The following is a 109,612-nucleotide window of genomic DNA, read 5'->3' on the forward strand; positions in this document are numbered from 1 at the left end:
GGCAGGAACACTGGGACCAGGCGCCCAGGGGAGCCTGAGCAGCAAGCAGCGCCAAAGGTGCTTCCAGTGCCCCCAGGGCTGGCCCAGGAGAGGCAGGTGGGCCTGGTTTCAAACTCCAGGTCTCTTGAGTTTGGGCAAGTGATGTGGGCTCTCCACGCCTCGGCGTCCCACTGTCCTCCCCAGCAAGACAAATGTCCCTGCTTTTGGGGTGGTTGTGAACGTGACGCTCGGCCCTCACACGATGCCTGGCGCTCCGCAGTTAATGGTCCTCACGGTCCTGGTGGCTCGGAATGGAGGTGACATTTGCCCCGGAAACCTCCCCCTCACCTGAGGACGCGACCCCCGGGAGGCTCCCTGGTTAAGGGGCTGGAGCCAGCAGTGTCTGGTCTCCGTGGGTCCTGAGACTGGCTGCTCCTGTGGCCCAGGGAAGGCAGAGGGAGGTCCTGGCTGGGCCGCCTGGACCCAGAGGAGTTAACAGCTCCAGGCCCTGGCCCAGCAGGGCTGCCACGCTGCAGCCACAACAGCAACTATTTTAGCAGAGGAGCCAGGGCTGCTTCCTGATGGGCAAAACAGCTGGCCGCCCGGGAAAACAGCTGGCTCGGGCCCAGCCTCCTGAGGACGCACAGTGCCTCAGAGGAGGACAGCGCCACATCTGGGGTGCTGGGAGAAGCCAGCGGGCATGGCCAGGAGGGAGAGGGTGGTCCTCGGGAGAGTGTGTGGCTGTTGGGTGGGCCCCCGGAGATGAGGGGCGCGTGGGCGGGTTCCTGGAGCAGAGGCCAGGGTATGCCGAGCCTAAGCGGATTGGGCAGGGGTGCTTCCAGCTGCGGCTTAGGGTCTCAGGGGCCCCTCCGATGGGAAAGAGGAGCAGCAGGGAAGCCTGTGGGAGCCTCTGCTCGGCCCTGGCCACTTCTGGAACCGGGCTTGGAATGGGAGCTGGGGAGGGTGCCCAGGCTGGGCTCCCGATGCCCATCCGCAGAGCTGCACCCCGAACCAGGAGCAGGGGCGCGGGTCCTCCTCGGGCCAGGATCCCGGGCTCCCTTGGCCACAAGCTGGACTGGGGCTCAGAGAACCCCCAACTCGGGAGACGTGAAGCTGGCAGCTGGTAAGCGCTCTGTCCAAGCATCCTCCCTGCTTCGGGTCCCCACTCCCAGCCTGCTTGGCTGCCAGGCCACGAGGACCGCACGCTGGGGCTTCTGCCTGGGTCCAGGGGCACCTCCAGGCCACTCATACCCTGTGCTGGGAAGTAGCACCTGAGACCACAAATGAGGCTCGGCAGGGCAGGCAGGGGCTCATGGGGGGATATGGTTGGAGTCCAGTGGCCAGAGCTGCCTACCCAAGTGGCTGTCCCCCGAGCCCCAGAGGCCTGCCTGGCCCCTATTTCTCTTGGACCAAAGGGACCTTGTAGCCCACCCCCCTATCCTCTCAGACTAGCGGATTGGCCCTAGAAGCTCCCCTTTGGGATCCAAAGCAGGGAGGATTCCCCAGTGCCTCTGTCTCTAATAAAGGCCATGTTGCAGAGCCTTTGCCAGTGGGTGGCAGGGCTTGGAGCCAGGCTCCTCTGGGGAAGAAGGCTCTGGGGAGGGGGACGGTTCTTGCAGGGTCCCTAATGCAGAATATCAGAGGGAAGCCTGATGTGCTTGCGCCACCTGCTGGCTCTGGCCAGAACTACAGTGGTGGCTGGGAGGAGTGAAGACGTTGAACAGGAGATACTGTGCGTCCAGCCGGCGGTTGGTTCCCTCCGCTCTGGGTCCTGCTCAGCCAGATGGGTTCCAACGGTCATTTAACAAACATGTATTATTGTTATTTAAAGCATTTTTAAGTTAGAGAGCCCTCTTTCGTTGCTGGTTCATTCCCCAAATGTCTAAGCCAAGAATTTTTTTTTTTTTTTTTTTGACAGAGTTAGTGAGAGAGACGGAAAGGTCTTCCTTCTGTCGGTTCACCCCCCAAAAATGGCCACTAGGGCCGGCGCTGCGCTGATCGGAAGCCAGGAGCCAGGTGCTTCCTCCTGGTCTCCCATGCGGCTGCAGGGCCCAAGGACTTGGGCCATCCTCCACTGCCTTCCTGGGCCACAGCAGAGAGCTAGACTGGAAGAGGAGCAACCAGGACTAGAACCCATGCCTATATGGGATGCCGGACCCGCAGGCAGAGGATTACCCTCGTGAGCCACGGCGCCGGCCCCCAAAGCCAAGAATTTCTTCTTTTCTTTTCTTTTCTTTTCTTTTCTTTTCTTTTCTTTTCTTTTCTTTTCTTTTCTTTTCTTTTCTTTTCTTTTCTTTTCCTCCTTCCTTCTTTCTTTCTCACTCTCTCTATTTACTTGAAAGGCAGAGTTACAAAGAGGCAGAGGCAGAAAGAGAGAGACAGAGAGAGAGAGAGAGAGAGGTCTTCCACCCACTGATTCACTCCCCAAATGCCTGCAATGGCCAGAGCCGTTTCTAAGCCAAGAGCATCTTCCAGGTCTCCCACGTGGGTGCAGGTGCTGAAGGACTGGGCCATCTTCTACTGCTTTCCCAGGCCATAGCAGAGAGCTGGATTGGAAGTAGAGCAGCTGGGACTCGAACCAGCGCCCATATAGGATGCTGGCACTGTAGGCAGTGGCTTTACCCGCCAGGCCACAGCGGCGCTGAGCTGAGAATTTAGCCCAGGTCTCCCAGAGTGGGGGCAGGAGCCCAACCACCCGCACCATCCCTGCTGCTCTGAGTCAGGGGCGGGATCGGCAGCTCGGTGCAGGACCTCCACGCGGGTGGCAGGGACACAGTGCTGCCTCCCAGGCTCTGTGTCGCCAGGAAGCTGCCCACGGGAGCTGGAGCTGGCTATCGAACCCAGGCACTCCGACGTGGGACATGGGGACGTGGGGGTCTGAGGCAGCTCCTTCACTACAGACCAAATGCCCTTCACCTCCAACAATCATCTTCCCCAGGCAGGTGCCCTGCACGACCCGGGAGAGAGCCCGCAGGTCCCATCGGACAGCAGTGTCAAACCTCATCCTGCATCCGAGTTACCTGGAGGGCTTTTGTTAAAACAGACTGTGTGAGGCCGGCGCCGCGGCTCAATAGGCTAATCCTCTACCTTGCGGCACTGGCACCCCGGGTTCTAGTCCCGGTCGGGGCGCCGGATTCTGTCCCGGTTGCCCCTCTTCCAGGCCAGCTCTCTGCTGTGGCCAGGGAGTGCAGTGGAGGATGGCCCAGGTGCTTGGGCCCTGCACCCCATGGGAGACCAGGAGAGGCACCTGGCTCCTGCCTTTGGATCAGCATGGTGCACTGGCCGTGGAGGCCATTGTGGGGGGTGAACCAATGGCAAAGGAAGACCTTTCTCTCTGTCTCTCTCTCTCTCAATGTCCACTATGCCTGTCAAAAAAAAAAAAAAAAAAAAGAAAAAGAAAAAGAAAAAAACAGACTGCGTGGCCTCCGCGGCCTAAGAACTTGCACTTCTGGCGAGTCCCAGAGGACACTGATGGCTGCTGGTCGCTGGCCACGCTTTGAGACCCACCGCTTTAGAATAACTGTAAGTGGGGCCAGTGTTGCCTTTGCAGAATGTGTCTTCTGGTTCCACTCGGGGGCAGAAAAGGAGGGTGGGTGGGAGGACGGGTGTTGGAGGAGCCCCTCCTTTCCTCGATGACCCTGCTGTAAGCCACGCCCGCCGGCCCCAAGCTAGGGCTGGGATACAGCGATGAGCAGGGGCCAAGGTAGAAGCCAAGCCGAGGCGGCAGCTGGAGGGGGCACCCCTGCCTCGGACGGAGCTCGGGGCGCGACAGGCAGAGCCGTGACCTGGTGGCTGACAGCTCCGCAGAAACACCAGAACGGCACCTGGTTTCACCTCTTACCTGCTCCTTCTCGAGTCTTCCCCGCTCAGCTACCGGTCTACTCTGCCCCAGCCGGTCGCAACGTCCTCTGGGGGCTGGCGCTGTCTCCCACATCCAAGCCCACAGGCTGGCGGCCCCGCCCCCCGTGACACAACTCTTACCCCAGGGTTAGGGTTAGGGTTAGGGTTAGGGTTAGGGTTAGGGTTAGGGTTAAGGTTAGTCCCAGCGCCTTTGTTCCTGGGACTTAGGTGCCCCTGCTTGGCCCCACCTCTGCCCTCTGAGCTGCAGCCAGAGCAATCCTCATTTAATTTCTAAAATTTATTTTACTTATCTGGAAGGCAGAGAGAGAGAGAGAGAAACAAACACGCTCCCATCTGCTGGTTCACTCCTCAAATGCTTGCAACAGCCAGAGCTTGGGTTGTGCTGAAGCCAGGAGCCATCGCCTCCTGCCTTCCAGGAAGCTGAAGTGGGAGTGGAGCCAGGACTTGAACCCAGGGATTCCGATATAGGATGTGGGAGAGCGGGGTCTTAACAGCCGAACCAAATGTCCACCCACCCCACCCCCCACCACTGACTTTTTTTTAAGATTGATTGGTTCTTCATTTACTTGAAAAGCAGTTATAATGAGAGGAGAGAGGTGGGGGAGGGGAGAGGGAGGGAGGGAGGGAGAGGGAGGGAGGGAGAGAGAGAGAGGGAGGGAGGGAGAGAGAGAGATGTTCCATCTGCTGTCTCACTCCCCAAATGGACACGATGGCCAGGGCTGGGCTAGGCCAAAGCCAGGAGCCTGGAGGTTCTTCCAGGTCTCCCACGCGGGTGCAGAGGCCCAAGCATTTGGGCCATCTTCTGCTGCTTCCCCAGGCACATTAGGGAGCTGGATCAGAAGTGGAACAGCCGAGTCTCCAGCCAGCACCCCTGTGGGATGCCTGCATTGCGGGTGGAGGCTTAACCTGCTGCCCTGCTGTGCCACGGTACTGCTCCCCAACACCTTTTTTTTTTTTTTAAGATTTATTTATTTTTGAAAGAGCTACACAGAGAGAAAGTGAGACTTCCATCCGCTGGTTCACTCCTCAGATGGCTGCAAAGGCCAGAGCAGAACCAGTCTGAAGCCAGGAGCCAGGAGCTTCTTCCGGGCCTCCCACGCAGGTCCAGGGGCCCAAGGACTTGGGCCATCCTCCACTGCTTTCCCAGGCCATCAACAGAGAGCTAAATCGGAAGTGGAACAGCTGGGACTTGAACTGGCGCCCATATGGGATGCTGGCACCACAGGCGGAGGCTTAACCTACTACATCACAGCGCTGTCCCTGTCTACCTAAATTTTGAAACATAAAATCAATCTGAAGCTGACTTTGGGGCACAGTGAGCACATGGCTCCTGCATTGCCAGCATCCCGTAGGCGACCACTGATTCTAGTCACAGCTTTTCTGCTTCCGATCCAGCTCCCTGCTGTGGCCTGGGAAAGCAGTGGAGGACGGCCCAAGTGCTTGGGCCCCTGCACCCGCGTGGGAGACCCAGACAGAGTTCTTGGCTCCCGGCTTCCACCTGAGCCAGCCCCAGCCATTGCAGCCATTCCGGGCGTGAACTGGCAGATGGAGCTTCTATCTCTGTCTTTCAAATAGATAAATAAATCTTTAAATAAAATAAAACAGTTAAATTTTGCTGGGTGAATGGCGCCGTGTAGGACACTGTGTAAAGGTGTCTCCCTGGGTTGACATCAAGGAGGACTTTCCAGAGGCAGGAAGGGAACTGAGGCAGCAGGGCCTGCGGTACGGCAGCTGTGCAGGAAGGGGAAGACCAGTGCAGGCGGAGGGACCAAGAAGGTCCAGGCGCACGGAATGATCTGGAAACAATAAGTTTTTTAAAAAGACTGACTTATTGGCCGGCGCCGCGGCTCACTAGGCTAATCCTCCACCTAGCGGCACCAGCACACTGGGTTCTAGTCCCGGTCGGGGCACTAGATTCTGTCCCGGTTGCCCCTCTTCCAGGCCAGCTCTCTGCTGTGGCCAGGGAGTGCAGTGGAGGATGGCCCAAGTGCTTGGGCCCTGCACCCCATGGGAGACCAGGAAAAGCACCTGGCTCCTGCCTTCGGATCAGTGTGGTGCGCCGGCCGTGGCGGCCATTGTGGGGGGTGAACCAACGGCAAAAAGAAGACCTTTCTCTCTGTCTCTCTCTCACTGTCCATTCTGCCTGTCAAAAAAAAAAAAAAAAAAAAAAAAAAAAAAAAGACTTATTGGGGCTAGCATTGTGGCATCATGGGTTAAGCAGCATCCCATGTGGACGCCAGTTCAAGTCCCGGCTGCTCCACTTCCAATCTAGCTCTCTGCCATGGCCCGGGAAGGGCAGCGAGAAATGGCCCAAGTGTCTGGGCTCTTGCCACCCAGTTGGGAGATTTAGAAGCAACTCCTGGCTCCTGGCTTTGACCTGGCCTAGCCCTGTCCATTGTGGCCATCTGGGGAATGAACCAGTGGATGGAAAATCCTCTCTCTCTCTCTCTCTAACTCTTTCAGATAAATAAAACTTTAAAAATAAAAAGATTTATTTGAAAAGTAGAGTCACAGAGAGAAAGGGCAGAGAAGGAGAGAGAGAAAGATTCATCACTTCCCAAAAGACTGCAATGGCCAGGTGTGGACCTGGCCAAAGCCAGGAGCCAGAAGCTTCGCAGGGGTGTGTCCTGTGGGCTGCGTTCCCAGGCGCCTTAGCAGGGAGCTGACATGGAAGCAGTTCAGCAGCCTGATCCACCTCAACGCCAGTCCCTGGCAAAAACAAGTTGTCCAGTTTGGCTGGAAGAAGACCGGGTGGGGGGCGGGTGGAGATCAGAGGAGCTGGAGGAGCTGCCGGCCGGCCATGCAGGCCCTGATGCCCCTGTGGGGTCTGAGCTCCATGCCAAAGACAGCAGGTAGCCCAAGCACACTGTCAGGCCAGGCATGCTGGGTGCCAGAGGACAGCCTGGCGGTGGGGGTGCCGGGAGGTGCGGGGGCCCCGGGGAGGGGAGGGATGCCAGCGCCCTGGGAGGGGGAGGCACAGGATGGGGTGAGGGAGCAGGGGGCACTCGCCACCCTCCACACCCAGGCCTCCAGCCTGGTGATGGGGTGGGCCAAGCATGCCCCGGCAAGGAGGAGCCAGGTCCGGGGACGCTGAGGGCTCTGTCAGGGACGAGCAGAGCTTGGGTCCACGTGGGCAGATGCACTACTAGGTGGGTTTTTAGAAAGAAGGCGTGGTCCCTGCAGCCAGCAGGGAAGTGGGGGCAGCGGCCGGAGGAGCATGGTGTCCACACGGCAGCCTTGGCGGGTCCAGCCCTGAGCAGCTCGTCAGCCCGGGGCTTTGGAGGGAGAGTGACAGCCACAGTTGGGGGTGCAGGAGCCTTGGTGGAAGATTCCAGTCTTCTGGGGGAGGGGGGATTGGAGCCTGGGGAGACAGGAAGGGCAGGGGGTGACCCCGTGGTGGGGGGGCACCTCCCCCACTGTAGCAGGTGGGAGGAGAGAGGCTGCAAACCAGTTCCCAGGCTGTGGCTTCTGTTTCTCGCTGTGGGGAAGGGAGAGTGGAGTGGGGCTCTGAACGCCACCGAGGAGAGGAGGCGGGGCACAGGGGGTGAGCGCTGGGCCGTGGGTGGGGCTCCTGGCTGCCACCCCGGAGCAAGGTGGCAGAGGGAGTGGGAAAAGCCCTGGGATAAGTGGGTCAGCGACAGGCTAGGAGCACTGGGGACGGAGTGGGGGGCGGGAGAGGAGGCAGAGGGGACGGAGGGGTGCATGCAGTGGGCAGAGGACTCCAGGCGGGGGAAGAACCTGCTAGTCCATGGGAGCTGCTAGACGAAGTCCTTTAGCCTGGGTAACTTAGAAACACAAGTTTATCGCCCAGCAAATCCAAGTCCTGGAGCCCAGCAAATCCCAGATCCAGGCGCCAGCGGGTTTGGCGAGGTCCTGGTTCCTCGGGATGGTGCTGACTCCTGGTCTCACAGGCGGAAGTGAGAACAAGCTCCCCCCCCCACCTGGGGGCGCTAACCCCCTCCATGAGGGTGGAGCCCTCCGATCACTTCCCAGGGTCACCCCCGCCCCACCTTTTGACCTCAGGATTTGGTGACCCGGGGCGGGGCTGGGGTGGGTGAGGTGGGGGCACTGCTTGGCTTTGGGGGGTGGGGCTCCGTGTTCCTGCTGGGTGTGCCTTCCTGCCGGAGGCTGCCTTGCCCAGGAGGGCACTCACAGCTCTCCAAGATGCCGCCCTGTCCCTGGGCCCCGTCACTGCGGGATCACGGGCCGCCTTGAAGTTCTGCCCCCAGCCTGGTGGAGACTTTGATGCTGCCGGTACCGTCCCCTCACCAGGCAAGTCCCTTCCTTCCCCCCTCTCCCGGTGGGGCTGCAGGCACAGGCCTCGCGCCCTCCTTGCCCTGGGAAGAGGCTGCAGAGAGACCCCCCCAGGTGCCCACAGAAAAGCAGGGGGTGGGGGTGAATGAAGGGCCCCTCTGCCAGCCTCATCCCCAGGCCGGACCTCTTCCTGCCTCTCAGCCTCCACGCGGAGCAAAGCTGCAAGTGTCTCGTTCTAGCAAGGCCTCCTTGCAAACCCTTGGACTTGGTATCAGCCCCGGAGCACCACGCCAGGACCCCAAGGCTCAGGGAGAGCCACTTGTCTCAGGTCGGTGGCAGCTCCCCCGCCTCCAGGCCCCTCCTCTTTAACGTTCCTGTTGCAACAGAGGCTGGCGACACCTTTCATGCCTTGTACCCCAGGGAGGCTGTGTCCCCCGTTTTCCAGGGGGGGCAGGGTCACGGTCAGGGGTCCCCTAGTTCTACACCGGGCTTAAACGTGGGATCTGCTCTCTGAAAGGCCGGATCAGTGCCGGTGCAGGCGGCCGAAGCGAGGACGGCGACGCGCGCGGCACGCCAGGCGCAGACCGCCGCGGGACGGCGCGCCCAGGTCAGTGGAAGCCGGTCTCGGCCCCACCCCCGGGTCTTTCTCTCGCGCCCACGCGTGGCTTCGCTCGTCTGCGAAGTTCCCGTCTGCGGCCGCCAGAGGGCGCGCGGGAGCGGGGGCGGGCCGGCGGCCGGGGAACCCCGGAAAGGCTGCAGCCGGGCGTGGGTCCCGCCCCGCGGGGTCTGAGGTCCGAGCGTCGGGGGCGGGCTCGAGGGATGCAGGTTCAGGGGAGCCGGGATTCCAGGGACTGGACACTCAGCGATCCGGGGAGTCGAGCGTGCTCAGACGCCAGGCCGGCTCCGATGCCGTCACCCCGGACCCTCCCCTCTTCCCCCCTTCTCCGCTCCGGGGTCCCGCCGGGCCCGGCTGCCCCTGGGTCGCATCCGCTGCACGGCTCCGGACCGCGGCCCCCCGGTGCCCCGGGAGGAGGAGAGGGGATTTCAGAATCCACGCACAGGGCGGAGGAGTGGGAGCCCACTCTTGGGGGGCGGGGGTTCGCCCGGGTCCCCTCCGGGCCAGAGCCGGCCCCGCCCGCGCCGTGGGCCCCGGGCCCCGCCCCGGCCTGGCCGCCCCGCCCCGCCCATTCCCCTCGGCTGGGCCCGGAGCCCCGGGGGCCGCCGCCGTCGCCGAGCGCCCGCCATGCGCGCTGCCCCCGCTGTCCCGCTGCTGCCGCTGCTGCTCCTGCTGGGGCCGCGGCTCGAGGCCACGGGCGTCCCGGAGCCGCCGCCGCCGCCGCCGCTGCCCACCGTGGTTCTTGCCATCCTGGCCCGCAATGCCGAGCACTCCCTGCCCCACTACCTGGGCGCGCTGGAGCGGCTGGACTACCCCCGGGCCAGGCTGGCCCTCTGGTGAGAGACACCCGGGCTGGGGCGCCCTTAGGACTCCTTAGCCCCCGCCCCGGGCTGGCCCCGTCTGCTCCCTGCACAGACACCACCCTGCCGAGCCCTCCCCCCACGACAGGCCTGCACAGCCTCCAGCGCCCCTGGAGACCCCTGGGTGCTAAGCCTGGATCCCCAGCCCACAGTGGATGGGGGCCCCAACCCTCTTTCCAGCCCCCTCCTCCTCTGGGGCCTCCCTGGGTGTCACAGGGGCCCAGCCTTCAGAGCCCAGACCCAGTCCCCAGGGGACTGTGGTTGTCTGGCTGGCCTGGAGCACACAGGAGCCTCTGCCCTCAGCCGGGGCCCAGAGTGGCAGGCGGTGGGCAGCCTGGTGGCGAGTGCTCTCAGCCCCCCCGCCCCCGGACCTTCCTGCCGGTGTCCGGTACAATCAGGGGCCACAACCCCAGTCTGTGAGAGCCCCCTCCCCCTGAGGTTGGGGAGAGATGAGCAATCACAAACCACCCCCCAGGACACACCACAGTTGGGCTGGAGGTGGGGCGAGGCCTGGGGAGGCCGCCCACAATGACCACAGCCTGGGAGTCAGTTCCCACCCCTATTAGAGGTGACACGTACTTAGTCTCACTCCCAGGAAACGGACTTAAAGGGGCAGCATCGCCTAAAACCTGGGCCCCTGGTTCGGCCCCCCACCTCCAAATTGGGAGCCCCTTCCCCAGGGGAGGGAGGTTACGCTCCGGGGCACCAGAGCGTGGGCCCTCAGCACTCCTCGGATCTGTGCGTAGGGGAAAGCTGCGGCTCTCTTGTCCAGTGCCGATTCAGAGAGGGAGAGGGGCTGGCCTGTGGTCACACAGCAAGGAAGGCAGGTGGCAGGGGAGGGTGGCAGGGGCAGAGAGGGTGCTCACCTTTCTGAGTGGCTCCTCTGGGCCATGACGCGGGCAGGACAGCGTGGACAGGAGGGGAAGGCAGGCCCAGAGAGGGACCACACAGCAGGACATGGGACTCTGGCAGCCTCAAGGGGCCGGCGCCTCTGAGAGGAGGCTGCCTCAGGGCCCAGTCCTTGTGTGGCCGGGCCCCTCACTGTCCTCCTCTGTGTCCCCAGGTGCGCCACTGACCACAATGTGGACAACACCACGGAGATGTTGCGGGAGTGGCTGGCCGCCGTGGGCGTGGACTACGCAGCCGTGGTCTGGAGGCCTGAGGGGGAGCCCAGGTGGGGATCTGGGGCAGGGGTGTGGACACTGGCGCCGCAGCCTGCAGCCAGGGCTCCGGCCCCCTCGCTGCCCCTGCCCTCTGTGTCCCCACAGGTCCTACCCGGATGAAGAGGGCCCCAAGCACTGGACTAGAGAAAGGCACCAGTTTCTGATGGAGCTGAAGCAAGAAGCCCTGAGCTTTGCCAGGGGCTGGGGCGCTGACTACATCCTGGTAAGGAGGCCTGGCGGGGGGCCGGGCCCTGAAGGGGTGGTGCCCTTCCCTAGCGAAGTCTCGCGGGACTGAGTGGCCTGCAGACCGCATCCTTTAGCTCCCAGACCCAGCGTAGAGTTTGGATCCTTCTGTTTGAACTCAGGCTGGTGCTAAGCCTGCATCCCTGAGACACATCCCAGGATATACTGAGCCTAGATTCCTGAACTAGAACCCAGAGTATAAACGTGGTCTGGATCCCTGAGCTAAAGCTCAGAGCAGGTCTCTGAATCCACTCCCTAAACCAGATCTCAGATAAGGTTCTCAGATCAGCGTCTCCAGACCTAAACACTGAGCCATTGTCCCCATAGATGCTTGGTACCTAAACGGACCCGCTAGGGTTGTTGGGTAGATCCCTGTGACTGGATCCTAGACGTCCACCCAGCGAAGTCCCTGGGGGGGCTGCAGCCCAAAGAGGGCCAGGGCCTGTGACCTCCACTCTCCAAAGTTTGCAGACACAGACAACATTCTGACCAACAACCAGACACTGCGGCTCCTGGTGGAGCGCGGGCTGCCGGTGGTGGCGCCCATGCTGGACTCCCAGACCTACTACTCCAATTTCTGGTGTGGGATCACCCCGCAGGTGAGGCCGGGGATCGGGCCTCGGACCGCAGGTGAGGCCGGGGATCGGGCCTCGGACCGCAGGTGAGGCCGGGGATCGGGCCTCGGAGGCCTGGAGCCCTGGAGCCCTGGAGCCCTGGAGCTGGGGAGGGGGGTGCCCAGGGAGCAGAGAGCCTGAGGCTCTGGGGGCCATGGACACGCAGAGCACCCCTCCCCCACCCAGGGCTACTACCGCCGCACAGCCGAGTACTTCCCCACCAAGAACCGGCAGCGCCGGGGCTGCTTCCGCGTCCCCATGGTCCACTCCACGTTCCTGCTGTCCCTGCGGGCCGAGGGGACAGCCCAGCTCGCCTTCTACCCCCCGCACCCGAACTATACCTGGCCCTTCGACGACATCATTGTCTTCGCCTATGCCTGCCAGGCTGCTGGTGAGGATCAGCCCTCCTTGGAGGCCGCTGGGCCTTTGCGCGCGTGCCACTCCCTCCATTTAGGATGCCCACGTTTTCTGGAGAGATTTGTTGGTTTGTTGGCTTGCCTGAAGAGCAGTGACAGATAGAGAAAGATCGTCCCCAAATGCCCCGCGGCGACAAATGCGGCACCTCAGCTGCTCGGCTTCACGCTGCTGCCAGGTTAGCTCTGAAAAGCACAGCGCACAGGGCAGCTGTTGCGATGCAGCCGGCTAAGCCCCTGCCTAGGACGCCCGCGTCCCATATCCCAGTGCCGCTTCAAGTCCCAGCCGCTCTGCTTCCAATCCGGCTTCCTGCCAATGCATCCCGAGAGGCAACGGATGATGACTTACGCGCTTGGGTCCCTGAGTGGAGCGTCTGACTCCTGGCTTTGACTTTGACCTGGTCCAGGCTTGGCTGTTGCAGGATCTGGGGGACAGAGGACACCGTGCCAGCGTCCCTGGGGCTCACTGTAGTTAAGGTGCTACCTACCGAAGGCAGCAAAAGGCCCCCCTGGGTGCCGGTGGCAGGCAGCACGGCGAGGGGCAGGAGGGGGTGGGGTGCAGCGCTGGGGTCAGGGTGGGGCGGTGGGGCTGGGAGAGATGGGAGGATGTGGGGTGGGGCAGCGGGGCGGCCAGCGCAGGGCCCTGTCCTGCTCAGCACCGCAGCCCGGTGCCCAGCAGGTGCCCAGCATGTGCCCAGCAGGGGCTCCAGGCAGATCTGCTGAATTAGTAATCCATCTGCAAACAGCCTCGAGATGCTGTGCGGGCCAAGCTCCCTCCCTCCGTCCACAGGCGGGGAGCCCAGTCCCAGGGAAGCCTCCCGCCCTGGGTTCTGAGAGCCCTGCCCCCACTCCGGCATTCGCCGGGGGCCTCTCTTGGCAGGGGTCTCGGCCCACGTGTGCAACGAGCACCGGTACGGGTACATGAACGTGGCGGTAAAATCCCACCAGGGGCTGGAGGACGAGAAGGTCAACTTTATCCACCTGATCCTGGAGTCGCTAGGTGAGGCTGGGAGCCTGTTCTGTGCGGGTCTTGCTGGGAGGGGTCCTGCCTCCCCCAGTGCCCCTTTTCCTGGGCCGCAGACCTAAGCTTGGAGTTCTAGCCTTGCCTGTAGCTCAGTCCCTGCCTCTGAACAAGTTTCTCTCCCCATGGAGCCTCAGTCTTCCCATCTGTAGAGTGGGGGCAGGGGGACTCTGGGACCTCCAAGGGGCCTTCCCGGTGGGGGTTCTGTGGGGTGCAGGGGCTCGGGCTCCAGGATGGCTACTTGCAGGGGCCGTGGGCACTCTGGATCAGGGGTGCTTTCCTTCGTAGTGGATGGGCCCCCCATGCAGGCCTCAGCTCATGTGTCTCGGCCCCCAAAGAGGCCCAGTAGGATGGGGTTCGACGAGGTAAGTTCCTCCTGCTCAGGATTGGGGTCCCCAGGTGGATGGGTTCTTCCGGCCCCTCCACGCCCCCACAGCGCCCCCTGCTGCCTCCTCCAGGTGTTCGTCATCAGCCTGGCGCGCAGGCCGGAGCGCCGGGCGCGCATGCTCAGTTCCCTCTGGGAGATGGAGATCTTGGGGCGGGTGCTGGACGCCGTGGACGGCCGGTGAGGCTTCCTGGGGCCCGTGTGGTCCATCGCTGAGCGCCCGGGAACGGGAAAAGCAGACATGTTGAAGGAGCTTCCTGTTCTAGGAGGCATCCACTCCGGGCAGACTTGGGGCAGGATGCCTCCCTCAGCTCACCAGAGGGAGGAGGTGGTTCAGGGCCAGGGTTTGGGTTCCAGGTCTCGTTCTCAACCTACTAGAAAGGCAGGGTGGCATAGAGAGAGACAGACAGATCTCCCATGCGCTGGTTCACTCCCCAAATGCCTGCAGCAGCCAGGGCTGGGCCAGGCTGAAGCCAGGAGCCTGGAACTTCATCCCGGTCTCCCACGTGGGCAGTAGGGACCTGGCCACTTGAGCCAGCATATGCGGCCTCCCAGGGTGCACACTGGCAGGCAGCTGGATTGGAGCGGGGGAGCCAGGCCTGGAACTGGCACTCTGATACGGACGCGGACGTCTAAGTGGTGGCCTCGCCCACTGCGCCGCTGCGCCCGCCCGTTCTCCGTGAAGAGGGAGGCGTAGAATCCCGAGGCTTGGGTGTCTTCAACTGTGTTCCTCTCATCCGGGACTTTGGTGCCTGAGAGGTGGGGAAGGTGCAGGCCAGCCCTGGTCCCCGGGGGTCGGAGGCCAGGCTCCTGCAGCCACCAGCATCACAGGGCCCCATACACCTGCTGCTGTCTGCTCCAAGCCCCTGGCGCTTCTGGCCCATGGGTGTCCACCGTTACTCAGGCCTCCGCCCAAGAAGTCTCCCCCAAGTTCTCCACGTTCATCCTGGCATGGCTTCCCTCGGCAGCTGCCCTGCCCCGCCCCCCAAGACCTCCTGAGCTGGTGACGGTTCCTGACGGTTCCCCGGACCCCCAGGAATCTCACGCCTGAAGTCTCCTTCAGACCGGCTCCCGCGGGGCCACTGCTGTGACAGCAGCATCTCCCATCGGAGTGCCTGCTAGAGTCCCGGCTGCCCCAGTTCCGATTTGGCTCCTGCTAATGCCCCTGGGAAAGCAGCAGAGGACGGCCCAAGTCTTTGGGTCCCTGCCACTCATGTGGGAGACCCACATGGAGTTCCTGGCCCCTGGCTTTGGCCTGGCTCAGTCTCGGCTACTGTGGCTATTTGGAGACTGAACCAGTGGATGGAAGAGTCTCTCTCTCCCTCCCTCTCTCTCTCCTCCCCTCCAGCTCTCTCTCTCTCCCCCTCCCCTTTTCTTGGTCACTCTGCCTTCAACAAGAATGAAAACAAACAAGCCAGCTTCAGCAGTCACAGGCCAGACCCCCCCCCAAGGGCCACTGACCGCCCCCCGTGCTCTGTCCCCCAGGACGCTCAACAGCAGTGTCCTCAGGAGCCTGGGTGTGGACCTGCTCCCTGGCTACCAGGACCCCTACTCGGGCCGCACGCTGACCAAGGGCGAGGTGGGCTGCTTCCTCAGCCACTACACCATCTGGGAGGAGGTGAGACACCCCGAGGGGAGACCAGGGCGCCCCGGCACTGGGTGAGCTGCACCCACAGTGCGCGGCCAGCGGCTGCTGCCTTCCTCCCCTGGCGCCGCGCTCTCTACTGAGCACCTGCTGTGTGCTGGGAGACACTCACGTCCACCTGCTTCCTGCCATGGGGATCCCCCGGGGTCTCAGGGCCCAGAGGGGCTCGGAAGAGAGAGGCGGGGCCATCCACAGGCTCGGGGAGAGGAGCCCTGTTCTGACTTTGAGGCCTCATGTGGGTGGGCGTGGGGGGGGGGAGGGGCTCGTCTTCCTGGTGGAGGAAGCCAGTGTGGCCCTGTTCCCCTCCCAAATGTCTGTCCCCGTCCTTTCCACGGTAGAGACCTTCACGCTTCTCCCGAGGGCCCCTGGTGGCGAGCCCAAGCCCTGGCCTCCCGGGATGCAGCTGTGCCCTACGAGGGTAGCAAGGGTCCTCATTACCTTCGGGATCCTGCTGGGAGAGCCAGACTGGGGCCTGGAGGGCCTTGCGTGCCGGGGCAGCTTGGGACTTCGGCCCCCGGGCAGTGGGAGCCCTCGGCAGACTCTGGGGCCCCAGGCCGAGCAGCTGGGCGGAGCCTGTGGGCTTCAGCCAGGTGGGAGGCGGTGGCTCCCAGCGGAAGAACCCCTGCCGCCCGCGTGTCCCACAGGTGGCTGCCAGGGGCCTGGCCCGGGTCCTGGTGTTTGAGGACGACGTGCGGTTTGAGAGCAACTTCAAGGGGAGGCTGGAGCGGCTGATGGAGCAGGTGGCAGCAGAGGAACTCCCCTGGGACCTGATGTAGGCAGCCCGCACCCCCTGGGGGCAAGGGACAGGGGTGCGCCTCGGCCTTGCGTCTTCCTGCTTGGAATCCTGCCCAGAGCCTGGCCCTGGGAGAGGCTGACACCCCAGGACGCACAGTGACTCCTGGGGCCCTTGCTGTCGCTTGCAGCTACCTCGGCCGGAAGCAGGTGAACCCTGAGGAGGAGGTGGCCGTGGAGGGGCTGCCCGGCCTGGTGGTGGCTGGGTACTCGTACTGGACGCTGGCGTACGCCCTGAGCCTGGCAGGGGCCCGCAAGCTGCTGGCCTCACAGCCCCTGCGCCGCATGCTGCCTGTGGACGAGTTTCTGCCCATCATGTTTGACCGGCACCCCAAGTGAGCATCTCACGGGGGTGGGCAGGGGCGGCCCGCACAGGAGCCCCCCGGGGAGACTGTGGCTGGCGAGGCCTGTGTCGTCACCCGGGAGTAGCCCTGGAGCCAGGCCAGGCTCCGTGTAAGCACTGCGTGTGGGCCCCTCCTGAGCCTCTGTCCTCATGGAAAGTGGGGGTGATAGAAACCCCGCATCCTGGGCTGCCGTGGGGACGCGGCCGGGGCTGGCACGCGGTCTGGGGGGAGGGCTGAGCTGTGGCCCCTCCCCGCAGCGAGCAGTACAAGGCGCACTTCTGGCCGCGGGACCTGCAGGCCTTCTCAGCCCGACCCCTGCTGGCCGCCCCCACCCACTACGCGGGGGACGCAGAGTGGCTCAGTGACACCGAGACGTCCTCCCCCTGGGACGACGACAGCGGCCGCCTCATCAGCTGGAGCGGCTCCCAGAAGACCCTGCGTGGCCCTCGTCCAGACCTGGCCGGCAGTAGTGGCCACGCCCTCCATCCCCACCCCCGGGATGAGCTCTAGGTGAGGCCCGGGCCTCACTCTGCCTCTCTCTGGCTCTGTCTCTCTGCGTCTGTCCCACTGTGGTCCTCTCTCTCTCTCTCTCTCTCTCCTGGCCCGCCAGGTGCCGCTCCAGTGGAGCGCGCAGGACGTGGCTGCAGCTGTGCAGTTGGGACAGGAGCAGGAGCTGCCCCCGGGAGCCGTGGACCAAGCTGCTGCCCTGGGCAAGGCCGCTCTGCCCTCCTGACCCCTCTCACATCAGGAGAAACCACTCAGAGACGGATCTCATTCCTCAAAGGTCACACAGCACAAGGGCGGGACTTGGGGTTCCCTGACCCTGCCTGGCTGATTCCGGGGCTGGGGGTAGAGGAGGGAGGTGGCTCCCCAGCCTTCAGTTTTCAAGCCGGGCGGAACCCAGGAGCCTCCGGGGCCCCTCTGCCCCTTCTACCTCCACCTCGGCCCCTTCCCAACTCAGCGTTCAGGTCTCGCCAGCAGCTGCTTCCCCGGGAAGTGGCAGGTGGACCCTTGCAGATCTGGTGCCCAGCACACAGTAGGCCTGCAATAAAAGCCCACTGTATTTGCACTTTATACTTTCTGAGCCGTGGTGGAGCCTTGTTGCTTCTGAGCCGGACTGGGAGGGAGCGCGTGCCGAGGCAGGGAGACTGTTGGCGTGGAGGGGGAGCTGGGCACTCTGGCCTGACCTCCGTGCTGGGTGACGGGGCAGGTGCCACCCCGGCGCTGGCTTCATCTGCTCTTGGGTCGCTGGGGTGGGGCTGATGTCATCACTGCGGTCACTTTGCCAGTCGGGGTGGGGACCCAGCCCAGAGCCGAGGCCGCCCGTGCTCCCTGGCCTTTGGATCTTACTGAAAACTGGCCTCCAGGAGTGGCCCCTGGTGCGGGAGGGGTTGCAGGGAGACCCAGGGCTCCTGTCTGGCCCTAACCAGTGGAGCCACTAGAGGGCGCAAGGTGGCTGGTTTGGGGCTAACCATGGGAAAGGAAGCTTGGAGTTTGGGTATCTGCCCCTGAGCCACCTGTGCCTGGGGGCTCGGGCTTTGCCTCCCTCCCCCACCACCGTAAGGCCAGCAACTGCCTCCTGCACCCACACTCAGGCAGCTGGTGGAGTGGGGGGGAGGTGGCTCCTGGCCTTGGCCGGACTGCGCTGCTGGTGCCTCCAGGTTGCTGCCTCCGGGAGCCCCTTTCCTGCCCGCCTCCCACGGCAGCCCCTCAGCCTGGCTGTGGGAGCACCCAGTGCTGGCAGCATGCGATACACATGCTCTGGCTCTGTCTGGGGGTGAGGTCCAGGCCCAGCCCGGCCAAGGATGAGAGGCACTCTGGGCTAGGGCAGTGGGTTTGGGCCTTTGTGGGCTTCCAAGGGTGAAAGCCATTAATTCTGGATGGCTATGACCTTGAGCAAGTGGCTTCTACCTTCAAGGCCTCCAGTGTTTCCTTCAGCCATTGCATTAACATTTATTGGGGCGGGAGGTGTGGTGCCCTGAGTTAAGATGCCAAGGAGTCCTGGCTGCATTGCTTTTATTTTTTTTTTAAAGATTTTATTTATTTATTTGAGAGATAGAGTTACAGAGAGACAGGTCTTCCATCTGCCGGTTCACTCCCCAAATGACTGCAACAGCCGGAGTTGGGCTGATCTGAAGCCAGGAGCCAGGAGTTTCTTCCAGGTCTCCCACGCGGGTGCAGGGGCCAAAGCACTTGGGCCACCTTCCACTGCTTTCCCAGGCCACAGCAGAGAGCTGGATTGGAAGTGGAGCAGCCGGGACTCAAACTGGCACCCATATGGGATGCCGGCACTGCAGGCTGCGGCTCAGCCCACTGTGCCACAGCGCCGGCCCTACAACTGCTTCCAATTCAGTTTCCTGCTGATGCGTCCTGAGGGGCAGCTCAAGGACTGGGGCCTCTGCCACCCGCGGGGAGACTTGGCTGGGGTTCTTAGCTGTGGCTTCGCTCTGGCTGTTGTCGCCACTGGGCGGGGGGGGTGAACCAGCAGATGGAAGATTCCTCCCCCCTCCCCGTTACTCTGCCTATCAAATAAATGAAAATAAATAAACTTCCAAACAACTTTCACTCGAAGGATTCACCTTCTGGCGAGGGAGACAGACAAAAACAAGTAAGGGAGGGGCTGGCGCCGTGGCGTAGCGGGTAAAGCCCCCCCTGTGATGCCCGCAGCCCACATGGGCACCAGCTCACGTCCCGGCTGTTCCACTTCCAATCCAGCTCCCTGCTCATTCGCCCGGGAAAAACAGCAGAAGATGACCCTAGCACTTAGACCCCTGCACCCATGTGGGAGACCCAGAAAAAGCTCCTGGCTCTGGGCTTCAGCCCGGCCCAGCCCTGGCCATTGTGGTCATCTGGGAGTGGTCTGTCTCTGTAACTCTGATTTTCTTTTTTATTTTTTTAAAAGATTTATTTTATTTATTTGAAAGACAGAATTACAGAGAGAGGTAGAGACAGAGAGAGAGAGAGGTCTTCCATCCGCTGGTTCACTCCCCAGATGGCTGCAACAGCCGGAGCTGCGCCGATCTGAAGCCAGGAGCCAGGAGCTTCCTCCAGGTCTCCCACGTGGGTGCAGGGGCCCAAGGCCTTGGGCCATCTTCTGCTTTCCCAGGCCACAGCAGAGAGCTGGATCGGAACAGGAGCAGCTGGGATGAGAACCGGTGCCCATATGGGATGCCAGCGCTTCAGGCCAGGGCTTTAACCCACTGTGCCACAGCGCTGCCCCCTGTAACTCTGATTTTCAAAGTAAGTAAATTTTTTCAAAAAACAAGCAAAGGGATATTAGAGGGTATTAGTTGCTATAGGGAAAAACAAGGGGAGATGATATTTCATAAAAGCAGAGGAATTAATATCTGAACAAAGACCTGAAGGCGGTGAGGGGGCAAGCCATGGGGAGGCCCAAGGAATACGTCAAGGCCGAGGGAGCAAGGTGTGCAAAGGCCCTGTGGCAGGGACAGGACTTGCAGCTTCAAAAGAGCCGACGCTGTGGTGCAGTGGGCTAATCCTCCTCCTGCAGCGCCAGCATCCCATGTGGGCGCCGGTTCCAGTCCCAGCTGCTCCACTTCTGATCCGGCTCTCTGCCAGTGCGCCTGGGAAAGCTGTGGAAGGTGGCCCAAGTGCTTGGACCCCTGTGCCTGTGTGGGAGACCCGGAAGAAGCTCCAGGCTCCTGGCTTCAGATGGGCTCAGCTCTGGTCATTGCAGCTATTTGAGGAGTGAACCAACAGACGGAAGACCTCTCTCTCCATCTCTCTATGTATATATCTATAACTCTGCCTCTCATATAAAAAATAAATCTTTTAAAAAAAAGAAAAAAGGCAAGCAGGCCAGTGTGGCAGGAGCAGAGTGAGCAGCGAGGAGCCGGTGTGTGGAGCGGACAGGGGAGGGTCAGGGCAGGAGCCGGCAGGCTTTGACTCGCTGCTGCCGCTGGAGGGTCCACGGTCTGCCTGCTTTTGCATGAGCACCTTGGCTGCTATGAGTTAGCTGTGGCTGGCTCCAGGGCGGACCCAGGACGACCGCTTATAAAGGCATCGTAGTACTTCAGGGGACAAGCGTGCATTTTGTTGAGTGGTTAAGATGCCACTTGGTAGGCCGGCACCGCGGCTCACTAGGCTAATCCTCCACCTTGCGGCGCCGGCACACCGGGTTCTAGTCCCGGTCGGGGCACTGGATTCTGTCCCAGTTGCCCCTCTTCCAGGCCAGCTCTCTGCTGTGGCCAGTGAGTGCAGTGGAGGATGGCCCAAGTGCTTGGGCCCTGCACCCCAGGGGAGACCAGGAGAAGCACCTGGCTCCTGGCTCCTGCCATCGGATCAGCGCGGTGCGCCAGCCGTGGTGGCCATTGGAGGATGAACCAACGGCAAAAGGAAGACGTTTCTCTCTGTCTCTCTCTCTCACTGTCCACTCTGCCTGTCAAAAAAAAAAAAAAAAAGTATTGAAAGCACAAATCACATTGAATCTGCTAAAAACTAATTAAAAATTAAAATAAATTAAAAAAAGATGCCACTTGGTGCGGCGTAATGGGTAAAGCCGCTGCCTGCAGTGCCGGCATCCCATATGGGCGCTGGTTCGAGACCCGGCTGCTCCACTTCCAATCCAGCTCTCTGCTATGGCCTGGGAAAGCAGTGGAAGATGGCCCAGGTCCTTGGGCCCCTGCACTCACGTGGGAGACCTGGAAGAAGCTCCTGGCTCCTGGCTTTGGATCTGTACAGCTCTGGCCTTTGCGGCCATCTGGGGAGTGAAACAGCAGATGGAACACCTCTCTCTCTCTCTGCTTCTCCTTCTCTCTGTATAACTATTTCAAGTAAAATAAATAAATATTTTTTTTTGATAGGCAGAGTTAGACAGTGAGAGAGAGAGAGACAGAGAGAAAGGTCTTCCTTCCATTGGTTCACCCTGCAAATGGTCGCTACGGCTGGCGCGTTGCGCAGATCCAAAGCCAGGAGCCAGGTGCTTCTCCTGGTCTCCCATGGGGTGCAGGCCCAAGCACCTGGGCCATCCTCCACTGCACTCCCGGACCACAGCAGAGAGCTGGCCTGGAAGAGGGGCAACCGGGACAGAATCCGGTGCCCCAACTGGGACTAGAACCTGGGGTACCGACGCCGCAGGTGCCGGCCAATAAATAAATCTTAAAAAAAAAATGCCACTTGGGACGTCCCACATCCCACACTGGAGTAGCTGGGTTTGCGTCTGAGCTTGGCTTTCGATTCCAGCTTCCTGCCAACAGCACCCCGGGAGGTAGCAGGTGATGGCGCAGGTACTTGGTGCCCGGCTCCCAGTGTGAGAGACTCCTGGCTTTGGCCTGGCCTAGCTCTGGCTATGGCACACATTTGGGGAGTGAATGAGTGGTTGAAAGATCTGTCTCTCTGCCATTCCAATAGCCTGCAGTGCCGGCACTCCGGGTTCTAGTTCCGTTTGGGGCAACAGGTACTAGTCCCAGTTGCTCCTCTTCCAGTCCAGCTCTGTGCTGTGGCCCAGGAGTGCAGTGGAGGATGGTCCAAGTGCTTGGTCCCTGCACCTGCACGGGAGACCAGGAGGAAGTACCCAGCTCCTGGCTTCGGATCGGCACAGCGCTGGCCATGGTGGCCATTAGGGGAGTGAACCAACGGAAGGAAGACCTTTCTCTCTCCCTCTCTCTCTCTCTCTCTCTCTCACTGTCTATAGCTCTCTCTCTGTCTCTCTCACTGTCTAACTCTGCCTGTCAAAATAAATAAAAAAAAAGTACATTTTAAAAAATTTCAGGTGAGGCACAACAGTGCTAACTGGCGGGGGCGGGGGGGGTTAGGGTAGAGCTGGCAGGATGACCAGAGGAGAGGGTGCAGGCTTTTTGGCTGGAACGACTGGAAGAATGGACCGGTCATTGACAGGCGGGGCCAGGTGAGAGCAGTCGGCAGTTCAGGGGACGGGGGCCGTATTGTGGCACCGTGGGCGGAACCACGGCCTGCAAGGTGCTACTCTGCCAGGGCTCCGGGTGCCCCACCTGGTGTCTTACGCTGCACCCAACATCCACCCTGAGAAAGCTGCTTGGAAGTCTCACGCTGCCCTTTTTGGCTCTGTGACCTTGGACAAATGACCTTTCTCGGGTCTCAGTTTTCTATCCTGAACAATGGGGTGAGCGCTCATGCCAGCCTCGTGCAGTGGGGATGCATTGAGCCACTGCAGGTGGGCACCTTGCCTGGGACAAAGGGAGTGGCCCACTGATGGCTGCGGGCACGTCAGGCAGAGACAGGGTGAGCCCGGATGGACTTGCGCAAGTCAGAAGAGCGAGGCAGGTGTTCTACCTCCCAGTCCCATCTCTGCCACTTCGTTAGGTGCGACCCTGGGCCAGGCCCTTCTCCTGAGCCTGAGCTTCAGTCTCCTGTGAAAATGAGCCGGCACCACCAGCGCTGTCCCACCCCCAGGTTCCTCCCCGACGGTCCGGAGGGTGGCGCCCGAGCTCGCGTCCAGCCAGGCTGGAGAGCTCGCAGAAACACAGATTGCTGGTCTCCACCGCCTGTGTTCTCCGTGGCTCTGGGTGGGAAGGGGTGGGGCGGGGCAATGTGCATTTCTGGGCAGGTCCCTGGGGATGCTGACGCTGTTGGTGCAGGGATCTCTTGAGACAGGGGCTCTCCGCTGAACCCGGCATCCATCCAGTGTCACAGACGCAGGGCCAGTGATGGGCAGGAGGCCAAGTCTTGACTTTCCCTCCCAGCTCCTCGAGACTTGCATTCGCTTACATCACCCGCAAGAAAAAGCCAGCTGCATAGCGAGCCCGGATCCTTCTCCCCGGGGCGGTGCTGTAATGGTTGCATCAGGGCCCTGTAGGAGGTGTTCCTGGGTGGGAACAGCTGGGAGCCAGACCCACGGGCAGACGAGGAAGCCAGTGCCCGAGCCTGATCCCCCACTGGGCCCGGTGATGGGGCACAAGCCCCCCTGCCTTCGTCAGTGGTGATCTCTAAAGGAGGGGCCATGTTCACTGTGGAGACTTCATAAAACTGAACTAGGAAAATAAAATCGCCCGTGTTCATGTGTTTTTCTTTTTAAAAAGATTTGCTTATTTTATTTGAAAGGTAGAGTTAGAGAAAAGGAGAGAGAGAGGGGTTTTCCATCCACTGGTTCACTCCCCAAATGGACACAGTGGCAGCCAAGTTTGGGCCCGACTGAAGCTGGGAGCCAGGAATCCATCCTGGTCCCCCCACCCCCACCCCGTGGTGACAGAGCCCAGTGCTGGACCCCCTTCCACTGCCTCCCCAGGTGCGTCAGCACAGGAAGAGCAGCTGGGACTCAAACTGGCCCCCCAGTGTGGGACGCTGGCCTTGCAGGCAGCGGCTCCACCTGTCACGCCGAGGCGTCAGTCCCTAAAACAATTTTTTTTTTTTTTTGACAGGCAGAGTAGACAGTGAGAGAGAGAGAGAGACAGAGAGAAAGGTCTTCCTTTGCTGTTGGTTCACCCTCCAATGGCCACCGCGGCTGGTGCACCGCGCTGATCTGATGGCAGGAGCCAGGTGCTTTTCCTGGTCTCCCATGGGGTGCAGGGCCCAAGCACCTGGGCCATCCTCCACTGCACTCCCTGGCCACAGCAGAGAGCTGGCCTGGAAGAGGGGCAACCGGGACAGAATCCGGTGCCCCGACCAGGACTAGAACCCGGTGTGCCGGTGCCGCTAAGTGGAGGATTAGCCTAGTGAGCCGTGGCGCCGGCCCCCCTAAAACAACTTTTAAATGTCTTTTTTTTTTTTTTTTTTTTTTTTTTTTGGATAGGCAGAGTGGACAGTGAGAGAGAGAGAGAGAAAGGTCTTCCTTTTTTTTTTTTTTTCTGTTGGTTCACCCCCGCAGTGGCCACTTTGGCTAGCATGCTGCGACTGGAGCACTGCGCCGATCCAAAGCCAGGAGCCAAGTGCATCTCCTGGTCTCCCATGCGGGTGCAGGGCCCAAGGATCATCCTCCACTGCCTTCCCGGGCCACAGCAGAGAGCTGGCCTGGAAGAGGAGCAACTGGGACAGAGCCCGTCACCCCGACCGGGACTAGAACCCGGGGTGCTGGCGCCGCAGGTGGAGGATTAGCCTATTGAGCCGCGGCGCTGGCTAAATGTTTTTTAAGATTTACATTTTGGGGAGCCGGCGCTGTGGTGTAATGGGTAAAGCTGATGCCTGCAGCGCCAGCATCCCCTATGGGCGCCGGTTCAAGTTCTGGCTGCTCCACTTCTGATCCAGCTCTCTGCTATGGCCTGGGAAAGCAGTGGAGGATGGCCCACGTCCTTGGGCCCCTGCACTGGCATTGGGAGACCTAGAAGAAGCTCCTGGCTCCTGGCTTTGGATCAGCACAGCTCCAGCCGTTGTGGCCATCTGGGGAGTAAACCAGCGGATGGAAGACCTCTCTCTCTGTCTCTGCCTCTCCCCTCTCTATGTAACTCTGGCTTTCAGATAAATAAAAAAAACTTTTTAAAAAAGATTTACATTTTTACGTTTTTATTTGAAATGCTTAATCACACACACAAATCTCTTGTTAGCTAATCGAGCCCCCACATAGCCACAATGGTCAGGACTGGGCCAGGCCAAAGCCAAAAGCCATGGACTGTGCGTCAGTCTTCCACCTGGGTGGCGGGACCCAAGTAGTAAAGCCGTTGTCTGCTGCCTGCAGGTGCCGAGGCAGACTCAATGCAAGGCATTCTGGTACAGGACGCGGCATCCAAGCAGCGGCTTCACCCAGTGCGCCACAATGCCCACCCCTCTTCTTGCTTAAGCTCGCTGTGTGCAGCTCCATTCGTCTCTGGGGGATGTAGAAATAGCTGTGAGATCACCCTAGTCCCCAAGGACTCCGTGCTGCGGTGGGGACGCCGCACGGGGCACCAGCCAGCAAGAGACGTTGCGAAGGCCTCGCCACGAACACTGTCGCCCCTCCAGCCTGTGCTGCAACCCCGGGGAAGTTTCCAAGCCAGCACTGCCTTTCTTAAACCCGTCAGGGCTCTCCCTTCCTCTGGGGAACCAAGTCCAAATGCCTGGCGCTGGATCCTAGATGCTTCGCAGCCTGCTCCTGCTGACCTGGGCAGCATTTCTGGCCCCACTGTCCCTGTAAACACGTCCGGGGCCTGAAGCAACCAGGCTTCCTGGAACACTCGCTACGGTTGGCAATACCACAGCCGTGCTGTGAAAGCCATCACCTGCTGCCCCAGAGTGGTGTGCATCCAGAAAACACAGTCCAGAGCCAGTCTTGGGCCCAGTGGCTGAACTGCAGGTTGGGGCGCCTGCATCCCACACTGCAGGGCCTGCATTTGAGCCTGCACATTTGAGCCCCCAATTCCGGCTTTCTGAATCCATACCCTAGGAAGCAGCAGTGATGGCGCAGGTACTCGGGCCCCTGCCGCCCATGTGGGTGACCTGGATGGAGTTCCTGGCTGTGGTGGGCGTTTGGGGTGTGAAACAGAGGACAGGAGCTCTCTGTCTCTGTGTTTTCTGCCTCTCAAGTGAAAATTTAAAAATACGTATTAAAAAGTCTAGCAGCTGGCGCCGCGGCTCACTAGGCTAATCTTCTGCCTGCAGTGCCGGCACACCGGGTTCTAGTCCCGGTTGAGGTGCAGGATTCTGTCCCAGTTGCTCCTCTTCCAGTCCAGCTCTCTGCTGTGGCCAGGGAGGGCAGTGGAGGATGGCCCAAGTGCTTGGGCCCTGCACCCCATGGGAGACCAGGAGGAAGCACCTGGCTCCTGGCTTCGGATTGGCGCAGCGCACCGGCCAAGGCGGCCATTTGGGGGGTGAACCAACGGAAGGAAGACCTTTCTCTCTGTCTCTCTCTGTCTAACTCTGCCTGTCAAAAAACAAAACAAAACAAAAACAAAACAAAACAAAAAAACCCACACACACACAAACAAACAAAAAACACAGAAACAAAACAAAACAAAACAAAAAGTCTAGAAGTGAAAAACACCATCAGAATAATTAAGTTCTTTACTTGCAGTTCGCAAACACCACGAAAGGGACCGATGTGCAGAGGAGAGCCGCTGCAGTAACTGACATCCCTTCCTCTATCTAAAATCTCCTCCCTGCGGCCTTTGCACACCCACCGGGTCCCCTTGCCTGGGTCTGCAGCCCCCCGCCGCCAGCACGTTCTGAGGGCTTTTACTGCCTCTCCATCTCAGATGGAGCATGGGTGTTTCTGTGTGTGCGTGTGTGTGTGTGTGTGTGTGAGAGAGAGGGAGAGAGAGAGGGAGCGTCGGGGGTAATTGACCCCGTCAGACGGTGGGGAAAGGAACTACCACACGAGCGTTTCCCTGCAGTGAGGGACGAGGGAAACGCTTCCCTCGGGGTTCTTGATCCCCCGCCTTCTTGGAGACTGGCTGGGATTGCTGGTCTTAGTGCCCTAGCACTGGGTTTGGCTTGCACCAGGGACTTCATGTTGGTCCACTGGCTCCGGGAGCACTGAGGAACGAGTGTCTTGGGGGGCAGGTGACATTGCACAGTGCATGCCCCTTGGAGCCCAGCTGCTCAGCTTCGCGTCCTGCTCCCTGCTAATGCACCTGGGGAAGCTGCGGATGGTGGCCCAAGTGCTTGGGCTCTGCACCCCTGGGGCAGACCCGGATGGAGCTCCAGGTTCCTGTCTTCCGCCTGGCCCAGCCCCGGCTGTTGCAGCCACCTGGGGAGTGACCCAGCGGATGGACGGCCTCTCTCTCTCACTGCCTTCCAAATTAATGTTTTAAAGGGGCAACTGGAGATCCAACCTACTGAACGGAAAATGAACGGGTGAAGGGAGCAGGGGGCCCGGCCACAGGACAAACAGGGTGCGCATCAGAGGCCGCAGGAGTGAAAGCAGACACGCAGGCTGTTTGGGAGAGGGGGAGTTCAGGTGGAGCAGGTGCGTGACCCTGGGGGTGCACGGCTGAGGTGCTGACGACGAGCCGGGGAAGGAACGGAAGTGGGGGGGACTGAGCTTGTTCAAGTCTCCCTGAATCCAGGGCGGCTGCGGGAGCCACGGGACAGCGCGCCCCGCGGAGAGCCTCGTGGGAGAGCGGGTGTGGACCGCGCGGCTGGGCGTTTGGCAGGGGGGAGCCCGGCAGAGCTTGGGCGGGGCGCTCGGCCCCGCACCAGGCTGCGGCTTCCAGCAGCGGGGTGCAGCTCGAGCCGGCGAGCCCCGCGTCCTGGGACCCCCCGCCCAAAGGCAGCGCGTCCGAGCTGCGGGCCGCGGGAAAGACGACCCGGGCGCGGGCGAAGCCAGTCCCGGACAGCCCCGGGCCGGCCCCCGCAGGCCCGCCGGGGCGTCGCGCGTCTCCCGGGGCGACCGGACGCGTGGCCCGGAAGTGGGCGGAGCATCGGAGGGGCGGGGCATCTCTGTGACGCCAGGGGCTGGGCCTAAATGGCGACGCCCGAGCGGCTCAGGGAGGGGTTTGAACTGGCCAATGGGCGAGCTGCCGACCGGGTGTCGGAAAAGGAGGCGGAAGCGGGGAGGAGCCGCCGCCGGAGCCGGACTGCATCCGCCGCGGCGTCTCCATGGCACGACCCTGGCCTCCGACTTCAACGACTTCATAAGGAGGCGTTTCTGGGCGCAGCCGTGTCGCTCCTGGTGAGAGGCCGCCGGCAGGCGGGACCCCGGGCGCCCCGCCGGGCCGCGCCCCCCGCAGCCCCCCGGCGCGCTCGTCCCACTCCTGTCAGAATGTGGCCCCCGCGCCGCCCCCGGCGCGGGCTTCTCCTCCTCCCGTAACGGGCGGCCGGGCCCCCTCCCCGCTCTCCAGGCCGCCGGCAGGGCTCTGCTCCCTCCTCTGCTGCCCGGGGGCAGGGCCTCTCTATGGGCAGAAAGCGGTGCCCCCCTTGCCGCTGGTGGGTGCCCGTCCCTTCCCCTCAGCGGCAGAGGCTGGCTCTTCGTCCTGCTGCCCCCGGCGGGCGGCGCCAGGTCCTCCTCTCCCGCCCTCGGGCCACCGCGCAGCAGTAATTGGCCCTCCGGGTCACGGGAGGGTCCGGCCCACGGGAGCCCCGGGAGTCCAGCCCTCGCCAACTCGGGGGCCCAGTCCGCCCGGCTCTCGGTGGCCCGGGGGCACCCGCCCGCCCGCCCGCCGGCGGCCCCCTCCCCCGGAGCCTCCGCGCCTCTCCCTCTTTCAAATGCTATTGGTGCTCTGGGGCATCTGTTCTGCCGGGAACGCCCCCTCTCCTAGGAGACAGTTGCCCCGGCCCCGCCCCGCCCCGCCCCGATTAGCCTCCAGCTCCCTGCGTGGGTTCCGGCCCCTTGGGGCCCACTCGGGGCCTAGCGGTTCTCACCCGGCCTCCGCGCACCCCAGCCAGCACCCTCAGGTTTTCCCGGTGGTAGCCCCAGACCCCCGCCTCCTCCCCGCTGGGTGGGGCCCGGGCGGGGCGGTCCTTTCCCCCTCGAAGCCCCACCCCGGCGAGGGGAGCCCCGCCCGTGTACCGGCCGCCCCCGCCCCCGCAGGTCGCTCAGCCTCTCCTGTCTCCCCCCCACTTTGGCAGGACAGTTGCTGTGCGACTTGGACAGTAGAGGAGCGCCTCCCAAGGGTGCCATCCACCTGCCACCCCCAAAGCTTCCACCCTCTCCCCCCAGAGAGGACGTTGATGCCGGGCCCCTCAGATTCTCACTGACAAGGCCCTGTGGGTGCCCCTGAGCAGAGCCGGTGCGGCTTTGATGCCTGGCCATGTCTGCCTCATCCTCGGGCGGCTCCCCCAGGTACTCCAGCGTGGGGGGCGCCTCCACCCCAGGGCAGGGAGAGGCGGTCGTAGCGGGTCCCCCACCCCAGGCCAGTCTGTGAAGTCCGGACGGAAACGTTGCAAAGCCGTCTTTAAAGGGACGGAGGAAAGAAGTGCCCGGGCATGATGGTCCCAGCCCTGCGTGGCTCTCTGCTCCCTGGCCACCCCCACCCCGGGGGCCGCAGCTTTCTGGGAGCACAGGGGGTCGCCCCTGTCTGGATGGAGCAGGTCTGAATAAGTGAGGGTGGTGCAGGATGCAGTGGTTAGCCAGGTGTTGGTGGAATCCGGGTGGTTTACTGTTGGTTTAGAGTGCGCAGAGGGAGGGAGGTGTGTCTGCCCAGCACGTGTGAGGTTGGGCCGCTCTCTGTCTCTGTTCCTAAGCCAGGCTGTGCCACATCGCAGCAAAATGCACCCCGGAGCGCTCAAAGCATTTTTGCATGGCAGTTTTTTTTTTTTTTTAAATCCTGCCCTGTTTTCCTGTGGTATGTGTGGGGAGGAGGTGATGTTTTGGGGCTGTCAGGAGGCAGGTGTGGCGGACTGAGTGAGCCTCCCAAGCCCCTTCCCACCCCGCGGTTCTTAGATGGACCCCAGACTCAACTTGGGCTGCCCTTGCAACTCCTGGGGGCCGAGGCTGCGCAGGCCAGGGAGCTGCCCAGCCGGCAGTGAGCGGGGGAGCGCGAAGCCAGGTGCTGCCTGACGCCTCGCCGGTAGCAGGTGGAACATGTTTAGGAGAGTTTTCATCCTCTTGGGCGACTGTTCAAGCCTTAAGTGTATCAGCTGAAATCTCGGTGATTTTTGGGGGTGTTCCGCCCTTTTTATGTCCGTCATTCACTGGGCGTTTCTTCAGGGCCGCCTGTGTGCCAGGCCCTGCCCCCGGGGCACTGTCACCCTCAGCCGCTCCTGTGCTGCCTGCTTTCCGTCACCTGGCAGGCAGGGTGACAGCTGGCTTCTCAGCCAAAGGTCACAATACGTGTGATGCGACAGCAGGTTAAAAGGCCAGCCGTGCCGGTGCCGGTCACCCTGTTTCCATCCTGCTGCCGGGCCCACCATGCATGTCTGCTGCTCATCCGCAGAGAGGCAAGGAACATTCCAGACTGCTGCTAGCCGTGACCACGTTAGCCACCACAAGTAGCGTGTGATCTCGGGAGAGGAGATCTAAGAGACGGGCGAGGGGCCGGTGTGTGGCACAGTGGGATAGCTGCCCCCTGTGACGCTGGCGTCCCATATCCGCACTGGTTTGAGTCCTGGCTGCTCTACTTCCAATCCAGCTCGCTGCTAATGTGCCCAGGAAAGGAGTGGAAAGTGGCCCAATTACCTGGGTCCCCGCCACCCATGTGGGAGACCTGGATGGAGTTCCCGGCTCCCGGCTTCGGCCAGGCCCAGCCCCACCCTTTGGTGGCCATTTGGGGGAGTGAACCAGTGGATGGAAGATCTCTCTCTCTCTCTCTCTCTCTTTCTCTGGAACTCTATTTCTCCAAATATGTTCAACTTTTAAAAAAAGAAAGAAGCAGGAGAGCCCTAGTTTTCTGCTTATAATCTGGTTTTTGTGCCTGGATGCAGGTTTCCATCGTGTGGGAAGAACGGAGTAACCAGTCTCACGCAGAAAAAGGTCTTGAGAACACCGTGTGGCGCGCCCAGCGTAACTGTGACGGTAGGTTACGGGCACACCTGCACCCCTGTCCTGGGAGCTGCCCTAACCCGCCAGGCACTGCTGTGGGCAGGGCCCCCGGCTGGGGGCTGCTGGAAAGATCTTGCTGATTTCCTGCTTTTTTTGTCTGTTGGTAGGGCTGCTGATGTGTGAGAAGGTCGTCTAAACCTTATCGTCCTAGGAAAGTCCCCCAAATCTTTAAAAAAATTTATTTTTTAAAGTTTAAAAAAATTTATTTGAGGGGCCAGCGCTGTGGCTCAGTGGGTTAAAGCTGCGGCCTGCAGCGCCGGCATCCCATATGGGCACCAGTTAAGTCCTGGCACCCACTTCTGATGCAGCTCCCTGCTGGTGCTCCTGGGAAAGTGATGGAGAATGGCTCGAGTGGGGGACCTAGGAGTAGCTCCCCGATCCTGGTCTGGGTTGGCTCAGCTCCGGCTGTTGTGGCCACTGGGGTATGAACTAGTGGGTGGAAGACCTCTTTCTCTTTCTGTCTCTTCTTCTCTCTGTAACTCTACCTTTCAAATAAATAAATCTTTTTAAAAAATTTATGTGAAAGGCAGAGTTAGAGAAAGGGATCTTCCGTTGCTGGCTCACTCCCCAAATGGCTGCGTTGTCCAGGGCTGGGCCAGACTGAACCAGGAGCTTCATCCGGGTCTCCCAGGTGGGTGCAGAGACCCAGGTGGGCCATCTTCTGCTGCCTTCTCAGGTGCATTAGCAGGGAGCTGGATCAGAAGTGGAGCAGCTGGGACTCGAACTAGTGACTACGTGGGATGCTGATGTTACAGGGGATAACTTAACCTGCTGTGCCATAATGCTGGCCCCAAATCCCCAAATATTTAGAACAGACTAAAAAAAAAAGGAAATGAAAGGAAAAAGAAAAAAAATGCTTTTGAAGAGTGTGGGAGGGGGTAGGAGGCAGTGGTGTTGCTGGGCTCCGCCCTGCTCCTGTTTCCTTGGGAGCAGACAACCTTCTCGTCACTGGCGTTTCCATTCCCACGGTCCTGTTCCCCTGTCCGCTGTCTGGTTCAGTCTGCACCCTCAGCGCGTTGTGTGTTTCCCGTGCCAGTCTGCGTGCCTGCTTGAAGTTTCCGTGTAGAAGATCTACCCGCTTTCCCGCTGTGCACTGTAGCAGGCCTGGAGGCAGAGTCCACTCAGCACCCTGGGGGCTGCGTCTGGGCTCTTGGGGAGAACCTTGGCCTTGCAGACCCCTGCTTCAAGTGGGTCCCCCTGGTGGTCTCCAGCTGAATGGCACTCTCACCTTGGTCCCCGCCTCCCCGCCTGCATGCCGGTAGTTGGTAGCTGTCCTGCTGGCTTGGTGGCTCGGCTGACGATGGCTCCCGAGGCTGTGAGCCCTGTTTTTATGCCCAGTTTACTCGTCCACAGATCAACCTTTTTTGTGTTGTCCTCCCCCACCTGCCAGAAGCGCACCATGAAGGACCGCTCCTCCACTCCCCCCTTACATGTTCACGTGGATGAGAACACCCCTGTCCACGTCCACATAAAAAAACTCCCGAGACCATCAGCGACCAGCAGCCAGGTAGGAGCCTGCCAGCGGGGCGAGGTCACAGCGTGGATCAGGGCGACGCCTCCCTGCGTCCACAGGTTTGGGTCACACACGGACGCTGTCTTTGAAGGTCACCTGCCTGGCTAGGTGGTAGGCAGGCTGTCATCCTGGAGTGGCGGCACCAGCCGTGGCCAGAGGAGCCTCCTTGCAGCCACCAAAGTGCCCTGTGGCCAGCTGGGTGTGGAGGTGACCCCGGGTTTGTTCCTTCCCACAGAAATCCCATAAGCGCGGAATGAAAGGGGACACCGTGAATGTGCGGCGGAGTGTCCGGGTGAAAACCAAGGTACCTTGGATGCCCCCTGGAAAGTCATCCGCCCGGCATGTGGGATGCAAGTGGGAGGTAGGCGCAGTCTTGATCCGCCTCTCCTTCTCGGACTGGTCAGGTCCTAGCAGGCCGCGAACTCGGTAGGATTCAGGGGTGGCTGCAGCTGTTGGCGACCTGACGGCCCCGTTCACCGAGCGCCTTGCTGAGCCCTGAGAGCATGTAGACCCTGTGGCAGGTCCTGTGAGCCCACTGGAGAGGAGGAAGCCACGGGTCAGAGAGAAGTGCTTTGCCTGGAGTCTCAGGGCGCAGCTGAGCTGGAGTTAGGACCCGAGGCTGTCTCATTGAGGAGGCTGTATTCTTGGCTCTCTGCTTTACAAGAGAGGCGCTACTTGTGTCTCCGCAAGTAACAGCTACAGTGCCTGAAGCACAATTGTGAAAATACACAGCAGACTATACACATCCCAGAAAGCATCGCTCCCTCCGAGGCGCTTCCCATAGCAGCCTGCACATGTATTCCGTAGAGAACATGTGAATCCCTTTTGGAACAATCTCCTAGGGAATCATTGCATTTCAGTGGCCAAGATGACTTAATTTTTTTTTTTTTTTTTTAAGATTTATTTGAGCCGGCGCTGCGGCTCACTAGGCTAATCCTCCGCCTGTGGCGCCAGCTCACCGGGTTCTAGTCCCGATCGGGGTGCCGGATTCTGTCCCAGTTGCTCCTCTTCCAGTCTAGCTCTCTGCTGTGGCCCGGGAGTGCAGTGGAGGATGGCCCAAGTGCTTGGGCCCTGCACCCCATGGGAGACCAGGAGAAGCACCTGGCTCCTGCCATCAGATCAGCGCGGTGCGCCCGCCGCAGTGGCCATTGGAGGGTGAACCAACAGCAAAGGAAGACCTTTCTCTCTGTCTCTCTCTCTCACTGTCCACTCTGCCTGTAAAAAAAAAAAAAAAAATTATTTGAAAGGCAGAGTCATAGAGAGGCAGCGAGAGAAAGGTCTTCCATTCCACTGGTTCACTCCCCAGATGGCTGCAATGGCCAGAGCTGAGCTGAAGCCAGGAGCCAGGAGCCAGGAGCTTCTTCCGGTCTCCCACATGGGTTCAGAGGCCCAAGCACTTGGACCATCTTCTGCTCCTTTCCCAGGCATGTTGGCCAGAAGCTGGATTGGAAAATGGAGCAGCCAGGACTTGAACCCGGCACCCATATGGGATGCCAGCACTGTAGGCGTTGACTTTACCTGCTACGCCACAGCGCCGGCCTCTGACTTTATTTTTAGGCTCTGCCTTAACATATCTTGCTTGTCCATCTCTGCAGCCACCATTCATCCACTCTGCCATCTGTCCATCTGTCCGTGTAGTAGTTAATCAAGGGCTGTGCGCAGCGCTGCTGGACACTGGGGTCGCAGCTGCACACGAGGCACACGGACCCTCCCAGGGCTTGCAGTCTAGTCAGATGCAGAGGGAAGATTCCAAGATAAGACAAGGCCAACATTTAGGCACAGATCCCAGGACTGTGCAAGGGAAGGACTTGGGACTATGTTACAGTGACGATTCTCTTGAAGATTATCTTATAATTTATTACTTTTAAAAATTATAATTCAAAAATGAAGGTTATTACTCTGAAGTTTACAGTCATTCCTTGATTTATCAATCAGGGACAAAAGTGAGTATGAGCTGTTCTCAGGAATAAATGGAGAATTCTGACCAGTACAAGAAAGCATGAAAGACATTGGGATTGAGATGCTGTCGTGAATTTTTTACTGTGTATACAAGCAATAATATACATTTTACAAATAAAAACAATGGGCTGTCATTTTTATTGAATGGAAGAAAGTTTAAAAGATTGTAAATTTATTAGGAAGTATGTGGGGTATCAATGAACTTTTGTAGATATTCTTTTTCCTTTCTTTAAAAAGTTTTATTTGAAAGGCAGAGTTAGAGAGGGAGAAACAGAGATCTTCCATCCTTTGGTTCACTCCCCAGATAGCCACAATAGCTGGGGCTGGGCCAGGCTGAAGCCAGGAGCCTGGAGCTCCATCCGACTCCCACGTGGGTGCAGGGCCCAAGCGCCTGGGCCGTCCTCTGCTGCCTTCCCAGGCCACTGTCAGGGAGCTGGATGGAGGTGGAGCAGCCGGGGCTCGAACCAGAAGCCATGTGGGATGCCGGCACTGCAGGCATCGTTTTTACCCGCTCCGCCACAGCACCGCCCCTGTAGACGTTCTTGATGGGACCGTGAAACTGATTGAATGGTTCCTGGGGCAGTGTAGCAGGTGCCTGTCTGAACACTGGTTCTGTAGTTTCACTATGGGAATTCATCCTTAACAAGCCACAAAAGGATATAGAAGTCTGTTATAAATTGTCTGCTATGGCATTGTTTATAATAAAGAAAATTTGGTAGCACCTTAAATGTCTAGCGATATGGTGCTGGTTAAATTATGATGCCTCCATACAATGGAGTACCAAACAGCCGTTCAAGATTGAGAGGGGCTGGCGTGGCATGGTGGGTTGAGCTGTCTGCAGTGCTGGCATCCCCTGTGGGTGCCTGTTTGAGTCCTGGCTGCTCTACTTACAATCCAGCTCCCTGCTGATGCACCTGAGAAAGCAGCAGAAGATGGCCCATGTGCTTGGACCCCTGCACCCACATGGGAGACCCGGAAAAGTTCCTGGCTTTGGAGTGGCTCAGCTGCAGCCATTGTGGCCACTTGGGGAGTGAGCCAGCGGATGGAAGACCTCTCCTCCTCCGCCCCTGCCTCTCTAACTCTGCCTTTCAGATTGAGGCAGACATTTATATCCAGTGAAGCACGAAGATGCACGACTGTAGAGTTTGGCCCTGTTTGTACATAAAACGGGTGTCGCTGTTATCTGTGTTTCTGTGCATTGTGTTCATATCTGTTTAACTTTTTAGTTTTTTTTTTTTAAAGATTTATTTACGTATTTGCAAGGCAGAGTAACAGGGAAAGAGGGAGAGGTCTTCCATCTGCTGGTTCTCTCCCCAAATGTCCCCAGCGGTCAGGACCGAGCCAGGTTGAAGCCAGGAACCAGGAACTCCCTTTGGGTCTCCCACATGGGTGGCAGGGTCCAAGCACTTGGACCATCTTCTCCTGCTTTCCCAGGAGCATTAGCAGGGAGCTGGATTAGAAGCGGAGGGGCCAGTATTCGAACCGGTGCTTATGTGAGATGCTGGCCTAGCAGGCAGAGCTTAATCCACCACACCACAATGCTGTCCACATGCATAGCATTTTTGGAGGGAGAATGTGTAGGAAGTGGTAAGCAATGATTAACTCTGGAATATGACAGACTTTATGTTTTCTTTTCTGTCTTTTTTTTTTTTAGTTTTTATTTATTTATTTTTTGACAGGCAGAGTGGACAGTGAGAGAGAGAGACAGAGAGAAAGGTCTTCCTTTGCTGTTGGTTCACCCTCCAATGGCCACTGTGGCTGGCGCACCGCGCTGATCTGATGGCAGGAGCCAGGTGCTTCTCCTGGTCTCCCATGGGGTGCAGGGCCCAAGCACTTGGGCCATCCTCCACCGCACTCCCTGGCCACAGCAGAGAGCTGGCCTGGAAGAGGGGCAACCGGGACAGAATCCGGCGCCCCAACCGGGACTAGAACCTGGTGTGCTGGCACCGCAAGGTGGAGGATTAGCCTAGTGAGCCGTGGCGCTGGCTTTAATGTTTTCTTATTTTTAAATTTCCATTTATTTGTTTGATTTGAAAAAGAGGTGGAGATCACCCATCTGCTTGTTCAGTTCCTGCATGTCCACCAGTAGCCCAGGCTGGGCCCGGCCAAGGGCAGGAAGCGAGGAACTCAGTCTGGGTCTCCTGTGGGGGGGCATCTCTTGAGCCGTCACCTGCTACCCTCCAGGGTGTGCAGTAGCAGGAAGCTGGAACCCTGCACTCCGACATGGAATGTGGGCATCCCCAGTGGCTGCTGCTGCTGCCTTTTTTTTTTTTTAAGATTTTATTTATTTATTTATTTGACAGAGTTACAAACAGTGAGAGGGAGAGACAGAGAGAAAGGACTTCCATCCGCTGGTTCACTCCCCAAACGGCCACAACAGGTGGAGCTGGGCCAATCCGAAGCCAGGAGCCAGGAGCCTCTTCTGGGTCTCCCATGTGGGTGCAGGGACCCAGGCACTTGGGCCATCTTCTACTGCTTTCCCAGGCCACAGCAGAGAGCTGGATCGGAAATGGAGCAGCTGGGACTTGAACCCGCACCCACATGGGATGCTGGCACCATAGCTGGCTGCTTTACCCACTATGCCACAGTGCTGGCCCCATAATGTTTTTTTTTTTTTTTTATGGCCTGTTTGAATTTCTTTGTAATATGCATATTATGAGTATATTTTGCAAATAAAATACCTTTTAAACAAGTGAAAATACTGGTAGCTTTCTCAGCGAAGAGATGCTTCCATGAAAACTTTTTTTTTTTTAAAGTATTTGTTTATTTTATTTGAAAGGCAGAGTTGCAGAGAGAGGGAGAGAGGGAGAGAGACCTTCCAACCACTGGTCCATTCCCCAAATGGTTACAACAGCTAGAGTGGCCACAGCTGGACTGGTCTGAAGTCAGGAGTCCTATAGGAGTTTCTTCCAGGCCTCCCACATAGGTCCCAGAAGGACTCGGGCCATCTTCCATTGCTTTCCCTGGACATTAGCAGGGAGCTGGATCAGAAGTGGAACAGCCGGGACTCAAATGGGCACTCTGGTATGGGCTGTGGGTGTCCCAAATGGGAGCCTACTCCACTGCCACAGCACCCCTAGATTATAGACCCCAGATTATAGATTTTTTTTTCTGGAGCCTTTTTTTTTTTTTTTTTTTTTTTTTTGAGACAGGGAGAGAGAGAGAGAGAGAGATGGATCTTCCATCCATTCATTTACTCCCCAGAATGGCCGTAACAGCCAATGCTGGGCCTGGGTGGCAGGGGCCCAAGCACTTGGGGCATCTGCTGCTGCTTTTCTCAGGCCATTAGCAGGGAACCGGATTGGAAATGGAGCAGCTGGGGCATGAAGTGGCACCCAGGTGGGATGCCAGCATTGCAGGCAGTGGCTTTACCCCACTGTGACACAGTGCCAGCCCTCTTTCTGGAGTCTTAAAGTGTTAATGGCGCCGGCACTGTGTCATTGTGGGCTGAGCCTCCACCTGCAGTGCCGGCCTCCCATCTGGGTGCCAGTTCTAGTCTCGGCTGCTCTTCTTCTGATCCAGCTCTCCGCTGTGGCCTGGGAAAGCAGTAGAAAATGGCCCAAGTGCTTGGACCCCTGCACCCGTGTAGGAGATCCAGAGGAAGCTCCTGGCTCCTGGCTTTGGATTGGCTCAGCTCTGGCCATTTTAGCCATTTGGGGAGTGAACCAGTGATTGGAAGACCTTTCTCTCTCCCTCTCCCTCTCTGTGTCTGTAATTCTACCTTTCAAATAAATAAATAAATATTCTTTTAAAAAAGAAGTAAAGTGTTATGTAGCTTTGCCTGAACTTTTCTAAAATATTTGTGCATTTTGGGGGTAAGATTTATTTATTTCAAAGGCAGAGTGACAGAGAGATTGGAGAGATCTTTCATCTGTTGGTTCGCTCCCCAAATACCCACAACTTCAGGATAGACCAAGTTGAAGCCAGGAACCTGGAACTCCATTTGTCTCTCTCACACGGGTGGCAGGGACCCCGGCACTTGGTCCGTCCCCCACTGCATCCCAGGCGCTTTAGCTGGAAGCTGGATTGGAAGTGCAGAGTGGGTGGGGCTCACAGTAGGCGCCCCAGTGTGGGATGCGGCCTCCCAAGCAGCAGCTTCACCTGTCGTACCATGGTGCCCACCCTTGTACATTTAAAAAAAAACTTTGCTGATATATATGTATATATATATATATATATATGTATCCCTAGATTAAAGATTTACTTATTTATTTGAAAGACAGCTATGCAGAGGCAGAGAGAGAGAGAGAGAGAGAGAGAGAGAGAAAGAAAGGTCTTCCATCTGCTGGTTCATTCCCCAAATAGTCACAATGGCTGGAGCTGAGATGATCCGATTCAAAGCCAGGAGCCAGGAGCTTCTTCCAGGTCTCCCACGTGGGTGCAGGGGCCCAAGTGCTTGGGTCATCTTCCACTGCTTTCCCAGGCCACAGCAGAGAGCTGATTGGGAAGTGGAGCAGCCAGGTCTTGAACTGATGCCCATCTGGGATGCAGGCACTGCAGGTGGCGGCTTTACCCACCATGCCGCAGCGCCAACCGCTTGCTGATATTTTTTTTTTCATTTTTATTTATTTATTTATTTATTTTTGACAGGCAGAGTGGACAGTGAGAGAGAGAGACAGAGAGAAAGGTCTTCCTTTGCCGTTGGTTCACCCTCCAATGGCTGCCGTGGCTGGCGCACCGCACTGATCCGATGGCAGGAACCAGGTACTTATCCTGGTCTCCCATGGGGTGCAGGGTCCAAGTACTTGGGTCATCCTCCACTGCACTCTCTGGCCACAGCAGAGAGCTGGCCTGGAAGAGGGGCAACCGGGACAGAATCCGGTGCCCCGACCGGGACTAGAACCCGGTGTGCAGGTGCCGCAAGGTGGAGGATTAGCCTGGTGAGCCGCTGGCCTGCTGATATATTTTTGAAACTATTTTCAAGATATCACATCATGAGCATTTTTCTTTGCAATTTTGAAAAACTTAATCCATTTGTTTACTTCACGTACATTTCTAATACTATTTCTAGTATTTTTCTATATGACAATGATTAGTCCTAAGAACTTTATCTCTTTTTTTTAAAAAAAAAGATTCATTTTATTTCTATGAAAAGCAGAGTTACAGAGACAGTGGGACAAAGAGAAAGGGACCTTCCTTCTGCTGGTTCACTTCCCAGATGGCTCCAGCAGGCCAGTGCTGGGCCGGGCCGAAGCCAGGAGCCTACAGCTCCATCCAGGTCCCCCACATGGGTGGCAGGGGCCCAGGCACTCTGGCAATCTTGTGCTGTTTTCCCATGTGCTAACTGGAACTAACTGGATCAGAAATGGAGCAGCTGAGGCTTGAACCGGCGCTCATGTGGTCACTCACCCTGCTGCCTCACAACACTGACACTGGCCCCAGGACTTCATTTCTTAACATCATTTATCTGATTTTCAGATTTCCCTGTGCGTCTCTGAAGTACCTTTTTGAGCAATTTTATTTACTCCCTTAACTGATCTACTCTCATGCATTCATTTTTTTTTTAAAGACTCATGTATTTGGGGCCAGCGCCGCGGCTCACTAGGCTAATCCTCCGCCTAGCGGCGCCGGCACACCGGGTTCTAGTCCCGGTTGGGGCACCGGATTCTGTCCCGGTTGCCCCTCTTCTAGGCCAGCCCTCTGCTGTGGCCCGGGAGTGCAGTGGAGGATGGCCCAGGTGCTTGGGCCCTGCACCCCATGGGAGACCAGGAAAAGCACCTGGCTCCTGGCTCCTGCCATCGGATCAGCGCGGTGCGCCGGCCGCAGTGCGCCAGCCGCGGCGGCCATTGGAGGGTGAACCAACGGCAAAGGAAGACCTTTCTCTCTGTCTCTCTCTCTCACTGTCCACTCTGCCTGTCAAAAAAAAAACAAAAAAAAAAAAAAAACAAAAAAAAAAAGAAAAAGACTCATGTATTTGAAAGGCAGAGTTACAGAGAGACAGGGAGACAGAGAGGCCGTCCTGTGTTTCATTCCCCAAATGGCCGCAACATCTGGGACTGGGCCAGGCCGACGCCAGGAGCCTGGAACTGCATCTGGGTCTCCCTGTGGGTGGCGGGGCTTGGGCCAGCCTCTGCTGCTTTCCCAGTGCGTTGGCAGAGAGCTGGATCGTAGGTGCAGCAGCCAGGACTGGAAGCGGGTGCTCATGTGGGATGCCGCTATCACAGGCGGCAGCTTAACCTCCTGCGCCCCGACGCCAGCCCCAGCGTTCATGTTCATTTAAGACCCTTTGGACAAACTTCCTTTCTTCTCTGGGCGTGAGAAAGCAGATAATGCCCCAAGCTTCTGCCAGCTGTGGGCGTCAATGCTTTTGTCAGTTTGTTATGTTCTTTATTGAAAACTTGACGTTGTAACTGAGTTAGAACGTCTCCTCTCGGAGTCAGAAATTCTTTGCAGACAACTTTAAGCGTGCACGGGTAGGCAGTGCTCCGGGAGGGGTGGTGCTCCTCCCCTGGGGCCTGGGGGTGGCCGTTGCGCTGTTCCGGGAAGCCAGCCTGGCATGGCAGTGCGCTGCTGCGTGAGGTGCTGCCTCAGGAGCTTACGTGTCTCTCCCTCCCTGACGTCAGAACCCACCTCACTGCCTGGAGATCACGCCACCGTCGTCAGAAAAGCTGGTGTCAGTGATGCGGCTAAGTGACCTCTCTACAGAGGATGACGACTCGGGTCACTGTAAAATGAACCATTACGATAAGAAGATTGACAGTCTAATGAACGCGGTTGGTTGTCTCAAGTCGGAGGTGAGGGAGGTGGGGGCTGGACCTCTGGTGCCCCGACAATGTACCATTCGGTCCAGGCGCATTGCTGGTGGAGCCTTCCCCGGGGCTGCCCAGCTCCCCCGGTGCTCCCGGGAGGTAGCTGGCTTGCTCTGGCTGCCAAGGGTCCTCTCTGCGTATGACCTGCCCCCTGCTCTGCTTGGCAGGCCTTTCTGACGGAAACTGGTGGCATTAGTGTCCCCGTTACAGAGGCGCGTCGACTGGGCAGCGGGCCCACGTGTTCCGTTTTACACAGAAGCTCAGTAGAGGCGAAGGACCTTAGGGCTCACTGCTGAGCGTGTCTCGGGTGGGATGTGGCAATGGGATTGGAAACCGAGCCTGCCAGTCTAAGGTCCCCACCCAGGAAGTGGGTGTTCAAGTCCAGGTGCTGGCTGCTAATGTGACTTCACAGTGTCTTTAACCCTCCACCCTGTCCTGGGGGTCCAGGGTGCCCCGGAGAGCCTGGGGCTGGCTGCCTGGCGCCGGGCCCTCCTGCCCCACCTCTCCCATGGTGTGTCCACCGAACCATGGTGTGCAGCTGGGCTCCATCCCCAACCAGTGAGTCACTCAGGCTCTTTCTGCTCCGTCTCCTCGTCTACAGAACGGGGAGACTCAAGCTGTGACGGTCACTCGAGACTGCCTGGCTCGGGGTCTCTGGCTCTCGGGCGGGGGGTGGGGGCTCCATAGCTCTGGGCCCAGCACTGCGGCAGAGAGGAGTCTCCCTCAGCGGCCCTTGCGTGGGTGCCCTTGTGCAGGTCAAGATGCAGAAGGGGGAGCGCCAGATGGCCAAGCGGTTCCTGGAGGAGCGGAAGGAGGAGCTGGAGGAGGTGGCGCACGAGCTGGCCGAGACGGAGCACGAGAACAACCTGCTGAGGCACAACATCGAGCGCATCAAGGAGGAGAAGGACTTCACCGTGTACGCCCGCCCCGCCCCGCCCCGCCCCGCCCCGCCCCGCCGCCGCCCCGCCCCTCCCCGCCAGGGCGCCCGAGCCGCCCCGCCCCGCCCCGCCCCGCCAGGGCGCCCGAGCCGCCCGAGCCGCCGAGGGGCAGGCTCTGCTCCTGTTCACCCCGTCCCGTGTTCACCGCCTGTGGCCCTTGTGGTTCACACTGTGGGGGGAGCTCTGGGGATGGTGGGTGTCAGGAAGGAAAGCCAGACGGCAGGGACGTCCGTGGGGGAGGCGTTTGCCACTGAAGAGTGGAGAGCAGGCCAGAGCCGACGGGCAGAGGCGAGAGGTGCCCCGAGGTGGTCCGGGGTCTGCCTCTAGCAGCCACTTTGAGCATCTGGGGTGCACTTTGAAGGTAGTTGGGAGCCAAGGAGGGTTTTTTTTTTATTTTTTTTATTTTTTTATTTTTTTTTATTTTATTTTGACAGGCAGAGTGGACAGTGAGAGAGAGAGACAGAGAGAAAGGTCTTCCTTTGCCGTTGGTTCACCCTCCAATGGCCGCCGCGGCCGGCGCGCTGCGGCCGGCGCACCGCGCTGATCCGATGGCAGGAGCCAGGAGCCAGGTGCTTTTCCTGGTCTCCCATGGGGTGCAGGGCCCAAGCACCTGGGCCATCCTCCACTGCACTCCCTGGCCACAGCAGAGGGCTGGCCTGGAAGAGGGGCAACCGGGACAGAATCCGGCGCCCCGACCGGGATTAGAACCCGGTGTGCCGGCGCCGCTAGGTGGAGGATTAGCCTATTGAGCCGCAGCGCCGGCCAGAGGGTTTTAAAAGCAGGGGAATGGCCCGAGCAGACGGGTGGTGACCACAGTGGCTGTCTGGGAGAGGAGCAAGGCCCAGGTGGCATCGTGTCACCTGGAGCGGGGGCCCTGGTCTGGTGCCCCTCCCAGAGGAGCATCCCCGCCCCCACCCATTGTTCCCTGACAAGGGGCAGCCTCTCAGGGCATTGTGAGGCAGCCTCAGAGCTCTGGGCGGGCAGGGCCTGGGGGCTCACGGAGCCCATTGTGAGCTCTGGCGGGCAGGGCCGGGGGGCTCACGGGGGCTCACGGACCCTGTCCTTGTGGCCCCAGGCTTCAGAAGAAACACCTGCAACAGGAGAAGGAGTGCCTCATGTCCAAGCTGGTCGAGGCGGAAATGGACGGAGCCGCGGCCGCCAAGCAAGTCATGGCCCTGAAGGACACCATCGGAAAGCTGAAAACGGTAGGCGGGCAGAGCCACCCCGGCCCTGGGGTGGGGTGGGGTCTTTACGCAGTCACCAGCTGACTTTATGACATGCCCAGGCTCGGGGGAGGGCAAGCCCAACTGTTCAGCTCCCGCCCCTCCCCCACTCTCATTTGCACGGGGAGGGGGCCTTCACCTTGGCAGCTGACTGTGGGGGCCAGGGCCTCCAGGAGACCTCACCATGGGTCACTCGCAGTCACAGTAGTCGAGGCCTGTGTCTGGTTCCTGCAAGTATCAGCCGCCAGATGCCGCTGTCCTCGCCTCTTCCAGGGAGCCTGCCTGACTGTCCTCAACCACACTGAGCCTCCTGCCCGTCCCTGCAGTCTGCCTCCTCCGGGAAGCCTGCCCTTGACCACCTGGGCCCCGACCGGAGCCCGTCCCTGCAGTCTGCCTCCTCCGGGAAGCCTGCCCTTGACCACCTGGGCCCCGACCGGAGCCGGCTGTCTTTGCCGGGGCTTCCTGGCACCAGCACCTCTGGACCCCGCTGTGGGGCCTGCCTCTTCTCTCTCCCCGCACCTAAGGCTGCCTGCTTGCCTTCCAGGAAAAACAGATGACTTGCACGGACATCAACACCCTCACGAGGCAAAAGGAGCTTCTGCTGCAGAAGCTGAGCACGTTTGAGGAGACCAACCGCACCCTCCGAGACCTGCTGAGGGAGCAGCACTGCAAAGAGGTGACCCCAGGCTGGGCCGGGCCTCGGGCTCGGGCCGCCACCCTGTCTGCGGGCAGGCGGCGCCGCGGGTGCCCGACCAGAGCGGGCCGCAGGGTTAACGGAATAGTAGACGGGTGCCGTCTTGGTTGTTGAAGCTGGGCCAGGTGCACAGGAGAGACCCTGGGGTCAGGAGGAGAGTGGGCAGTAGGGGGCGTTCAGCCCATTGCAGGGGTCGTGGTGCGTGGGGAAGAGAGCCAGGCCTGGGGTTTTGTGAGACAGGAGAATAATTAGTCGTCGGCAGGCACAAATTATGTGGTATCACTTTGTGCTTTTAAAAGATGTTCTCGGGGTGAGTATCTGGGGCGGCGATTAGGTACTGCTCGGGATGTTCTCAGCCCACGTTGAAGTGCCTGGGTTTGCATGCCCACTCAGCTTCCAGTTCTGGCCTCTTGCTAATGTGCGTCATGGGAGATAGCAGGCGGAGGAGGGTGGCTCAGGTAATGGGGTCCCTGCCACCCACTGGGAGACCTGGAGTGAGCTTCTGTCCTCTGACATCGGCCTGGCCTGGCCCCACCCCGCCCCACCTGTTGTCGGCATTTAAGGAGCAAACTGGTAGATGGGCGGTCTTCTTTCTCTCTGTCTGTCTCTGTCTCTCTGTCTCTCTCCCTTTCAAATAAATAGAATTAGAAAAAGTAGAAAGATCAGTATTCTCTGAGACATGTTGTGAATACCTTTTTTACATTTGTCTTTTCATTATTTTAAGTTGCCAAGTAGAAACCATTTATCTATCGTGTACAACGTGATGTTTGCAGTGTGTATGTGCATTGTGGAATGGCTGCGCGAGCTAATTAACATACGTAGTGCTTGCATGCTCATTTATTAGTGGTGAGAATGACTAACCAGCCTCTTGGGCCTTTTCAAGTATATGACGTCAGTGTTAGCCCCAGTCGCTTTGTTGTAAGTAGGTCTCTGGGACCAGCACCACTCAGCTCCTGGTGCCCTGGCAGCCTCTGTAGGTCCCAGCCAGTGAGGTTGTTCAGGATTCGCCCTCTGCTGGGCCTCTCTTATTTCACTTAGCATAATGTCCTCCAGGCCCGTCCACGCAGTCAAGCACAACAGGGTTTTCCCCCTTTTTATTTTTATTTATTTATTTTATAAATATTTATTTATTTCTTTGAAAGGCAGAGTTACAGAGGGGCAGAGGCAGAGAGAGAGAGAGAGAAGTCTTCCATCCACTGGTTCACTCCCCAGATGGCCGCAAGTGGGTCAGAGCTGCGCCGATCCAAAGGCAGGAGCCAGGAGCTTCCTCCAGGTCTCCCACGTGGGTGCAGGGGCCTAAGGACGTGGGCCATTTTCCACAGCTTTCTTAGGCCACAGCAGAGAGCTGGATGGGAAGTGGAGCAGCCGGGACTTGAACTGGTGCCCATATGGGTACTGGCACAGCAGGCAGTGGCTTTACGCACTATGCCACAGCGCTGGCCCCTCTCCCTTTTTACGGCTGAGTAGTACTCCATAGTGTGCGCGTCTGTGACTTCCTCGCACACCCACATGCTGGTGGCCACGTGGCTGGATTCCGTGCAGCACATCCCACATAATGCTATGTTGGTGAACATCTCTGCGGAGATGATGGTGTACACAGCGCCTTCCCGTTGCTCACAGTGAGAGGGTGCCAAGGGTCTCAAAATGCCGACTTCCATGAAATGACTTTTATTTCACTTTAGCATTCTTTATTTTTTTAAAAAAACATTGCCAATCTTAATTTTTATTTTAATAAATTAACACAGAATGTATGGGAGCAGGGGCTGGAGTTGTGGCATAATGGGTTAAGGTCCACCTGCAGTGCCAGCATCCCGTATGGGTGCTGGTTCGGGTCCTGGCTGCTCCACTTCTGATCCAGCTCTTTGATAATGCACCTGAGAAAGCAGCAGAAGGTGGCCCAAGTGCTTGGGCTCCTGCACCCACATGGAGACCTGGGTGAAGCTCCTGGCTCCTGGCTTCAGCCTGGCTCGGCCCTGTTCATTGCAGCCATCTAGGGAGTGAACCAGCAGATGGAAGGTCTCTGTCCCTTTCTCCGTAACTCTGCCTTTTGAATAAATGAAATAATTTTTAAAAAAGAAAAGAGTGTATAGGAGCTAGCATTTGGCGCAGCAGTTAAGTCCCTGCGTGGGTTGCCTGCATCCTGTATCGGCGTGCCTGGTTTGAGTCCCAGCTACTCCGCTTCTAGTCCAGCTTCCTGCTAATTCACACCCTGAGAGGCAGTGCAGGTTGGCTCAAGTTCTTGGGTCCCTGCCATCTACATGGGAGACCTGGATGGAGTTCCAGATTCCTGGCTGTTGTGGGCATTTGAGGAATGAACCAGCTGATGGAAGATCTCTTTCTGTCTCTCTACATCTCAAATGAAATAAAAATAAGTAAATAAAGATGTAGCAATATATAAAGTGGCAGGCTTGTGGCCTAATTTGCAAAATAAAATGTTGTCCATGCAGTTAAATCCCTCATTTCGCTCCACTCACAGTGAACCTTTATCTTGAATGTGGTAGATTTAATCACACGTGTGTACCCCAAGTGACACATACATTGTTTGGCAAATTTTTAAACCTTTTTATGTAAGTGATGATTTTTCCATATGTGTTCTTTTTTTTAAAAGATTTATTTATTTATTTGAAAGAGTTAAAGGGAGAGATGGAGAGCGATCTTCCATCTACTGATTTCACTCCCCAAATGGCCACAACAGCCAGGGCTGGGTCAGGTCAAAGCCAGGAGCCTGGAACTCCATCCTGGTCTCCAGCAAGTGTCACAGGGGCCCAAGGACTTGGGCCATCTTCTGCTGCCTTCCCAGGCCATAGCAGAGAGCTGGATTGGAAGAGGAGCAGCTGGGGCTAGAACCGGCGCCCTTATGGGATGCTGGCATGGTAGGTAGTGGCCTAACCCACTGCACTGTCCGTAAGCATATATGTTCTTCGGAGTTTGCTTTGCTCACTCTGCATCATGTTTACCCTGTTAAGGTCTAAGGTTATGAATTTTCACTGCTGTATTTCACTTTACAGTATGCTGCAATTGGTCTGTTGTTCCGTTGTTGACACTTACGTTTTCAGTTGCTTGGTGTCTACGCATCCGTGTGCTGTCCTGGTGACCCTGAGAATTTCTCGGATATGCTTGTGTCACTTTTACCGCTTAGGGTCAGATTCTTCTCTGAAACACTCGTGCCTGTTTCGTTTCTGGCTTGGTGATTGCCAAGTGGGTGATTCTTATCTCTAAGCCTTAGCTTTCCCACCTATAAAATGGGCTTCATAGCATGCACACGGGTTTCGTCAGGATTAGAGAGGAGGCATGGACAGGGGTGTGCATCCTGGTACCTAACAGGTGCTGGGAGATGGGGGCACTGCTGTGGTTTGTCTTGAAACTGATACCTTCAGAAACCTTGCTCTACCCAGTGTTTCTCCTTTTTGGCTCCTTAGCGTCTGTTACTATCCTGGAGCCCACCTCTAATGGGAGATGAAGGGTCGAATAATTTGAACTCTTACCCAGAACAGACGTTGTTCAGTCCAGGCTCGTGTCCCCGGTGCCCCCTGGCACTTAGGACCCCACACACCACCCTTTCAGGGCCATGGAGTCCAGGTCAGCATCAGGGGATGGCTGCTGAGTACGTGCAGCGTTGCTCTTTGTGGCATGAAAACGTTCTGGACTAGATAGAGGTGGTGGCTGTGTAGTAGCGTAAATGTGCTAAATGCCACTGAATTTCACAATTAAAAGTAATTATAATAGACTGGCACTGTGGCATAGTGGGTTAAGCTTCCATCTGCAGTGTTGGCATCCCATATAGGCACTAGTTCATGTCCCAGCTGCTCCACTTCCAATCCAGCTCTCTGCTGTAGCCTGGGAAAGCAGTGGAGGATGGCCCAAGTGCCTGGGCCCCAGCACCTGCATGGGAGACCCAGAAGAAGCTCCTGGCTCCTGGCTTCAGATGGGCTCAGCTCTAGCCATTGTGGCCACCTGGGGAGTGAACCAGCAGATGGAAGACCTCTCTCCCTCTCTGTCCCTCTCTCTGTCTGTAGCTCTATCTCTCTAATAAATAAATCAAAATCTTTTTTTAAAAAAAGTAATTATAATAGCAAGTTTTACATTATATTTATTTTACTACAGTTTAAAAAAATTAATATACCAAAAGCCATTGCTGTTTTCAGCTTTATTGAGGCATAGCTGACAAATATAAATTATGTATGTTTAAGGTGTTCAACAAGATGACTTGATGTGCAGATACAGTCAAGCTAATTAATATCCATTATCTTGCAGAATTACTTTTTTGGTGTGTGATGAGAACTCTAAAGATCCCCTTAGTGAATTTCAAGTGTACAAGAGTGTTATTAACTATAGTCACTGCATTGTACACCTTAAATGGCTGGACTGTATGGCATCCATGTTTTTATCTCCATAAGACTGTTTTTTTTCTATTTTAAAAGATCTATTTATTTTACTTGAAAGGCAGAATTAGAGAGGGAGGGAGAGAGAGAGACAGATATTCCATCCACTGGTTCACTCCCCAAATGGCCTCAACAGCCAGGGCTGAGCTGGGCCAAAGCCAGGAGCCAGGAGCTTCATCCCAGTCTCCCACATGGGTGCAAGGGCCAAAGCACTTGGGCCAGCTCCACTGCTTTCCCAGGTGCGTTAGCAGGGAGCTGAATCAGAAGAGGAGCACCAGGACTTGAACTGGCACCCATATGGGATGCCGGCCCGGCATTGCAAGCCGCTACGCCACAGCAGTGGCCCTCATCAGATTGGTTTTTAAAAATTAAGTTGCAGCATGTGAATGCAGTGTGATGTCATCTTTGTAGAATGCAGTGTGATGTCATTTTTATGGAATGCAGTGTGATGTCATTTTTATGGAATGCAGTGTGATGTCATTTTTGTGAAATTCCCTGTGTCTTTCCCGTCCTGTGAAGCCGGAGGGTGCACTCCGGGCGCAGCGATGTGCGAGGGCACAGAGCAGGGGCTGCCAGGGCCCGGTCAGACTAGCTACGGGAGAGGGCTCGGGGGGTGTGGGCGGGACCTAGGCTTTCTTGGTGTTCGCTGATTTCTTATTCTAACATTGGCAGAGGTGTTTGGAGAACCGTGGGTTGTGGACGTCTGGGTTGTTGCTCGATGACCCGGCTCTCTCTCCCTCTCCTTTCCTCCAAGGATTCCGAAAGACTAATGGAGCAACAAGGAGCACTGCTGAAGCGGCTGGCGGAGGCCGACTCCGAGAAAGCGGTAACTGCAGCACCCCGGCAGGCCTCGCGGGCGCAGTAGCCAGAGGGCTCGGTGCCGAATCCGGGCCGGAGGGGGAGCCCTGCTCTGGCTTTGCTCTGGTCTTAGTGTCCTGACGGGCACGGGAACTGAAGTCTCTGGTCTTGCCTGCTCCTCGGGGCTGTGGTTAGCCGCCTGGAAGCTCGAGGCCCAAGGCTGGCCAGCAGTGTGGGGGCCCTGGTGCTTGTCCACCTGCTGTACCACGATGCATTTACAAATCACCAGGGCCTGGGATCCCACGTCCCCTATTTGTATTAGGGATTCACAGCCTTCAAAAAGTAGATGCTTTTCTACTTAACGGTTCCAATTCTAGACTTTTACAGCACATTCCAGTCTGTTACATGGACTCTTTCTTTCCTCAAGATGAAAATGGGGGGAGAAATGATAAGGGCTTGGTTCTCTGTCCGGATAAATCTGGGAAACTCTCGGCGGCTGGAACAAGCAGGCTTCTTAACTCCGAGACTGCTGGAGCTTTGAAGGCTGATGCCCTCGGTGGGTCTCCAGGAGAGGGAAGGAGGTGCAGGCCCAGTTCTCCTCATGTGGCGTTGGCCTTGAGGCCCAGCTGAGTCACTAGGAAGGGGTGGAGCTTCGGCAGTTGTGCTGAGCCTGCCCAAACCGCATCCCCAGCTCCAGAGGCTCCCTGATGGCACGCATCAGTAACTTGAGACGTGAGTGCCTGTTTCAGGAGTGTGCGAGGCTTGATCACGGGGTGGCACATGTGAGCTTGCAGTTACAGAACAGCAGACTTGGGACTTAGCGTACAGACACAGTGGGTTTTGGTGATTCTTTAGAGATTTTTGGTTGTTAAAGTTTTCTACATTAATATTACCTTTTAAAAATTGCAAAATAAATACATGTTCAGTGTTTAAGAAAAATTTTAAATACATAAGTGGAGTGCTTCCTACCTCTCCCTGATGCGGAACCAGTGTGTCTGGGACCACGGGCTCCAAGGGCCAAGACGTGAGGAGCTTCTCTTCCCGGGCTGGGCCTCTTTGCCTCCCAGGGGCGCGAGACAGTGTGCGTGCGCGTGACAGTGTGCCTTCTCTCCCAGCGCCTGCTGTTAATGCTGCAAGACAAGGACAAGGAGGTGGAAGAGCTCCTGCAGGAGATACAGTGTGAGAAGGTGCCGTCCCCAGCGCGCGTGCCTCTGCGCGAGCTGGTGGGGCGTGGTGGGTCTGCAGAGAGCTGGCTCCACCACCCGGCTCCCTCACTTCTCCCGTCTCTCCCAAGGCTCAAGCAAAGACAGCGTCTGAGCTTTCCAAGTCCATGGAGTCCATGCGTGGGCATTTGCAGGCGCAGCTTCGGTGCAAGGAGGCCGAGAACAGCCGCCTGTGCATGCAGATCAAGGTAGCTGCTGGCCCACAGGAGGGTTGGGGGAGGCAGGCCTGGCCCCAGGGGATCAAGGTAGCTGCTGGCCCACAGGGGGGCTGGGGGAGGCAGGCCTGGCCCCAGGGGTGCCGCTTGGGTCAGCTGCTGCCGCCGAAGCCCCGAGGCTTTTGCCAGACTCTGGGACAGTGGCGAGGGCAGTGAGCAGAGAAGCCTGCAGCGGTGACAGGTTGGGTGCCGTGCCCTGGCCCTCAGTGTAACTGAGAATGGGGAATTCTCACATGCTCCCAGCTCTGAGCGACGGAGAGGGCCTGGATGTCGGGAGGGATTCCAGAGGAGTTATGTCCCACATCAAGACCTGAAGGGCTGGGAGATCCAGGAGGGTCTGTGGGCGCTCTGGCCTACCCAGGGGAGCCCAGAGCCTCACGGCCTTCATGCCCTGTTTGGCTCCCCTTTCCCCTGACCTCCCCTCCCCCTGCTTTGCCTGCCTCCGCCCTCCCTCTCCTCCCGCTGCCCAGAACCTGGAACGAAGTGGGAACCAGCACAAGGCAGAAGTGGAAGCCATCATGGAGCAGCTGAAGGAGCTGAAGCAGAAGGGAGACCGCGACAAGGAAGCCCTGAAGAAGGCCATCCGGGCCCAGAAGGAGCGGGCCGAGAAGAGCGAGGAATACGCCGAGCAGCTGCACGTGCAACTCGCCGACAAGGTGGCGGGCAGGCGGCCGAGGGGGCGGGGCGGGGAGGATGATTGATGGCCAGAGGTGTGAGCGGCTGGGAAGGTGGCCGGCTGGGGGCGGGGAGGTGGGCAGCTGGAGATGAGTGGGGGTCTGTGGACTGCGTAGCTGCATCCACACTGTGGGCGAGGACGATGGCTCCGGAGGATCTGCTGGCAGTCGGAGCACAGCTGGCCTCCCTGTGGCTCCTGGCCTTCTCCAGGGAGGCGACATGGAGTGAGGTTCAGGCTGCCAGAGCGAGGAGCTGAGGAGCGCCCTGGCCCGGCCCCTGCAGCCTGGGCAGGCACCAGACTGACGGCCGCCGTCCGCCGTCCCTCGTTCCCAGGATCTTTATGTTGCTGAAGCTTTATCTACTCTGGAGTCGTGGAGGAGCCGCTACAACCAGGTGGTGAAAGACAAGGGAGACCTCGAGCTGGAAATTATTGTCCTGAACGAGTACGTCCTCGCGTTCGGAAGGGAGCCCACTGAGGGACTTGGGTGTGCGAGTGGAGGGGCCTGGCCACTCGAGGCAGGCCACGTGCTCCTGACGGTGCCACGGTCTCTCCCAGTCAGGGGCTGCCCTGGACTGAGACGTGGGGTCAGCTGGGCTCCCTGGTTGGAAGTGAGGTCCTAACACTGGCAGGTGCCTGGAGGGGCCCCGTGTTTGTGGTCACAGAGGCTGGGCCTGGCCCCTGTACGCTGGTCCCCTCATTCCTCTGCTTAGAGAATGGGGCAGCTGGCGGTCCCTGTGTCTTCTCTTGGTTGTCTGCCCAGTGATGGCAACTGGTTTGTTTGTTTGTTTAAGGATTTATTTATTTATTTGAAAGGCAGAGTTATAGAGAGGGAGAGGAAGAAACAAAGTTTCATCTACTGGTTCACTTCCCAGATGGCCATAATGGCCCCGGCTGGGCCAGACTTAAGCCAGGAGCCTGGAACTCCATCCAGGTCTCCCACATGGGTGGCAGTGGCCCAAGCACTTTGGCCACCTTCCACCGTTTTCCCAGATGCATTGTCCCTGGTCCAAGTCTCCAGGGAGTGTCTCAGGCTCAGGGGAGGATTGGAATGGACACACCCATCATAGCAAGTCATCGCCTAAGGCTACCATAAACAGCTTCTTAGAGGGAGTGGTGTGGGAGATGATTTTTTTTTTAAATGTCTGTTTATTTTCATCTGTTTGAGAGGCAGAGTGAGCCCGCGCCGCGGCTCACTAGGCTAATCCTCCGCCTTGCGGCGCCGGCACACCGGGTTCTAGTCCTGGTCGGGGCACCGGATTCTGTCCCGGTTGCCCCTCTTCCAGGCACAGCTCTCTGCTGTGGCCCGGGAAGGCAGTGGAGGATGGCCCAAGTGCTTGGGCCCTGCACCCCATGGGAGACCAGGAGAAGTACCTGGCTCCTGCCTTCGGATCAGCGTGGTGTGCTGGCCGCAGCGGCCATTGGAGGGTGAACCAATGGCAAAGGAAGACCTTTCTCTCTGTCTCTCTCTCTCACTGTCCACTCTGCCTGCCTGTCAAAAAAAAAAAAAAAAAAAAAAAGAAAAATACAGAGACAGACACTCAGAAAGAGAGCGGTCTTCCATCTGCTGGTTCACTTCCCAAATGGTTGCAATGGCTGGGGCTGGGCCAGGCTGAAGCCAGGAGCCTGGAACTCCATCTGGGTCTCCCACATGCATGGCCGGGGCCCAAGTGCTTGAGCTTTTATCTGCTGCCTCCCGGTGTGTAGCCGGGGCACAGAATGACACTCTGATATGGGATGTGGGCGACCCCAAGCGGTAAGTTAACCTGCTACTCCACACACCTGCCCCATGGGAGACAAATCTTAAAAGAACATTGTGGGGAAGGCCGCAGCAGCAATGGCACAAGGCAGGCAGTGCAGCGCTGCTCTGCTTGGGGGCGGGGCAGCAAGCAGGCAGCGTGCCAGGAGGCGGGAGCTGGCCTGGGTAGGGCACTTGGTCCCCTTCACACAAAGCCCCGGGCCCCTCGGAGCCTGTGGAGTTGATTCTGTCTCTCTCCACTTTGCTGCGCCCTTCCAGCCGGGTGACAGATCTTGTAAACCAACAACAAACCTTGGAGGAGAAGATGCGGGAAGACCGGGACAGCTTGGTGGAGAGACTACACCGTCAGACGGCCGAGTATTCCGCATTCAAGCTGGAGAACGAGAGGCTGAAGGTGTGCAGCGGGACCCAGGGCCTGGGCAGCTGGGGGAGGGGGCGGGGCAGGCAGGAGCCAGAGCTCTCCAGAGGCCTGGAGGCCAAGTGCGGGTAAGCTGGGCAGCCCTCTGGGCAGAAAGGCCTGGATGCTGGGCCTGGGCGAGACAGTTGGGTTCGTCTTAGGTTGCTGCAGTTTCCTTGGAAGAAATGAGGTCTTTGTGAGAGTGGGCAGGGAGGCTGAGGTTTACAGAGAGGGAGCAGGGAGGCTGAGGTTTACAGAGAGTGGGCAGGGAGGCTGAGGTTTACAGAGAGGGAGACAGAGGGGCCAGGTTTCCTGCCAAGATTTTGCCCAGGGAAGAGCTGGAATTGGGATTTGAACCTGGGTCTGACTCTTGAGGCCTGGCTGTTACGGTCTGCCTGTGCACCCTCACAGCGCAGCACAGGGAGAGGCACTGGACAAGGTTGTCACTGCGGAGCCAGGTTTGATCTTGATGTTTTTATTGATCGGGGCCAATGATTTTGTTTTTTGTTGTTTAAAAAAGTTCACATATCCTACAATTTTCATAAAGTGAATACACTTTGTCTCTCAATGGCTTTTTATTTATTTTTAATGTCTTTTTAAAAAATATTTATTTATTTGAAAGGCAGAGTTACAGAGAGATAAGGAGAGACAGATATATCTTTCTTTTTATCTGATGGTTCAAATGACCGCAGTGGGTGGGATTGGGCCAGGCTGAAGCCGGGAGTTCATCTGGGTCTTCCCCATGAGTGCAGGGGCCCAAGGACTGGGGCCGTCTTCTACTGCCTTCCCAGGCGCTTTAGCAGGGAGCTGGATCTGAAGTGGAGCAGCCGGGACTCAAACAGGTGCTTATATGGGATGCCGGCTGTGTAGGCAGTGGCTTAATCAGCTACGCCACAGCCATGGCCCCTCTCAATAACTTTTTTTTTTTTTTAATGTTTATTTGAAAGGCAGAGTGACAGGGAGAGACAGAGAGAGAGAGATCTTCCATCTGCTGGTTCACTCCTCAGATGGCCACAGCAGCCAGGTTAGAGCCAGGCTAAAGCCAGAGGCAGGAAGTCCATCCTGGTCTCCCACATGAGTGACAGGGACCCCAGCACCTGGGCGTCTTCTGCTGCTCTCCCAGGTGCATCAGCAGGGGGCTGGACTGGAAGCAGAGCAGCCGGGACTCAAACCAGTGCTCCATTATGGGATGCCAGCATTGCAGGCAGTTTGCTGGCTGTGCCACAACGCTGCCCCCCCTCCCCCAACCTTTTTGCTTTTAAGGATTTATTTTATTTGAAAGGCAGAATTACAGAGAAAGAGAGATCTTCCACCTGCTGGTTCACTCACCAGTTGACTGCAGTGGCCAGGGCTGGGCCAGGCTGAAGCCAGGAAGCAGGACTTTATCTGGATCTCCCATGTGGGTGCAGAGGCTCAGGCACTTGGGCCACTCCCACTGCTTTCCCAGGCACCTTAGCAGAGACCTGGATCAGAAGAGGAGCAGTTAGGAAGCTGGCATTGCAGGAGGCGGCTTAACCTGCAAGCCACAACATTGGCCCTTTCACCCTCCCAATCACTTTTTTTTTGTTGTTGTTGGTGGTTTTTATTTATTTATTTGAAAGTCAGAGTTACACAGAGAGAGGAGAGGCAGAGAGAAAGAGAGAGAGAGAAAGAGGGGTCTTCATCTGATGGTTCACTCCCCAGATGGCCACAACGGCCGGAGCTGCACTGATCCGAAGCCAGGAGCTTCTTCCAGTCTCCCATGTGGGTGCAGGGGCCCAAGGACCTGGGCCAATTTCTACTGCTTTCCCAAGCCATAGCAGGGAGCTGTATTGGAAGAGGTGCAGCCAGGATTAGAACCAGCGCCCATGTGGGATACCAGTGCTTCAGGCCAGGGTGTTAACCCACTGTGCCACAGCGCCAGACTCTCCCAATCACTTTTTTGTTTTGTTTTGTTTTTGTTTTTGTTTTGTTTACAGAGTGGACAGTGAGAGAGAGAGACAGAGAGAAAGGTCTTCCTTTTTACTGTTGGTTCACCCCCTAATGGCCGCTGCGGCCGGCGCACCGCGCTGATCCGAAGCCAGGAGCCAGGTACCTCTCCTGGTCTCCCATGCGGGTGCAGGGCCCAAGCACTTGGGGCATCCTCCACTGCACTTCCTGGCCACAGCAGAGAGCTGGCCTGGAAGAGGGGCAACTGGGACAGAATCCGGTGCCCCGACCGGGACTAGAACCCGGTGTGCTGGCGCCGCAAGGCGGAGGATTAGCCTAGTGAGCCGCGGCACTGGCCTCCCAATCACTTTTGATTGAACCTAACAGCCCCCTCTTACTAATGCCCCTGCAGAGGTAATCACTATCCTGATTTCTTTTTTAAAAATTTATTTATTTATTTGAAAGGCAGTTATAGAGAAGGAGAGACAGACAGAGAGAGGCCTTCCATCTGTTGGTTCACTCCTTGAATGGTAACAATTGCTGTGGCTGGGCCAGGCTGAAGCGAGGAGCCTGGACTCCGTGTATGTCTCTCACGTGGGTGTAGGGGCCCAAGGACTTGGGCCAGGTCCTTGGCACATTAGCAGGGAACTAAATCGGAAGTGGAGCAGCAGGGGCTGAGGGACTGGAACCAGCACCCACATGGGATGCCAGCACTGCAGGTGGAGGCCTAATTTAGCCTGCTGCACCACAGTGCCAGCCCCAGGCGTCACGGATTAGTCCCCTTGTGATCTCTGAGCTGGAGTTGTGTAGATATGCACATAGCAGGTGTTGACAGGTGTCCTGCTGTGTGGTGGTGTAGCTCATTCTCAGTGCTGTGCCGTGAAGCCTCTACGTCACACTGGGCTGTTCCCATAATACTGCTGTGGGCATATTTGTGGTTTTCTTTTTAAAGACATTTTTATTTACTTCAAAGGCAGAGAGAGCCAGAGAGGCCTTTTGCTGGTTCACTCCCCAAAGTGCTGCACCAGCCAGGGCTGGGCCACGCCGAAGCCAGGAGCCGGGAGCTCCATCCAGGTCTCCCTCGTGGGTGGCAGGGACTCAGCACTGGGCCCTTCTGCTGTTCCCCAGTGCCATTAGCAGGGAGCAGGTGCCTGAGTGAGTCCTGGCAGGTGTGTGCAGACACTGAGGTAATGCACACCTTCACACTTGCACGGGCGAGGGGAGAGCGACAGCTGCCCCATGGCAGCGCATGGCGCTGTCGAGCGTTTTCATGTAGTCAGGCTGGGACTTTAACCCGCTGTGCTACAGTACCAGCCCCATGGACAGCTTGCTTTTTTTTTTTTTTTTTTTTAAAGATTTATTTTATTTGTTTGAAAGGCAAAGTTCCACAGAGGCAGAGAGAGAGAAAGGAGTCTTCCATTTGATGGTTCACTCCCCAAATGGTCATAGCGGCCAGAGCTGAGCTGATCCAAAGCCAGGAGCTAGGAGCTTCTTCCGGGTCTCCCACGAGGGTGCAGGGGCCCAAGGACTTGGGCCATCTTCCACTGCTATCCTAGGCCATAGCAGGGAGCTGGATCGGAAGTGGAGCATCCAGGACTCCAGCTGGTGCCCATATGGGATGCCAGTGCTGTGGGTGTGGCTTTACCTGCTACGCCACAGCACTGGCCCCCATGGACATCTCTTTAGGTCAGCTCTTGAAGTCTTAAGTGACAACTGTGCATTGTACCATGTTGAGACACCATGACTAGTGTTGCCCAGCTCAGGTGAGGCCTTGAGTTATAGGAGGACCTGCTGACCTGAGAAGGTGTTTACAAGCCATTGATAACTTCATAAGCATGTTCTGCCCTCCTTTGAATAAGTAAAAAGTCTGTTGGAAGCACTAAGTGTAACCCCATCCTTGTCAAGAAGAACGAAAATGCTACGCAGCTGTAGGTGTGTGGCCTCCTCGGGCCTTCCACGTTGGTTAGCGTGGCTTGGTCTGAGCTCCGTGTGCATGAATGCGTACAGACGCTTCCCAACTACGCAGAAGTCAGTGATTAGCATCTGTACCCAGTTAGGAGTCAGCCCAGTGCCTCTGGGGAAGCCTCGTGGTGTGTAAGGGCTGGTTCCTTGGGAGAGGGTTGGCTTAGGGAGGGCCGCCTGAGCCGGAACCCGCTGTTGGTTACATGTGAGCCACCCTTCCAGGCTAGCTTTGCCCCAATGGAGGACAAGCTCAACCAGGCACACATCGAGGTCCAGCAGCTGAAGGCATCGGTGAAGAACTACGAGGGGATGATTGACAACTATAAGAGTCAGGTAGGCCTCTCGCAGCCCCTCCGGGAAGGATGGGGCACGAAGGCGGGTCTCACCCAGACTCGGCCCTGCCCGAGGCGGCTCACTGGGCTGTGGCTTTGCAGGTGATGAAGACGAGGTTGGAGGCCGACGAGGTGGCTGCCCAGTTAGAGCGCTGTGACAAAGAGAACAAGATCCTGAAAGACGAGATGAACAAGGAGATCGAGGCGGTACTGCTCCCCGTTCTCCCCCCCCCCCCCGCTCCCATGTCTGACTGTGATCTGCCCTTGTTTGCCCTTGACCCCACCTGCCTCCACAAGATGGGCTGAGTCTGCCCCGTGGGCTGGCCCCCTGCCATGTACGCACCCTCTCCCCCCTACTCCCCATCTGCCGCTTCACCCTTTTCTTAACCTTCACCCTCTGAAATTTCCTTACAAAAACACAAAAGTTAAAACAAAAACCCCTCCTACTTGGAGCATCCCAGTGAACTCAGGTATGCAGGTCTTTCACATGCCCATGTCTTTATTTTTTGCCAACTTCCCCTTCCCAAAGAGCCATATTCCTGCAGAGGAATGGACTACACTGGACTACAGTGGCCATCTTAGCCTGGCATAGCCTTGGAGATGAGTCCAGTCCAGGCTCAGCCACCAGCTTGTTTCATAACCATGGGCAACTCACTGCCTGTCTCAGGTCCCCAGTTGTCACCTGTTATGTACAAGGATGGACCCAGACCAGCTAGCTCTCACCTTGACCTCTGACCTGGGGTGTGGACTATCCCAGACTTCATTCATGGCCTTCCTGGTCTTGGCTGCCTGGCCCAGAGCAATGTCCTCACCCGGTGACGGCAGCACCTACTCTGCGGGTTATTGACTGGATGAAATGAGCAGCTTCGGGAAGCCCTTCGCACAGGCCGGGTCCTGGTGTTCACTGCGTGGCTGAGTGAATGTCAAGTTGAAGTCAGGCTGGAAGCAGCTGGAAACTTGCTAAGAGGCCTCTGATGAGGGCAGGCCACACTCCTGCCTGTGGATTGTCCCCGCCCTAACTCCAGAACACTGCCCAGCCCCGTTGGCAGCCGGGCCCTTCCTGACGGTGTCTCTGTTCCCCACCCCAGGCTCGGCGGCAGTTCCAGTCCCAGCTGGCTGACCTTCAGCAACTGCCTGACATCCTCAAGATCACGGAGGCTAAGCTGGCCGAGTGCCAAGACCAGCTGCAGGGCTATGAGAGGAAGAACATTGACCTCACAGCCATCATATCAGACCTGCGCAGCCGGGTAAGGGACTGGCAGAAAGGGTCCCACGAACTGGCCCGAGCAGGGGCCCGCTTACCAAGATGAGCTGCACGCCCCCAGGGAGGACCACTTCCTTTTCCTTGGCTGCTGCTTTCTGAAAGAAGTGAGCTATCATCAGTGCTGTGAAATAAAGTCTGGTGTGCCAAATGTCTTGTGTTTGCACCAAGTGATTGTAGTGTCGGAGCCGCCCCTCGCCTGGAGCCGCTGGCCCTCCTGCTGTCGCCCCTGCTGAGCTCATCGCTGCCCTCAGCCCCTCGGCCTCCGCCTGCTGCACGCTCGCTTTTCCTGCGCCTTGTCTGGCTCACCTGCCCCTCCTTCCTTCACAGATCCACTGCCTGAGAAGCAAGTGTTTCCTTCCCCCAGAAGCCTCTGGGTTGTGGGGATCCTGCTGCCTGTGGTGTCCAGGAAATCGCATGCCACTCATTTGCGGTGTGACCGTGGCAGGCCCCTCCCCTCTCTTGACCTGTTTGTTTGGAATAATAACATTAGGAGCTTCACGTTCCTGAGCGCCTTCTCCGTGCCCCAGCACTCATTTCATCCCCCCAGGAGCTCAGGGAAGTGTATGTATCGTTCCTTTTCCCTTTTATAAAAAAGCAGCCCAAGGCACAGAGGGGAGAAGTAATTTCCCAACACCACAGTGCCGATCAATAAGTCCATCGGGATCAGAGCCCGGCAGCTCTGTCTGGTTCCCAAGTCTGTGTCCTCACTGCCTTCTCAGCTGGACCTGAGCATTGCCAGGGCCCTCAGGCCCTTTCCTGTGGCCGGGCACACACCTCTCTCCCCAGTTAAGGGGCGGATGGCATCGCTGGTACCAACAACATAAGTGGTAAAGCTCTGTGGTCTGTCCCATGGGCCAGTGAGGCCTCCTGTCCGCTGCCGCCTTCTTGCGTCTGCCCTGCACCCCAGCTGGGTCTGGGTGACCTCTGAGTGACCTCTCCTGATGAAGAAAGCATCGCTGTGGCTCCTCGGCGTCCAGCCTGGCGTCTCCTGGTGTGGTGACGCCTTCTGTCGCTGGAGCACGGCCTAACCTGTCCCTGCTCTCCTCTCTCCTCTAGGTTGTGCCGTTGAGACTCGGGCACCTGCTGAGGGCAGCGTGCCTCTTCCCTGGGCGTGGACAACAGGTCCCAGGGAAAAGGGAGGACTGTGCTGGGACGTGCCTTCATAAACCAGTCTGTGTTCCTGTCATTTTAGATCGAACATCAGGGGGACAAGCTGGAGATGGCGAGAGAGAAACATCAGGCTTCCCAGAAGGAAAATAAACAGCTGAGTCTGAAGGTGGATGAACTGGAGAGGTTAGAGACACTTGGTCCCATCTCTGTCCTCCTCCTAGGACCTGAGACTTTCAGCCACTTAGCTGCTTTGTGCTTAGTGTGCGGAAGCGTTTGAGGGACTCCAGGCCCTGGATGGTGCTAGGCAGAGCTCAGAGGAAAAGCCGCTTCCATGTCCGTGGTAAGCATTGCGTGTCACAACAGTGATCAGGATCAGGCCACCAGAAGGCACCATGTATCCAAGGCACGCTCGGCCCCGGCCAACCCCGGGCGTGGTTTGGATGGAACAGCCAGGACACTGGGCTGGGGGCAGTGCCCCTCCTTCCTGTGCCCTGTTCTAGGTCATCCTTTCCGGGCCTTTCTGATCGGACTCTTGCCTGTTGCTTATGGATTGTTGGAGGCATCACCCGAGGTAAAAAGACTACCTGTGGGGTCATGAGCCCTGGCCTTGACCCCCAGCCCTGGGGCCTTGAGTGAACCATTTCTTTCCTCTGAATCCCAGTTTTCTCGTCTTGAGCGAGGAGAAAGGCAGGGACCAGGGATCTGGGCTCCAGTGCTGCTGTGAGTCTCCAGGGTGATTCTGGAAAAAGGCTTTGCACAGCTGGCGCCGCAGCTCACTGGGCTAATCCTCTGCCTGCGGCGCTGGCACCCCAGGTTCTAGTCCCGGTCAGGGTGCCAGATTCTGTCCCGGTTGCTCCTCTTCCAGTCCAGCTCTCTGCTGTGGCCCGGGAGTGCAGTGGAGGATGGCCCAAGTACTTGGGCCCTGCACCCCACAGGAGACTAGGAGAAGCACCTGGCTCCGGGCTTTGGATCAGCGCGGTACACCGGCCGCAGCGGCCGTTGGGGGGTGAACCAACGGTAAAGGAAGACCTTTCTCTCTGTCTCTCACTGTCCACTACTCTGCCTGTCAAAAAAAAAAAAAAAAAAAAAAAAAAAAAAAGGCTTAGCACATTTCCTGTTTCCTGGCATGGTTACCGCATATTAAATCTGTGGAAACTAAATGTGGGGCAGGTCAGGTGATACGACCAAGGCCACATAGCTGGTAGCTGGCAAAGCTGCAGCGTAGACTGGGGCTGCCCTCCTCCAGAGCTTGTGCGAGCACTGGTCCCAGCCTGTTTCAGAAGGGCCCGCCTGAGGTTGTAGGAGGCCACGAGCGCCCCACATGGCTCTGCAGCCTGCAGGGAGGCTGGAAGGAGCTGCTCTGCCCTGCCCTGCCCTGCCCTGCCGACCTGGAAAATGCAGTTAGAACTCAGCAAGACTTGCAGCACTCCAGAAGTTGGAAGATGTACTGGCACCGGAAGTGCAGTGGGGAAGTGTGTGTACGTTGGTTTGGCCCTGTCTTTCCCATTGGCTGGCTGCATAAGATGTCAAGCGGCTCAGCTGAAGTCCCTCTGCTGAGAGAGGCGGCAGTGACCGGCAGAAGTTGAGGAGACATGGGTCATGGGGTTGACCTCGGGCCAGGGACTTCCTCTCTTTGGGGTTCAGTCACGCCGTCTCTGAAGCGGGGTTGGTAGTGGCGGCCGTTCCCTGAGCTGCCAGTAGCTGCGTCCCACACTGTTGTCTACCCAGCGCTCCGGCCGCACGGTGCCTCGGCTGCCTTGCTCATCTGCACAGCTCTGGTTTCTTCCCATGGCTCCCTGGAGATCCGTGGCGTGATGAGATCCCCAGGCCAGGGGTTGGCGGCAGCCCCCCTGGCGGGGTGGAGCGAGACAGACAGGGGGCACATACGGGGTCTGACTGAGTGCTTCTGCCTAGGAAACTGGAGGCGACCAGCGCGCAGAATATCGAGTTCCTACAGGTGATTGCTAAGAGGGAGGAGGCCATCCACCAGTCCCAGCTGCGCCTGGAGGAGAAGACGCGGGAATGCGGGTCCCTGGCGAGGCAGCTGGAGAGCGCGATTGAAGATGCCAGGAGGCAGGTCAGTCCCGGCTGCACTGCTCAGCAGCCCTGGGACCTCGGGCAGGTCGCCAGCCTGCTGGAGCCTTGTTCTCCATTTTCTGAGGAACGAACAGGAAGCAGTCCCTGCCTCGTGGGTCTGTGGGAGGGTCAGTGGGTAACTGTCTTGTAGACTCAACTCTTTACGCAGGACAACTACTCGGTGGATCGCTGCCCCCTGGGAACCAGGTTTAGCACTCGTAGGTGGTGACTTGTGCGGTGTCGGGAAGGGGTGGACAAGGCTGGTTGCTGAAGGAGTCCCGGGGTTAACTCCTGTCCCCCGGCGTCAGAGCGCATGTCCCACACTGATGCGCAAGTGCTGTCTGTGAGGCCAGGGAGTGGGCGTGGCCAGACGGCCTTCTCCTGGACAGGTATTCCCTGTGTGAGCTAAGCCGTCCCCACCTCCGGGCCTGCAGGTGGAACAAACCAAGGAGCAGGCGCTTTCCAAGGAGCGAGCAGCCCAGAACAAGATCCTGGACCTGGAGACCCAGCTGAGCAGAGCCAAAACGGAACTCAGCCAGCTGCGGCGGAGCCGAGATGATGTGAGTTGGGCCAGTGGGCAAGAGGCCGGGCAAGGGCAGAGCGGACGGAGGCTTCAGCTCCCTTTGGGGCTGCAGAGCGAGGAGTTTGATAGTCGTTTTATGAATATGACATGGTTTCGGCTTTCCTCACTTTCCTATCCATTGAGGATATTCTAGGTAGATCTCTTTTTATAAATAAAAACAGCTTTATAAGATACAACTTAACGTTCCAAAAAATTTATTTTCATTTTAAATTTTTTAAAAAGATTTATTTATTTGAAAGTCAGAGTTACACAGAGAGAAGGGGAGCCAGAGAGAGATGGAGATCTTCCATCCGCTGGTTCACTCCCCAGATGGTCACAACAGCCAGGGCTGCGCAGATCCGAAGCCAGGAGCCAGGAGCTTCTTCCTGGTCTCCCACGTGGGTGCAGGGGCCCAAGCACAAGCACTTGGGCCATCTTCCACTGCTTTCCCAGGCCATAGCAGAGAGCTGGATTGGAAGTGGAGCAGCTGGGACTCAAACTGGCACCTATATGGGATGTTGGCACTGCAGGCGGCAGCTTTACCTGCTATGCCAGTGCCGGCCTCAAATTTGCATTTTAAATTATACAACTTGGTAGTTTTTAGTACATTCAGAGTTGTGCAATTATCATCACAAGATAATTTCTTTTTACTTTAAAGATTTATTTATTTGAGAGGCAGAGGCAGAGAGAGAGGTCTTCCATCCACTGGTTCACTCCCTAAATGGCCACAACGGCTGGAGCTGGGCTGATCTGAAGCTGGGAGCCAGGAGCTTCTTCCAGGTCTCCCACGTGGGTGCAGGGGCCCAAGGACTTGGGCCTCCCTCCACTGCTTTCCCAGGAGCACCTAGGGAGCTGGATCGGAAGTGGAGCAGCTTGGGAACTAAACCGGTGCCCACATGGGGTGGCGGCGCTGTAGGCGGCAGCTTCACCCTCTGCACCGCAGGGCTGACCCCGCCACGCTGTTCTCTCTCAGGCGGACCGCCGCTACCAGAGCCGGCTGCAGGACCTGAAAGACCGCCTGGAGCAGTCGGAGGGCACCAACCGCAGCATGCAGAACTACGTCCAGTTCCTCAAGTCGTCCTACGCCAATGTGTTTGGGGAGGGGCCTTACACCACCTTCCTGACCAGCTCTCCCATCCGCTCCCGCTCTCCTCCGGCCTGAGGCTGCCTGTCCAGGGCCTGGAGCCCTGCCTGACGCTATGGCACCAGCGGCTGCCAAGCTGTAGCCAGGAAGCCTGTTGGTTTCCCTCCCTCTTGCAGTGAGGAGTGTGGCCAGGGTCTTGTCCTTAGCTCTGGCATGAAGCCCCTGAAGCAGCAGGGGACGAAGCGGGAGGCACTGGGTTTGCTCTCCCTGATGGTGGTGGGCAGACGGGAGTTGGCTTCCTTGACAGGCTTTAAGGGTACTACTGCGCGAGGGTACCGGGCTGTGGGGCTGTAGCTCTCCACGACTTTGCTGAGTCTCTTCCTTGCCCAGGAGCCTGTTGGGCCGGCACTCCTTTCTCCAGTCCCCCAACTCCCATCCTGGTCGGACTCTCTCGGGTGTCCTGAGACCTGCCCCGGGGCGCCCCTCCTGGGCTGTGGGCTCCTTCACTGGCTCTAGCCCACTGCTGCGGGTTCCGAGGCCCCCCTTAGCCCGCGGGAAGCTTCCTTGAGGCCAGTGCCCCAGCCGCTTCCCAGCACACCTCCCAGGGCGTGGGCCCGCTGGGCTGCTGCAGGTGTGACCCCCACCGTACTGAGTTTGTTTTCTCTTTGCCTGGTTTGTTTCTCGGGGGTGCATCGATTCTTGAAATGTTTGTGTGGTTTTACAAAATTTTTTATAATCAGTTATTTAAGGCTCCGTTGGATGATTTTTTGTTGCTTCTAATACCTTTTCTAGAAATGATTAAAATGATTGAGAGCCTGTAAACGTTTTTAAAGTACTTGGCACGTAAAACACGAGGCTTTTTGTTTCATCCCAGCCCAGGCGGTCCTTTCCCTGCGCTCAGCTTCTGGGGACGCAGGGTGCCAGGCGCAGCTCTGTGCTCGGTGCGGGTCACCCGAGTCGTCAGGACAGCACCGGTGTGTACTGCCTTCTTCTTCTTTTTTTAAAGATTTATTTACTTCAAAGAGTTACACACACACACACACACACACACAGAGAGGAGTCTTCCATCCACTGGTTCACTCCCAAGTTGGCTGCAATGGCCTGGAGCTGCACCGATCCGGAGCCAGGAGCCTCCTCTAGGTCTTCTCACGCGGGTGCAGGGGCCCAAGCACTTGGGCAGTCTTCCACCGCTTTCCCCCAGGCCACAGCAGAGAGCCGGATCAGAAGTGGAGCAGCCAGGACTTGAACCAGCGCCCACGTGGGATGCTGGCACTGTAGGCAGTGGCTTTACCGGCTCCACTACAGCGCCAGCCCCATGAATGACCTTTTCAAAAAATATTTATTTGGCAGGCAGACACAGAGATAAGAGGTATCTTCCATCTGCTGGTTCACTCCCCAAATGGCTACAATGGCAGAGGCTGATCCAGGCTCAAGCCAGAAGCCAGGAGCTCCACCCTGGTCTGCCGCATGGGTGCAGGGGTCCAAGCACTTGGGCCATCTTCCATTGCCTTTCCAGATACACCAGGAGGGAGCTGGATTGGAAGTGGAGCAGCCGGGACTCGAACAAGCACCCCTGCGGGATGTTGGCACTGCAGGCCGTGGCTTTAACCCACTGTGCCGCAAGCGCTAGCCCCTACTTTTATTTTTAAAATGTTACCTGGTCTCTGAAATGATGAAATTTTGAGTCATTTTTGTTCACATCTTCCTGTATTTATAAGAACGGATTATTTGGAGAGAAGCGACAAATCTGTACCCTAGCCTTCCATTTTGTCTGGTATCGCCTCAGTCATTCTAACCCAAGCCCAAAACTCCAGGGCTGGGCCAGCGCTGCGGCGCGGCAGGGTAAGCCTCCGCCTGCGGCACTGGCATCTGATGATGGGCACTGGTTCTAGTCGGTCCCGGCTGCTTCAGGGTGGGAGTGGGGCCTTGGGCCCTGCACCTACGTGGGAGACCTGGGGGGGGGGGGGCTCCTGGCTTCAGATCAGTCCAGCTCTGGCCGTTTTGGCCATCTGGGGAGTGAACCAGTGGGTGGAGGACCTCTCTGCTTTTCCCTCTCTCTGTGGCTCTGCCTCTCAAATATGACAGAAGCTCCAGATGATTCTTCTCTGTCCTGCCTCTCCATCCCCTGACCCCCCCCCCCCCCAATCTGGATTTCCAAAACCAGGAACTTCCCCCTCTGCTCCATCACATTTCACAGCACTTACGGCCTCGGTCTTCAGTGTTTCTAAGCAAAGTCATCGTGAACACTGACCAGCCGTCGTCGCCACGGAACTGACCCTGACTCACACCCCTGGAGTACGAGGGACGGGCGGCCGGCCCACCTACAGCAGGTGCGGCAGCCTCACGCGCCACCTCCCCCGGGCACAGCCGGGGCTCCTCCGAACCGTGTCCTCACAAGAACGTCCTGGGAGTTTGTAAAAAGAAATCAGAAGGCGAAAACTGTTAGCGATGCTCCGCTCCAGGGAATCCTCCCTGCCTCACACAGAGCCTGTGCAAATGAGGGGCGCCCCGGGCGGAGCCACGCGCGGGCGCCGTGGCAGGTGCGCCGTGGCCCTGTCGGAGCCACACGTGGGCGCCGTGGCCCTGGCGGCCGTGGCCCTGTCGGAGCCACGCCCGGGCACCGTGGCCCGTGCACCGTGGCCCTGGCCGCCGGGCCGTGCCTAGTCCGCAGGATTCACTCCAGTGGGGTTTTCCAGTCAACTCGCCAGCTCTGTGGCCACCGCCACTTAGCCCGTTTCTAGCCCATTCTCCTCCCCACACCCAAGCCTGTTGGGCCGGCACTCCTTCCTCCAGTCCCCCAACTCCCATCCTGGTCGGACTCTCTCGGGTGTCCTGAGGCCTGCCCCGGGGCGCCCCTCCTGGGCTGGGCTCCTTCACTGGCTCTAGCCCGCCATTGCCACCCGCCATTCCGGTCCCCTCAACCACTAAAAGGCCTGGATTCGCCTACCTCGGACACTTGGCGTCAATGGACGCGTACAAGCGGGACACCCTCCCCACCCCGCACCGCTCTCGGGGGCCATCGCGCGCGCGCCGGGGCCACCGTCTGCTATCCCCGGTCCCCTCTGCCTCTTCCCTCGACGGAGGACGCGGGGTCGCTTTCACTGGTCGGCCATTATGAGTGATGCTGAGCCGAACACACTCAGAACTGCCGGGTCAAGCGGGAACTACGACACCCCCCGGCCGCCCCACACCGGCGAGCAGGGGTCCAGTCTCACCCCTTCTCGGCCGGTGCCCGATTTTCACGCCCAGGACCCCCGCGGCGGGCGAGCCCAGCACGCAGGCGCCCCAGGGCGGGCGGCGCGGGGTGGGGAAGGGCAACCTTGTGCGCAGGCGCGATAGCAGCGCCTCAGTCCCCACCCAGGGGCGGGGCGCTCAGCCGTTGCGGTAGGCGGGCCCTGCTCGGCCTGCGTGCCCCGGAAGCGGAAGTGGATGCCCCTGTCCCGGCGACTGATTGGAGGGCTTGTTTTGTCACAAGCGGCGCCTCCGAGCCGCTGTTCCATGGCGGGCGATGCCGTCCGAGGGCCGCTGCTGGGAGACCCTACAGGCGCTGCGCAGCTCCGACAAAGGTCGCCTGTGCTACGACCGCGACTGGCTTCTGCGGGGCGAGGTGAGCCGCGGCCCCGGAGCCTGGGTCGGCTCTCTGGCCCCGAGTCTCCCCTCGCCCTCGGCGCGCCCTGCGTTGGTTTCGTGGCTCGCGCGTGTGCAGCTTGCTGCCCCGGCCGTTCGGGGAGCTCGCTCGTCCCCACTCGTGGCCCCACGAGGGGCCTGAGCGTCTCCCGTGCTGGGTCTGTGAAGTGGCCGGCTGACCCCGGAAAGTGAGCGGGGCCGTGGTTGTGTGCCTGGCGTTTGCCAAGCCCGGTCCTGGAGGGAGGGGCGGTGGAGGTGGTTAGGGCAGGGCCCTGGCTCCCGAGGCCCCGGTGGTCGCCCTACAGGTAGGGAGCACGCTCTCCTCCCTTCAGGCGCCCTCCCACGTCTCGGGTGGTCTAGGAGAGTGCGTGCCTTAGATTCTAGAGGGAGCCTGCCAGCCAGCATGGGTCTGTCTCGTGTTTCAGACCAGCAGACGACGGTCGTGCATCAAGAAGTATACGTATTTATGTATTTGAAAGGCAGAGAGAGGGAGAAACACAGACGTCGCCCGTCTGGTGGTTAACTTCGTAATGCCCTGACGTGGGGCTGGGCCAGGCTGCAGCCCGGAGTCCGCGTCTCCGAGGTGGAGGACTGGGACCCAGGCTCACCTGCGGCCTTGCAGAGGGCGCATCAGCGGGAAGTCGGAGCCAGGCAGCGGTGGGGCCGCATCTCAGCCAGCCGAGCGAGGCCGTGTGCCTCGCCACAGCCGCCGAGGAGGCACGCAGACAGCAGCGCGTCGCAAGGCGGGCACGCCAGCCCGGTGGTCACGTCGGCGTCGTCCAGCTCCCTCCCGTGGTTCATCCTTCCCCGTCATCACGGGGCGCGTCCAGAGGCGCACCAGTGTCTCTGTCCTCAGACCAGCGCCCTCTTGCCTTAGCCTTGTCGATGTTGGCCGCCTGAATCCGTCCCCTTCATCAGACCTCAGATGTGTTTGTGTCCGTCTGCCTGGCTCTTACCTCGTGAGTTGGCGTTTGCCTGACCTCACTCTGCCACCCACTGTTAGCTTGAGGGTTGGTGCCGCTAAGATGGTGGAGACGCAGTACAGCTGCGGGCCTTTGGGAGGTGATTGGATTGATTGTTTTTAAAGGTTATTTATTTATTTAGAAGAAAAAGTTACAGAGAGGCAGAGAGAGAGATCTGTCCGCTGGTTCACTCCCCAAATGGTCACAACGTCCGTCCGGAGCTTCCTCCGGGTCTCCCACGCGGGGGCAGGGGCCCAAGGACCTGGCCATCTCCACTGCTTCCCCAGGCCACAGCAGAGAGCTGGACAGAAGTGGAGCAGAGGGACTGATGATGCCAGCACTGCAGGCAGCAGCTTTACCCGCTGTGCCACAACGCCGGCCTCTGATTCGGTTTTGAAGGTGGAGCCCGTGATTAATTTTGGTGGCTTTAGAAAAGGCCGTAGATGGAGACCTTGCCGTGTGGTGCTCTGGGTCACCTTGGGGCTCTGCCGGCAGGAAGGCTGTCACCAGGGTAGAGCCCAGCACTCTGGCCTCCGTAAACCTCCCTCCTCTCCTTCATAGGCTGTCTCGGGTTTTTTGTTACAATAACAAAAAGCTGACAGCGTTCTGTACAGAAGGGCCTTATTTTCTCCCTGGGACTCGGGCTCTAATTTTACTCAGTGAGCTGTGATCCAGTACAACCTGTTGGATTTCTTTTTAAGTTTTTGTTTATTTGTTTATTTATTTATTTGAAAAAGGGAAAGAGACAGCCCGTCCATCTGCTGGTTCACTTCCCGTGTGCCTGCAAGAGCTGGGGCTGGCCAGGCTGAAGCCAGGAGCCAGAAACTCCCAGCACAGTCTCCCACTTGGGTGGCAGGAGCCCACGTACTTGAGGCGTCACCTGCTGCCACCCAGCGAGCCCCTTAGCAGGAAGCTGGATCAGAAGCACAAAGTAGCTGAGAATCCACGTCAGGCACTAGCGTGACAAGTGGACATTCCCACTGGTGGCTTGACTGAACCACAAGCCCACCCCCAATGGCTATCTTTATTTTATATGTCCCAGATTTAGCCAGTGGCAACCGCTTGTAGGTTGACTTTTGGGTCCCTTTGGCATGTTTTCATCATTCGTTGGCATTTCTTCTATTTATTTGTTTGTACAACACAGTGTCCCAGATCCAAGTAATATTTTCCCTGTCTCAGCCCCAGAAACGCTGTATCTCTGAAGGGCCGGATTGGTTTCAGGTGGAGGATGGTGTTTCTGTACCTCCATCAGAACTCGGGGTGCTCACTGTTGCCTGGGGACCGTTGCTTCGGGGCCTTCTCCGTGGGTTGCGCTTAGAAATGTATGTGTATGGATTTATGTCTACACGTCTACATCTAACACGCATGCTGATAAATGTGTGTATGTATTTAGACTTACTTATTGGGGCCAGCATTGTGGCACAGTGAGTTAAGCTGCGGCCTGTGACGTTAGCATCCCATGTGGGATTTTCCACTTGTGATCCAGTTCCCTGCTTAGCTGCCTGGGGAAGGAGCAGTGGTGGTCCAAGTATCTGGGGCCCTGCACCCCCGTGGGAGACCTGGCTTCAGTCTAGCCCAGCCCTGGCTGTTGCAGCCATTTGAGGAGTGAACTAGTGCGTGGAAGATTCCCTCCCCCGCTCCCTGAAACTGCCTTTTGGATAAAATAAATGTTTTAGTTTTTATTTATTTATTTTTAAAGATTTTTATTTATTTGAGAGGTAGAGTTACAGACAGTGAGAGGGAGAGACAGAGGTCTTCCACCCGCTGGTTTACTCCCCAGATGGCCGCAGAGGCCAGAGCTGCAACAGTCCGAAGCCAGGAGCTTCTTCCAGGTCTCTCACGCGGGTGCAGGGGCCCAGGGACTTGGGCCATCTTCCACTGCTTTCGCAGGCCACAGGAGAGAGTTGGATTGGAAGAGGAACAGCCGGGACTAGAACTGGTTCCCACATGGGGATGCCGGCACTGCAGGCGGCGGATTAACCCACTGTACCACAGCACCAGCCGCTAAAATAAATGTTTTTAGAAAAAGATTTATTTTATTTGAAAGGCAAACAGAGAGAGATCTTTTTTACAAATTAATTTTTTTTATTATTTATTTGAAAGAATTACAGAGAGAGACAGAGACAGGTATCTGCCATCCACTGGTTCACTTTCTAAATAGCCTCAATGGCTGGGGCTGGGCCAGGCCGAAGCCAGAAACAGGAGCTTCTTCCTGGTCTCTCACGTGGGTGCAGGGACCCAAGTCCCTGGGCCGTCCTCCGCTGCTTTCTCAGGCACATTAGCAGGGAGCTGGATTGGAAGTGGAGCAGCCGGGACTCAAACCAGTGCCAATACGGGATGCTGTTGTTGCAGGCAGCGGCTTTACCTGCTATGCCACAGCACCGCCGAATTGGATCTTCCATCTGCTGATTCGCTCCCCAAATGGCTGCAACTGCCGGCTGTAGCTCAGTCACGCCGAAGCCAGGAGCGAGGCACTCCACCTGGGTCTCCCACGTGGGTGACAGGGGCCCAAGGACTTGAACTGTTTTCTGCTGCCTTCCTATGCGTGTTAGCAGGAAGTGAGATTGGAAGCAGAGCAGCCGGGACAGTAGCAGTCCGATCTGGGGTGTGTGTTACCTGTAACCACTTCTCTGTGTGTGTGTGCATATGTATGCTAAGATCATGAGTTCATACCCATGACCTCACAATCCAGGACCTCAGGTTCTTCCTGGGTGTCCCCATCCGTGTTTGCGAACGTGTCCTCCGACAGTGAGCAGTTTGGCTTCTGTTAATCTCAGGACTTACAGTACTGAGCAGCCCTTAGCAGCACTTATACTGTAGAGCAGAAATGTCGGTATTTTGCTTATTTAGCCCCTAATCACTCTGGAGGTTTTCCCCACAACCTTCTCTGCATCTCCACATCCCTTCCCCCAGCCTTCTCAAATCCAACACTGCTTTGCCAGCTCCTTGTAAGCACTTCTCACTTCCTCCTACAACAAAAGATGCATTTTTCCAGCCCCAGCCCTGGATCCACCTTCCCGGCAAGGATTCCTGGTTTCCTTTAGGGTGGAACCGAGCTCTGCTGGAGCTGCTGCCAGGGGTGTCACACTCGGGCACTGCGTCTGTTTCTACAGGCAGCCAAAACCGGGAGTTCCTCGTGGAATCTGCTCTCTAGAACTCTCCGGTTTGTTCTGTTCTCTCCCATTCCTTCCTCTCACGAGGAGAATTCTGGCTCCTGTATCCACAGGGTATGTATTTTGCAACCCTAGAGATCACGGAATATGATTTTTGCCTTTTGGAATGTAGAATGCCTCTGTGAAAAACAAATCTCCCTAGGATTCAGTATTTGTTAACAGTTTTGTCTTCACTCTGAAAGTGTATAGACAGAACCCGCATTTAAAAGATATTTAGGGGGCCCCAGAGTTGTAGCACAGCTGATTAAGCCGGTCACCCACATCCAATTCGAGTCCCAGCTGCTCCACTTACAATCCAGGTCCTGGCTAATGCATCTGGGAAGGCAGCAGATGCTGACCCACGTGGGAGACCTGGATGGAGTTCCCTGCTCCTGGCTTTGGCCTGGCCCAGACCTGGCTGTTTTAGCCATTTGGGAAGTGAACCAAATGATGGAAGATCGATCTCTTTCTCTCTTGTGTCTCCCTTCCTCCTGCTCTGTAACTCTGCCTATCAAATCTCTTTTTTAAAAAAGATTGATTTATTTATATGAAAGGCAGAGGGAGAGAGGGAGAGGGAGGGAGGGAGAGGGAGAGAGGGAGAGAGGGAGAGAGAGAGAGAGAGAGAACTTCCCTTGCTGGTTCACTCTAAATGGCCACAACAGTGGGGGCTAAGGCCAGAGTGAAACCAGGAGCTTCATCCCTGGCTCCCACTTGGGCCATCTTCCACTGCTTTCCCAGGTGCATTACCAGGGAGCTGGATTGGAAGTGGAGCAGCCGGGACTTGAATTGGCGCTCACATGGGATGCCTTTACCCATTATGCCACAGCGCCAGCCCCTCACTTGTTTTTGATTTTGTACTTACGGTTTTATTCTCCCACCTTTGCTGATTTTGGTTATTTTATTTTGAATATGTGAAGCATTACTATGATTATAAGATCAGGGAGCAGGTGTTGTGGCATAGCAGATAAAGCTACCAGCCGTAATGCTGGCATCCCATACAGGTACCAGGTCACGTCCCTGATGCTCCACTTTGATCCAGTGCCCTGCTAATGGCCTGTGAAAAGCAGCAGCAGATGGCCCAAGCGTTGGATCCCTGCCCCAATGTGGGAGACCCGGGTGAAGATCCTGGCTCTGGCATTAGATTGGCTCAGTCCTGACCATTGCAGCCATCTGGAGAGTGAACCAGCAGATGGAAGGTCTCCCTCTCTCTCTCTCTCTCTGCCTGTTGCCTCCTTCTCCCTCTCTCTATATAACTCTGACTTTCAAATATATAAATAAATCTTTATATAATATATACAAATATATATAATATATATATTTTTATAAAATCGGGGCCAGCGTTGTGGCACAGTGGGTTAAGCCATGCTCGCATGCAGTGCTGGCATCCCATATAGGAGTGCTAGTTCCAGTTCTGGAGTTCTCTGCTAATGTACTTGGGAAAGAAACTGGAAGGTGGCCCAAATTTTTGGGTCCTGCAACCCACGTGGGAGACCTAGATGGAAATCCTGGCTCCTGGCTTTGGCCTGGCCCAGCCCCAGCTGTTGTGGCTGTTTGGGGAGTGAACCAGCAGATGGAAGAGCTATTTCTGTCTGTGTTTCTGTTACTGCCTGTCAAATAAATCTTTTTAGAATACCATAAAGCCGGGAGCTGGGAACTCGATCAGGGTCTACCACGTGGTGGGGGAGGATCACTTGATGTCTCCCAGGATGCACCCCCCCCCCCAAGATTTATTTATTTGAAAGGCAGAGTTCGGAGAGACAAAGAGGTCTTCCATTTACTGATACACTCCCCAGATGGTCTTAACAGCTGGGGCTGGGCCAGGACAAAGCCAGGAGCTTCTTCAGGGTCTCCCATTTGGGTGCAGGGTTCCAAGTCCCTGGGCCATCCTCTGCCACTTTCCTAGGCACATTAGCAGGGAGCTGGATTGGTAGTGAAACAGCTGGGACTTGAACCGGCGCCCACAGGGATGCCAGCACTGCAGACAGTGGCTTAACCCACTGCACCACAGCACCGGTCCCTGGAGCCAGGGCTTAAATCCAGGTCTTCTGATGTGCGAAGTGAGCATCTGGCTGGTATCTTAACTGTTAATATTTTGGGCTGTTCTACTGTTCTAGATAATTCTTTGTTAGGGTTGGGAGAGGGGGCTGCTGATGTGTGCACTGTAGCATGTTGAGTAGCATCTCTGGCCTCCTCCCACTAGGTGCTGGTAGCACCCATCAGGTTGTAGCCGTTGAAGCCTCTCCAGTTCCTGCCAGATGTCCATAGGGAGTAGGCTTGGCCCTGCTTGAGACGTCCTGATCTAGACAAAACAAGGTTTGTGGTTGCTGTGTACCTACTATGTGCCAGGTGTGGTTCTAGGTTCTTCAAGTGTGGTACTTCCCCTCCCAGAACCTTTTGAGGTGGAGCCTTTGTTATCGCTTTAGAAGTAAAGAAGCTGAGGCCGCGGCTCACTAGGCTAATCCTCCGCCTTGTGGCGCTGGCACACCGGGTTCTAGTCCCGGTCGGGGTGCCAGATTCTGTCCCGGTTGCCCCTCTTCCAATCCAGTTCTCTGCTATGGCCCGGGAGTACAGTGGAGGATGGCCCAGGTGCTTGGGCCCTGCACCCCATGGGAGACCAGGATAAGCACCTGGCTCCTGACTTCAGATCAGCGCGGTGCGCCGGCCGCAGTGCACCAGCCGCAGCGGCCATTGGAGGGTGAACCAACGGCAAAGGAAGACCTATCTCTCTCTCTCTCTCTCACTGTCCACTCTGCCTGTCAAATAAATAAATAAATAAATAAATAAAATAAAAAAATAAAAAGCTGAGGCCAGAGAGAGTGACCTCACCTGTGGGTACCCGGGTTGGTGGCATACAGAGGAGATTCAAATTAGGGAGGAATGGCTCCAAGCTCAGTGCTCTTGGTCACTGTTAGCCTGTTTCTCCACATTTCCTATTAGTGCCGATTTCCTGACCCGAATAAAATCCCCAGCAAGAATTTGCTGTGTACTTTAACCACGGTTGAATGGTGTAAGGATTGGTGTGAAGCAGTGCACACAAGAGTTAACTGGTAAGCCGGCGCCGCGGCTCAACAGGCTAATCCTCCGCCTAGCGGCGCCGGCACACCGGGTTCTAGTCCCAGTCGGGGCGCCGGATTCTGTCCCGGTTGCCCCTCTTCCAGGCCAGCCCTCTGCTGTGGCCAGGGAGTGCAGTGGAGGATGGCCCAGGTGCTTGGGCCCTGCACCCCATGGGAGACCAGGAAAAGCACCTGGCTCCTGGCTCCTGCCATCGGATCAGCGCGGTGTGCCGGCCGCGGTGGCCATTGGAGGGTGAACCAACAGCAAAAGGAAGACCTTTCTCTCTGTCTCTCTCTCTCTCTCACTGTCCACTCTGCCTGTCAAAAAAATAAAATAAAAAAAAAAAAAGAGTTAACTGGTATAGCTGGTCAAGTTGTCGACACTTGTACTGGAGAGTCTCTGGGCCTTGTGTTATAGTCCCTGTTATAAATCCCACTTTATCTATGTCGTTGGCCTGGGAAAGCAGTAGAAGATGGCCCAAGGCCTGCACCCATGTGGGAGACCCGGAAGAGGCTCCTGGTTCCTGGCCTTGGATGATCCCAGCTCTGGCCATTGTGGCCATTTGGGGAGTGAACCAGCAGATGAAGACCTTTCTCTCTCTGTCTCTCTCTGTCTCTCTCTGCCTCTCCTCTTTGTGTAACTCTGACTTGCAAATACATAAATAAATATTTAAAAAAAAAAAAAAAAGCCCAAATGCTTCCTGCACCTGCATGGAAGACCTGGAAGAAACTCCTGGCTCCTGGCTTCGGATCAGCGTAGCTCCAGCTGTTGCAGCCATTTGGGGAGTGAACCAGTGGATGGAAGACCTCTCTTTCTCTGCCTCTGCCTCTCTGTAACTCTGCCTTTCAAATAAATAAATAAATCTTTTTGGGAAAATAAAAAGGTATATATTGGGGCTGGTGCTGTGGTGTAGCAGGTAAAGCTGCCATCTCATATGGGCGCCAGTTCGAGTCCCAGCTGCTCCACTTCTAGTCTAGCTCTCTTCTGTGGCCTGGGAGGGCAGTGGAGGATGGCCCAAAACCTTAGGCCCTGCACCTGCGTGGGAGGCCTAGAAGAGACTCCTGACTCTTGGCTTCGGATCGGCACATCTCTGGCCGTTCAGGCCATCTGGGAAGTGAACCAGAGGGTGGAAGACCTCTCCCTCCCCCCACAATGTCTCTCTCTCTGCTGTCTATAACTCTGCCTTTCAAATAAATAAATCTTAAAAAGAGATGTATAAATGTATGTATGTGTGTGTTTATATATATATATATATATATATATATATATATATCTGCCCAGCTGCTCCACTTCTGATCCAGCTCCCTGTTTATGCACCTGGGAAAGCAGCCAAAGATGACCCAAGGGTTTAGGTCCCTGCCACCCATGTGGAAGACCCAGAAGAAACTCCTGGTTTCTGGCTTTGGGTTTTCCCGGCTCTGGTTACTCCCCAGTTGGCCACAACAGCTGGGGCTGGGCCAGGCTGAATCCAGGAGCCTCTCCCAGGTCTTCCACATGAGTGCAGGGCCCCAATTACTTGAGCTCTCCTCTGCTACTTTCCCAGGCTCATTAGCAGGGAGCTGGATTGGAAGTGGAGCAGCCAGGACTGGCACTGTATGGGATGCCAGCACTGTAGGTAGAAGCTTAGCCTTCTACACTACAGCCCCAGTCCTGAGGCATTTGTTTTTATTTTGCATAGTTGTAATCATATTGGATTTAAACTATTTTGGGGGTCCAGCATTGTGGCATAGTGGGTAAGACCTCTGACACCGGCATCCCATGTGGGCACCAGTTCAAGTCTGGGCTGTTCCACTTCTTTTCTTTTTTTAAGATTTATTTATTTATTTGAAAGTCAAGAGTTACACAGAGAGAGAAGGAGAAGCAGAGAGAGAGGTCTTTTATTCGTTGGTTCACTCCTTAATTGGCCGCAACAGCCAGAGCTGCGCTGATCTGGAGCCAGGAGCCAGGAGCCAGGAGCTTCCTTCGGGTCTTCCCACACAGATGCAGGGGCCCAAGGACTTGGATCATCTACTGCTGCTTTTCCAGACCATGGCAGAGAGCTGGATCGGAAGTGGAGCAGCTAGGACTCAAACCGGCGCCCATGTGGGATGCTGGCATTGCAGGTGGCAGCTTTACCCACTACACCACAGTGTGGCCCTGGCTGCTCCACTTCTAATCTGGGTTCCTGCCCATGGGCTGGGATAAGCAGCAGAATATAGCCCAAGTGCTTGGACCCCTGACACCTATGTGGGAGACCTGGAAGAGGCTCCTGGCTCCTGGCTTTGGGTTGGCCCATATCAGGCCATTTTAGTCTTCTGGGGAGTGAACCAACGGATGGAAGATCTCTTTTCTCTTTCTCCTCCTTCTCTGTCTCCCTCTCTCTTTGTAACTCTTACTTTCAAATAAATCTTTAAAAAGCTTTTTTTTTTAATCTCAAGTATATTAAATAGGATTCAATATTTTTTATTAAAACTTTTTTAAACGTGAGAGACAGAAATTGTCCATTCATTGGCTTACTCCCCAAATGCCTATGATGGCTGGGCTGAGGCTGAAGCCTAGGAAGGAGCTGGGAATTTAATCCATGTCTCCCACTTGGGTGGCAGGAATCCAATTACTTGAGCCACCACTGCTGACCACTCCCAGGGTCTGTACATTAGCAGGAAGCTGGTGTCAGGAGCTGGAGCCAGGAACCAAACCCAGATACTCCACTGTGAGATAACGAGATGCAGGCGTCCTGCCCAGCAGTTCCCCACCCTCATTATCAGTGTTGCTAAATGACTGGTATTCCATTGACTGTGCTCTAATCTACCCCAGCGCTTTAGATTGCTTTCAGATTTGTGTGTTGTTCATCTATCAGTGAATGTTCTATTAGCAAGTCCTGTGTGTGTGTATGTGGCTATAGCTATACAAAACAGGGACTTTTTAGGGGAATTGGCTCACCCATGTATGGCAGCTGGGAAGTCAGTGACATGCTTGCAGCCTGGAGATCCTGGGTTGCTGGTGGCGTGGCTCAGTCCTACTTCAGAAAGCCAAGGAGATAACTCTCAGCTCAAGGCTGAAAGCCCTGGTACCAGCAAGGGGGCCACTGCTGTGACAGCTCGAAGTCCCAAGGCCACAAGTCGAGTTCTGATGTGCGAGGCGGGAGTTAAGCCAATCCCCATTTTCAGAACAAGAGACCAGTTCACCCTCTGGATGTACTGTCTCCAGGTCTTCACACTGTACCTACCCACTCCAGTGCCTGGTCTTCCCACCTGGTTCACCGGGACTCACAAGCTAGTGTCATTTGGAAACACCCTCAGAAACACACCCTAAGTAAAGCCTTCCAGGTTTGTAGGTGTTCCTCCAGTCAAGGTGACACCCAGAATTACCCCGTGTAGCTCCCTGCTCTGTTGTTAGTTGTCCAGCCTGATTTTCCGTAGGATAGCAGACCAGGGTCATTACGTGCTGGACAGGGCTTGACGGGGTTGAGAACGCACTGAACTTTCTTTTCATCTCTGACTGATAATACCATCACTCCGAGTTTTGGTATGGATTTATTATCCCTTAGGCCTTCAGGAAGGCGTGCCGTGGATTGCACTGGCCAGCTGACAAGCGAGCTGGGCCTGACCATCTTCCTCTTCGCAGGATGTGTTGGAAGAATGTATGTCTCTTCCCAAGCTGTCTCCTTACTCCGGATGGGTGGTCGATCACGTTCTACCCCACACGCAAGAGAACCCACCTGGCTCTGAGACTTCACCCACCTCTGGACCCGCCTCAGCCCTAGACCCACCCCCGTCCGTTTCCAGGTCTTCTGTCAGAAGCTCTGCCTTCTCCTCAGCCTCCCCCACGACACCAGAGGGGGTCCAGGTAAGGTTCGGACCAACCTGGGACCAGGGCGTGGTGGCCGCACAGTCGAGGTGTTGATGTTATTAAACGACCTGGGGATGTGATGGTTGCTTCTCGTTGCAGCCGCCTGTAGGGACTGTGAAGACACAGAAAGCCGCCTCTCCATTGTTAGCACCAAGAATAGTAATTGACGTTGTGGGCAGTTGGGTTTTTTCCCTCATGAAGGTTATTGGTGGCTCCTGGAAGGCTTAGAATAAAAATGACCCCTGCTCTTAAGATGTACCTTGTCACGGTTCTGTGCTTTCACCTTATTGCTGCCTCTTTTGTCCCTGCTTTTGTTTCTTTGTTTCTCTCACTTAAAAACAGTTACATTATTACTTCTGGTGCTTTTTTTTGTACATTTCTAGAGGTAGTTTGTGTATTTGTAAATATACAAAAGCATATATTCTTCATTTTTTTAATGATGGTAGTGGAATATACTGTTGGATACTTTATTCTTTAAATTTTTTTGACAATATGTCTTGAAAATCACTTTTTAAAGAAAGATTTATTTATTTGAAAGAGTTAGAGAGATATCTGCCATCCTCTGGTTTGCTCCCCAGATGGCCACAGTGACCTGGGATGGGCCAGGCCGGAGCCAGGAGCTTCATCTGGGTCTCCCACATGGGTGCAGGGGTCCAGACACTTGGGCCATCTGCTGCTGTTTTTCCCAGACCCTTAGCAGGAAGAGCTGGATCAGAAGTAGAGTGACGAACATGAATCGGTGCTCATAATATGATGCCGACATTGCAGGCGTTGGCTTACCCCACTGCACTGCAGTGCCAGCCCCTCTGCCCAGTGTCTTGAGAAGTCACCACCACACTGTTTTCCACAGCAGCTGCTGCTGCACTGTTTGACCTTCCCACCAGCAGTGCACAAAGGTTCCAGTTTTTCCATTTTTTTTTTTTTTTTAATTTGCTTGAAAGGCTGAAAGACACAGAGGTCTCCTTTCTGCTGGTTCACTTCCCAAATACCTGCAACAGCTAGGGCTGGGCCAGGTGGAGGCCAGCAGCCTGAACTCAGCCGGTATCTCCCACTTGAGTGGCGTGAACCCAAATACTTGAATTATCGCCTGCTGCCTCCCAGGAAGCAGGTTAGCAAGAAGCTGGAATCTGGAGGCCAAGTCAGCACCCCCACCCAGGCACTCCAGTGTGGGACTCAGGAAGTTCTGGGTGCTGCCTTCACCCCTGCACCAAACCCCCACCCCTCTCCATATTCTTGCAACATTTGTTGTTTTGTGTTCTTCTTCTCCTTTTTTTTTTTTTTTTTTTTTTTTTTTTTTTTTTTTTTAATTATTTAGTTGAAAGGCAGAGTTACAGAGAGAGAGATCTCTGTCCATTGATTTGCTCCCCAAATAGCCACAGTATCCAGGGCTGGGTCAGACCCAAGCCAGGAGCCGGAACTCCATTCAGGTCTCCAGTGTTAGGTGCAGGGACCCAAGCTCTGGGGCCAGCCTCTGCTGCTCTCCCAGGCGTGTCAGCAGGAGCCGATCATGAGTGGAGCAGCTGGGACTTGAACCGGCGCCATGTGGGATGCTGGCGCTGCAGGAGGCAACTTAACTCCCTGTGCCACAGTGCCAGCCCCTCACCCTTCCCCTCTATTTTTTAGAGATTTGTTTATTTTTTATTTGAAAGGCAGAATTTCAGGGAGAGACAGAGAGAGAGGGAGATCTTCTGTCTGCTGGTTTATTCCCTAAATGGCCACGATGGCTGGTGCTGGACCAGTCTAAAGCTAGGAACCAGAAGTTTCTTTCGGGTCTCCCATGTGGATGCTGAGGCCCAAGCACTTGGGCCGTTCTCTGCTGCTTTTCCCGGGTGCATTAGCAGGGAGCTGTATCAGAAGTGCAGCAGCCGGAACTTGAACTGGCGCCCATATGAGACGCGTAACCTACTGTGCCACAGTGCTGTTCCCTCCCTATCTTTTTAAATCATCGTAGTAAATATGATGTAAAATTTCACTATGGTTTTGACTTACGCTTGCCTAGTGATTAGTGATGTTGCGCTTCTTTTCATGTGCTTATTGGCCATTAGTATATCATCTGTGGAGAAGTGTTACTCCTGATAAATAGAAACTCACTCTGTGATAAATAACCTTAAAAGGCATTATGAGATGATCATTCACTTTATAAAAGAGTACATGGTTCTTTTCATGGAGGATTTATAAAGAGCTCTTAACAGAAATGGTTAGGGGGGAGTGGGATAGCAATTGGGACAACAGGTGGAATGCCTGCATCCCGTATCCAAGTGCCTGAAGTCCTGGCTCCTCCCCTGGTCCAGTTTCCTGCTGGGGCACACTCAGGGGCAGCAGGTGATCCTCAAGTAGCTGAGTCCCTGTCACTCCTGTGTGAAAGACCCGACTGAGCTCCCAGAGCCTGGCTTCCACTTGGCCCAGCCCCAGCTGTCGTGGCATTTGGGGAGAGAACCAGCGGAGGGGAGCTCTCTCTCTCTCTCTGCCATTCAAATAAACACAAATTAAAAGAAAATGAAAGCAGGCAAAAGATATGGTCAGACCATTTTACCTGAGAAATTAATGAGTGCAGATGGCAACTAAGCACATGAAAATATTGCTTTTAAAGATTGATTGACTGGGAGGGCAAGCACTGTGGCGTAGTAGGTTAAGCCGGCATCCCGTATGGGTGCCGGTTCGAATCCTGGCTGCTCCACTTCCAGTCCAACTCCCTGCTGATGGCTGGGGAATGCAGTAGAAGATGGCCCAAGTGCTTGGGCACCTGCACCCTCATCGCTTTGGATTGGGAATGAACCAGTGGGTGGAAGATCTCTTTGTCTCTCCCTCTGTCTGTAACTTTGCCTTTCAGATAAATAAATCATAAAAAAATTAAAAGATTTCTTTACTGGGGTCAGTGTTGTAGTGTAGCAGGGAAAGCTGCCACCTGCGACTCTGGCATCCCATAGGATTGCTGGTTCAAGTCCTGGCTGCTCCACTTCCCATCCAGCTCCCTGTTAATGGCCTGGGGAAGCAGAGGCCCCTGCTGCCCGACATGGGAGACTGGAGAGAAGCCCCTGGCTCTGGCCTGGCCCAGCCCTGGCAGATGCAGCCATCTGGGGGGTGACCAGCGGATGGAAGAACGTGTTTGGGACCCTGCACCCTTGCAGGAGACTCTGAAGTGGCTCTTGGCTTTAGACCTGCCCAACTCCAGCCGTTGAGGCCATCTGGGGAGTGAACCAGTGGATAGACTTCCTTCCTCCCTCTCTCTAACTTTGCCTTTCAAAAAAAAGGAAGCAGCAGCAGAGCAGGCAGTGCTGGAGTGGACGGGTGCTCTAACCTGTGATGCTCATGGTGCAGACGGTGGCTCAGCAGGGTGTGCCACAATCTGGCTTTTCCATTTTATTCTGACAACGTCCACATTCCTTTCACCATTTATTGTTTTGAAATTTCTGTGTTTAAGTAATGTAGTTTGTGTAGCACGAGAGATGGGAAGAAATTATTGCACAATGGATTAAGCCACTGCTTGCTATTGGCCTCACGTGTCAGTGCTGTGGTTCCAGTCCAGACTGCTCTGCGTCCGATCCAGCTCCCTGCTAATGTGCATGGGGAGGCAGCGGAAGACGGGCCACGTGGCTGGGCCCCTGCATCCACGTGGTGGGTCTGAATGGAGTTCCTGGTTCCTGGGTTTGGCCTGGCCCAGACCTGGGTGTTGGAAGCCATTTGAGAAGTGAACCAGCGGATGGAAGACCTCTCTGTCCTCTCTCTCTCTCTCTTCCTCTCTAAATAAATAAATATTGCCAGGAAGTCTGGGAGTACATCTGCAATTAGATCTGGAAGATCTATGTTCTGCTTGTCTCTGCTTGGCCTTATTTCTTTTCTTTTTTTCTCAGTTATTCATTTTTTATTTGTTTAAAAGGCAGAGAGACAGAGAGACACCTTCCATTTACTGGTTCACTCCCCAAATTCCTGCAGCAGCTGAGGCTGAATCAGGCTGAAGCCAGGAACCCATAACTCAGAATGTGGGCAGCAGAGACCCAAGTACTTGACCCATCACCTGCTGCCTCCCAGGATGCACACTTGGCATTCTTTATGACTTGATCCAGTGACCCAGTCACAGGGCTTTGCCTGGGCAGCTCTCATTTCTGCCTAACTTTTGGTTTAACTTTCCAGGTAGGTGGCCTGGTGGCTCCTGGGAGCCCCAGCCTCACATCTCCTTAGACTAGCATCCCCTGAAGAGGAAGCAAGTCCTTCCAGGCGATTCCGTCAGAAACCATAAAGAACCTGGCCTGGCTTGGCTCATGTGCCTCTTTAAATAGATGCTGGGTGCCGGAGAATAGCACTTTACCAGGCTGGCCAACGTCTGAGGCCAGCAGTGGGGATGTTTGCAGACCTGGGCTCATGTTCTGTCCAGAGCACCTCAAGACAAATGGATGCTTACAGGAAAGGCAGCAAATGTGCTGGGTAGAGTGAAACAGGCAAGCAGGCAAGCAGAGCAAACACCACCCAGAGGAATGGGCATCAATTTAGTAAAGCGATTAGAACAAGGTCAATGCCGTGGAAAGCACTGTGCTGATCACCTAGTAATTTTGTTGTTGTTATTGGTGGTGGTTTGTAAGTTGGGATGTGGTTCTTGTCTTGAAGAGATGACACCATGCTTACGATGCTGAAAAGCTGAATTCTTTTCCACCTCCATCTTTGCAGGACAAACCTGAGTCCCAGCATCCAGAATGTATAGCGCTTCAGTCCTCCCGGGGGATCCAAGTCGAAGGATGCATCCGAATGTACGAACAGGTGCACAGAATGAAGGGAGCGGTGAGTGACCCCGGAAGTGGGGCAGACTTGGCCCCGGGAGCCTCATTTCACTGAAAGCCTCAGGGCTTGGGGTGGCACTGAGCCCTAATCTCGTGTCCCAAACTTGCAGCGCTCCTTGCTCCGACGCAGGGGGTAGTATAATGTAGAGGTCAAGTGCAAGCATGCAGAAGTCAGATCTGGTTTCAAATCCTGGTGCTTCCATTTTGCATGGCTTTGGGAAAAATGAGTAGCTTTCCTGGCTTCTATTGACCATTTTCAAATCTTGGAGTTTTCATTTAAAGGTTATACTGTGAAGATGATAAATTAACAGTCTCTTGGAAAAGGTGCTATTTTAATTAACTTGCCTTTTTTAAAAATTAAAAAACAATGCATGATTTTGTAAAAATTTCTTGGAAACCAGGAGTTTATGAAGTAAGTCTGTTATGCTCCCTTCTTTTTTTTTTTTAGGGTTTATTTATTAGGGCCAGCGTTGTAGTGTGGCGAGTTAAGCCGCCACTGTAACACCACTATCACATGACATCCCATTCGGAAGTGCTGGTCAAGTCTCAGTTGTTCAGCTTCTGAACCAGCTCCTTGCTCATGTCCAGGGAAAGCAGCGGGAGTGACAGGGAGGACGGAGGTTGTCTGTCCTCTGGTTTACTCCACAAATGGCCGCACAGCCAGGGACTCCATCCAGGTCTCTCACATGAATGACAGCAATGCAAGTACTTGAGCCTTCCCAGGCTCATTAGCAGGAAGCTGGACTGGAAGTGTAGCAGCTGGCATTGAACTGGCAGTTGATGTGGGATGCCAGTGTTAGAAGCTGTGGGTTAACCCACTGCACTACAAAACTGGCCCCAGGTAAGAGCTTCTTTGTGGTGGTTTCTTGTGGCTTCAGTGGCTGAGCCTGGACTCGTGTCAGTGTTTTCCGTATTCTCTTGTCTGGTAACTAAGATTATCTGTTAGCTGAAACACCTGCCCTGTGCCCATGTAGGCAGGGCTTCATCAAACCATGGTGGTCAGTTCCAGGAGCAAGCATTGAAGAGAAGCCGGCAGAGTTGCATGTCCCTCCTTCCTCCGCTCCCCCTCTTTGAAAAGCAGAGAGACAGAGGAAGAAAGAGATCTCATACCCGCTGACGCACTCCCCAGCTGCTGACAATAGCTAGGGCTGGGCCAGCCTGAATCCAGGGTCCCAGAACTCAATCCAGGTTGGCAGGGATCCAGGTACTTGAGCCATCACCTGCTGCCTCTCCGCGTGCACAGAGCAGGAGCTGGAACTTGAATCCAAGCGCTCTGATACGAGATGTGAGCCCACAAGCACTGTGTGAACAACTGTGCCAGGTACTCATGGATTGCCTTCTCTAACCCAGTCTCAGAAGTCAGATGGCATAACTTTGCCGATTTCTGTTTGTCAAGATAGTCATCAAGGTTGAACAGTGGAGGGGGTAGGACAGGTGTCAGCATTTGCAGATTTAGTTTTGAAATTACTACAACAGAGAAAATAAATCTTTTTTAAAAAGCGAGGTGTGTGCTGGTGTCATGGCTCACTAGGCTAATCCTCCGCCTGCAGCACCAGCACCCCGGGTTCTAGTCCCGGTCGGGGCACCGGATTCTGTCCCGGTTGCTCCTCTTCCAGTCCAGCTCTCTGCTGTGGCCCTGGAAGGCAGTGGAGGATGGCCCAGGTGCTTGGGCCCTGCACCCCATGGGAGACCAGGAGGAAGCACCTGGCTCCTGGCTTCAGATCAGCGCAGTGTGCCGGCCACAGCACACTGGCCACAGCGGCCATTGGAGGGTGAACCAATGGAAAAAGGAAGACCTTTCTCTCTGTCTCTCTCTCTCACTGTCCACTCTGCCTGTCAAAAAAAAAAAAGCGAGGTGTGGGCCCTCTGTGTGTCACAGGGGAGAAGCCGCTGCCTGTGACACCGGCATCCCGCATGGGCTCCGGTTTGAGTTGCAGCTGCTCCACTTCTGATCCAGCTCCTTGCTAATAGAGCTGGGAAAGCAGCAGAGGATGACCCACGTGCTTGGGCCCTGCACCCACCCGGGAGACCTGGGGGAAGCTCCTGGCTCCTGGCTTCGGCCTGGCCCAGTCTCGACTGTTGCTGCCACTTGGGAAGTGAACCAGTGAATGGGAAACCTCTCTGTCCGTCTCTTTGTCACTCTGCCTTTCAAATAAATATAATCTTAAAAAAACAAACGACAAATGACAGCAGAAATGCTTGGCTGCTGCCTGTTTTGGTCTAAGGATGGTGGGTAGACAAGAATTGACTGTTGTTAGCTTATCTTTCCATTTTCAGCCCCATGAGGCCCACTTTGTCAGACCTGGCCTTTCCTAGGCTTCTCAGCTCCCTTGAGGCATGGTCTGCCTCTGTGTATTTGTCTGTGTGTACATGCGTGTGTGTGTGTGTGTGTGTGTGTGTGTGTGTGTCTTTGCTCAGCTTTGCTCTGTCACGCACTGCTCCTGCACCAGCTTCCATCTTCCAGTCTGTGGACACGTTTTCCTGCTGATGCTCTCCCTCCTGCTCTCCCTGGTTGTCTTTTTCCTTCCCAATTCTCATTTTAGCCATCACGGAGGACTGTGCTTGAGTTCAGTTTGCCTTCTTGTGCTTGAAGCTTAAAGTAAATTTAACTAGAATGTCATAATATGTTAACAAAATATTTTTGTAAAGATATATTTATTTATTTGAAAGGCAGAGTTACAGAGTGCAGAGGCAGAGAGAGATAGAGAGAGGTCTTCCATCTACTGGTTCATTCCCCAGATGACCACAATGGCTGGAGCAGCGCCAATCCGAAGCCAGGAGCCAGGAGCTTCTTCCTGGTCTCCCAGGCGGTTGCAGGGGCCCAAGGCCTTGGGCCATCCTCCACTGCTTTCCCAGGCCATGGCAGAGAGCTGGATGGGAAGAGGAGCAGCCGGGACTCGAACCAGCACCCATATAGGATTCTGGCACTGAAGGCGGTGGCTTTACCCGCTATACCATAGCACCGGCCCCAAGATTATTTATTTATTTATTTGAAAGAGTTAGGGAAGTGGGGGTCAGAGGAAGAAAGATCAAGAGATCTCCCATCTACTGGTTTACTCCACCAATGGTCACAAGAGCCCAGGCTGGGCCAGGCTGAAGCCAGGAGCCGGGAGCTTCCCCCAGGTCTCCCACATGGGTGCAGGGACCCAGACACTTGGCCATCTTCTGCTGCTTTCCCAAGCTCGTTTATAGGGAGCAGCCTGGACATGAACTGGTGCTCTTAGGAGATAGCAGCATCACAGGTGGCAGCTGCACCTCTGGTGCCACAGTCCCGCCCCAGCAGGATGCTTTGGCGTGTATCCCTGACGCAGGACAGCGTCTCCTCTTCTTGAAGGGCTGCACGGTGTTCTGCAGCACGACTGTACTGTGATGCATTTCATCATTCCCCAGATACTTTGTTGTGAGTTTATTACTGTTAGCAGGGAGGCAGTGAATATCTTTGTATGCATATCTTTGCATTCATTCAGGATAAATTCCTAAAGTGAAATTAGTATCAAAGGATTTGTATTACTTTAAATTTTGATAGGTAAAATGTCACATTGGACTGGTGCAGTGACACAGCATATTAAAGCCCCAGCCTGCAGCGCCAATGTCCCATATGGGTGCTGGTTCGAGTCCCGGCTACTCCACTTCCAATCCAGGTACCTGCTAATGCTCCTGGGAAAGCAACAGAGGGTGGTCCAAGTCCTTGAGCCCCTGCACCCACGTGGGAGACCCCAAAGAAGCTCCTGGCTTCAGATTGGCCCTGCTCCAGCCATTGCAGCCATTCGGGGAGTGAACCAGAGGATGGAAGATCTCTCTCTATCTCTGTTTCTACCTCTGTAACATAAATCTTAAAAAAAAAAAAAAACAAAAAAAAAAACAAAAAAAAAAACCAAAAAACACAACTCCAAATCTTAAAAAAGAAAACAAAAACTATGCATGGATTTCACAATGTTTTAAAACGTCATATTAGAGGCTGGCACTGTGCGTAGTGGCTGCTGCTTGTGAGCAGGTGTCTCATATCCGAGTGCTCGTTCAAGTCCCTGCTGTTCCCCTGCCTGTTGGCTTCCTGCCTGTGTGCCTGGGAAGGCAGCTCATGATGGCTCAAGTATTTGAACCTCTGCAGCCAACACGGGAGACCTGGATGAAATTCCAGTCTCCTGGCTTCAGCGTGGCCCAGTTCTGTCTGTTACAGCCATGTGGGGAGTGAACCAGTAGATGGAAGGTCTGTCTGTCTGTCTCTCCCTCTCTGATACTTTTATTATTTTTATTTTTAAAAAGATTTATTTATTTATTTGAAAGGCAGAATGACAGAGAGAGAGAGAGGTCTTCCATCTGCTGGTTCACTCTCCAGATGGCTGTAATGGCCATGGTTAGGCCAGACCAAAGACAGCAGCCTGAGCTCTATCCAGGTCTAACACGTGGATGCAGGCAACCAGGCACTTGGTCCATCTTCTGCTGCTTTTCCAGGCACATTAGCAGGGAACTGGGTCAGAAGTGGAGCAACTGAGACTCGAACCAGCTTATATGATTGCCAGCATCATAGGCAGTGGCTTAACCTGCTTTGCCACAGTGCTGGCCCAAAAAAAGTTTTCTAAAAATGTTTTATTGCCCTAAAAACCATAAGAGAGCTCCAATGAAATATCTGATTCCCTTAGGTATTTTTTTCCCTGTGCAGTAAGGAAAGGGATTTTCCTTAGTGGGGGTGCGGGAGAAAGTGTAGATGGAGATAATAATGCGAGGAAAGGAGTAAAACAATTTGCATAGCTAGTTTGTGGCATGAGAATAAGGATATCTAGATTATGTGGAACCCTTGTCAGAGCGCACAGAATGGAACCTTAACAGTGTTTGTATGGGGGCCAGTGCTGTGGTGTAGCTGGTAAAGCCGCTGCCTGCAGCGCCAGCATCCCATTTGGTCACTGGTTCGAGTCCCAGCTGCTCCACTTCCAATCCAGCTCTGATCTATGGCCTGGGAAAGCAGTAGAAGATGGCCCAAGTCCTTGGGCCCCTGTACCCACATGGGAGACCCGGAAGACCTGGCTTCGGATCAGCACAGCTCTGGCCGTTGCAGCCATCTGGGGAGTGAACCAGCGGATGGAAGACCTCTAATAAATAAATCTTAAAAAAAAAAAAAAAGTGTACATATGGCTGTTTTTCTGTGTTGCCACGTACCCTGTCCACTCCCAGCTCATACTCGAGTGACATTAACTGTGTGGCCAGAGTGGGAGAGCTTTCCAGAGCAGCTCTGCAGAGGGAGGGCTGTCGGCGCTCTGGGAAGTGAGCGGATGCTTCTGTGCCCTAAGGACCCGCGGCAGGGTGGGGAAGGTGCGGCAGAACGCTTGGAGCACGGTGGGTGCCGTTCCCTTGCAGGAGGGCCTGCGGCAGTGGCAGGAGGAGCAAGAGAGGAGGGTGCGCGCCCTCTCGGAGATGGCCTGTGAGCAGCTGAAGCGCTTTGACGAGCGGAAGGAGCTGAAGCAGCACAAGGAGTTCCAGGACTTACGGGAAGTGATCGAGAAGAGGTGAGTCTGCCTGAGTGGGAGCAGCTGGAGCTGCTCTCCTTCTGTGTCCTTAATACCGAGATAAAGTGGGGAAGCCTCCAGCCTGCCAGGATGAGCGCCCTTGGAGAGAGGACGATGTGACCCGGGCAGGAGGCCTCGGGGGACGCCAAGCAGCGCCTAGAAGCGTCCCTGACCCCTCTCTGCTGCTTTCCACTCAGCGCCAGAGAAGCCCTGGGGCACCAGGAGAAGCTAAAAGCTGAGCATCGGCACAGAGCCAAGGTGCGAGCCAGGGGAGTGCGCATGGTGTCTCGGTGAAGGGTCGGGCTCTGGCGGGTGGTCAGCAGGGAGGGCCTGGCCCGTGTCGTGCCTGTGGGAGGGACCATGGGCAATCCTTGTCCTGTCTGAGCCCGCCGTCGCAGGCGTTGAGAGAGGGAGAAAGAGCAAGGCCAGGAGCCCGTCAGAGAGAGTGACCCCGTGTCCCTGCCTGTAGATCCTGAACCTGAAGCTGCGGGAGGCAGAGCAGCAGCGGCTGAGGCAGGTGGAGCAGGAGCGGCTGTGGAGGGAGGAGGGCCAGGTCCGCCTGCGCAGCCTCTACTCCCTGCAGGAGGAGGTGCTGCAGCTCAGCCAGCAGCTGGACGCCTCGGACCAGCACAGGGACCTGCCCAACGTCGACCTGGCCGCCTTCCGGACCCGAGGCAACCAGCTGTGCAGCCTCGTCTCTGGCATCATTCGGGCCTCCTCGGAGGTAAGGGAGGGTCAGAATGCTTCTGGGTTTCTCCTTTGAAATGCCAAACCTTACAAGCAGTTTGTTTTTTAAGATTATTTATTTGTAAGGCAGAGTTAGAGAGCAAGAAAGAGAAACAGAGAGAGATCTTCATCTGCTGGTTTACTCCTCAGATGGCTGCAATGGCCAGGGCTGGGCCAGGCCAAAGCCAGGAGCCAGGAGGGAAATAACATCTGTAACATAGGTAGTAGACCATGAATTAATGTCCTTGATACGGAGTTCTTAAAGTTTATGGGAAATATTAAATAAGTCACATTCACTTATTGTTTCCATCAAAGGACAGGACATGCAGCTTTGAAAAGCAAAGTTATATATGTAAGTGCCTATTAAATGTGAAAATAAGTCCAAAACAAGCATTAATATATGCAGTGCAAATTAAAGCATTATCACTTTTATCTAGCACATTGTCACAAACTTTATTTATTTTTAAGATTTATTTACTTTATTTAAAAGTCAGAGTTAGAGACAGATTCCCCATATGGCTGCAATGGCCAGCAGCCAGTTCTGGGCCAGGCTGAAGCCAGCTTCATCTGGGCCTCCCATATGGGAGGCTGAGGCCCAAACACTTGGGCTGTCCTCCACTGCTTTTTCCAGGTCATTAGTAGGGAACGAGCACTAAGCTGTGTCTCTGTCCCTGTGGCAGAGCGGCTACCCTACAGCAGAGAACCAGGCTGAGGCTGAGCAAGCCCTGCAGGAAATGCGTGACCTCCTGGTGAACTTGGGGCAGGAGATCACCAGAGCCTGCGAAGACAAGAAGCAGCAGGAGGAAAAGGAGGCCCAGGCCAGACTGCAGGAGTCACAGATGCACCAGGGCCAGGAGGCCCACAAGGAGTCGGCGGCTTCCAGCCAGGGCCCAAGAGACAAACAGCATGGAGGTGGGTCAGTGTGGGTGCAGTCCTGTTACTCAGTGTCAAGTTTGAGATCAGGAAAGGAAATGGGAGTGTGCATATCGTGTTAAGTTTTATATAATGTGTTACATTCAGTTGTGCTTCCCACATCATTATTATTTTTTTTTTGTTAAGATTCATTTTATTTATTTGAAAGGCAGAGTTACAGTGAGAGAGGGAGAGAGAGGGAGAGACAGAGTCTGCTGGTTCACTCCCCAAATGGCTACAACAACTGGGGCTGGGCCAGGCTGAAGCCAGGAGCCTGGAACTCCATCCACATGGGTGCAGGGACCCAAGCACTTGGGCCATCCTCTGCTGGTTTTCCAGGTCCTTTAGCAGGGAGCTGGATCAGAAGTTGAACAGCTGAGACTCAGACTGGTGCTGCCGTGAGATTCAGCATTGCAGGTGGCAGCCTTGCCTGCTGTGCCGCCATGCCAGCCCCATTCCCACACTTCATCTAAGAGCCTGAAACTCTAATTTCTTAAAAAATATTTATTCATGTATTTATTTAAAAGAGACAAAGGGAGAGAGAGAAGTCTTCCATCCACTGGTTCACATTCCAGAGGGCCACAATGACTAGAGCTGGGCCAGTCTGCAGCCAGGAGCCAGGAGCTTATTTCGGGTCTCCCACGTGGGTGTAGGGGCCCAGACACATTAGCAAGGAGCTGGATTAGAAGTAGAGTAGCTGGAACTCGAACTGGCACCCATGTGGAGTGGCAGCCTCACTTACCTGCTACACTGCAACACCAGCCCCTCTAATTTATTTTAAAGGTTGTTTTATTTATCTGAAAGAGAGGGAAAGTGTGCATGGCTTCCATTTGCTAGTTTACTTCCCAAATGGGCACAACAGCCTGAGCTGGGTCAGGCTGAAGCCAGTAGCCCAGAGCTCTCTGTATCTCCCTCATGGATGGCAGGAATCCATGTACTTGGTCCGCCTTCCACTGCTTCCCCAGGCCTGTTAGTAGGAGGCTGGGTTGCAAGTAGGGCAGCTGGGAGTTGAACCACTGCTCATGTGGGCTCCTGGTGTTGCAGGTGGCAGCTTAGCTCACTACACAGTAGCAGCCCCAAAAGTCTAAATATTTTTAGTAGACCTGTTATTCCAAGTGTCGGTGCTGCTTAGTATTTTTAGTAAGTACGTATAGATGTGTTCATGTAATGCGTGTGAGAATGAGTGTCTGACGTGAGAATGAGTGTCTGACGTGAGAATGAGTGTCTGACGTGAGAATGAGTGTCTGACAATGGTGGCTCTGAAGCCAGGCTGGTGGAGTCTCATTTTGCTGTGCATGAGCAGCATGACCTTGGCACACGTTCAACCTTTATGTGCCTGTTTCTGTTTCAGTAACCAATAGAGGCAGCAGTAGTCGTATCTACTTCACGGTGTTATTGTGACCGTTGAAATAGCCAGTGGGGCCGGCATTGGCACAGCAGGTTAGGCCGCCACTTGGCGATGCCAGCATCCCATATCAGAGCGCTCATTCAAGTCCCCACTACTGTGTTTCCAGTCCACCTTTCTGTTATTGCGTCCTGGAAGGAAACAGATGATGACCCCAGTACTTGGGTTCTTGCCGTCTTCATGGGAGACCCAGATGGAGTTCTGAGTCCTGACTTCCGACTGCTAGTCCGGGCTGTTGTGGGCATTTGGGGAATGAACCAGCAGATGGAAGCTATCTCTCTCTCTCTCTCTCTCTGTCTCTCTGTCTCTCTGTCTCTCTGTCACTCTCTTTCAATTAAACCAGCAAACAATCTTCTTTTAAAAGACATGGGCCCTCTTAGGAAGGAGCGGCTTGGGTGTGGGCTGGTGTCTGGAACCGTGCCTTGCAGGCCTGCCACAGGGCCAGAGCAGGTGCTGGAGAGACATGCAGGCGGCGGCGATGGCCTGCTTCTGAGTACAGTCTAGACAGCGTAGAGAAGACAGCAGGAAGTGAGAAGGTTAATGCAGGAGCATCATCAGGATGGAAGGTAGAGCCATAGTCTTTGCCAGTCTGTGCCTGCCTTGATCAGCCAGTTGTGCCTATCTTACTACAGGGCCGTGCTGTGCTTGCAAAGGAAAACCACCAAATCCCACTGAATTTCTAGTGTCTGAATCTTTTTTTTTTTTTTTTTTTTTTTTTTGTCAGGCAGAGTAGACAGAGAGACTTCCTTTCCATTGGTTCACCCCACAATGGCCGCTGCGGCTAGCGCACCACGCTGATCCGAAGCCAAGAGCCAGGTGCTTCTCCTGGTCTCCCAGGACTAGAACCCGGTGTGCCGGCGCCACAGGCGGAGGATTAGCCTAGTGAGCTGTGGCGCCGGCCTCATCTGAATCTTTTAAAAAGATAGGGAGCAATTTGAATATAGAAACTGACTTAGCAGGAAGAAACAAAAAATTTGGTTGCTACTGTTGATTTACGTGACTAAGAGGCAGCTTCAATCACCATGCTTTTCTCCCTTTCTGGTAGCATCAGAACCTTCAGGACTACAAGATATTTCTGGAGTTAAAAGAATGTGTCTTCCTCATCTTGATATTTTTTAATCACCATGGATTTTTGATGAGTGTGTTCCATGCAATGTCTTCTCATATTGTCTATATCTTTGTTTTTAAAATGACCTTCAAAGTAAACTAGCCCAAAGTCAAAAATAAAGGTGTGGAAGTGGTGGCGCAGTGGGTCAGGACACGGGCAGCCTCGCTTCCTGAGAGGTGGCAGAGGACGACTTGGAGGCTTGGGCTTTCTGCTGCCACAGGGCGACCTGTGGAGTTCCAGGCTCTTGACTTTGGCTTGGTCTGACCCTCACTGTTGCAGGCATTGGGAGTAGGAACTAGCAAATGGAGAATCTCTCTCTCTCTCATTGTCACTCTGACTCTCAAATAGATGAAAATAAATAAGTATTTTTTAAAAGTGTCTAGCTCACATTAGCTATTATGCTAGATATTATTAATAATACTTTGTTTTATTAATTTATTTGAAAGACAGAGATTTTCCATCTGTTGGTTCACTTCCCAAATCCCACAATAGCCAGCCAGCCAGCCAAAACTGAGAGCCTAGACCACCATCTGTTCTCTCCTGTGGGTGGCAGGGACCGAGTATTTCAGCCGTCATCTGCTGTTTCCCACGGTGCACATCAGTAGGAGGCTGTGTTGGGAGTGGCGGCAGGCCCCAGTCCCCAGGCTCTCCTGTGTGATGCCTGTGGCCACCTGCTGTCCCACACCTGCCCACACTGCTCCTCAGTAACACTAGCTGCTATTGAAACCGTTTTCCCGTCGTGCAGCCCTCCAGGTGAAGGTGCAAGACAGTACAATACAGTGGTACCAGCAGCTGCAGGAGGTGTCCTCTCAGTGCGTGAGGGCCTTTGAGGGCCTGACCAGCAGCAAGGACATCCAGGTAGGGCAGGGGTGGGTGGCGAGAATTCTCTGGGCCTCCGAGTGCTTCCCACAGCCTCATGTCCCTAAGGAATGTAGCTGGTGCAACCCTGTCCCTGCTCCCAAGTGGCAGCTGCTCTGCTGTTCCACACTGCCCTCGACTGCTGTCTTCCCACAGGCCAAGAAGATCAAGATGGACCTCCAGAAGGCTGCCACCATCCCTGTGAGCCAGATCTCCACCATTGCAGGTTGGTCTGGGGCTTGAGAACACGGCCTCTGCTTCCTTGGATTTTTTTTTTTTTTTTTATGATTTATTTATTTGAAAGGCAAGAGTTACAGAGAGAGGAGATCTTACATCCACTGATTCACTCCCAAAATGGTCACAACAGCCAGGGCTGGGGCAGACTGATGACAGGAGCCAGGAGCTTCTTCCAGGTCTCCACACGGGTGCAGGGGCCCAAGTAGTTGGAGCAGCCAGGGGCCGCCGGTGTGGCGTAGCGAGTAAAGCTGCCGCCTGCAGTGCTGACATCACATAGCGGCGCCAGTTTGAGTCCTGGCTGCTCCACTTCTGATCCAGCTCTCTGCTATGGCCTGGAAAAACAGTGGAAGATAGCCCAAGTCCTTGAATTCCTGTACCCAAATGGGAAACCCAGAAGAAGCTCCAGGCTCCTGGCTTCAGATCAACTGGAAAGTGAACCAGTGGATGAAAGACCTCTCTCTCGGGCCGGCGCCATGGCTCACTTGGTTAATCCTCTGCCTGTGGCGCCGGCATCCCATATGGGTGCCGGGTTCTAGTCCCAGTTGCTCTTCTTCCAGTCCAGTTCTCTGCTGTGGCCCAGTAAGGCAGTGAAGGATGGCCCAAGTGCTTAGGTCCCTGCACCCACATGGGAGACCAGAAGGAAGCACCTGGCTCCTGGCTTCAGATGGGCGTAGCTCTGGCCGTAGCAGCCATTTGGGGAGTGAACCAATGGAAGGAAGACCTTTCTCTCTAACTCTGTCAAATAAATTAAAAAAGAAAAAGAAAAAAGACTTCTCTCTCTCTCTCTCTTTTAAAGATTTATTTGTTTATTTATTTGAAAGAGTTACACAGAAAGAGAAGGAGAGGCAAAGAGAGAGGTCTTCCTTCCGCTGGTTCACTCCCCAGATGGCTGTAACTGCTGGAGCTGGGTTGATCAGGAGCCAGGAGCTTCCTCTGGGTCTCCCATGCGGGTGCAGGGGCCCAAGCGCTTGGGCCATCTTCCACTGCTTTTCCAGGCCATTTGCAGAGAGCTCAATTGGAATAGGAGAAACGAGACCAGAACTGGCACCCATATAGGATGCCAGTGCCACAGGCAGTTAGCCTACCCCAGCACAGCACTGGCCCCAGATATTTTTAAAGTGTGTTCAAATACATGGTGCCAGATGGATCAGACATATGTGAAGTACGTGCGCCGTGGTTTTCTCTTTTTTCCTTTTCAACACATAGAAGGTATACTTAGAATGTAATCTCGGTACATTCCTTGACTCATTTTTAACAAGGTGTCTATTAATAGTAAACTACTGAGGATGGCTTTTAACTGTGAAGTTGAGAAGTGTTTGCTGAAGACATGTCACAGGAGCCCTGGAATGTGGCTGCCACCCCACCGCTTCCAAACCCAGGCTCGCCTTGTCAATCACCTGTGGGACGCGTTTCCTTCCTCTGCAGAGTCTGAGCCCTGGAGAGCAAGCAGCAGTCAGGGAGCAGAGCCAGGGGCTCATTGCTACAGAGCTCTGCAAGAGGGGGCTTCCAAATACAGAAGCGGGGGCTGCATCCGGAGGGCTGCTCTCCGATTAGCTTGTTGTCACCTAAAAATGCGTGAGGAAGTTGAGAGACCACATGACAAAACTCAGGTAGCACTTGGCTGTCGGATTTGCTGGGACAGGGCAAGGGGTGAATGAATGAGCAGCGTTCCTGCTTCATGGCATTTGAAGGGCTGCCTCCTGAACAGCTCGGCAGAGGGAGCGAGGTGGTGAGGACCGCGCGGCACACCCACTCTGCCCTGCTGCTGCTTGTCCCCGTGCTCGCGCCTTGGTGGACTGCACAAAGCCTCACCTCCTCCTGCACCAGGTGGCGCACCTCCTGTGCTTGCCTGTTCATCTCCTGGGTCAGAGGCCGAGGCCGCCTGCTGCCGAGCATGCCCCCTCTGTGCCTGCTCCCTGCCCTCGCGTCTCCTGCAGGACGGCTCCTTTGCTGCCTCTCCGGTCTCTGTGAGGACTCTCCTGGGCTCCTTTGGCTCAGCCTTTCTGTATGCTGGACTCATCCCAGCAAGAGTCGCTCGATCCTCTCTCTCCTGAGTGTTTGTGGTCTTCCCCACAGTTCCGCTGGGCACTGCTGACCACTTCCTCCTCCATGAAGCGCTACCGTGGCTTCCATGGTGGGGCACTTTGCAGCTCCTCCTCACCCTCTCTGTCCTTGATGGGTTCCTGTCTCTACCCCCTTGTAGGGGTCCCCAGATATCTTCTACCTGCGTCACTTACGTGCTCATGAGTTCCATGTCTGCCTCTGGCTCATTCCTGTCCTGAGCTGTGGCTCCTGCAGCTCCAGGCACGTGGGGGACGTCTCTGTGTCGCTGTCCCGCAGCTGCCTCAGTTTTACTGTGTTCAGATCTGAGCCATCTTCTTCCTTTTGCCTCACTTTTCTCTAAGTGATCAATAGCACCCATGTCTGCTCAGTTACCCTCGCTGGGCACGGGGAGTCATCTCGTGGCTGCCTCCTCCGGTTCACTGTCCACACCTGACAAGTCTCCAGATTGGCTGTTTGTGTTTTTTCTACATATTTCTTGACTTTTCCCCTGAGTCTCTATCATTGCTGTAACCCAGTTTAAGAGTGTACTGTCCATGGCTAGCGCCGCGGCTCACCAGGCTAATCCTCCGCCTGCGGCGCCGGCACCCCGGGTTCTAGTCCCAATTGGGGCACCGGATTCTGTCCTGGTTGCTCCTCTTCCAGTCCAGCTCTTTGCTGTGGCCCGGGAGTGCAGTAGAGGATGGCCCAGGTGCTTGGGTCCCTGCACCCGCATGGGAGACCAGGAGGAAGCCCCTGGCTCCTGGCTTCGGATTGGCGCAGCACGCCGGCCGTAGCAGCCATTTGGGGGATGAACCAACAGAAGGAGGACCTTTCTCTCTGTCTTTCTCCCTCACTGTCTAACTCTGCCTGTATTAAAAAAATAAATTAAAAAAAAAGTCATCAATAATGTAAATTAAAAGATTTAGTTATTTATTTGAAAGGCAGAGTTATATATATAGAGAGATATCTTCCATCCATTGGCTCACTCCCCAGATGACCACAACGGCTACAGCTGGGCCAGGCCAAGGCCAGGAGCCTGGACCTCCATCTGGGTCTTTGATGTGGATGCAAAGGCCCAAGCACTTGGGCCATCTTCTGCTGCGTTCCCAGGACTTTAGCAGGGAGCTGGATTGGAAACAGCAGCCAGGACATGAACCAGCACCCACATGGGATGCTGGCATTGTAGGTGGCAGATTTACCCCCTGTGACTTGATTCTTAGTTTTCTTTTGCATTTTTTATTTCCTTTTTAAAAAAATCTTTATTGATTTGAAAGGCAGACAGGCAAAGATCTTCCCTCCACTGGTTTACTCCCCAGATACCTAGAGCAGCTGGGGCTGGGCCAGATCCTAGCCAGGAGCCTGGAACACTGTCTGCGTCTCCCATATGGATGGCAGGCACTGATGTGCTTGACCGTTGCCTGCTGCCTCCCGGGATGCGAGAGCGGAAGAGAGATGGGACTTAATCCCAAGCACTTGGATGTGGGATGCTGGAGTCCCAGCAGACAGCTTAACCTGCTATACCACAACACCCACCCATTTCTTTATTTCTTGAGAAATGTGTTTGGCTTTTTTTTTTTTTTTTAATTTATTTTATTTATTTGAAAGAGTTACAGAGAGAGGTAGAGTCAGAGAGAGGAATCTTCCATTCCTGGTTCACTCCCCAGATGGCTGCAATGGCTGGAGCTGAGCCGATCTGAAGCCAGGAGCCAGGAGCTTCTTCTGGGTCTCCCACGTGGGTGTGGGGACCCAAGCACTTGGGCCATCTTCCACTACTTTCCCAGGCCATAGCAGAGAGCTGGATCAGAAGAGGAGCAGCCAGGACTAGAACTGGCGCCCATATGGGATGCCAGTGCTGCAGGCCAGGGCTTTAACTCTCTGTGCCACAGCGCCAGCCCCATGTGATTGGCTTTTAAAAATTTTTTTAAACCACTGTTTGGGGAGATGTTTCTAAGAGTTTTGTAGCATTTCGTGATGTGATGAGAAGCTTGGCAGTGTGTTTCTCCATTGGAGATGCTGTGTGAAAACTGGTTCCAGGGACAGGCATTTGACACAGTGGGCGGGACTCAGGATGCCCACGTCCCGCAGAGCGCATCCGCTTCAGATCCCTGCTTCCTGCTACCGTGCACCCTGGGAGCAGCACACAGTGGCTCGAGTAGATGAGCCCCTGCTACCCACGCTGGAGACTTGGGTCGAGTTCCTGCTCCTGGCTCTGGCCTGGCTCAGTTCCAGCCATGTAGGCATTTGGGAAGTAAACCAACAGGTGGAAGATTTCTCAGTCTTATCTCTTTGCCTCTTAAATAAATTTTAAAAATCAATACATTTGGGAAAAAATTTTTTATTGCAGGCAGTGGCAGGAATGGGGCTAGCCACTTTGGTTCTCTTTTTCTCTCGTCTTTCCTCTGTACGTCTCCGTTCTTGTCAACGGGCAGCTGCTCTTGTCCACAGGACACATGCAAGGCCCCTGCCCGCAAGCACGAGTTACAAGGCCTGCTGCTTTACCACCTGCAACCTCATATCGTTGGGTGGAGAGGGGTGGGGCACTCAAGATCTCTGAGGCATGCTAGTGACAGGGACCCATGTCTGAGTTTCTGAGGACGTTGGACGTTAGCCCCTTGGAAGAACCATGAGCTGGCTCCTCTATGAGATCTGCAATGCAGAATTCAATGCCTGTTTGCTGCTGTTTATGTCTTTGCTTCACGTGTCAGTTTCAGAATGACTGGGTTCCCACATGAGACACTCATCCGGAGTAGTGCCGTCCATGACTTTGCACCCCACACCCTGTGTTCTGCTGTCCTCCTTTCTTCTGTGTCCGTGTTTTGTCTTCAGGCTCTGAACCTCTCTGGGACTGCACGGCTGGACTGCATGGACGCTTTGTTATTACAGTGTTGGGAAGAAGCCCGAGCTGCAGGTGTAGCTGTTAACTGACCTTTTCTGTGTCATGTCTAGGCTCGAAGCTGAAGGAGATCTTTGACAAGATTCACAGTCTGCTCTCTGGAAAACCCGTTCAGTCTGGTGGGCGCTCTGTATCCGTCACACTCAACCCACAGGGGCTGGATTTTGTCCAGTACAAACTGGCAGAGAAATTTGTGGTGAGAAAACCTTGCTCCTTGTAGGGGAGAAAAGGCTGGGAGACAGCGTTCAGGCCTCTAAGTCGGATCCATCTCTGTGTTCCAGAAACAAGGCGAGGAGGAAGTGGCCTCTCACCACGAAGCCGCCTTCCCCATCGCGGTGGTGGCCTCAGGGATCTGGGAGCTCCACCCCAGGGTGGGGGACCTCATCCTTGCTCATCTACACAGGAAGTGCCCTTACTCCGTCCCCTTCTACCCGGCTTTCAAGGAGGGAATGGCTTTGGAGGACTATCAGAGGTGAGGTGGCTTCCTCCTGACTTGCCCGCCCTACAGTGATGCGTGACTAGAAACAGCTGGAAGGTGTTTCCCCCCTACTCCCAGTGCCTCTGACGTACCCAGAGCGCACTGTCAGAAACAGCCTGTGGGCCGGCGCCGCGGCTCACTAGGCTAATCCTCCGCCTAGCGGCGCCGGCACCCCGGGTTCTAGTCCCGGTCGGGGCGCCGGATTCTGTCCCGGTTGCCCCTCTTCCAGGCCAGCCCTCTGCTGTGGCCAGGGAGTGCAGTGGAGGATGGCCCAGGTGCTTGGGCCCTGCACCCCATGGGAGACCAGGAAAAGCACCTGGCTCCTGGCTCCTGCCATCGGATCAGCGCGGTGCGCCGGCCGCAGCGCGCCGGCCGCGGCGGCCATTGGAGGGTGAACCAATGGCAAAAGGAAGACCTTTCTCTCTCTCTCTCTCTCTCACTGTCCACTCTGCCTGTCAAAAAATTAAAAAAAAAAAAAAAAAAAAAAAAAAAAGAAACAGCCTGTGGGTTTGGATTTAAGTCCAGTTAGTTTAGAGGAAGAACACTGGATCTGGAAGCCAGAGGTCTTGAATTTACCTCGCTTTTCACTTGGCAGCTTGGAAACAGTGGGCTAATCGTTCAGCCCCTGGGGCCTCAGTTCCCTCTTTATGAAAGGCAGTGAGGACCCCCTGCACCCCCTCGTTTACCGAGAGGCCTCCTCACGGGCTTACAGGGAGCACACGTCTGACAACAGATAGCAGTGCATTGTAGACCAAGTTTTCTACAGAAGTAGTGCTTTGTAATAGCATGTTCATAGCGGCAAAGGTGATGATACTCTGTTGTTGCTTTCAGCCGTGCACCGTCACACTGAATTGTTTATTCCCACACAGGATGCTTGGCTACCAGGTGAAGGATTCCAAGGTGGAACAGCAGGACACCTTCCTCAAACGCATGTCTGGGATGATCCGTCTCTATGCCGCCATCATTCAGCTCCGGTGGCCGTACGGAAACCGACAGGAGGTGAGGGGGAAAGGCTGGTGTCACCGAGGGATGTTCGCACCAGGCCCGTGTGGTGTTTGCCCTGTGCGGTGACTGACAAGGGGTGGGAGGCAGCTCTAGGTGTTGGCGGAGGATCAGATGCCAACACCTGAGACCTGAGCGCCTGCAGAGTGCACCGGGGAGAAGAGGAGTGAGCAAGAAATTGTCAGCGTAGACCTCCTTAGGCTAGAAATCACCTGGATCACACAGTTTCACTCGGGTGGCAGAGGGAGGCCTGACAGTGAGCCACGCCGCAGGGGCAGGCCTTTGCCCCACCAGCCCCATCCCTGCTCAAGGAATAGAAGAGATGAGCAGGGTGGACAGGCTAATGGACTTGAAGACCTAAAGAGGAAAGTACAAGTTGAGTGATTGTAGAAGTGTTTTTTATGTTTTTTTTGTTTTGTTTTGTTTTTTTTTTCAAAATTTCTTTATGGTATCTACAAGGCAGGGAATGGTTCATTCCCCAAATGACTGCAATAGCTAGGGCTGGGCCAGGCTGAAGCCAGGAACTTGAAACTCCATCTGGGTCTTCTCTGTGGGTGGCAGGGTTCCAAGTGCTTGGGCAGGTAACCAGGGAGCACATTAGCAGGAAATTGGAATTGGATGCAGCGCTGGGACTTGAGCCCAGGCAGGTTTGTAGGGGGTGTGGGCGTCCGAGCAGCATCTCAGTATCTGTCCCTCAGGAAGTCTTGATGGCGCACCCGCTGCGTCTCAGCTTTTGTGCCAAAGATCTCATGAAGAATGAATGAAATGTCAGCAAGGAAAACTGTCGGTCTGTGGAATCCCTGAAACTGAAGCCGACCCATGTGTATCAAAGGGATCCCCTACACCAAAATGTGTGGGTGGGTGTTTGACATAGCTGTTAAGATACTGCTGGTGTGCCGGGGTCCCACAGCGTGCCACCCCTGATTGCAGCTTCCTGCTGGTGCGCACGCTGGGAGGCTGCAGGTCTCAGCCACCCACACGAGACCTGGATTGAAATCCTGACTCCAGCCTGGCCCAGCCCCGGTTATTGCAAGCGTTTGGGGGAGTGACCAGTGGATTGGAGATCTCTGTCTCTAAAATAAGTGATATTTAAAAATTTTAAAAGAAGAGTGGTTTCAAAAATAAAAACAAAATGGGGCTGGCATTGTGTAACAGGTAAAGCTGCCACCTGTGACACGCATCCACTGTGGACGCCAGTTTGTGTCCTGGCTGCTGTACTTCTGATCCAGCTTCCTGCTCAGGGCCTGGGCAAAGCAGCGGAAGATGGGCCAAACGTCTGGGGTGCTACCACCCACCTGGGAGACCCAGCTGAAGCTCTTGGCTGTGGCCCTGCCCAGCTTTATCCATTGTCGCCATCTGAGGAGTGACCCAGCAGATGGAAGATCACTGTTTCTTCCTCTCTGTAATGCTTTCAGAATAAATATGTAAATTTAAATGAATAACGAAAAACAAAAAACAGAACTGATTTAGCTCATACCACTTCTGTCTGAGCATGTGCTTAGTTTAGATGACCTGGAGATTCAGTGTGCTGGTGATAACAGTCTCTGTTACACGTAATACAGTGTGCTGGTGATAACAGTTTTTGTTACACGGTAACACAGTGTGCTGGTGATAACAGTCCCTGTTACACGTAACACAGTGTGCTGGTGATAACAGTCCCTGTTACACGGTAACACAGTGTGCTGGTGATAACAGTCCCTGTTACACGTAACACAGTGTGCTGGTGATAACAGTCCCTGTTACACGGTAACACAATGTGCTGGTGATAACAGTCCCTGTTACACGGTAACACAGTGTGCTGGTGATAACAGTCCCTGTTACACGGTAACACAATGTGCTGGTGATAACAGTCCCTGTTACACGGTAACACAGTGTGCTGGTGATAACAGTCTTTGTTACACGGTAACACAATGTGCTGGTGATAACAGTCCCTGTTACACGGTAACACAGTGTGCTGGTGATAACAGTCTTTGTTACACGGTAACACAGTGTGCTGGTGATAACAGCCCCTGTTACACGGTAACACAGTGTGCTGGTGATAACAGTCCCTGTTACACGGTAACACAGTGTGCTGGTGATAACAGTCCCTGTTACACGGTGACACAGTGTGCTGGTGATAACAGTCCCTGTTACACGGTGACACAGTGTGCTGGTGATAACAGTCCCTGTTACACGGTAACACAGTGTGCTGGTGATAACAGCCCCTGTTACACGTAATGCAGTGTGCTAGTGATAACAGTCCCTGTTACACGGTGACGCAGTGTGCTGGTGATAACAGTCCCTGTTACACGGTAACACAGTGTGCTGGTGATAACAGTCCCTGTTACACGGTAACACAGTGTGCTGGTGATAACAGTCTCTGTTACATGGTAACGCAGTGTGCTGGTAATTACAGTCCCTGTTAGACGGTAACGCAGTGTCCTGGTGATAACAGTCCCTGTTAGACGGTAACGAGGTGCGCTGGTGATAACTGAGTGATAACATTGGGAGTTAGGTCTCTGAGTAAATGAAACCAAGGCATGACCAGGCTTCTCTCCTTCCAGACGCACCCTCATGGTCTAAATCATGGCTGGCGCTGGTTGGCACAGATCTTGAACATGGAGCCCCTATCCGATGTCACAGCCACTCTTCTCTTTGACTTCTTGGAGGTATGTGATTCGGTTAGCACAGAGGAGAAGGCCACTGTCAGTGCTGCCTGGGACCACCGGGTGACATGACCGGGGACACAGTATAGAATCGCAGCCTGGGGATGACGATTTGGTGCACTTGGGACACCTGCATCCCATATCCGAGTGCCTGGTTGAAATTGTCCCATCTCTGCTTCCGATTCCAGCTTCCTGCTAATGCCCACCGTGGGAGACAGTGGTGATGACTTAAGTACTGGGCCCCTGCCGCCCACATGGGAGACCTGGATGGAATTTCAGGCTCCTGGTTTCAGCCTGGTCCCTAGCTGTTACGGGCTGTTACTGGGGTGAACCAGCAGGTCAAAGTTCTCGCTGTCTGTCTGTCTCTCAGTTTCTGTCCTTCCTGCTCCCTCTTCTCTACCTCTCAAGTTAATAAAAATAAGTAAAATAAAATAAAAATAAAAATTGAGCCTGATGAGTTTGGGCATGAGGTTCCCATGTCATAAGACAATCCCAGCTTTCATTTTTTCTTCCCACTCTGCTTGTCCTCTCTGTGTGGATGTTCTTTTATCATAAAAAAGAGAAAATTGGAGGCTGCCACTGTGGCACAGCAGATTAAGCCACCACTGCAATGCCAGCATGCCATATGAGTGCCAGTTTGTGTCCCAGCTGCTCCACTTCTGATCCGGCTCTCTGCTATGTCCTGGGAAAGCAGTAGAAGATGGCCCAAGTATTTGGGCTCCTGCATCCGTGTGGGAGACCCAGATGAAGTTCCTGACTGTGGCCTGGCCAAGTCCTAGCTGTTGCAGCCATTTGGGGAGTAAGTTATCATATGGAAGATGAATCTCTGTCTCTCCCTCTCTCGTAACTGTCTTTAAAAAAAAAAAAAGATTGTCAGCGCTGCGGCTCACTGGGCTAATCCTCTGCCTGCGGCGCCAGCACACCGGGTTCTAGTCCCAGTTGGGGCGCTGGATTCTGTCCCGATTACTCCTCTTCCAGTCCAGCTCTCTGCTGTGGCCCGGGAGTGCAGTGGAGGATGGCCCAAGTGCTTGGGCCCTGCACCCGCATGGGAGACCAGGAGGAAGCACCTGGCTCCTGGCTTCGGATTGGTGCAGCGCACCAGCCGTAGCAGCCATTAGGGGGGTGAACCAACGGAAGGAAGACCTTTCTCTCTGTCTCTCTCTCTCACTGTCTAACTCTGCCTGACCAAAAAAAAAAAAAAAAGATTTATTTATTTATTTTTAAAGATTTTATTTATTTGAAAGACAGAGTTACAGAGACAGGTCTTCCATCCGCTGGTTCACTCCTCAGATGGCTGCAACAACTGGAGCTGTGCCAATCCGAAGCCAGGAGCTTCTTCCAGGTCTCCCACGTGGGTGCAGGGACCCAAGCACTTGGACCATCTTCTACTGCTTTCCCAGGGCATAGCAGAGAGCTGGACCGGAAGTGGAGCAGCCGGGACTAGAACCGGTGCCCATATGGGATGCCGGTGCTTCAGGCCAGGGCTTTAACCCGCTGCACCACAGCACAGGCCCCAAGATTTATTTATTAATTTAGAGGCAGAGTTACAGAGAGGCAGAGAGAGAGGTTCACCTGCTGGTTTACTCCCCAAATGGCCATAACGGCTGGAGCTGTGCCAATCCGAAGCCAGGAACCAGGAGTTTCTTCTGGGTCTCCCATACGGGTGCAGGGGCCCAAGGACTTATGCCATCTTCTGCTGCTTTACCAGACCATAGCAGAGAGCTGGATCAGAAGTGGAGCAGCTGGGACTCGAACCGGCGCCCATGTGGGATGCCGGCACTGCAGGCGGTGGCTTTACCTGCTGCGCCACAGCGCCATCCCCTTAGGAGACAATTCTTAGAGAAGAAGGTTCGCGGCCAGCACTGTAGCACGGTGGTTAAACCGCCACTCATGATGCTGGCATGCCACATTGCAGTGCTGGTTTGAGTCCCGGCTCTTCTGCTTTTGAATCCAACGCCCTGCTCGTGTTCCTGGGAAGGTAATGGAAGACGGCCCAAGTACTTGGGACCCTGCCACTCATTTGGGAGACTAGATGGAGTTCAGCCTGGCCCAGACCTGGCTGTTGCAGCCATTTTGGGGAGTGAACCAGCAGATGGAAGTTGTATCTCTTTCCTCTCTGTGTCACTCTGCCTTTCAAATAAATAATAACTAAATCTCTTCCAAAGCAACAGGAAGAAAGGTTGGGCCTGTGATGTCACAGGCCAAAGTCGCTGTACAGGAACAGTGATCCTGAGTCACTGGGAACACAAGTGGTGTTCTGTCTGTCCTGCTTACTGAGAGGCACACCCTACTCCTGGGAACGCTTCCTTTCAGTAGAGTAACAGAGCAGTCCATTGAGATCTGGTGGACTCTAGAGTCAGAAGTGCTTCGGAAGGAGTTGGCGTTTGCTGCTGCTTCCCTGGGTAGCCAGCTCCCTGGCCTTGTGAGAGCTGGTGGTGCAGGGTCTCCTGCACTGTGGATCTCCCGTCTCTGCCCTGACTGTGCCTGCTTTCCCTCCAGGTGTGTGGGAATGCCCTCATGAAGCAGTACCAGCTCCAGTTCTGGAAGATGATTCTTCTCATCAAGGAGGAGTACTTTCCCAGGTACTGAGTTCCCTGGGCAGGCAGCAGGGGCTTTGTAAAATCACAAGTCAGATATCAGATACCCTTGCATGCATGCTTTTACATGGCTTTTTGGTTGCTTAAAATTTACTCTCACTTTACTTAAAAGGAGGAGAGAGAGAGAAAGAGAGAGACAACTTACCTTCTATCTTTTGCTTCACACCCCAAATGCAGACACCAGCTGAGGCTGGGCCAGGCTGAAGCCTGGAGCCTGGAACTCTTGCCAGGTCTCAGATGGGTGGGAAGGTCTGAAGTGTTTGAGCCATCACGTGCTGTCCCAGGATTCACGCCAGCAGGAAGCTGACTCTGAAGTGGAGCTGGTACTCACACTAGATACTTTCGTTGCAGGGTGTAGATATCCCAGTCTGTGTCTTAACTGGTGCACCAAATGCCCATGCCTGTGTGGTTTTTCTTGTTTGTTTATTTTCATCTACTTGCGTGGCAGAATCACACACACACACACACACACACACACAGATTTTCATCTGCTGATTCACTCCCCAAATGCCTGCGACACACAGAGCTAGACTACATCAAAGGCAGGAACCTGAAACTCTGCCTGGGTCTCCTGTGCGAATGGCAGGGGCCCAAGCACTGGAGCCATCGTCTGCTGTCTCCCAGGATGCATTGCAGGGAGCTGGATTGGAAGTGGAGCAGCTGGGACTGAAACCAGCACTCCTGTCTGGGATGCAAGTATCCCAAACAGCAGCTTTGAACCCACTGCACCACAGTACTCACCCTTTTACGTGTGTGTGTGTGTGTGTGTGTGTGTGTGTGTGTGTGTGTTTTTAAAGATTTGTTTAGTTATTTGAAAGTTAGAGAAGGAGAGACAAAGAGAGAAGGATCTTCCATCCGCTGGTTCCCTCCCCAGATGGTCACAACAGCTGGAGCTGGGCCAGTCAGGAGCTTCTTCCAGGTCTCCCATGTGGGTGCAGGGGCCCAAGTACTTGGGCCATCTTCTGCTTCTTTCCCAGGCACATTAGCAGGGAGTTGAATTGGAAGAGGAACAGCCGGGACTCGACCCAGTGCCCATATGGGATGCTGGTGCTGCAGGCAGCGAGTTAACATGCTATGCCACAGTGCCAGCCCCTACATGTTATTTTTTATTCAGGTTGAAAATACCTGTATTGGGGCTGGTGCTGTGGCGTAGTGGGTAAAGCCACTGCCTGCAGTGCCAGCATCTCATATGGGTGCCAGTTCGAATCCTGGCCCCTCCACTTGTGATCCAGCTCTCTGCTATGGCCTGGGAAAGCAGTAGAAGATGGCCCAGGTCCCTGGGGCCCCGCGCCCTCATAGGAGACCCAGAAGAAGCTCTTGGCTCCTGGTTTTGAATGGGCACAGCTCCAGTCATTGTGGCCAATTGGAGAGTGAACCAGTGGATGGAAGACTTCCCTCTCTGTGTCACTCTTTCAAATAAATAAATAAATAAGTCTTTAAAAAAAATACCTGTATCAAAACTGGCATTGTGGTGTAGCCAGTCAAGCCACCACCTGCAATGCTGGCATCCATATGGGTGTCAGTGTGAGTCCCGGCTGCTCCACTTCTATCCTGCTCCCTGCTAATGTGCCTGGGAAAGCAGCAGAGGATGGCCCAAGTGCTTGAACCCCTGTACCCACCTGGGTGACTTGGATGAAACTCTTGTCTTTGGCTTAGCCCTGGGTGTTGGAACTGTTTGGGAAATGAACCAGCAGATGGAAAATTATCTTCTCTCTCTCTTTCTATAACTCTGCCTTTCAGGTAAATAAATATTTTTTAAAAAGAGAGAGAGAGAGGGAGAGAAACAGATGTATGTGTCAGGGGCAGGTGTCTTGGCACGGGAGATGAAGCCTCCGCTTGCAACACCCACATCCCATATCCGAGTGCCAGTTCAAGCCCCAGCTCCTCCACGTCTGGTCCAGCTCCTGCTGATGCAGCCTGGGAGGCAGCAGGTGGAGGATGAAGTGCTTGGGCCCCTGCCAGCCATTAGGAGATCCAGGCTGCGTTTCAGTCTCCTGGCTTGGGCCCTGGCTGGTGGCAGGCATTTGATGAGTGAACAAGCAGATGGAAGATCTCCCTCTCTCTGTCAAAAGAAATTTTTTTTAATTAAAATAAAATGTTGGAGGAACCAATTTATCCAGGGTTTTCTGGACCCTAGTGTAGCATTGCCTTCCAAGTACCCTTTCTTTCACGTGCCTAACCCAACCCTAGCGGTAAGCCTTTCAGAACTGGAGAGACCTTGTGCAGGAACAGTGCCCTCTCCTCTTGCCCTCCTGTCTGAAGAGCAGGTTGGGACCTCCTCTGGAAGGGGCCAGCTTCTTAGCTTGGAGGACATTTCTGGGGTCACTGCCCCCACCCCTTCCTTCCAGAGCCACAGCTCACCTGACTTCCCCAGCAGACAGGTGCACACCCAGACGTCACTCACGGCTCGTCTTTCTTTTTCTGTAGAATTGAAGCCATCACAAGTTCAGGCCAGATGGGCTCCTTCATACGCCTCCAGCAGTTCCTTGAGGTAACACGCCCTTGGACCCTACGTCCCAGCTGTCTGTCAGTGGCCTGGATGGTGCCGTGTGTGACAAGCCTCGGGCCTCCAGATGCACCATTTGCAGTCTCTCCCTCTGTTTCTCGGAACCCTGCTGTCCGCTCATAATTCCCTCTCAGCCTTTGGATTAGGGGCTGCCGTCCGTGTCGTCTGAAGGGGGCGTCCTAACAGACGAAGGGACATGCTTAGTGCATCTCGGCTCAGCGCTGCCTGCAGGCCGGGCCTGGGGCCCTGGCACGCGCGGCTGTTTTTCTGGGAGGACAGCCTGCACTTTGAGCTGGCCTCTCCCCCGATTCCCAAGTGCCAAGAACCTTTCCGAGGTGACTTCTCACACATAATGTGGAACTCCGTGGGAGGTCTGCCGGGACAGCCGGACACTCAGCTTCCCGGAGCTCAGCGGAGGAGCTGAGGTGAAGCTGCGGGGAGGCGGGGCTGGGGCGGCGGCGTCAGCCGTGCCGTGCTGTGCTGTGCTGCGGCTCGTGCAAAGCAGAGGCCGCCCACCCTCCCGGCTCCTGCGCGCCCCGTCAGCCCGGTGTCCGTGGGACGTGAGCCGGCCCTCCCTGGTTTCCTCCCGCTGCTGCGTGCCGCCGGCAGTGCTGCCACAAACTCATGCCGTTTTCTCTGTCTTTCCTTGGCCAGAAATGTTTGCAACGCAGGGAGATTCCTGTTCCCAAGGGCTTTCTGACTTCCTCCTTCTGGCGCTCCTGACGTCACTCGTCACCCACCGTCGCCATGGTGTCACAGAGGCACCGAATAAAGCCAGGAAGACAGCGGATGTGAGAGCAGTCATGTCCGACTCGGACATTTGTCAGTGTGGGTTTCTGTGTGGATTTGTACCTTGTGACAAGATGAGAGATCTCCACGAATCGCCAACCCTCGGCGTCCCTTAGTGCCGCGGTAGCTCCTGCGGCATCGCGTCAGAGCGGCTGCTTTCCCCAGACGTCCAAGGAGAGGAGTGTGGCCCAGGTCTCTTCCCTCATAGTTACCTTTTTTAAAGTGAGTAACACGTGATAGCCATTGCCCTCTGACCTGAGGGCGCCCGGGGCCCTCCCCGGCCTCACCTCCCTCGCCCACCCGCGTCGGACCTGAGCCCAGTGCTCTGGTGCAGGTCTGGGTCCTGGCGGCTTTGCCTCTCAGCTCGTGGGGTCCCAGCGCAGGGGGCAGGGGCGATGGACGTGGCTGAGTCCCAGGTTGTGCCGGATCCCTCGCGTCAGAAGCCCGCGTGATGTTGAGCTGAGGCTCTCGTTGTCCTCTTCACTTGGATTTTCATCCCTGGGTGGCCAGGGATGCCTGACCCTGGGCAGGCGCTTTTTGTTTTGTTTTTCAGCTTGAATTAAGGTGACCGAGATGGGGCTTGCAACAGTCCCTGAGCTGACCATCCATAAGCAACGAATCAGGGCTAAGTAAAGAGTTAGAGACGAATCCAGCGCTGCTTTGTCGTGTTTTACATGTTTGTTGATTTTCTCCTGTAAAGCCGCTGCTGAAATCCAGAGTTTGGCTGTTCGGATCAGTGTTGAGACTGGTTTTATGGAAAAACTCATTCTCTTTCATGTTGCACAGGTCTCTGGGCTCCGGGCTCCATGGATTGGGGGAAATGTTCATTTGTGGGGGAGCGGTCACTGGCATGCAAGGGGCATGAAGTGGCCCATTTTACGAATTGTCGACTACTGTGCCCAGAAATAAGTAATAAAGCTTGACTTGTCAAACACCCGTGCTGGCGGATGGTCGGCTGCACCCTCTGCTCCTGCACCCTGAGCTGTGTGACTCAGCCGGGCATGGAGAGACTCCATGCGGTTCTTCTCTGCTGTCATCCTGACCTTGACCTTGAGAAAACTGCTGCTTTTTCTGTCACTGTTTTTGGAATTATGTGCCAACAATTCTATTTTTATTTCTTTTTTAGATTTATTTATTTATTTGAAACTGTTACACATAGAGAGGAGATACAGAGAGAAAGAGA

General features: G+C 55.7%; 3 protein-coding genes and 1 long non-coding RNA gene across 14 annotated transcripts; 3 read left to right on the plus strand and 1 right to left on the minus strand.

Moving 5' to 3' along the window:
* The first annotated feature begins 3,385 nt into the window (after positions 1-3,385).
* Positions 3,386-17,264, plus strand: CERCAM (cerebral endothelial cell adhesion molecule). 8 transcript variants are annotated; one of them, XM_089320711.1, is made up of 15 exons: positions 3,386-3,501; positions 8,296-8,422; positions 8,612-8,701; positions 10,634-10,744; positions 10,839-10,956; positions 11,441-11,575; positions 11,777-11,981; positions 12,884-13,003; positions 13,313-13,389; positions 13,483-13,589; positions 14,895-15,027; positions 15,699-15,826; positions 15,978-16,181; positions 16,448-16,700; positions 16,801-17,264. In XM_089320711.1, exons 4-14 carry the CDS (start codon positions 10,671-10,673, stop codon positions 16,698-16,700), a joined length of 1,554 nt encoding a protein of 517 aa, XP_089176837.1. In that variant the 5' UTR covers positions 3,386-3,501; positions 8,296-8,422; positions 8,612-8,701; positions 10,634-10,670; the 3' UTR covers positions 16,801-17,264. The 8 variants fall into 8 exon arrangements, 7 of the variants coding, with proteins under 7 accessions (XP_089176837.1, XP_089176838.1, XP_089176841.1 ...); XM_089320712.1 differs by lacking the exon at positions 3,386-3,501 and adding an exon at positions 7,941-8,112; XM_089320715.1 differs by lacking the exon at positions 3,386-3,501 and having other exon boundaries at positions 8,221-8,422.
* A 15,009-nt stretch (positions 17,265-32,273) lies between these two features.
* ODF2 (outer dense fiber of sperm tails 2) lies at positions 32,274-58,650 on the plus strand (the record flags this gene model as incomplete). Its single annotated transcript, NM_001082046.1, is given in 14 exon segments — positions 32,274-32,330; positions 40,549-40,719; positions 41,490-41,650; positions 42,748-42,877; positions 43,440-43,571; positions 48,726-48,797; positions 49,885-49,956; positions 50,064-50,180; positions 50,678-50,863; positions 51,216-51,325; positions 52,898-53,033; positions 57,129-57,239; positions 57,341-57,445; positions 58,327-58,650. Coding segments are annotated over 14 exon segments (1,782 nt in total), but the record flags the coding sequence as incomplete, so codon positions are not given.
* A 3,798-nt stretch (positions 58,651-62,448) lies between these two features.
* LOC127488583 (uncharacterized) lies at positions 62,449-66,660 on the minus strand. The gene is made up of 3 exons (XR_011382375.1): positions 66,282-66,660; positions 65,539-65,738; positions 62,449-62,717 (listed from the first exon to the last, which is right to left on the minus strand). It is a non-coding gene; the product is annotated as an uncharacterized LOC127488583 (long non-coding RNA).
* Positions 66,661-66,715: 55 nt separating this feature from the next.
* GLE1 (GLE1 RNA export mediator) lies at positions 66,716-109,363 on the plus strand. Of its 4 annotated transcripts, none has more exons than XR_016225682.1 (17): positions 66,716-66,941; positions 77,733-77,954; positions 82,620-82,730; positions 88,082-88,230; positions 88,428-88,488; positions 88,700-88,954; positions 89,637-89,868; positions 93,127-93,239; positions 93,396-93,465; positions 94,902-95,086; positions 98,466-98,608; positions 98,694-98,884; positions 99,760-99,889; positions 102,436-102,540; positions 105,037-105,119; positions 107,562-107,625; positions 108,295-109,363. XR_016225682.1 is itself a non-coding variant. In XM_070057625.2 (17 exons), the coding sequence occupies exons 3-17, from the start codon at positions 77,751-77,753 to the stop codon at positions 108,361-108,363; spliced, it is 1,980 nt and encodes a 659-aa protein (XP_069913726.1). In that variant the 5' UTR covers positions 66,810-66,941; positions 67,387-67,920; positions 77,733-77,750; the 3' UTR covers positions 108,364-109,363. The 4 variants fall into 4 exon arrangements, 3 of the variants coding, with proteins under 3 accessions (XP_002723014.3, XP_069913726.1, XP_089176877.1); XM_070057625.2 differs by lacking the exon at positions 94,902-95,086 and adding an exon at positions 67,387-67,920 and having other exon boundaries at positions 66,810-66,941; XM_002722968.6 differs by lacking the exon at positions 94,902-95,086 and having other exon boundaries at positions 66,719-66,941.
* Positions 109,364-109,612: the final 249 nt, after the last annotated feature.

Source organism: Oryctolagus cuniculus, chromosome 1 (genome assembly GCF_051225735.1).
Source record: "Oryctolagus cuniculus isolate XC-2025 breed Fujian yellow rabbit chromosome 1, ASM5122573v1, whole genome shotgun sequence".
Taxonomy (NCBI): domain Eukaryota; kingdom Metazoa; phylum Chordata; class Mammalia; order Lagomorpha; family Leporidae; genus Oryctolagus; species Oryctolagus cuniculus.

Coding starts and splice junctions, on each gene's coding strand:
- CERCAM (XM_089320709.1), top strand. CDS start 9,338: ATGCGCGCTGCCCCCGCTGTCCCGCTGCTGCCGCTGCTGCTCCTGCTG. Junction 10,745..10,838: donor AGGCCTGAGGGGGAGCCCAG/GTGGGGATCTGG, acceptor GTGTCCCCACAG/GTCCTACCCGGATGAAGAGG. Junction 13,390..13,482: donor GTAGGATGGGGTTCGACGAG/GTAAGTTCCTCC, acceptor TGCCTCCTCCAG/GTGTTCGTCATCAGCCTGGC.
- GLE1 (XM_002722968.6), top strand. CDS start 66,843: ATGCCGTCCGAGGGCCGCTGCTGGGAGACCCTACAGGCGCTGCGCAGC. Junction 98,609..98,693: donor AACTGGCAGAGAAATTTGTG/GTGAGAAAACCT, acceptor TCTGTGTTCCAG/AAACAAGGCGAGGAGGAAGT. Junction 105,120..107,561: donor AAGGAGGAGTACTTTCCCAG/GTACTGAGTTCC, acceptor CTTTTTCTGTAG/AATTGAAGCCATCACAAGTT.